The following is a 139,261-nucleotide window of genomic DNA, read 5'->3' as shown; positions in this document are numbered from 1 at the left end:
CCAAGCTGTTTTTTTAATTTCAAAATGTCCAAAAGCTTTTAATACTCTAACATCTACGTGACTCCCCAGTTTGATGGAACTCTCCTCTCCACCCACCCCATTTTTTCAGGAGTGTCTGTTAGAAGCCCACAAGAGCTAGAGACCACGTTTCAGATGCATGGGCCACAGTTTGATGAATGCTGATCTAGAATAGGGATGTTCAACCACTTTCATCTCATGGCACACATAAACTAATTACTAAAATTCTTCTGTAGTACACCAAAAAATATTATATTTTTTGCCAGTATGACAAAAAAATAGGTGTAATTTTAATTCATTCACACTGGACAGCTATTGTTGTGTTGGCTGTTGTCACTTTTCATTTAACAATCTAAGGGAAAAGACTCGGTGCCCCTGACTAAATCGTCAGGTGTTGCATGTTTTAAAATTTCTTGTTGCACATTGGTTGAAAATCGCTGACCTAGAGGAACAGCTAAGCCGAACTCCTCCAAATAAAAGCTCCCTCGCTCAGGAGTTTGCTAGAGCTGGCCACCCGATGGTTTAAGGCAATGATTCTGACATGGCCCAGACTTCCGTCTTCTGATACTCTCGCGATGAAATAGAAACACCTCTTTCGCAAACTCCTCTTCCCCGGGACTCACGCTCACTGAGTCCCCACAACGAGAGGGCATGGGAAAGACGTTACAGGGGGTGAACCTCTGATGACCCCCTCACAACCGGTGAGATGCTCCCTGTCCACCAAGTAGGGGCCAGGTGTGCTCCCCTAGGGGCCTGGGTCAGGTGCAGAGTTGGGGTTCCCTTTGTGCACGGGCTTGGCTGCATGGAGTTGAGGAGCAGTGAAGAGAATGGAGTCTCAAAGACGTGTTAGATGTGTCCCAGAAGGTAGTCAGAAGTAGGTCGGGGATGAGTTTCAAGTTGAAGTCTGAGCTAGAGCTGGCCAAAGATATGGGGGCCGGAAGGGACAGGAAAGTTGGTTTAGAGGTAGCAGTGAGGAATGGGCGTGGCGAGACCTAGAATCATTCTGAATTCAAAAAACTGTGGGCTGTGGGCGTTCTTGTCTGGTTTCTCTAACCTCGGGAGGAGATGTACTTTGATAATTGTGAGTCGGACGAAAATGGTTTCATCCATTGTTCCCTGACGATAGTTTCCGAAGTCCATGCCTCACATCAGGTTCACAGACAACTCAGCCGAGATTCAGAGTTGGGACCTGAACCACCAGATGCTCTGAGCCAAAAAGGCAGGTAGAGAACGTCACACACAGATCGCAACTTTGAAAGCGCGAGATATGAACAGCACACGTCCAAGGGGGCTGGTCCTAGGGCTAATAATAACAATGAAAAATGGAAAAACACTTCAACATTCCCCTCATAGGAACGGATTAGCTAAAATGTGGCACTTTCATATGACAGGGCAACCTTCACAAATGATTTGAACTGTATTTATTAATATGCAAAAAGGATGTAGGATAACTTAGTAAGTAAAAATGCACATTACCAAAATATAAAGAGCAGGGTCGGATTTTAATGGAAGGAAACACTTCTTGCGAGGGTACGCAAAGAAGGGCGTCTGAAGGGACGTTCCAAAGCTAGGCCTGGTTCTCTGTGCAGTGAGGCTGCTGGGCACTGATGTCTTTTTCTGCATGATCATTGGTAATTCTTTTTCTTCTTTTTTAACAGTAAACATGGAATTTTTTTTACATAATTATTCTTAAAAAGCAGAAAAGGCAAACAGTGCCGTTTCCCATTTCCTGCAGTGAGTGCATGAGCCACTTTCTCTCTTGCCTCATCCCCATTGTCCTTGAACTTGGGTTGTGCTGCTGTTGTCATTTTGGTTCCAAATCTCCTTCCTCTGCCCACGAATCAATCCATCCTCAGACACACAGGTGCTTTGAGGGGGTGCAGGTGCAGCCAGCTGGGGTCTGAGGAGCACAGAGGTGGGAATTCTGGAGTACGAGGTGAGCAGGACACCAGCCAGCCCCCAGGGAAAGAGGGCATCGGAGGGAGATGGGCGTTCAGCTAGGACGGGACTCTCCGAAGCCACTAGAGTGTGGTGTGAGGGTGGGCTGGCCCCGAGCAGAGAGAGGCCAGGCATGGACCCAACGGTTTGACCTTATGGCATCGCTGCACCCTCATTCCTTCCCCAGTGAACTCGATGCAGGACCTAATCTCAGATCAAAAGCGTCTTTGTAGGACTCGGATCTGTGGCTGCCGGCCCAGGCCGGGGTCCATCTCGAGAGAACTGGCTCCAGTTTCCCCACCTGCAGCTGGGTGTGAAATTCTAACCCCTCTGGAGGCTGTGCCTCTCACACTGCGTCTAACCCCGGGGGGTGTCTGACCTCTCGGGATCAAAGAAACTGCATTTCAAAGGAAAAGAATGTTACTGGGGATTAATGAGTTTGCATTTGTACAGAGATTAAAAACAAACATGTTTTATTTGGAGATGTGGAAGGACTCTAAGTTTTTGAATTCTAACGTTACAGCAAGCACACATAGAACCCCGACCAGAATGAGACATCTAAGTGAATGCAACATTTTAAGGCCCCAGAGACATTTCGCACTCCCCGGGGGGGTGGACCTGCTTCAGACGGTGCCCCAGGCCCACATTCACTGCTCTTTAAGACGCACTGGATGAACAATCACACAAGTGTCTTATCTCCCCGTTCCTAGAAGGGATGGATTACATCAAGGTCACTTACAAAGCAAGGTGCATAAATTACCGAGAGCCTCGCCTGAGCAGGTTTGGATGAGGTGGGGAGTTAAGTCATCTCCCACGATTTCCTACAGTGTTAGGTTTCTATTTGATCAAATGGTAAAACTGAGCCTCAGTGAAATGGAAATGACTCACCTCAGGTCACCCAGCTGGCAAAGTGACAGGAGCCAGATAGCCACCTGCAAGGCCAGTGGAGACCATAGCTCAGCCAAGGCACCTTTAAGACACAAAGCGGTTCCCTAGCCAAGGTGGTAGGATGGCAGCCGCGTGAAGGACCATGCTGTTAAAAGCCTTCGTTTCTCAGAGAATGGAATTTTCTCATAGAAATGATCACATTCTCCTGAATGTATTTCTGTAATACTTGGATGGTTCTAATCAATATATTTTCTTAATTGTGTTTTTCCAAAAGTTTCCAATGGTTATTCTTTAGACACGAAGCCCAAATAACAGCCCTTGGTCCGATTTTGACCTCACCCACCTACCTGCCTGATTAGCTGGCTTCCAATAAAGCTGGCTACTGGAAGAGGGGACACTGGCCTAGCTGTCAACCCAGCATTGTCCACCTGATTTTCTATTTCTCAGTATAAGTGAACGCAGCTCAACAAATTGTTTCTCCTCCTCTCCCCAATCCTTCCTAGGACCGAGCAAACAGAAAGGAGCATTATCCAGTGCAAGTCAAAGCAGAGAAAAGAAGCAGTCTCTTTTAGCATAGGGACACACAGGCGTTGGTTCACCCTTAACCATGCACAGGCTGGCTGGTCGGTGCTTGCCCCCATGGCAGACAGCTAGTTAGGGCTTCTTCATTTATTGCTGTGTTACTGTTTCCTTTGCAAGGGACAGAAATCCAACTTCCACTGGCTTAAGAATCAAAATTTGGGTGCATTTTTAGATGAATAGAACTTAGAAAGCCAAAGATAGAGGTCTGGCTGGCTTCAGGCATGGCTGGATCTAGGCATTCAAACAATGCCATTTGGCCTTTTCTGACTGTTCTCATTGTTTTTGTATGTGTGTATGTGTGCTGACCTTATTCTTGGGCAGTGTCTTTGCATGCAGTGGTCCTGGCAGTGCCAAAGTTCTGTCCTCTAGTTTGGAAATCAAGCAGAGAAATTTCTCAGTAGTTCCAACATAAGTCCGAGAATTGAATCTCATTGGCTTGGCTTAGATCACGTATTTATGTCTGAACCAATAGCTGCAGCCAGAGGGTGGAATATGCTGATTGGTCTGCCCTGACTCACATCACTGCCCCCCTCCCCACCACAGAGCTGGGAACCACACAGAATGACAGAGGGGAGCAGTGGTTGCCCAGAGGAACACACAGGCCACTGTAGAAGGAAACATGGACACTTGACATGGGGACAAAACAGAGGCCCAGTGCTCCATCTGAGGTCCCCTTCAGCCTGATCTGGGGGGGAGCAGAATGGAAAGAAACTGACTGAGTGTTAAACTGAAAGCAAAGGAGAAAAGATGGCACGGTGAGGGTGCAGTGGGGGGTTAGATTTCAGGGACTGAGGGCCCAGAGGAGGGTGCAGCGAGAGGGCACCGCCTGCCCCTGGGCTGGGGGAAGAGCTGGGTCAGAAGAGCTGGACTCTATGGATCTCAGCACGTGGCCTCAGCACAGGGCCGCTCAGCACGTCCTGGATTTAGCGTGGCCTGAGTGAGGCAGTCATTTAAGGGAGTGGATTTCACCACCCCACCCACCCTGATGTTTAGGGCAAGGTAACAGGAAGAAGAGACAGGGAGAGAAAGAGAGAACATCAATTTCTTGTTCCCCTCATCTATACATTCATGGGTTGATTCTTGTATGGGCCCGACCGGGTTCAAGGCCCACAACCTCGGGGCATCAGGACGATGCTTTATCACCCAGGACGGGGACTGTTTTCTTTCCTGCTGTGCTGTTCGTACCCGTCAGTCCCATGTTAGTCCTGTTAGCTTGAGTCACCTTCCTGGCAACCGATTGCCTCCACACAAACTAATGAGATTAAATTCCTGGACCCACGCAGCTGGGAATCCGACCTTGGACGCCGGTAGATTCCTGCCCCATGGAAGGCCCCTTGGCCGGCAGCCAGCAGGCCTGCCTGACCCCAGCCTGCGTTTTGCCTCCAGGCCCCCGAACCTCCTTATAGCACTGCGCCAGGGTTCCAGGGGACCGCAGGCAGAGCCCCCAGCACGGGGCTCCCTCAGCGTAGGCCAAGTAAGTGGCCGCTGTCCTCATTGCTTACGCGATGTGCCCAGCACAGGACTAATGGTAGCTACTATTACATATGTGAAGGGCACAGCAGGTACCGATGAGAAGCTCGGGAATCGGTAACTATACATAGGCTGTTCGGCTGGGCTTCCCCACCCCTGCTACTCAGAATACTTTCCCATCTCTCTTTTTCACGGGCCACCTGCTTACAAATGTGTTCAAAACACAAACATTTCCCCCACCGATCCTGACATCCAAAAGATTTCATCTGAGACCGCCTTTGGTCGTGTTTCTCAAAGTGGGGTCCCCCGGTCCACCTGCGTTAGCATGACAATGTTTGCTCACTGTGCAGGTTCTCAGATCCTGTCCAGCCTGCTGGGTTGGCCTCTGGGTCTGGGGGCTGGAGATCTGCACGTTCAAAGGCCCCAGCAGCGGGCTGGTGGTGGCGGCGGAATTGCTCATGCATCCCAAACTCACGAGTCACGTCTTCTGTCCGAAGGCACCGCTGAGGCACCTGGCCCCAGAAGGAAAGCTCTGATTCACGCCCCGGCCCTGCCCACTTTGGCCGTTCTATCAGGTAATTCAAAGTCTCCCGGCCTGCTCGTTACTGATTAACTCCAGGAAAGAAATAATAATGACCGAAGAGACAACACAAGCCCAGAGACAAGCCGAGCCTCCCTGGGAGCGTGGTGCCAGACAGCTGCTGTCACCAGGCACCTAACAAGAAGGAAAAAGGCTTCATACGCCCCACCTCACCAAGGTCAGACTACATCTGTGTCCCAGCAGCACCTTGTCCATGCCCCCGGGCCCTAAGCTGCCAGTCCCGCCGGCTCCCATGTCCAGAATGGCCTGCACCGAGGTCCCACAGCAGCCAGCCCCACATCAGCCCCAGCCCATCTCCGCGGGAGCCACCACCACCGACACCAAGGGCCCTGCTGGGAGTCACTGCGGCTTCTCGGAGCACGACCTGGAGTGCCTGGTGTGCCGGGAGCCCTACAGCTCTGCCCGACCGCCCAAGCTGCTGGGTTGCCAGCACTGCTTCTGCGCTGTCTGCCTGAAGCTCCTGCTGTGCGTGCAGGACAACACCTGGTTCATCCACTGCCCTGTGTGCCGCAAGGCCACCACGGTCCCCGGGGGCCTCATCTGCAGCCTGCGTGACCAGGAGGCCGTGGTGGGGCAGCTAGCCCGGCCGTGCCCAGAGATGCGGCTCTGTCCTCAGGAGCTGGAGAATCCTGTCACCTTGACGGCAGGGCACCCCAGCTTGGCGGGAGAGGATGGGCAGGACGTGGTGAGTGTCAACCGCATGGCAGCGCGGCGCCTGGTGGCACACGTGCTCCTCCTGGCCTTGCTCATCGTCCTCATCCTGCCCTTCGTCTACCCCGGCGTCATGCAGTGGGCACTCACCTTCATCATCGCCCTGGCCCTGCTGATGTCCACCCTCTTCTGCTGTCACCCCAGCAGCCAGGGCAGCTGCCGGCCGGCCCCCAGGACTCTCTTCAGCAGCGAGCAGAAGCACAGCGAGATTTCTTCCATTGCCTGACCACGCGCCCACATCACCGTCTGCCTCTGTGTCCCACAGTGGACAGGGTAAGGATCTGTGAAGTAAGACTGGCTCCCGCAGGAGAAGAAATGCCAGTCAGACCTGCAAGCTAAAGCCAGAATGGCTGTCTTGGGTCTAGAACTACGTGCTCGGGCGATAGACTTATGCCTGCCCCAGGGACGGCACAGCTGCACCGTTTGGGGTGGCGAGGAGGCACAGCGGACTTGCATGCTGCCAGGGAGGACCCCCTGTTCCTCTCCTTCCGAAGCTCCGGGTTGTCCGCTCAATGCCTTGGTGAAAGTATTGCAATAGTAATGTTACTGAAAAGTAAATAGAGCCAGAAACTCCTCTTTGTTTATTTCCAATTTATGTAGCCGGTTGTATTTTATTGCTTGGTTTTGGATTGGGTTTTTGTGTTTGGCGGAGTTTGTTCATATTTCTGGCTGCTACACATTTTCCCTCCTGAGAAGGCAGAGCCCATGGGAAGCCCTCCTGTATTCTGCAACCTTCCCCCCAACCCCCCGCCAATGCTGCCCATCTCGTGCCCACCCCACCTTGCCAACGGTCCTGGCCATTTGGGTCCTCCACTGAGTTGTCCTGCCCTCCTTTTCCCTAAGAATGGAGAGAGAGAGAGAACCTGTGTGAGGAAGTGGTGCTTCTGATGGCGCTGGGAAAGTCCCACGTTTAGTTGACAGAGCTGGGGAGGGTGGAGGGGATGCAGGTGAGTCTTGGACTATCCCCCACCATCCCCACCAGGATTTCCCAGCTCCGTGATATCCGGCGCTGACTTAACAGAGAATCTCGGAGTCACGAGGGCTTCCCCCAGTGTGGCCCAGCTGCCCACCTGGTGCGCAGTCCCACACCCCAGAACCAAATCTTTTGGGTGCTTCTTGCTTTATTATTGCATCTCGAGTCTCCTTTGAGCTTTTGTCATAAAGATAAGGAGCCTCGTAAATGCAACAGTCCTCTCCGACAACCCCACATTTCCCGCCTCACCCTGAGAGTCAGGGTCATCAGAGAGGCTTTCATGTCTTTTCTCAGTCATTTCTGCTCTGTCACCTAGAGGAGGCTTCTGCTGGAGGGAACGACCTTCCACGCTCGTCCAGGTCGCGCCTCAGCCAGGAGGGCCCATGGGGTGCAGGGCAGCGGAGGGTGAAAGCAGACGTTACTTCCTTCCAAAGGCCCCGTAATCGAAACCTCAGAGGGACTCACTGAGCGAGCGCAATCCACTGCCCTGCCCCCCCCCCCCTCCTGGAGACTCGTTATGGTGACGGTACATCTGTCAGGGACAGAGACAAGAGCTCTGCTGCTGGAGCACGGGTCGGCCCTGCGTTCCGAACAAGATCTCGCCTCTCAGAGCCTCAGTTTCCCCAGAATGAGCTAGTAGAACTGGACTATTCCTAACACCCCTGCAGCCCAGAGCTGAGGGCACACACTGGGACCCCGAACAATGGACATGCACACGTGCATGGGTCACATTCCCTGTGACCTCTCACAAAGAAAAGTCAAAATGTTAAGAATGGATGATGCACTTAGCTGTCCTTGACATCTGGAGGCCTTCCTCTTTCTCTTAGGAGGCCCCCCAGGGTAGCTCTGCAACCCCACGCTGTGGGCCTTGTTGACTGCCGGTGCTGAGAAAGAGCGTGAGTGTGTACGTGAGTTTGTGTCACGCACGCTGTCAAGCCAAGGCCAAGTGGGCCTGAAGAACACCTTGTCCCCCAGGATGAGTGAATGGCAAGAACGGCTTGGCATTTCCTGACCTGGCCTTGGGCATGCGGTTCTGGGGTGGGAGCCAATAGGAAAGGGAAAGAATGTTCTCTCCCCACTTACAACCACTCCCATTTCATCTAGTTCTTGGACCCTCCGCCGACAAGAAAACCTTTACCAAGATTAACGACAACGCTGTTTCTACCTTAATAATGGTGGCCGCATGTTTACTGAGTTTTTGCTTTGTGCCAAGCCCTGCCATACTGCCTTAAATAACAACCTATGCAGCAGAGACCATTTGCTGATGAGGAGACTGAGGATCAGAGAGGTACATTCATCTGCCTCTGGTTGCACAGCCAGCCGCTTTCAGAGCTCACCGGGGCATTCATCCAGGGCTCTCTCTGCTCTGTCACGTTGCATCCTTTGTGTGCAGTTCCAGCACCACCAGGAAGCTGGTTGCCACCTGTGGGTTTATGAGGGAGAACAGAAAACTAAGCTCAGGAGCCCCCCAAAGCCCAGTGGTCAGACACTCGGAGAGGCTAGAGAATTCCAGAACCTGTTGTCTGTGCTAAAGAGAAAGAAAAGACAGTGACACGAATGAGATGGTTCTTCTGCAGGCTTCTACCACCCAGGCCCGGCCTCTCCTGCAGGGAGCCCTGTTGTCACACGGTCCCCAACCAGCGGGCCCCCGTCCCCCTGAGTAAAGATGTCCTGACACCGCTGTCACCATGACCCTCCAAGCCCAGCTGGTCCCAGAGACCCCCTGGCCCCTTGCAGTGCGGGAGCAGAGAGCACCAGAGGCCGATACCCGCTCAGGCTGCCCAGCAGGGGAGCAGAGGAAACAGGTGGCGTTGAGAACGCGTGTGAGTGGAAGCGACCCGAGAGGCAGGCCAAGGTTCAAAGCTCAGTGCTGACCCAGCGTGTGACCAGTTACAGAGCATCCCTGGGCCTTCAGTTGCTCACGGTAAAGTTGAGGAGGACATCTCCCAGAGTCTCCCTGGCCGTTCAGACTGCTCCTGGCCGAGAAGCCTGTCTCCTAACGGGTTGCCTTTATCATCCATCATGGACCCCCTTGGGGGATGGGTTTCTTGCGGCCTGTCCAGCGTGAGAGTCAGCGGAGACCTGGCCTTGATGATGGGGTGGACAGGTCAGTCCAAAGCGGAGCACTGCCCAGGACAGGCCAGTCTTGTGGAGAACTCCGTGCTTGGGTTGTAAGGGGAGGTCTGCAGGATGAAGAAGAACTGTGGGGGTGGGGGGTGGAGCAAATCTCATCCCCATCAGACGCGTCTCCCTGATCTGTGGCCTTGGAGTGAAGCACATCTGGCTCGAAGTCCAGCTTCACCACTTGCAAGTCACTTTACCTCTCGGAGTCCCAGGTTCCTTACCCGTGAGACGGAGCTTAGAATCCGTGCTCCAGAGGGCTGCTGGGGGAGTTCATGAAGTAGCCCACGACTGAGCACTTAGGGTCACCAGGAGGTAAAGCAGAAAGATGAAAAGAGGGGGAGAGGGAGCTGGGCTGAGTTGCAGAAAGCCCTAACAAGATGATGAGAGCAGACTCCCCTTGTGTTATTCAATCATTGATAAGGAAGTTTATTAAAACCTGGCCACTATGATTCATTTCTCCCAAGACCAGCCTCAGCATCAGCAGTGTCGTCAGCAAAATATAATAAAACAATAATGACATGATGGTTTGACATGGCTAACGTGATTGGAATGCCCTGTGCGAAGTATATTACATGCTAGCACACATGCTCTAAGGTAGGCACTAGTATCACCCCCGAATGACAAACAGGAATCCCGAGGCACAGAGAGGTTCAGCAACTCGCTGGAGATCCCACAGTGAGGCCATGGTGGGGCCAAGGCTAGACCGCAGGAGTCTGGCTCCAGAGTATGGACTTTGAGTCACTTGGCTTCATCAGAAGGAACATCTCTGGTCCATCATAAGTGCTCGAGGTATGTGGTCCGCCTGGCCGGAAGGGTGAAGAATTAAGAAGAAATATCATTCCTCCGTGTGGTTACAGCTTCCTGACTTAGTGGGTGCCTGGGACAGAGGGCTGTGGGGGCCTACCTGTCCCATTACCCACCTCCGTGTTCTTATCTTCCAGCCCCCGTTCGAGGACGCCTGGAGGAAGTCCGTCAGCCTTGGCTAGAACAATGAATTCTTTGTCGCTGGCAAAGGACAGCCTTTCCAGGAATGAAAAAACGTCCCTCCAGTTTCTCAGAAACAGCATAGAGCACATTCAAAGAGAAATCAGATACCCGCTCTCGAAACAACCTGGGGCGATTTTTATGAACTTTCTATTCTGGTCAGAAGATCTCGGGATCACTGTTCAAACAGGGGCAATGTTTCCCAGGTCCGTAGAGAACTCTGAGGAACTCCGAACGCCGGGAAACCTAGGATCCGTCCACGTGTTCGTTTGTTCAGAAAATATGGTTTGAGCCTCTGCTCCGTTTCAAGTACCGAGCAGGGTGCTTAATTTACTCAACAAGGAACTTTGATGAGGAAAGAAAATTAGTATGTGCAAAGCACCTGTTATGGCTTAAATTGTGTCCCCCTGCCGAAAAGAAGACAGGGCGAAGCCCTAACCTCAGGATGCGATCTCATTTGGAAATGAGGTTTTTGCAGAGACAAGTTAAAGCGAAGTCATTAGGGTGGGCCCTGAAACAGAATGTCCTTATAAAAAGGGGAAACTGATGACCTTACAAAAAGGGGAAATTTGGACCCAGAGATAGACAGACGCAGAGGGAAATTGATGTGAAGACACACAGAGAAGCTGTCACATGACAACGAAGAGACCAGACTGATGCAACAGCAGCCAAGGAAAGCCGACAGTGGCCAGCAAGCCACCTGAAGCTAGGAGAGAGGCGTAAAACAGGTGGTCCCAGAGTTCTCAGCAGGAACCAGCCCCGCTGACACCTTGACCTTGGACTTCCAGCCTCCATACTGTGTGAGCCCACGCATTCCTGTTGGTTAATCAGCAAGGAGTGTGGCGCCTTGTAGGGCAGCCCTAGGAAGCCAGTAGAGTAGCTTCCCTGTGTCTGTGCTTGCACCATGCCCCTTGGCTGGTCCACTTCAAGTTCAGATAAAGAACTTACCCAGAGTCTTGTAGCATGTAAGAGGCAATGTTGAGCTCAAAATTGAGCCTGATGGACTCCCAAGATTAGATCTTACTGTTCCCATTTTGTGGGTGAAAAACCGAGGTTCAGAGAAGCCCTGATATCCTTCCCCATCGAAAAAAGTGCCCAAATATCAAAGATGGAGCTGGAATCTGAACCCACAGTTCCTAAATTGTCTTTAGTCTTTGCAACAACCATATGGGATTTACTGAACCATAACCCCCTGTCTCACAGATTAAAGAGTTCAAACCCTGGGCATTGAGGCACTTAGTCGACCGAGGTCACAAGCGAGTGAGTGAGGGGCCAGGATGAACCAGCTGACTCCAAACCACACCCACACTTCCCACTGCCACGCGCTGCTTCTGTCCGTAGCCCCTCGGCACTCAGAGGCAGGCCAGAGTGTCTTTCGGGACACCCGAGTCCCCATCGTGAGAGCTTGTGTGCTCAAAGAGAACAAAACTGTGCTGGACATTTATCTTCTTTTCTTTCTCTTGACTGTCTTATATTCAGCTGCTCCCCCCGCACCCCCACCCCATTGACCCTTCCTCTCCCTTTCTAAGAAAACTGCCCCGTGGTTAATCTTGTCAAGGGCGAATTCCACCAGCACCAACTACACCAAATGGGGCACTCGGTCCTCCCTTTGCCCACCTCCCGGTTCACCAAGGTGGTCACATGACACAGGTCACGTGATCTTTCCCAGCACTTGAGGCTAGTGATGAACCTGGGGCTGAAGGCGGAGGGCTGCAGGTCTGTTAGTGGCAGCAGTAGCGGCAGACCAGGAGGGCTCCACAGCTCTGAGCCGCTGGTAGATTCCGTGAACACTCAGCTTTCTTCTCTACAATTAATGAATTATTTTCTTGAGAGAGCCAGAATCCGTTTCTGTTGCTTGCAATCAATACTCCTGAGCAGGAGCTGTCCAGGCCTCTGGTTGCTGAAAAACACCACCGTAACCCACAGCCCTTAGAAAGCCCAAGCAAGCCGCCCCAGGCCAGGGAACCACCTCCACCCGCACCCACAACCCTCCCGAGGGCCAGCCTGGCCTTGCGGTAAGGCTTCTCTGATGCCAGCCCCAGGAGAGAGATGCCTGGGGCATCTCTGCCCAGAGGTGAGGTCAGATGGGAACACATGGCATTGGACCTGAGGTCAGCCAGAGTCCAGAGGAAGCTGGACTCCATTCTATTGACCTCATGACCCCCAAAAGAAACAAGCTCTAGCTGTCCAAACACATCCACCCAGAGGCCCATCCCTGGAGCCAAAATGAAAATAAACAGCCTACAACGTAGCTATGGATGCAGCAGTTTCAACACAACAGCGGTGGCCACGGTGGGTAATGTTTACCCAGTGCAGGTTAATGTTCCACCCTGGAGGGAAGGACTCTTACTCATTGTACTAGACACTGCACATGGCATGTCACTGAATCAAAACAAAACCCCTATCAGGTGAGAGACTAAAGCTTGGAGAAGGTAAGTAACTCGCCTGAGTGGCAGAGCCGGGGTTTGAAAGCAGGCAGTCCAGTCCGGCTCTGAGCCCCCAGCTGAATCACGGCACCAGCGCTCCCCTCCTAGCCCACCTCTCCCCCTTCCTCACATTCCCCCCGCAACAAAATGACCCACGCACAAAGTAGGGCCCTCCGTCAGACAGGCCTGGGTACAAAACCAAGTCCTGCCATCCACTCTCTGCACGCCCAAGAAATGTGTGAGCCTATCCCCACCCCCAGCACTCCCCTCCTCGCCCACCTCTCTCCCTTCCTCACCACCCCCACCCCCACCACAGATAATCGGAGGTGAACTTCCCTCCTAATTGGGGTTCTCTTTGAGGGCCTGCCTCCTCCTCATCCGGTCTCAGTCCAAGTCGATTCCGATGGTAATAACATTATATTTGTTTTCTGGGGGGAAAGCGTGTGTCCCAAACCTGCAGAGCATCTGTCCCCTGGCCACAGGGCTTGGTTCAAGGCTAAGCCAATGACAGTTCTGCCTAGGAATCTTCCTGAACCCCTCTGGAAGAAGTGCTTTCTCCACCAGAGTTGCTAAACTGATAGACTGTCTGTCTGGACTTTCTGGTGACTATATTGCCATATACCCCAAGGTATATGGGTTTTTGTATCTTCCCCAAACCCCCAAGGACGGGGTTTTTTGACTGGTGAAGCCACCCCAGAGGCAAGCTGAGCCTGGGGACAGAGAGAGGTCTTCAATTACATCTGAGTACCTAGACCTTGCTACGCCCACAAGCTGACTTTCCTCTGGACTGTTCAGTAGTTACATGAGACAGTACATTCCCTTTCTTTGCTTACACCATTTTAACGGGGTTGTGCCCTTTGCAAGCAAAGGAGTCCTGAGCGGTTCGCACATGCTTGAGTTACGAGGCCACGTGCACAGTGCAAATGCGCGTGTCAAAGGCAGGAAGCCAGATGTGAACGACTAATGAAACCGTTGCTCACAGAGAAGCGGACAAGAGGGAGGCCAGGTGGCCTCTGAGAGGCAAACGGAGCCGCCTCAGGTCCCGACGTCCCAAATCGCCCCTCTCGGTGAAGCCTGTGCGCCATGCCTGTTCTGCCTGTCCCTGAGACCACCTGTCATACCCTTTAACATCCCTGCTTTAAATAAGCCAGCCACCCAGAAAATTCTGGTACCTCACCATCCCTTCCCTCCCATGAGACCTGATGCCCGGCGAGGCCCGTGACATCTGCTGAATGTTAAGTGGAAGGGTCTGATGGGGGGGTGCTCCAGGGCAGGGCGGAGCGTTGGTGAATTGCTGTGGAAGACACCGGGAAGCAGGCTGGGGTGGCCAGGGCAGGGCTCAGAAAGGTTATGGGAACTGGCTGGGCCCTGAGCCAAGGGTTCGATTTGAGTAGCCAGAAAAAATGGGGTGGATGAAGGCATCGCAGGCAGCAGAAATTGTGTGAGAAAAGCACAGAGGCTGAAAGATATACAGCCTACTCGGGGCAGAGAGTGGACCTGCGACGGGGATGCATCCGGGGGAGCAGGGGAAGACAGCAGGCCTGACGGAGGAGGGGTCTGGACACCAGCAAGTGGAAGTCCTTTGCTGCATGAGGAGGGCGTGGTGGGCGGGTGCTCAGAGTTCCCGGCAGCCCCGGAACTCAGGGATGGCAACCGCAGACCCTTGTTGAGGGGGAGTCCATGGCTGCGTTCACTCATTCAATAAGCCTGCCATATACCAGGCACTGGGTTATCCCCTACAGAGACAAGGGTCGATGAGATACAAGACCCCTGGCCTTATTGAGCACATAGGGCACAGACAGCAAGCGTCTCCTGCTCAGCAGCTATTCCACCTTCTGCCGTCAGGGGGACCAGATTTTGTCTGTGCAGCAGCAATACGCCCAGCCCACATTAGCCAGAGCACTCTCTGCTCTGGGCTCATCTTTTCGACGGCCCCGCTCTGGCCCTCCTCCAGCCGCACCCATGCCAGAAGGATGCGTCTGCATACGTGCACGCCCTGGGCACCTACTACCCCAATATTCCTGGTCAAACCAGCCCTAAGCACACATCCAGCCTGTTGGAGTGGGCCTCTTCCCTGACCTGTCTCCCATGGGTGCCACCAGTCCTCACATTCCTGGCTAGGTTTGAGGAATGACCAAGGGGTGGCTGTTTATGGGAGGGGAAACAGCTTGGATGCATAAGTTCAAGCCTGATCTTCCAGACGGTTCCAAGTTCATGCCTGATCTTCCAGACAGTTTGAAGGTGTACCTGTCAGGTCGGGAGGTTAGGACGTGTTTCATCACTTTGTGTTCTTGCCCTGAGCTCTGCAAGTGGTAGGACTGGACTGTGCCTCCCCCCAGGAGTCTGAGCCAGTCTCCTTTGTCAGATCCTTGCTGTCCCAGGGGTGGTCATGGGATCTAGACACGTGATCCCTGCCAGGGGGCTTCTGGGAAATCATTTCCACCCTGACCCTGGGAGAGAAGCCCACAAGAAAACAGTCGTAAGGACAGTCCCCTTCTTCTCTTTCCTTTTCTAATTTTGAACATAACTGCTAAAGGGTGCTTGCAGCTGAGGGCACCATCCTAGGATCTCAGGATAACACGGTGAAGGACACAACCAGCACGCTAAGGACAATGAAAAGAATGCAGGTCCTCGCTGATATCACTGAGCTGTTAGGCCAACTCTGGAGCCACATACCTCTGTATTTTACGTTCCATAAAGTATTGGAGTCATTGTGATTTCGGCCACTTTGTTGGTCAGCATTAGACGCTCACAGCAGTGGCTGGCCGTCCTACCAGAAACAGCCATCCTAGTGAAAATAAGTGACGCTAAGTGTAATGTGGTATCCTGGGGTGGATTCTGGGGTGGTAAGAGAACATTAGTAGAAAAACCAGCCAATAAAGTCTGTACTTTAGTTAATAAAAATGTGCCTTATTGGTTTCTTAGTCCTGACAAATGCAACATCATTATGTAAGATGTTAACCCTGGGAAAAGAGGGCAAAGGATCTACGGTTCTTAATGAAGAATTCTTGGGGTTCCAGTCAGGTTGGCAGCGTAGGTAAATGCAGTGCATGAATCCTCCCACAGTCATATCAAAGTTACAACTGAACTACAGACCAGCCATCATTCAGAACCACCTGAAATCCAGCTGAACAGAAGTCCTACAACTAAGGGTATAAAGAAGAAGACCAGGAATCAACATTGGAGCTGATGAAGCAGAGGATCTAATCAGCAATTTGGAAGATAAGGGAGCAGAAAACACCCAATCCTAACAGCAAAAAGAAGAAAATCCAAAAAATGAGGTTAATATAAGGAGCCTCTGGGACAACTTCAAGTATACCAACTTCCCCATGATGGGGGAGCTGGAAGGAGGAGAGAGAGAGCAAGGAAATGAAAACCTATGTTAAAAAATAATGATAGCAAGCTTTTCTAACCTGGTGAAGGAACTAGACATACAAGTCGAGGAAGCACAGAGAGTCCCAAAAAACATGAACCCAAAGAGGCCCACACCAAGGCACACCATAATTACAATGCCAAAGGTTAAAGATAAAGAGAGATCTTAAAAGCAGCAAGAAAAAAGTGGTTCGTTTCCTATAAGGAAGCTCCCATAAGACTGTCCGTTGGTTTCTCAACAGAAACTTTGCAGGCCAGGAGGGACTGGCAAGAAATATTCGAAGTGATGAAAAAGCAAGGACCTACAACCAAGATTATTCTACCAAGCAAAGCTATCATTTAGAATCAAAGGACAGATAAAGAGCTTCCCAGACCAAAAAACCTTAAGGAGTTCATCGCCACCAAAACAGTATTACAAGAAATGTTAAAGGGTCTTCTTTAAGAAGAAGGAAAAAAAAGATTAAAAATATGAATGATAAATTGGCAATAAGTACATATCTATCAACAATTGCTTTAAATGCAGATGGGTTAAGTTCTCCAATCAAAAGACAGAAGGAGGCTGAATGTAAAACAAAACAAGACCCTCACACGTGCTGTCTTCAAGAGACTCACTTCCAATCAAAAACACACCCAGACTGAAAGAAAAGGGATGGGAAAAGATATTTCATGAAAATGGAAACAAACGAATGAACAAAAGCTGGGGCAGCAATACTTATACCAGACAAAGTAGACTTTATTTTTTTTAAGACAATTTTTTAAAGATTTTATTTATTTATTTTTAGAGAGGGAAGGGAGGGAAAGAGAGAGAGAAACATCACTCTGCGGTTGCTGGGCGCCGTGGCCTGCAACCCAGGCATGTGCCCTGACTGGGAATCAAACCTGCGATGCTTTGGTTTGCAGCCCATGCTCAATCCACTGAGCTACACCAGCCAGGCAAAATAGACTTTAAAACAAAGACTATAACAAGAGACGAAGAAGGACCCAACAATTCCACTTCTGGATATTAATCCAAAAAAACCCAAAACAAAAAATTGAAAAAACATGTGCATCCTATGTTCATTGCAGCATTATTTACCATAGCCAATATATGGAACAGTGACTGTCAACCTTTTTCACCGACTAGCACACAAATACTAATTACTAAACTTCTGTGGCACACCAAAAAATATTTCTAGCCAAACTGACAAAAAAATAGGTACAATTTCAATTCATTGACACCAGACAGCTATTATTGTGTTGGCTGTTGGCATTTTTTATGTGACAATCTAAGAGAAAAGAGATCAGTGTCTTTGACTGAAGAGCCAGGCATTGCTTTTTTAAAAAATTCTTGCAGTGCACTCAGTTGAAAGTCACTGGTATGAAGCAACCTAACTATTTATTGATATATGAATAAATAAAGAAAAAGTAGTACATATATACAATGCAATATGACTCAGCCATGAATGAAATCTTGCCAACTGCAATAATGTGGATGCACCCAGAGGATGTTGTGCTGAGTGATAACATGAGACAGAGAAAGACGAATGCCACATAATTCCACTTATGTGCGGGATCTAAAAAACAAAATAAATGAACAAGCAGAACAGAAACAGACTCTTAGATACAGAGAACATTTTGACAATTGCCAGATGGGAGGGGGATTGAAGGGACAGATGAAGTTATTAAGAAGCACAAGTTGGCAGATACAGACCAGTCGTGGGGATGTAAAGCACAGCACAGGGAATATAGTCAATAATAGTGTCATAACTACGGATGGTGCCAGCTGAGTAATAGATTTATTGAGGTGATCACTTAGCAAGTTATATAATGTCTGATCCCTGGGTTGTACAGCTGAAACTAGTATAAAATGGTATGTTAAGTGTAATTGAAAAATAAAAAATTATTTAAAGTAAAAAAAAAAAGAACCCTGTAAAATCTTTGTAACTTTTTGATCAGTCGAAAATCCTGACAAAATAAAAAGTGTATTACATAAATGAATGAGGCTGGGATGGGAGTAAAAGACAGAAAGATGTCCTTGAACAACAATTAAAATTAAAATTTTAAAAAATAAATTAACAATTAAAAAATAATAATAAATGAATGACAGAATAATTGAATCCTAACTCAGTAGTTTAGACAGCCAAAGCCCCTGAGCTGGAGACTGGCCTTCCTTCATTCAAAAGGATTATTAGTAAATTTTAGAGCCCAATGGAGTCTTATGCAGCCTTTTAAAAGAAGGAAATCCTCCCATTGCGACAACATGGATGAACCTGGAGGACACTGTAGAAAGAGGAGTGAACCAGACACACAAGGACCAATGCTACACCATCTCACTCATGCGTGGCACCTAAAATAGTCAAAGATAGTCGAGCTCATAGAACTAGAGAGTAGAATGGTGGCTGCCAGGAGCTAAGGAGAGGGGGGAGGGAGAAATGGGCAGATATTGGCCAAAGGGTACAAAGTGTTAGTTATGCAAGATAAATGCGTTCTGGGCTCTGGCTGGTGTAGCTCAGCGGATTGAGCTCGGGCCTGTGAATCAAAGGGTCGCTGGTTCGATTCCCAGTCAGGGCACATGCCTGGGCTGCAGGCCAGGTCCCCAGTGAGGGACACATGAGAGGCAACCACACACTGATGTTTCTCTCTTTCTCTTTCCCCTCTCTAAAAATAAATAAATAAAATCTTTTTTAAAAAAGATAAGTTCTGGAGATCTAATGTACAGCATATGACCACAGGTAACAATACTGTCTCGTATATATTTGAAATTCGCTAAGATGATCGATCTTAAAGTAAATCTACACACACACACACACACACACACACACACACACACAACTGGTAACCACATGGGGGGAGGGAGTAAGTTATTCAGCTTGATTGTCGTAATCTTCACAAGGTATACACACGTCAAAACATCAACTTGTGTGCCTTAAATACACATAATTTTATATGCTAAAATATCTCAATAAAATTGTTTTTAAAAGAAATATTTATATATACACTTTTTGTTTGTTTGTTTGTGAACCTGTAAGTCACAAAGAAAAATCTTTAAATATTAGATAAGTAATGGCCTTGATTATCAGTGGTTTACAAGAAACAAATAAAAAGTATACCTTAAAAAATAAAAGATTCAATAGCATCAAACTATTCTCGACAGAATAAGGACTGGAGGGAATAACTTTCTCATGTAGGATCCAAAGCAATTTAATGCAAGCTCATGTACCAGCTAAAGGTACTTTGGATGCCATCAGTGATATGGGTCTCCGCATTAGAACATATCAGACCAGCTCAAGTGCAAAGCATTCTTAGGTAAGAAGCAGGTAGAAGTCGTCACCCAAGTCTCTGTGTAAGAGATAAGGTAGAGGACTACAGAATTATTGCCTAGCACACAAGAACAGTGGGGGAAAATATTAACCCAAATGGCTTTGACCCCCAACCCCTGCCACATAGCATAGCCAATTCCAGTTGATGGCCCAATTAACAAAAAGAGGTTGTTTGTGGGTCAAAGATGCTTTAGGGACCCAAGAAATTGCCCAGCAATGTAACAATACCCACAATAACCACAAACCACCTGCAACACCCTCTACCCTGTCCTTCCTCTAAGGCGTGTCCAGCTCCTCCTGATGAGAGGAGCGTCCTCCTGTTTATTTCTGAGCGTCATTAGGAAAGAAGCAACTATGATCCATCTTCTGAGTCATTCAGTCTCAAGTTCATCATAACAGTGTCATAAAGATGCTCTATAGGAAAAGATGCGGGCCACCTTCAGTGAAATCATTTCCGAATTCAATCCCATTCGACAACAATCGGTGCCAGGCCACGCCCCACCTATATCCCAGAAAGACGGACATCTGTGGGACATAGCAAAGGAGCCATCCTCTGCTGGGAATCCATTATCTGCAACTCACACGAATACCTGTGAACTGGTCTTGATAGTTAAACCTATGAGAGGTCAGGATAGCAGAATCAGCCAGATCCAGGATCAAGTCCTGGCTCCAACGTGTTGTAGCTTGGTGACCCTGGCCAAGGTGTTTAACCTCTCGGAGCTGGGGTTCCTTCTTCTGTGAAACAGGCTAATAATAGTATAAACTGCATAGGATTAAATGATATAAAATATGTATGAAAAGCACACAGAGCCAGCCACAAGGATAATGCTCCCTAAACAGTATTCATGGTTAGTTCTACAATTTCTGGGACAATAGAATCCAGTCATGTAGTTGGTCCAAATCTGATTGTTCATCAGAGTCACCAGGGGAACTTGGTAAAGTATAAATTCCTGGGTTTCCAAACCCCTGAGAAATTCTAAAATGGGTGGGTCTGGGCAGGGCCAAGAACCTACGCCCCCATCACGTACTTCTATTGCACCTAGCTCATGGTAGGCACCCTACACAGCCCAGACTATTGCAACAGCTTCCTGACTGGTTGCCTGTGTCCATTCTTAGCCCTCTGACCTCCACAAAGAGCCAGGGAGATCCCTTTAAAACATGTGACCAGCCCTGGCTAGTATAGCTCAATGGATTGAACACAGGCCTGCAAATCTAATGGTTGCCGGTTCGATTCCTAGTCAAGGCACATGCCTGGGTTGCAGGCCAGCTCAGGTCCCCAGTAGGGGGCATACAAGAGGCAACCACACAAGGATGCTTCTTTCTTTCCCTATTTCTCCTTCCCTTCTCCTCTCTCTAAAGATAAATAAAATTTTTTTAAAAACCCATGTCACATCACTGCCTCAAACCCTCCACAACTCACTATCTCACGCAGAATAAAATCCACAGACAGGCCCTGCGTCAGTGCTTCCTGATGCTGGGCACACATTAGAATACCTGGTGAGCTTCTGAACGATACCTATACCTGGGCTAACCCTAGACCCGCAGAATGAGGATCTCTGGGGGTCGGGGCCCGGGGGGGGCGGGGTGCTAGATAAAATATAGAACACCCAGTTATATTTGCATTTCAGATATGCAATGAAAACTTCTTTAGTATAACTATGTTCTGGACACTATTAGGACATTCTCCTACTAAAAAAGTATTTCTTTGTTGTGTACCTGAAAATCAAATGCAGCCGGGTATCCTGTATTTTTATTTGCTGCATTGGGTGACTTCGGCCCAAGACCAGCCTCTCCCATGCTATATCTACAACGCCGAGAACCTCGCCCGCTACTCAACAAATTCTGGTCGAATTAGTTAATGGTTATGAAACAGCTTCTCCTTCTAGCACAACCCCCTAAACATTCCTTTGGGAGAAGCAGACAGAAGACATCTTAGTAGAAGTGTCTTTCACCAAGACTGAGAGCAGTTAACTTTTACCCAGCACGTCCCGTGCGCCCAACCCTCACAAAGTCCTTCAGCTGTACATTCTCATGTAGTCCTCTCGGCAGCCCTCGTGGGGGCCATAATGATCCCCTTTTACAGACGAGGAAGGTAAACTCTTCAAAGTCCAACACCAAACCTCAAAACTTGTAAGAGCATGCACTGGAGGGGAAGACCTGTTTCCCCAGCTTTCCCACAGCAGCCTTGGCTGTGGCTTAGGTCCCGTGTGCTGTTCGGTGCCAGGAGCAGGGTGCGGGGTGGGCAGTGGCTGTAACTGGATGCAATGTGCAGAGTTGAGAGTGTTCAACACAGGATCTCAAACCAAGCTAGAGACAGGGCAAAGCACGTGTTAGAGACACGTGCACGATGATGCCTGGTCCCTCCCAGCCACTGAGAGGAGGTCCGGCTGGAGGCTTTCTGTTGGCGTCACGTCCACATCGTTACTAACATTCTATCTTGACAAGACCCACATGCTCAGATATAACTCCCCATGCCCTTAAAGGATGCACACGGTTGACGCATGTGACCTCAGTAGGCAGAGAGGCCATTATTCTTGGTCTTGATTGGCCAGGGTGGAGGTGAGCAGGCGAAGGCCCAGAGCACTCTCCAGAGGCAGGCAGGAGTCACAGATTCTGCACTGGCAGCTGGTCTCTGACCCCGTCCACTGTCTCGTCCACTCAGGGCGGTGCTCTGACTTCACCGAAGGAGCGGCAGCCTTCGTGGCCACGGTGGCTCAGGCTCCCACCCCGGCGCTCATTAGCCCTGTGGCTACTGCCTGGCCGGCCCTCAGCCTCAGTCTCCTATCCTGTAGAATGCGTGTGATAAGAATGTACAGGGCTGTTAGGGGAATAAGACCCATTCGTGAGTTCATTAAGTGACTCTGAGCACCTGTCAGGCGCCTGGCACAGTCCCTGGGGCTGGACACACAGCTGAGGACAAGGCAGCCAAGACTCCCATTCTCCAGGCTTTTACATTCTAGTGGGGATGGCAGATCATAAACTGCAAACAAAATGGTCAAAATAATACCAAAGAGTGTGAAGTACTGATTAAGTAGAACAGGACTGGAAGGCTGGTATGATTCCCCTGCACTTAAAGCAGTACCTGACACACAGTAGGTGCTCAGTAAACATTTGTTCAATGACTGAGTCTGCTGGGTGGTTAGGGAAGACTGGCAGATGCCAGCCCGAGTGGACAGTGCAATGTCAAGCTGGGAACATACGCAGGAAGAGGAAGTTCTGGTGGCAGAGTGCCAGGCACAGGCACCTCAAATGCGAAGGTCCTGAGACTGAACCAAAGTCAGCGTTAGAGAAACCGAAAGACAAATCAGGGAGCCCATGCATATCTCAACACTCTGCAAACTTCAGCGGGGTCTCTGTACACGCGGCAAGGGTGTTTCTGTGGCTGGTCCTTTGATTTTTCCTAATTTACTTTGTAAAATTTCCATCCAAGTCTCTCGCTGTTAGTCCTTCCTTCCACTCCCAGCCAGGACGCCTCGCGGGCACTTTCTTGCAGAGCCAACCCGCACGGCCTTCCCTCGCGCCCTGCCCTGCGCAGCTTCCTGCGGGGCAAACACACCCACAACCCGAGTTTCGCGCCGGGACAGGCCCGTCACTTCCTGAGCCGGCATCCCTGCCGCGGAGTGGCAGCGGGACGAGCCGGGTGGGGACTCGCAGCTCGCGAGCTAGAGCCCGGAAGGCCCCGCAGTCCCGACGCGGCCGGGCCGAGCGCGCCCGGGGCGGACAACCCAGGGCAGGCGGCGACACCGGCCCGGGCCAGCGCCGGCCGGCCGGCGGGACTGGGCCGGGACGGGGGAGGAGCCGGGCGGGAGGAGCCAACTTCGCTTTCGCGCCGCTGCCGCCGCCTTAGCGTCCAGGTAAGGGGCCAGCTCCCGCCGGAGCCACTCCCCACCGCCACCCGCGAGCCCGCTAGCCCTTTGCCCCCCACCGCTTGTGAGCACGGGACCCGCCGGGAGCCGCCGCGGGCTTCCCCTGCGCTGACTGCCGCTGAGACAAGTCGGCCTGGTTGTCGCTGGTTTTCTTTCCCAGCCGGAAGAGCCCTTAGAAATCACGTGGGGAGGTGGCTGGGGAAACTGAGGCGGGGCAGAGCGCAGGGGCTGTCTCCTGCTTCCCAGCTCAGAGTTCGGAGCCCTTAGTGATCACCCAGAGCTTCCCTTGATAAATGAGCCCACTGCTCTGGTCCCAGCTGGAGAAGGGACTTGTTTAAGGTCACACGCACGGGTTCACTGGGCTTCACCTGGTCCCACGCAGCCCCTCCACGCACCACACCAGCCTCTGGTGAGGAAGGCCTCGGGCAGTTGTCGCCCCTTCTGTCCTTGCCCCTGTGGCCTCTGAGCTCACAGCAGACACTGAAACTGAGGCGGTTTAGGAGTCACCTCTGGAGAAAAGCCCAGGCCCCCAATGTTACAGGCCGGTCATGTGTCCTCGCCCAGCTGCCGTTGTTAGAGGGAGGAATTACTGCTGCTAAGTTTAGAGTGGGTTTTACAGCTAAGAAAACAGGCTCAGAGAGGTGGATGATTTCCTCGGGACCACACAGCCAGGAAGGAGAACAGGATAAGGACCTGGGTACCCCACCCCACAGCCTGACCCCGTGGCTGGCGCAGAGTAGGCCCTCACCGTGTCCTTCTCTGCCCTGCCCTGGGGTCACCCAGGGAGTCGGGGCACAGCCAGGCTAGAGCCAGGGTCTTGCCCTGAACACTAGTAACACAGAGTAGGAGTGCACAGGCTGCTTCTCCTTTCCCTGACCCACCCAGTGTTCATGTCACTGCAGAAACACGGAACCCCTTCAAGCTTTGGGGGCATCCATGTATTCATTCAACAAGTACTTATTGAGCACCTACTGTGTGCTGGCGTGAGCATGTTTAGGCACTGAGGATAGAGCAGCGAACCAGCACTGCCCTCCAGGAGTACACCCCAGAGAGTGGAACAGAAGTCTGCTATTCGGTGGGGCAGATGGAGGTGGGGAGGGCTGGGCAGGGAGGAGAGACCGTTGGAATCTTCCCAACCCTCGAAGTATGGCAAGAGGACAAACAGAGACTGAACCTCACAGCCTCCAGCCTCTGAGCCTTTGGTTCTCGCTTGTTGGAGATGCTCTGCCAGCCTGAGCTTTCACCCCACTCCCCAGGGATTTGGGGGGAGGGGGTGCTAGGTGGATAGGGAGTGGTCCAGAGGAAGTCCTAAACTAACCCCAGAGCCTGGAAACCTGCCTCTGCCACTTCCTAGCTGTGCGATCTCATCACCGCACGTCTCTGGGCCTCTGTTTTCTTATACAGTGGGGGTCACGATACTTCACAGAGTTGATGAAACTATGTGAAAATGCTTCACAGATGATAAAGCACAATCCCAAGTGCAGCCGCTGTCAGAAGCCTTGTAAAAGCAGGTGTGAGCTCAGGTGGGTTGCTTTGGAGCCGCTAGGAACCGCGTTGATAACCTGTTACTGCTCTGGGTAAAGAAACGAAAGAGGCAGCGCTGGGGCTGGCTGAGCTCCAGGCGCCCAGACGGAGGCTCCCTGCCCGGCTCCACAAACAATGCTCCTTTCTCTGTCAGCATTTTAGCCTCTCCAAGCCGGGCAGCACGCATGCAGCCCCAGAGAGACGTGGGCTCAGGTCCTGGCTTTGCGGCCTCCTCCAATGTCCTCATCTGTAAACCACCTGTGTCCGAGGTTGTCATGAGGATGGAAGGAGCTGAAGCCACAAAGAGCCCTATGCGGTGCCAGCCGCTCCAGGAGCCCTTGTGCTTTTCTGGCCCAAGGCCCAGGAGCAGTTGGAGGGGCAGAGCCAACTGACTCGGTGCCATAGCTCAGCCTGATAAGCTCCTAGGGTCAGAGCCCACAGAATTTCTCATTGGCCTGAAACCCTCTCTCCCTGCCCTGGGACCAGCAAGCTACAGTGGCTGCAGCAGCCACCCGGGCCTGCACACGTGGTACCTGAGGAGACTGCTGTATGTTTTAAACGGGGGCTGCCGATGAGGCGGGGGTCCCACTGCCTTGAATGTATATAAAGCAGGCAGAATGGGGCTGGAAGGGGGGAATCCGACCCGCTTTCCACGTAGCTACCCTCCAATCGGATTGTACCCTTTCTGTGTAAACCCTGCTGTGGCTTCTCACTTTCTTGGGTTAAAGAACAAAAACCTTAATGCAGACCACAAGGCCACACAGTCTGGGCCCCACCCATGCCCGGCTACTGCTTCAGCCTGCCTCAGACCACTCTGCCCACGGCCCTCTGTGCCTGAGGCCCACGGCTCCTCCCTCCCCAGGGCCTTTGCACATGCTCTTCCAGGCCACTCCTCCCTCATCTCGTTTTTCCTAGGTTAACACCTCCTCAGCCTTCAGATCCGGGCTCAGACTACACTGGTGCCCCAGGCCGCAAGGCATCCTGGGTACGCAGGAAGTTTAGCTCAGGTGGAATTATGCACTCATCCCTGGGAATGGTAATTTCTGCCTGTGCCCGTACACCACCTGGACTGTAAGACCCAGGCCCTCAGGGACTGGTCCGAGTTCGCTTGAAGGGGTGTTCATCCATGAAATCTACTTGTGGGGGTAGCTCTTGAGCAAATGTGGGGACCCCACTTTGTATAAAATGGTATGGTCCTTTGTCAAAAAAAAATAATACTGAAGTCATTTCTTAGCTGTGGGGGTTGGTGTTCATTCATTCATTCATTCTGTCACCTGCTCTGCCAGGCACTGTTCTAGGATACGTCCAGGAACACGATACAAAAGCCAATGCCCTCGCGGAGCTTTCCCTAGTGGGGGAGTCAGACCACCAGCAAGCCTGTAACCCATCGTCTGGTGGGGGCGAATTCCGGAGAGTGGTCACGAGTCTCTGGTGGGAGGGGGAAGTGGTGGTGCCTGCTCTTTCAGAGCCAAAGGGGTCCCGGGGGAGCTCTGCTGGGGAGTCAGGGGGTGGGGGCACTAATGTCCAAGCATCTTCCGCTCCCATCCTGACCCACCTAGTCACGGGCTTGGGCACAGAAGCAGCTAGTCCTGAAACCCGAGAGGAGGTGGGGTGGCCCAGACGAAGCCTGGGGGGCTTCAGAGGTGGCGGGCCCCACGTTAGCTGGACGGGTCCAGGAAGGCCCCTGGCCGTCCCCGAGCCCCTGTAGTGAAGTGGGAAAGAGCCTGGGTGTGGTGGAGTCACGCGGCCTTGTTGTCAACAACAGGGACAAGGGCCGGCGTGACAGACAGGAGTCTTCAGCTATTCGTGATGGCGGGACGGAGGTGCCTGTGGTTCCAGCTCCGTAAATGGTCCCGTCAGGTGGGCTGGGCCCCCAACTGCTCCAGCTGCAGAGGGTGGTGGCAGCTGTGGGCGAAGGGCATGTGCCTCCTGGACTGTGTGTGCTGGTCCTCAGGCACCTCCACCCCTCGGTCTGATCAGGGATCAGGACCCAGTCCAAAGCCAAACTGGATTCTCAGGTGCGTCTGAGGAGCCAGGCTGATGCCGAGACAGGTGCTGGGTTCCTGCAGAGAATGGAGACCCTGCTGGTCCCGGCCACTGGGTCTCTGCCCTCGGGGCCCCTCCGGTGCACAGAGCTTTTCCAGCAGCACCCTGGGCTCAGGAGGTCACTTGGGCGGGGGCAGCCCCCAGCTCCCAGGGGTCTCCTGGGGGTCTTGTTCCCACCTGGGCACTGTAAGGACGCCAAGGCCTGTACTTGACCCAGAAGGGCCCCGACTCTCAGGGACACCACATGGACAAAGTGAGGAGAGCGGGGTGAGCACTGACCCTTGGAGACTGCAAAGGCCAGCTGTGGGCTGGACAGGGATTGTCCTCCAGTAGGACCTCGGTTGGATGCTCTGCCATTGTGACTTTTGTCCGGCCGGTCACATTACCCGTCACCAGAGAAAACACTGGCTGCGTTATTTTTGTCGGGAGTGGGGGCAGACAGCAGCCGTTCCGCACACATCTGTCCGCAGCCCGCAAGCGCCCACAGCAGGTGCCCGCCAGGATCTGCCGACTCACAGCATAGACAACACGTGGGGGCTCTTCTCGGGGAGACGAGAAATTCCAAAGGCAGCGCCGAGGAGAAAACCAAATACGGCCACTGTTGTCTTTGAAAATCCTTTAAACCACCCTTAGAACTCCACACCTGGGCCCTTAGCCCATCACACGCAAGAATGAATTTCTTTTGTTTTTCTTAGATGCCAGCCTGTGGTGGCCTTTACAAATAAAAACAAACAGAAAACTTGGAGCAGCCAGTGAAGGCCAAGGTCAGATTTGACATGCCTCTCTGTGTGTGTGTGTGTGTGTGTGCGTGTGTGTGTGGTGTTCTCTGTCTCGCTTCCTCTTTTCTGGTTAACTGGTCCCAGATGCACTCAGGCATAATCGCAGGAACAGAAAGTAGAATGGGGGTCACTGAGGCTGAGGGAGGGGGAGGGGGAGTTGCTCTTTGGGTATGGAGTTTCCCATTGCAAGTTGGAAAGGTCTGAAGACCCGTTGCACGACAGTGTGAATGTGCCTTTCACTACTGAACTGCACACTTAAAAATGGTTGAGACAGTGAATTGTATGCTGTGTGCATTCTGTCAGAATTGAAATTTTAAATTGAACAGCAGACGCTTGGTAAATGGCAGCCGTGTGCCACCGCTTTGTATCATCATCACCTCATTTTCTCCCAACAGGCCCGCAACATGGGTGCCATTGTCTCCACTGCGCAGACGGGGACAGAGAGGCCCTGAGGAAGGAAGGGCAAGGTCACGGGACAAGCGCGTGCAATTCAAACGTGTGCCTGGGTGTTGGCGCTAAGGCTCACGCTGCTTTTCTTTGGACTAGTGTATATCCCGAAGTGGCCAGAAAGATTTCAAACACAATTTGAAAACCGCCCGGTTCGATGAATCTCACTAGCTGCCACCTGCCCGCAGACAAACATCGCATCTTTCTGCCAGCCCCAAGCACGCGTGGGGCGGGCCCGGCCCACCTTCTCACCACGCTGTGAGACTGGAGCACAGGCCTGGAGAGGTGAGGGCGCTGGCTGGGGCGGGGGGTGGGGAGGGGTAGGGGGGTACTTCCAGCAGAGGGAACAGTCAGGCAGAGGCCCTGAGGTGCAGGCGTGCCTGGAGGGACCTGGGGTGGTGGGGCTGGACGGAAGGAGTGAAGGGGACAGGAAGGGGAGGGCAGATGGCACCTGGCTGAGGCGCCACTGTAAGGACTGTGACTGGTGAGGAGGGAGTCCTGGGAGGTTTGGAGCAGAAGAGGCACATGATCTGACTTCGGTTTAGACTGGGGCGGTCTGGGGCTGGTGTTGCGGGGCGGATAGGTGGGGGTGAGGGCAGAACGAAGCCGGAGGCTGGTGACAAGGCCCCCCCCCCCCCCAGAGCGATGATGGCCGCTGGGACTAGGGTGGGAGTCGGGGAGGCAGGCACCACGGTAAATGCGGACGAAATGTTACAGAGCCTGGGTGTCCGCCCCAGGGGCGCCCCATCGTCCACGCCCACCTCGCCCATCCTCCAAGCTGCTGAAGTCGGGTTGGGGTGGGAGCTTTCTGTGCCAACATTCCTGTTTCCTTCCAGTCTGTAGTGGGAGTGTCCCAGACCCTCCGGGTCCTTCTCTGTTGGGTCTGTTGCCATGGAGACTGGCTTCCAACTTAACTTCTGGATAGAGAGAGAATGAATGGGTTTCTCTCCCAAATCTCTGGAAAGAGGAAGAGGGCAATAAATTGGGCCTGCTAGAACCCTCCCTTCCGGGACCTTCTCGAGATTGGGGGGGGGGGGGGCAGGGCATGAACTTTGATCTACAGTCTTCAGAGTTTCCGGCCTGAAAACAGTGCTGAGCTCTATTATTGTAAAGGATTCCTTCAGCAGATGCTTTTCATTCTTGGCTCAAGAACAATTAGACGATCAGTTCTTAGCCTTTCTGCAACACTGTAGCTATCTCTCTAGGAGTAACGCTCATTCTGCTGTATACTTCGGACGTATTTAAAAGCCCGTGACTAGTTAACCAGAAAAGAGGAAAAGCGAGAGAAAGAGAACAAACACCACACATGTACACACAGGCACATCATATTTGACCTTGGCCTTCACTGGCTGCTCCAAGTTTTTTGTTTGTTTTTTGTTTTGTTTCTCTTTGTAAAGGCCACCACTGGCCACCCTTGAGGCTTGACTGGTCCGCACAGGGCCAGGACTTTCTGAGATAAAACACTCCCCCTTATAGGGCTCTAAAACAGAATTGTTGTTTTTTTAATTAAAATGATTTTTCTATTATAAAAGCACCAAAAAGCTCATGACAGAAAATGTTTAAAAACATAGAAAATTAGAAAGAACAAAAACTAGCCACACACCCTGGCTGGTGTGGCTCAGTGGATTAAGCTCTGGCCTGCGAACCAAAGGGTCACCGGTTCGATTCCCAGTCAGGGCACATGCCTGGGTTGTGGGCCAGGTCCCCATTAAGGGGCACATCAGAGGCAACCACACATTGATGTTTCTCTCCCTCTCTCTCTCCCCCTACCCCTCTGTCTAAAAATAAATAAATAAAATCTTTTCTAAAAATGAAAAAAAAAACAACCAGTTACTTCTAGTCCCGCAGCCCCACTGCTGAGAGACATTGATCGTTAACATTTTAATATGCTTCCTTGTGATGATCTGAGACATTTTTCAGAAACGTAACTGGAATCGTATGGTATATCCAGTGGCATGCTATGAACCATCTCTCTCAAAATTAAAATCCCTCGTTTGTAGCACTTGCCAATTTCTGTGGTGCAAATACTCTCGCCGTGGCCCATTTCAAGCCACCAGCATCCATGGAATACGGACTTGGAAAGAAGTGCATAGAGCTACTTCTCGCCAGCCAGCAGGAGCCCAGAGCAGCATATTATAATATAATTTAAAATCGCGTCTATTTTTTCTAATCTTAAAATCAAGACATACTCATCCTTTAAAAATTCATAAAACAGAAACATGAAAGAAAAAAAGTGAAATCACCTATAATCACCCCTCCCCGTGCCTTTATTTTTTTTTAAGATTTTATTTATTTATTTTTAGAGAGGGAAGGGAGGGAGATAGATAGAGAAACATCAATGTGTGGTTGCTGGGGGTCATGGCCTGCAACCCAGGCATGTGCCCTGACTGGGAATCAAACCTGCGACACTTTAGTTCGCAGCCCGAGCTCAATCCACTGAGTTATGCCAGCCAGGGCTGCCCTCCCCCCTGCCTTTAAAGACAGCCACTGCCAGCAACCTGAGGCAAGTACCAACAGTCCCCTCACTGGGGACAGGGACATAAACAAAATAGCTTGCTCCCAAGTTCAAAAGCAGTACATAGTTAGGGCAGAGCGCTGGGGGAATGCAGAAGAGTCTCTGGCCTCTCATCTTTCAGAAGTAAAAGGAGGCTATTCTTCTGGCTGTTTTTCTTCTGTGCAGCTTTTTAACAAGGTTGGACTTGTAGCTGGACTCTGTCAGGTTGGAGGCATGGTAAGGGCACGTCCTCATGCCCCGAGGAAGGTGGACAGCCAGGGGAAAGGTGTACATTTTCAGTGATAATTAAAAACCCTACGGAGGCTTAAAGAGGCAGAAAATAATACTCTAGCTCCTTGGCGTGGAAAAGGGCCGTGAGGATGAAGTTCAGGTTACTTGAAGTTTTGGGGGACCCTGGGGTTGGCGCTCTGGGGCATCCTGGGTAATTCCGGACACTTGGCCCTTGTTCTGTCTCTGTTCCTCATCCACTGTCCAACGGGAGGGTAAGAACAGGAGAGAAACAACCAGGAAAGTCTAGCTCTTGCTCAAGCCCCCACACTAGTTCGTTCATTCATTGGAGTAACATTTCTGAGCAGTCCGTCTGTGGCAGGCAAGGGGTGCGCACCGGGATGGAGGAGATCGGGTGCCTGCCCTCCACGGCCAGGCTAACCAAGGAGCAGGCGCAGCGACCACAGCTCAGGGTTCGAGGAGTTACAGCAGACGGTTCAAGCAGAGTCCAGGGCTGTGCTCAGAGACTGGTAGCTAACTGCCTGCCGCCCCGCTGAGAAGGGATCCCAGGTTCAGGGACCGGCGGGGCAAGGCCTCCTGAGCCTGGGCGTCCGGATCCCTGTCTCCCACGGGCCTCCTCCAGATCCCACACCCTGTGGACCCACGGGCTGGTTTTTCCGGTTTGTTCCTCCAGGGTAATTTGCATATTTCCCCAAGAACCATCCAGACGCTGGCAGCCTGTTTTCAGACCTAGACGGGAGGCCTACAGTTGTTTCCAGAAATCTGGGTAAGTATTATTTAAGGTTCCTTTTCCTTCAGAACCCTCACAATTATTTAAGATTGTCTTATTTTAGATAGAAGTTTGCATCTTGTCTGTCGCACTAGAACATAGCTCCGGGGTGGAGGGTTGTTGTCTGTCTTAGTCACCGTGTGTCCCCAGCATGTCAGACGGTGCCTGGCACATAGTAGGTGCCAATATGGGTTTATTAAATTAACTAACTGCTTAGTTTGGGGAGGAGGTGAATTTGTGTGTTTAGTTTGCTCAGACCTTAAGAAAAGGTCCTTCAAGTCTTGTAGAGACATCACAGTGCTTTTTCTTTTTCTTTCTTTCTTTCTTTTCTTTTTAGTTTTTAGTTTTAAATAATTACAGACTACAGGCAGTTGTAAAAGTAATAGTATGGAGAGGTCCCACATGACCTCACAGCTCCTCGCACGGCTGTGGCCGTGCAGCTAAGTCTCAGCCCTTAGCTGGGAGACCGTGGTCTGCGGTGCGCAGCCCCTGGCGGCGGCATCCCCTCCCACCCCGTCTCTTCCCTCCCACTGCCAAACCCTGGCTGCACTGGGCATCTTTCTGGTTCTTAAAAAGCACCTTCTCTTACGCTGGCTGGTGTGACTTGGTTGGTTGGAGCATCGTCCCATAGACCAAAAGGTCGCAGGTTCAATCCCTGGTCAGGGCACATGCCTGGGTTGCAGGTTCAATCCCTTGTCAGGGTGCGTAGGAGAAGGCAACAATGGATGTTCTCTCTCGCATAGATGTCTCGCGCGCTCTCTCTAAAAGGAATGAAAAAATGTCCTTGGGTGAGGATAAAAAAGAATGGAAAAGCCTTCTCTCTCTTCCACCTCTGAGTCTTGACGTGTGCCGTCCCCTCCGCCCAGAGCACGTTCTTCCCCCCGCCCCCACCCCCATCTGACGTCCCCTTCTCCACGAAGCCACTTCTGGGTTCCGGCCCCCCCTTGCTATCCCCCTGTCTCTTTCTTCCATCACGGCGTCTATTCTGCTGGCTTGTCGTCATCTGTTCACTTGTCTGCCTCCACCACATTCCTGCTGCTTCTGCTGGAGTGCTCTCCCACCCATCCGCAGGGCTGTGCCCTGTATTTCCCTGCAGGCTCTGCTGGGATGGCTCCTCTGCCTTTCCCCTGCATCCCGCGGTCACTCCCGCCTGCCCATCACTTCCTGCCCCCTCACCCTGCCTCACTGTTCTTCCCTGGCGATCCCTTCCTGACCAAACGTTTACTGTTTGTTGAGCGGACTGCTAAGGGCGCGGACCCGACAACCAGACCACCCAAATGCAAATCTTGGTCCCACCACTTACTAGCTGTGCGATCTTGGGCAAGTCACTTGAGTCATTATCATTACGTGTCGGTGTATTACTGCCCGTGTCCCACCAGAACATAAGCCCCTGAGAGCAGGGAGTTTGTCAGTATTGTCCCCTGATCTGCCCCAAGGTCCAGAACAGGCCATCACACATCATATACCCTCCCTCATTCATTCGGCAAGCAGTTATGGAATGCCTGTAACACCCAGGGCCACCTCAGGGAGCGCGGGGCGCAACAGGGAAGAAGCAGCCAGGGGCCTGCCTTGAGAAGCTTATGTTCTATGGGCATCCATAGGTAAGTGAATAATTTAAAAATATGTTATTGAAGATAGGACTAAGTATTATAAACCAGACAGGAAGCTGGAGTAGAGGAAAGAAGTACTTTAGCCTGGTGACATTCAGGCTGAGGCCAGGCTAATGTCCAGGTCAGGGGACGAGTGTCCCAGGCAGGGGGGATGGCAAGTGCTAAGGCCCAGAGGGGAGGCCAGCCCGGGTGTTTGAGAAGCAGAAAGACGGCCGGTGCGGCTATGGTGTAGTGAACAAGTCGGGTGTGGGGGGCACGAGAAGCTTAGAGACAGGCGGGCCGATCACGCAGGACGTTGTAGCCCACTCTAAGGGGACTGGATTCCATCCTGGTGCAGTGGAAGCCTTCCGAGGCTTTTAAGCAGCCAGGTGACGGGACTGGTGTATGTGAAACAAAGGCCACTAGGGCGACTGTGGAGAGAACGGACTATAGGGCATCAGGAATATGTTTGTTGAGTGAATGAGTGAATTTGGCCCGAGCTGAGCTTTTTGTGCACTAGTTACCGGGAGGGGCAAAAGGAGGTTTACTGTTGTTTGCATGGAAAATAATAACAATAATTAAGAAAAAACAATACAAGAATAAACCATGTAGTGCGTACTCATAACTTTACACCTACTTTTTCCCCTCTGCCCTGTGGTTAGAGGCAGGCTAGCTCATGCTTCTCTGATGACAGGGTTGTTTATTCTTGAACTAAAAACCACTGTGGGCCTCCCTAGAGACCAGCCCAATAAAATACCACCCTGGGCCCCTTCAGGTAATAGGCACAATTGCCGCAGCCTCCAAAGAGCACATGGAGTTGATTACATGCAGTGCAAATTGCTAAGCCTGCTGGCATGGCTGGCTGCTGCCCCAATGCCGTCCTCAGTTCCTGGCTTACGGCTGCCCCTTGGCCCACCGCCGTGGTCTGAGATGATCCTCGGAGCCAGGGAAATCTGTGAATCCCTGGTTCCTGGGGCAATCACTGGAGGCCAGTCTTGCTGGGCAACTTTGGGCAAAGTCTTTCCCTCTCTGTGCCTCAATTTCTCCAGCTGAAACAAGGGAAGAAGGATCCCTGTGCTGGTGCAGAGGAGAGAGCACAGGGTTTAGAGCCAACAGCCTGGTTTGACTTTCATCACATACTTACCATATAACTTGGGGGAGGTCATTTGGCCTCTCTGAGCCCACAAATCATAATGGCTCACGTCCCATTGAACCTTACAGGGTAGTTGGGAGAATGAAATAGATTGGAAAGTGCTTTGTAAACTGGAGGTGCCCTCCAGTTTATTTGCTGCTGGTTTGATTTGCTGCTCCTAATGAAGTTCAGAGTTCTTTTGAAATGCTAATCAAGTACTAGTTGTGGACAGATATTTAAATAACTCCTTCATGGGAGGTATCTTTTGAGAACAAACATGTTATAGCTGGATGGGAGTGGATTTATGTCTCTTTCTCCCTCTGGGAAGGAAGGAAAGAATAAAGGGAGGGAGAGGGAGGAAAGAAGACCTCCCTTCCTCCTTTCCTCCTTTTTTCCTTTTCCTTTCTTCTCTCCTTCCTTCCTTTCATTGAAATAGAGCATATAGAGAGTGCACAAATCTTAAGTAGACAGCTGAATGACTTTTGAAGTACACTTATACCCACGTAATTACCACGTGGGTCAAGATACAGGACATTGCCATCACCAGAAGCTTTCCCGTGCCCCTTCTGAGCCGGTGTTCCCTCCCACAGCTAACCTGTCCTCTGACCGAGATCACCTCCGATCAGTGTGATCTGTTCCTCAAGTTCATACAAACATAACCCTACAGAATGCATCCTCATGCGTGGCTGTCAGCGTACCATTGTGTCTATGAGATTCACTCTTCTTGTTGTTATTAGCCAGACTTCCTTCTTTTTCATCATTGCATAATAGTCCACGGTTTGACTAGGGTGCCGTCCCTCCCTTCTGCTGCGATCAAACATGTGGGTTGTTGGCAGTTTGGGACTGCTATGAATGGAGCTTCTCTGAGCATGCGTGCACGTGTCTTGTGGTGGACAGAGCCCTCATTTATCAGGAGTGAAATTACTGGAGCAAAGAGAAGAACATATGTTTAGCTTTAGTGGATAATGTCAAACCCTTTTCCAGATGGAGGTGAACACTTTCATGAGCAGTGTATGAAAGTTTCATTTGCTCCTTATTCTCACCAGCACTTGGTATTGTCGGTCTTTTTAGTTTTAACAATTCAGACAGTGAGTGGTAGTATCCCACTGAGTTTTTTTATCCTTACCCAAGGACATGCTTATTGATTTTAGAGAGAGGGGAGGGGAAAGAGAAAGAAGGAGAAATACCAATGCAATATTCTCTTTGTCTGTTACCCTCATCAACACTTGGTGTGGTCAGTCTTCTGTTTTAGCCATTCTGATGGGTGAGTAGCAATGGCTCATTGGGTTGGAATTTCTATTTCTCCAATGACTAATGATGTTGAACATCTTTGCACATGCTTATTGGCCATTGGTGATCTTTTATGAAGTACTTATTTTGCCTATTCTTTGGGGGATTTTTTTTTTAGAAAGAGGGAGAGAGAGAAACATCCATGTGAAAGAGAAACATCAATCAGTTGCCTCCTGTTCACACCCCAACGGGGGACTGAACCCACAACCTAGGTATGTGCCCTGACCAGGGATCGAACCAGTGACCTTTCAGTGTATGGGACAATGCTCCAGCCAGCTGAGCTATACCAGCCTATTTTAAAAGTTGTCTCCTATAACTTAGAACTTAAGTTCTTTATAACTTAAAAGGGCTGCTTATACACTCTGGATACAAATCCTTTCTGGAAATACATATTGAAAATATCTCCTAGTAGTGTTTGGTATATGTTTTCACTCTCTTAAAGATGATGAATAGAAGTTCTTAATTTTAATGAAAGCTAGTTTATCCATCTTTTCTTTTATGCTCAAATTTTTGTGTCCCATTTAAGTGACCCCTGCCGACCCCCCGGACACATTTCTCACTCACTGGGCTCTTTCTCCTGCAGGATTGGCAATGGCCACACGGGACAGATCAAGCCTGAGGCTGCACCCAGTGGCCGAGCCGGCCACGGAGGGGGAGCCACGTCAGCCCATGGGCCGGGAGTTGTCCGAGGCCAACCGCTTTGCCTACGCCGCCCTCTGTGGCATATCCCTGTCCCAGCTGTTTCCAGAACCTGAGCAAAGGTGAGTACTTTCACCTCACAGAGGGAAGGTCATCCTTCTTCGGGGAGACCATCAGGGACACCCCAAGCGGCCTGCCAGGTGTTTGGGGCACTGCAAAAAGAAGGGAGTCATTGTGCTCGCCTTTAAGGAGCTCGCAGCCTGCCGGGGGATAGGACATCTCAGTCAGCACTCCCCAGCATTTTCTGAGCACCTACTGTGCGCCAGGCACCATTTGAAATACATGGAAGATACCCATGAATAAGGCGAACAAGGCAGACAGTATCCCTGCCCTCAGGTAGGACACAGTCTAATACGGAGATAAGATATTTATTGATTCATGCGACATGCATTTGTTGAACTACTACTATGTGCTGGGTGTACTACAAGACCCTGTAGGTAAAACAAAGAAGAGCAAGGTCAGGTGGGGGTGGGGCGGTACCTGGATATGACTGGATGACTGGATATAATAGCAACAGATGGGGTATCACGGGAGCAAAAGAATGACAAGTCTAATGATCATGTTAATATCTGCCATTGTCACTATGGAACATGTGCATTTAAATGTATATTTAAAGTTCTAATAGAGAGTTGTTCAGAGCTTGGTCTTTGGCCTTTAAGGGCTTCAAGGATTCTATGGGGAGAGAGTTTAGAGGCAGGAGGAGGCCAGTGAGGAGGCGGATGGGGTCACTGGGGAGACGAGGACAGTGACCAGGAGGTGGAGGGAGGGCACGGGCGAGACAGACCTTTCTCGGGGAGAATGGGGTTGACTTGGGAACGGGCTGGAGGTTGCTCGGGCAGAGGGAGGAACTAACTATCCCCAGAGGTCCAGGCGGGGAGGGCGCCTGGGAGGAGAGAGATATCATTACTGAGATGGGGAGCAGCAGGCCGGGGGACAGGAGATGACAGGAAGTTTTTACATCAGCAGGGTTTTCAAGATCCCTCCCCCGAAACCTCCCCCATGAGTAAATTTCCCCATGCCTTGGGTCTCTGCTGGGTGTATTTGTTTGATTGTATTGTTTTGTCTTTTATTTTTGTCTATCCCACTGGACCCAACACTTAAGTATATTCCTCTCCTTGGGGGTCACCTCCGGGAAGCCTTCCCTGACCTTCCCCACTGTCAGACCAGGGTGTCTCTCTACCTGTGTGCCCTGCGACCCATCACCGTGACCTCAGGATGCACTGTAACCCTTCCTGCACCCGCCACCCTGGCAGTTCGAGCTCCCAGAGAGCAGGAGCTGCCTTGTTCACCTCTGAGTCCCGGGGCCTTACACCCAGCCTAGCGCAGCAGAGACACAGGGCGAGGTCCACGGCAGGAGGGGGTAGACCCACACTGGCTTTATTAGCACAGGAGACGTTCCCTGGGCTTTGGATTCAGATCTGGGTTCAAATCCTCTGCCACTTTCCAGGTACATGTGACTGACCGTGTGCAGGGTACTTAATTTCCCTAAGCATCAGTCTCTTCGTCTGAGGGTGGGCTGACAAGACCCACCCTGGCAGGGGGATGACAAGAATTAAATGATTGGAGAAAGGTGGTCAAAAGGTACAAGCGTTTGTACAAGATAAGTAGGTCCGGGGGTGTAAGGTACAGCGTGAGTATAATTAACGCTGCTGTGCGGTAGACACGAAAGTGATTAAAAGAGTCAGTCCTACGAGTTCTCATCCCAAGAAAAATGATTTTTTGCTTTCTCTTTTTATTGTATCTATATGAGATGCTGGATGCTAACTAAGCTCCCTGTGGTGATCACTTCACAATATATGCTGATTTATGTGTATTAATACATGTAAGTTAAACTTATACAGAGACATATATATATATAAATATAAATTATATCTCAATAAAATTGAGGGAGAAGTAAATGAGATAATGTAGGTAAAGCCCACAGCACAGTGCCTGGCATGTAGTAGGTGCTCAGTAAATGGCACTGGTTACTTGCTAGCTCTGTGACTTGTTTCATTTGCTCCAGTTTCCTCATCTGTAAAATGGAGACAATACCGAGCTTCCTCCTGCTAGTCAGGGCATTTGGAGCTGCACGTCACAATAGATTCCTTGTTTCTCGCTTAACAGGAAATCAGAAGGTAGGGAGCTCCAGGCTTAATTCAGTGCCTTGAAAAGCCTGTGGGTTGGCTTCTCTGCAGTTCTCAGGCCTTTGCCTCCTGATCACATCATGGCTGCTGCGGTGCCACAAATCACATCCTCACAGCAAAAGGCCCAAGGCACAAGAAGGAGGGCAGGGATTCCCCTCAAGTCTCTCTCATCAGGTAGAAAAGCTTTCCCAGACTAGGCCAAGAAGGTTTCCCCTTTTGGCTAGAGCCAGTCACTTGTCCAAGCCTCTTCTGCAAAGGAGGCTGGGAAAAATAAAGTCACTTGCCATTTTTAACCTCTATTGTGAGAGGTGGGTTCTGCTGGCCAGGGAGAAGGGGCTGGGGAATTACTGCTGCAGAGGACAGCATCCGCCAGAGAGGGCGCTCGTGAGGAGGGAATGGGCTGACGGCCCCGTAGAGCCTGGCGTAGAGCTGCTGCCAAACAAATATTGGCTATTCTCATTATTAATAATGAAGTCACGTACTCTACCTGGAGGTTGGAATATATCTCATTGGATATTCTGTTCCCAAGCAAGCCAGAGTCCCATCTCCTGCAAGGGTTCAACTCTCTCCCTATTCCGGCCAATCCCAGTGCCCTGTCTAGGAAGACTCCATTTTTCTAGAAGCTTCCCCTGACCTGGTAAACCCCTACCCGATAAGCTGATACATAGGTGGGAAGAGCTTTGTGAACCTGGGCACTGTGCCAGGCCTGTGCTGGGCACCACTTGTGCGGGGCATGCAGGGAAGTGAGTTGTCGTCCTCTGCGCCCTCTCTCAAGCACGCGCCTAGGCATTGTTCTAAGCACGTGGCCCCGGAAGCGTTCCTTCCTTGAGGCATCCCTTCTGGAAAGTTTCTGATTCGGGATGCCAGCTCTTTCCACGTGCTTGGTCTTGGTTTTCCTTGGCCCAAAACACATTTTGCACACGGCATCCATTTGGTTTTTTTTTACAGCCCAGATATGCTCTTGGGTTCAGTCATCATAAGAAAACACTCTGTGGCCCTGGCCAATGTGGCTCAGTTGGTTGGAGCATCATCCTATGTACCAAAAGGTTCTGGGTTCGATTCCTGGTCAGGGCACATACCTAGGTTGCAGGTTCGCATCCCCTAGGATGCAGGTTGCATCCCCTGTTGGGATGCCAGCAGGAGGCAACCAATTGATGTTTCTCTCTCCCTTACTTTCTCTCTCTCTAGAATCAATAAATGTATCCTCAGTCAAGGATTTAAAAAAAAAAACAAAGCAAACATTCTGTCACCACTTTTGTCCCCATGGGACATAAAAGCAAGCCTTTAAGATACAATCAGCCCTGGCTGGCGTAGCTCAGTGGATTGAGCTCGGGCTGCGAACCAAAGCATCACAGGTTCGATTCCCAGTCAGGGCACATGCCTGGGTTACAGGCCATGGTCCCCAGCAACCACACATTGATGTTTCTCTCTCTCTCTCCCCCTTCCTTCCCTCTCTAAAAATAAATGAATAAAATCTTTTTTTAAAAATCTGTTTAAAAAGATACAATCATACCTCAGTACTCATCAGCTTCAGAACTTGTCAGACCCTGTACTCGTCATGTTTTGACAAGAAAAAAAATGTTTCGGCACTCGGCACTTGCTCAGGACTCGTCTCACTCATTAGAACTTGTATGGATCAAAACGCCATCCTGCAAGAGAAAATGTTTCATTATTCAGTACCCATAGGTTTCAGCACTCGTCATGAGTTCCAGAATGAATTAAGGATGAGTGCTGAGGTGCCACTGTACTTATTTCTTACCCGTGCTGTAAACATCACAGATGCCGTGTTCCACGATTGATTCTGCTCATCAAACGTGGAGACGTGCTGGGTAGAGCAGGGCCCATGTTGTCCGTGGAGGATGGGGTGTTTTAGCTTTCGGGCCGTGTGCTCTCTGCCCCAGCCCCTCAGCCTTGCTGTTACAGCCTAAAGCAGCCCGAGACCACGTGTAGAGGACCAGGTGTGACTGTGTGCCAGTGAAACTTAGTCTACGAGAGCAGGCCGCAGGCCAGCTGTGGCCGCCCGGGAGGTTTGCAGGCCCCTGGTGAGCAGGGAGAGCTCTGGACTCCGGATCTCTGGGCTCCAGGTGAGGCTCAGCCCTTCCCATCAGGGAGACCCTCAAGGAGGCATTGAATCTCTGCCACCCCAGGGGCTCCCCCTGCAAGTTTCGGTAAGGATGAAAGAGGGTGTTTGATGGCCCTGCCGTGCCAATGCCCGGCAAGCGGGGTGTCCCCAGGGGTGTAATCTCTGGGGAAGGGCGGTCTCTCCGTGGCTAAGCATGGCCTCCGGAGTCAGACTTGTGGTCTCGAACCCTGGAGCTGCCCCTTAGCCCCTCTGGGTCTGGGTGTCCTTATACCTGGAAGGGGTAAAATAGTACCCCCCTCCCTCACGGGGGTGTGATGGGAAGGGAACAGGCGGTGTGTACAAAGCACTTAGCATGGGGACCGAGGGATAGTTGCTCCGTGGTTGTTGTTTTTTGTCAGTGTTGCTGTTGATTTTTGTGGATCTCGACTAGACCTCCCACCACTTTAGAAGTGATTACCAAGGGCCTGCCCCTCAAAAATGCTGTTTGTTATTTGATAAATGGCTGCACCACCACTCTCCATATGTATAAAATATTTATTTTTTTAAATGGTTGGAGTCTCTTTCTTTTTTTAAAAAAATATTTACTCATTTTTAGAGAGGGAAGGGAGGGAGAAAGAGAAAGAGAGAGAAACATCAATGTGCGGTTGCTGGGGGCCATGGCCTGCAACCCAGGCATGTGCCCTGATTGGGAATGGAACCTGTGACACTTTGGTTCACATTCTATGCTCAAACCGCTGAGCTATGCCAGCCAGGGCTCACAAAATATTTATTAATTTACTCATTCTTTTAAAGAAACACACATATAGTGCTTTGTATGTGCCATGACATTTTCAACACCTACCCCTAGGAAATAGGTTTCATCGGTATTGCCTCTTTTACAGATAAAGAAACCGGGGCACAGAGAGGTTAGGTAACTTGTCCAAGATCCCACAGCGAGAGGCAGAGCTGTGTGCTCCTGACCCCTCCCCTCTTGTTACCAGACGCTTCTCTGCCTCCCAGACCTTCTTCACAGAGGCAGGGCCAGGCCACACTGCCGCCCTCAGCCCTGCGCCCTCTTGGCAGGGAAGTTTGTTCCTAAGGCATGTCCAGTCCACGTGGCCCTCCCCCACCCCCTGCACACCCCCCACCCACACCATCCGGGGTGGCCCCACCCAGTACTGGCAGCGAAGTAAGCTGTCGTAGCTGGAGGAGCAGCAGCTAACATTCGTTGAGGGTCATTGGGTGCCGGGCTCTGTGACCGTGTCACCGTGTCATCTGATCTCTCCAGCCAACCGGAGGCATGTCCCGGTGTCAACTGCAGTTTACGGCAGAGAGAAATGAAGCTGAGAGAGAAGAAGAAAAGACGCGAGGGGGACACCCCAGGGGACTCGGGGGCCTCACTCGGCGCCCTGTTCCCCACTGCCTCCCTTGGCCATCCCATAAGTAAAAATAATGGCGCCAGGTGAACGCAAGGGGAACAGCTACTACGTGCCCGGCCCTGCTCTGGGTGCTTCCTGTGTATCGTCTCATTTAACCTCCACAGCCTTCTGATGTTGATCTCTTAAACCCACTTGCAGACAAGGGAACTGAGGCACAGAGAGGTCAGTTACTTTTGCAACTTGCTGCATCACTCGCATGCCCCTTTAAGAATAAAAGACTTTCCCCCAGCTGCTGGGAGGGTGTGACTGGCTGATGGGGAGGCATAAAGACCCACCCGTCCTGCCCCGTGAGGACAACTCTGAAGGGTCACCTGCCTTCAGCACTCCCTGCAGGGTTGCCTGAGGCCTCCGTAGAGACAACATGCACCTCAACTGCTCCCCCTTCCCGGCCCTGCATCCTCCCTGCCCTCCCACAAACACTGATCCCAAGAGGATCCTGATAATCATTTCAGAGCTGCCTCCTGGGGACCTGGACCCTAACAGTGGGGCCAGGATTTGAACCTGAGCTTTTCCCCGCTCCTGTCAGGAGCCCAGCCTGCAGAGATCTCTCTACTTGGGCTTTGGTGGCCCTGGCTCTCAGGACTGGGGTGGGTGGGCTGCCTGGGATCCCTGGGAGCTGGGACCCCGTGGTGCGAGCAGGAAGCTTCTTGATGTCACCACCATCCCCAGGGAGCTCTGCTTGTTTCTGGGAGGCCTGATCCCACCCCACTCTGGCCAGAACGGGGGTGCAGAACCCAGTATGGGGAACGCCAGGGCAGTGGGGTGGACGCAGGCAGGGTGCTGGGTTGGGAGATAGACCTGACCTCTAGGTCTCAGCCTTGGCTTTGGGCTCCTAGCTGACTCCCCTGCCCCGGGTCCCTCTGCCCACCTCCCACTCTGCTTACCACCCTCACTGCCACGAGTGGTGACTTCGAGGCAACGGCTAATGTGGATGCTGCCGCTGTCCCCCAGATGCCATGTACCTGCTGCAGCTGTCTCTCCGCTCCTGGGGCTCCTCCTTCCCTGCAGCGTCCCGGCCACCACCCACCCAGGGACTCCCGTGGGGCTCACATGCCCACTGTGGAGAGAGACCCCACAGTGGCAGTGGCCGTGGAGGGAGGGCAGACTCCTCTGCCCTTTATCTGTTGCCGCGTGGCCGACTTTTCCCGAGAAAACACGCCCTCGGTGACTTCCAACGGCAGCAAACCTCCTTCCGTGGGAAGCCTGTTCTAGGCACTGCTCCTCACCTCCCCCACAGGCCCGTCTGTGGCTCCCTCTCTGCACCCACCAGGGCTTGATTCCCGCCCCTGCCCGAGCGCATCACACGCCACCGGGGTCCGTCAGTCACACCCCTGTGTCCACCCGCTGGGAGCTTCTCCTCAGAGGCCGCACCTCACTCCCCTTCAATCCCTCAGCCCCGGCACAGCCCTGGCTCAGGCCGGGCCCAGGGCCCAGGGTCAGGGGCTGCTCGTGGACCTGGTGTATCAACCTCTCCGGCCCAAGGTTCGCTGGGGGAAGAAGCTAAAGTCCCCACCACCTGAAATTGGCTCCTCTGCGCTCCACACACTACGGTCACCGTGGTTTTTGACATGTTGGCTGTTCACATGCGTGAACCCGTCCACGGTGAACTGCCCAATGGCCTCGTGAGGTGCACAGTCTGGAAGCTTCGGGATCTCAGTTTTGTCTGTCTTCCAGCTCCTTCTGCACGGAGTTTGTGGCGGGCCTGGTGACGTGGCTGGAGCTGTCCGAAGCTGTCTTGCCGACCATGAACGCCTTTGCCAGCGGCGTGGGAGGAGAGGGGGCTGACATGTTTGCTCAGATTTTAATGAAGGACCCCATCTTGAAGGAGGACCCGTTGGTGATCACCCAGGTACACCTACCCACCCCACTCCAGGTGGCGGCTGCCCGGGGAAGCCAGAACAAGTCATTTCCTTAGTCAGTCTGAACATGGCTCCTGTGTGGGGCAGTGGAAAGATAAAATATTTCATCCAAATACTATCAGGTGATGATGATCAATGCTAATGTTACATCATCATTATTGAGTATTTACTATTGATTTAATTTCGTACGTAAGCAGCGCTTAGTATGTGCAAGTACCTTTACAAATATTAACTCATTTAATTCTCAAAGCAACTTCGTGAGGTTGGTTGTAAGACCATTCCCGTTTTGTAGAGGAGAAAACTCAGGCACAGGGAGGTTAAGTAACTCGTTCAAGATCATGCAGCCGACAAGGGGCTGAGCCTGGATTTGAACCTGGGCAGTCTGGCTCCAGAGCCCCTGCTCCTGAGTGCCGTGCAACAGTGCCTTTTGTCAGAAGCAGCAGCTTTGCTGTGTGCCCTCGGGCTTGTCACACACCCGCTGTGTGTGCCGTGCAGCAGGCAGCTGTGACTCGGCTGGGGCGGCTCAAGGGAACGGATTTAAAACGGCACTTCCCCTCCTTCATGCCACTCCCGGAAATCCTCACGCATTTATTCATTTGCTTACTTATTTGTCTGACTCACCAGCAGAGTATAAGGCAGAGGTGTTGTCTGTCTGGTCCTCCCACTTAGTAAGAGTCAATAGATGTTTGTCAAATGAGCCGGCTGCTTGCATTCAACTGATTGCCAATTCCTGTTACTTTTCCCCAGGACCTGCTGAGCTTCTCCCTCAAGGATGGTGAGTGGATCTCTGAGTTGTGTAAACTGCGGGCGCTCATCTTCACCTGGGGCCCGGCTGCCCCTGGTCTTTTTGGTGCGAGGAAGGAAGGGGAGCCCCACGTAGTAGGGCAGCCGGTGCGAATGTCCTTCGTGCCCAGCACTGTGTGGTACTTCCCAGCGGTCACCTCATTTTATTCCTCGTGATGCCCTGAGGTTTTCACCTTCTAAGTAGCTCTTGATCTGGCCCTTCCCTGACTCCACCCTCCACCACCCTGGTCTGAGCCACCTCCAGGCCCCTCCTGGATGACAGCAGGGGTCTCCTCCCACCACTCTGGCCAGCAGTTTGTCTTCCACCCTGCAGCTCAAACGACCTTTCCCAGACACACATGTGACGATGCCGCCTTCTGGCCCGGTACCCACGGCCACTCCTGTGCACTCGGGAGAGAGATGGCCCTTCCAGGTGGGCTGGCCCCTCCCCCTCATCTCTCACCACGCACTCCTCCCTTCTCCCCACATAGAGTGCACCCTGCTTCGGGCACCAGCGTCTTTGCGCAGGCCCCTCCCCTGGCAGGAGAAGGTCCTGCCCCCAACGCCCAGCTACTCTCCACCGCTCAGTCGTCACTCCCCGGGGGCAGCCTCCTGGCCTCCCGCCTGTCGCAGTCGAACACCTAGCCACGCGCTTCTGTGTTTGGTAGCTGGCCTGCCCTCCAGACCGCGGGCTCCACGGGGGCGGAACCGTGCCGGTTTTCTTCACCGCCCACGTCCAGCACCTGCACACAGTAAACACTCAGTAAGCATCCGCTGACTGGGTTCACGAGATGGATCCTAGTGGTCCGTTTTGTGGACGAGGAAGTCCGCTCCGAGAGGGGAAGCAATCTGCCCACAATTGCTCAGTGAGTGGCAGGACAGGATTTCACTACATTCGTTTCCCAGGGCTGTCGAAACGAGTCACCGTAGACGGGTGGCTTAAAGCAGCAGAAACGTGTTCTCTCGTGGTTCTGGAAGCCAAAAGCCTGAAAGCGAGGTGTCAGCAGGGTCTCCCTCCCTCTGCAGGCTGCAGGCTGCAGGCGAGAATCCTTCCTGCCTCTTTCAGCAGCCGGTAGCTCCACGTGTCCTTGGCTTGTGGCTGCGTCGCTCTAGTCTCCGCCTTCCTCTCCCACGCTTTCTCCTCCTCCTCCCTTCCCTCTCCTCTGCGTGGCTCTGATGAAGACATTGTCTGAGCTGACCTCGCCTGGAGATCTTTAACTTAGCTACGGTAGCCCCCCCCCCGCCCCTTATCTGCAGTTCAGCTTTCTGTGGTTTCCGTTACCCACGGCCCACCACCATTTGAAAATATTAAGTGGAAAATTCCAGAAATAAACAACGCATATGTTTTAAACTGCAGGCCGTTCTAAGTAGTGTGGTGAAAGCTTGAAGCCCAGCTCCATCTGGCCTGGGATATGAATCATCTTTTCGCCCAGCGTGTCCCCGCCCCGTCCCATTAGTCACATCATAGCCATCTCGGTCGTCAGACCATCGATCAGAGAGACCACAGTCACCTAACTGTTGCTACGCTATGTTGTTGTAGTGGTCTGTTTACTCTTAGTTATTGGTCATCTCTGACTCTGCTTAATTTATAAATTTGCCTTTATTATGGGTGTGGATCTGTACAGGAAAAAACAGTGTGTGTGCAGGGTGCAGTACGATCCACAATTTGAGGCACCCACCCAGGGCCTTGGATTGGGGCAGAGAAGGTCGGTGTCAGAGTCAGGCTCTTTGCTCGGTGCCTTCCCCACAGGCTCCGTGAGGGCGGGGCCCTCGTCTGGACTGTTCGCCGCCGTCTCTCAGCGTCTGCAGCGGTGATGGGCGCATGGTGGGCATTTAGTGGTGGATGGGTGGATAGAAAGATGGAAGGAAGAATGGACGGACAGAAGGATGGATGGGTGGCCTTTCTTCAGAGAATGAGCTTCGGTACTAACAGGGTGGTTTGTCTGAACTTGAGGGTTGAACTGCACAGCAGAGGCGGAGGCCCTCTGCGCTGCTGGACTTCTCCTGGGTGTGCGGCCAGGCGGTTAGTCAGGAAATCAGCCCAGGAAACCCACGTGAAAAGCTGCGTTTCTCAGAACTTCCTGGAGGGTCGGCCTTTACCAACAGTATTAGGATCTTAGTCCCAGAACAATGCCCTTTGGGCAGCTGGGTGGAATTTTGTGTGGGTGCATGTTCATCATTTTCTTCTCCTCATCCTGTGACAACCCACGAAGCTCTGCCCACACAACTGGACAAATCCATCTCTCGTGTGTGGAGGGTTAGCCTGAACCTGAGCTTGCGCTGCACCGGGTTTTGCCGCCTGGGCGTGATTGACATTTGGGGCTGGACCCTTCTTTGTCGGGGGGCCACCCTGTGCATCGTTGGGTGTTTGGGGGCATCCCTGAACTCTAGTCACTAGATACCAGAAGCACTTTCTGAGTTGTAACAACCAAAAATGTCTCTACGTGTTTTCAAATGTCCTCTGGACGGTGGGGGGCTCGGGTGGGGGGAGGACGGGGCTGTACCTGTTGCAGAAACAGCCCCGGTGTGAGAGCTGGTGCTCTCAGACCCGAGACATGGCCCTGTCAGGTGGGGCTGGTTGATGTGTACTAGGTCATCTTTGCAGCTGTTCTAGTGGCTCTCCTAGGTCCTATACGACGCTTGTGAATGATTGCAGAGCACACAATCCTCAGATCAGCTGCTAAGTGGGTCCTGTTATTATTCCCCACCTGCAGGAGAAGGATACTGGGCTCAGAAGGCTGAGCAACCCAGGACTACATGTCAAAGTTTAAAACTTCCATTTAGGAGAAAGTGAGTCTCCCTGGGAGCTCTGCGTTGGGTCTCAGGAAACTTCAGCTGGATTGTGGATTTTGCCCCCTGTCCTCTGAAGCCAAAGACGGCCTCAGTCGAGGCCTTGGGACCCGAGGGGCGGGGGTGTGCACCGCACGGGGCGGCAGTCTCTGCCGCAGACTTGGCCTTTGTTCCCAAATTGCAAGCCCCGCCTCCCTGATGAAGCAGAAGGGTTTGAGATACTGGTCTTTCCTCGTGGCGAAATGCAAAATGTTGTCACTGCTGGCGGGGTTCTCCACCAGCATCCCAGAGAGTCACCCGACGTGGATCAGCATTAAAAAGGGCTGCCCCGTTCATTCGGCAGGTGAGAACTGAGCACCCACGGCAGGCGCCAAGCCCTGGACTGGGCTCCAGGTGTAATTTTAACTACAGCTGCTATTCATTGCGTGCCTACTATGGGCAGGCCCTGAGCTCAGTACTTTATTCTAATTCTTTCAAACCCCTCAGCAACTCTGGGAGGTGCACTACCGTCCCCATATTACGGAACAGGAAAATACAGCACAGAGCAGGAAGTAACCTGCCCCCAGCCACAGAGCCAGAAAGTCAGGGGTTCGAGATTCCAACCCAGGCGGCGTGATTCCAGAGTCCACTCTCGGCCGCTGCTGTGCTTCCCACATGGAGGGAAATGGATAAAGCCCTTGTCCATTTCCCTTAAAGCTGCCTTAGAGAGGGAGGGTGAGGCCAGAAGGCAGAGTGGGTGCCCCGTGTGGCAGGGCGCAGCCGATTTTGCCAGCATCCTAGAGGGTGGAGCTGGAGGGGGGCCTCAGAAGCAGCCCCTCTGCTCCCACGACACTGGTCATGACATTGTCCCCCCAAAATAAGCTGTGACGAGAAAAGGCAGGACCAGGCCAGAAACAACCTGAGTTCAGCTTCTGGCCCATGAGGGGACCCATCCTAAAGTTCCCGACCCTCCAGCCACACCGGCCCTCCAGCCACACTGTCCCTCACAAAGTGAAGACCCTGAACCTCCACATGAAAGCTAAAACCCACTGCCCAGCTGCAGCCAGGGTGATGGGGATGAGGTGTGGTTACCTTATATGAAAAAAAAAATTTAACCTAGGGTGAAAATTGGGATAAATATTCTAAATATTACACATAAAAATATGTAACTGGAGCAGTCGGTGAATCGCTGGACGGTAGTAGAATGGGCCACGTAAGCAGCTGTGTGACTACATCCCGAGAGGTGTGTCCTCAGACCCTGGGGACAGGAGAGGCACAGGGTCCCTGAGCTGTCCTAGCAGCCCGCAGCTCTGAGCTCCGCCACCCTCTCAGCCGTGTGACTTAGAAAGTGCCTCAGCCTCAGCCTCTCTGCACTGCTCTTCCCCGTCTGCAAAACGGGGCCTCGCACGACCCGCTTCCTGGGACCGTTGGGAGGATCAGCAACCCCAGATGCAGGCTGCTGGAGTGATGCCCAGCTAGCTCTCAGCAGGAGCACCAAGGATGCTGGTTTTCCTTCCCGGTGGAGGGGACACAGGGGTCTTCTTGATCACGCCCTGACCCCCAGGCGTGAGTGTCCGCAGCTCAGACTGGCAGGTGCGCCCCTGTCGGCGCACTGCTGGGTTTCTGAGAGCTGGACCCCTTGCTGCAGAATCAGCTGGGAGTTGCTGCAAGTGCCGACTCCTGAGCCCCGGGCCAGATCGTCTGCACGCAGGGCCGAGGCATCTGCACTTTCACCAGCTCCCCTGTGGCCTCCCCTTGGAGTCCCTGTGGGAGGGGCCACCTTCCTCTCCGAGACGCCGCACCTGGATTCAAGTGTGCAGTGACTTGCAGACTCCTGTCTCCCAGGGTTGTCTAAAGACAGTGGTGCAGAGGCTGCTTTTGGGGTGTTTCCACTCCATTTGACCTTGGACTTTTGAAAGTTCCTCCCTATGACAGGGAACAGGCACTCTGAGGCTGACCCTTAGCTCTCTGTGCTGGAAGGGACCTCAGGGGACCAGCTCCTTGGTCCTTCAGGTGGGTTTCCAAAAGCACTGGCCTAGGCACCAGACTGGGCGGGACCTGAGCAGCCCCCAGGACCAGTAAGGCTGGGGCGTCAAACTCATCCTCACCAGGGGCCACATCAGCCTTGCGGTTGCCTTCAAAGGGCCAAATGTAATTTCAACTCCTTAACAGTTAAGGAGTAGTTGCATTTATACAGTCCTAAAATTATTTCGGCCCTTTAAAGGCAACAGTCAGTTAATAATCTAACAGATCCTAATGGGGGAACCTACCAATCGCTGGGCATTTTCCTGGGCACTGGGAAACAACAAGGAACAAAGCAAAGCTTTCTGCCCTGATGGGACTTATGCTCTGGTGGGGAGATCCAGACAATAGCCCTGTTCACAGCTCTAACAGGGGCAGGGAACAGGGCGAGGGGGACTGAGGGGCTGGGGCACAAGTGGTTCCACCTCAGAGGCTGATGGCCCCTCTAAGGAGGTGACCTTTGAGTAGGGACCTGATGGGTGAGAAGGGACCAGCCAGGTGGAGCTCTGGGGGAGAGATTTTCTAATTAGAGGAGTGAGTGCAAAGGCCCTGGGGCAGGACCGGGCTTGGCTTGCTGGAGGAACAGACACTGGTGCGTGAAACAAGGACTGACACAGGAAGTGAGGTGGGAGAGGGCGTCCGCCTTACAGACCATGGGAAGAAATGTGGACTTGCTCCCGGGTGCATCGGGGAGCTGTTGGGGAGTCTCCAGCTGGGGAGGGAGCATGGTCAGATTTCGGACTAAAGAACCCCTCTGGCTGCTGTGTGACACACAGGGCACAGACGCAGGACTGGAAGATGGGAAACCAGCGAGGCGGCTGGCAGTCGAAGAGGGGCAGTGGTCACGGTGGTGTCACAGTGGCGATGGCCGAGCAGGCGTAGCACAGAAGTTAGACTCAGGATGTGTTTTGGAGGTGCCGCTGTCCACATTAGCTGGTGGATTGGGGTGTCAGGGGTGGAGAAATGAGAAGGATGAAGAACAATGCCCAGGCTTTTGGCCTGAACCCCAAGACAGAGAAGACAGTCCTTTGAGGAATGAGCTGGCCACCTAACAGGTTGGCCAGGACCAGAGCCAAGACCAGGGAACCCTGGTGTCCTGGGTAGCCTGGGACTCGTGCCCCTCCCCTGCCCCTTAGCACCTGTCTTTAATAGAATGTCAGCTCCCAAGCCAGCAACCTGGCCACCAACGTCCTTGAAATGACCCCTACCCAAGGCTGACACTCTAGAGCCCCGAGCCTGAGAACACCTTGCAAGGCTACCTGTGTGCCTGGCAGCCTGGACCACTGCAGCCCAGATGAATGGAATATAAATTAGTGACTAATTGTAATTGCCGCCAGTTAATCACCATGACCAAGGCTTGGTCAATTTCCACAGCTCGATTATCACCAGGTGCAATAGTCTAGGATCTAATTCGGGCACAGGGAGCGCCTTTGTTTGGAGCGCTAACCGACCTGGTGACCCCAAACACAGCATGCAGTGTCTGTTCCCCAGCACGTAGGCAGTTCCCAGTGTGGGGAGGTGTAGGAGACCGTTCCGCGTGATGTGGGCCCAGCTCCCACTGGGAGATGCACAGGACCCACGCCCATGGATAGGTTCTCCTGTGGGGAATCAGGCCTACAGTATACCTAGGCCACTATGAGTCTTGCTTTTTGCTAAAACTCCCTCACCCTGAATTGAGGACATTTACTGCAAAGTAACTTCCTAAAATCCATGCTAAACCTTCCAAGGATGAGTGTAACCGGTTCAACCACTTTTGCCTTTTCATTTGCAAATATCCCTCTTCTGTGATGTGATTAGCAGCATTGGCTCCTTTGTTTTCCATAAAAGGGAACCACCTAAAGTGAACCTGTGCATAGGAAACGAGGACCATCATGTAATGGGCAGAGAAACCCAATAAAGGCCTGTCATGGTGGAGGTCATGGCTTTTGCTCCCCTTGAGAGAAAAGCCATGCTGTCCCTTTTCCTCCACCAGATTTGGTAGTCCGTGTGAATGTCTCACTTCATCCATAATGACGCGGACACTGCGGGCCGGTGTCTGCATCAGGGAGGCAGCCAGGGGTGGCTAGGCCAATGCAGCCAGACTATAGCTCACTCTGAGGACCCTAGTTTAAGGAAGGAACCGATTTATTTTGCAGAAGCTGAAACATCACACTTCAGGACTGGGGCAGGGGGGTGCTGCGTCATGCTGAAGGCCAGCCACCACTGCTGTAGTATAATGTCATTGCCCAGCATGGCAGAGGAGACCAGCCTGTGACATTCACTGGGGCCCATCATAGACCAGGAGCCCTCTCCCCCAGACCCTGTGGCGTGACTCCATGTTTCCACTCTTCCCCTGGGCCAGGATGACCTCTGCACTTGAGGTTCGGTGCACGAGTCGAGTCCCTACCCAGGTTTGTCTCATCGCCTGAACATTTATCCTCTGGGCCGGGCCCTGTTCTAAGGACCGGGGGACAGGGCAGTGAAAACGACGACCCTCATAAAGTTTGTATTTCACAGGGAGAGACAAACAAATGAGTGAGCATGGTAGCGGAGAGCTCTGTGAGAAATAAAATGCAGCGTGAAGGGTAGAGAGTAGTGGGGGGTGGCTGGGGAGGCCCCTCTGGGCGGGAGTCGTTTGAGCAGAGACCTGAATTAGGAGGAGGGGCCCCAGGTGGAGATCTGGAAAATGAGCCTTCCAGGAAGTGGAAACATCAAGTACAAAGGCTCTGTAGAAGGAACATTCTAGAAGGGAAGGTCAGAAATTGGGCCACAGGCCTTCTGGGTCATGGCAGGGTTTGGACTTGGTTGTCATGGTGACAGATTGCAGGTCACATTACCTCCCAGGAAAGCAGAGAGCAAAGTGCCAGGAGGCCCGACTGGGGTTCCTGGGGTTGGGGACCCTGGAACCAAGGAGGGAGAGGGGCCCCGAGGAGAATCGGAGCAACAGTGGTCTGTCCCTCCAGACTGGTGGTTCTCAGACGTGGCTGTGTGTGCTCGGAGATGGGTCCCAGGTCCTGTGCCCAACCTACTGGGTCAGAATCTCCGGGAGGCGGCACTCGTTCAATCCGAGAAGTCCCATGGGTGACACCCCTTGTCCCCGCCGGTTTGGAGCCGGTTGAGAGATTTCACAGGAGTGAGGTGGATGGAGCTGCAGTGTCCGGGGGTGATGGGAGAATATGGCGGCAGTTTGGCTGGTTGAGTGGGTGACATGTCCCACCCGAGGGAACCTGGCTGCCCTGCGAAGCCCACAGCCTGCTGGACTGGGCAGCCAGGCGGGTGCCAGAGAGAAGAGAGAATGTCAGACCGGACCCAGCCAGATCGTCGCTCCCACCCAGAAGGGCAGCGGGGGAGGGAGAGGAGGCGAGTGGAGAGAGGGTGGGACGCCTGAGGCCAGGGAAGGGAGGCTCCCACGCGCCCTCCAGGGTCAGAAAAGGGAGCCCTTCCTTCTCAAATAATGCCGATGTCCCGTCGGATGTGGGAATTTGTATTTTAGGCAACGCACATCATCACATGGCCTATTCGAAAACTAGCTGGATACTGAGTCCTTGGGACTTGCCCTCTTTGTCAAAAAGGTCCCATTTGGAAGCCTGTCATCTTGCTGGAATCATAAAGAAGTTGACTGAAGATCTGAAGAGTTCGTTCATTCCTTCCTTCCTTGAGTAAATGCTGTTTGAGCTCTTGCCATGTGTTGGGCTCGGAGCTGCTGATGAGCGACTTTGACACAATAAGATGGAGCAGACAATGAGAGAGAGGCCTGGGCGAGGGACAGTGGGCCCCAAGCGAGGGGTGCTCTGGAGACGGGCGCTCAGAGAGGAGGTGATGGCCGAGCCACATCTTGGGGGGAAACAGAAGTTCAAGGTTTAAGTAGTGGACAGAACAATGCTCCCCCAAAGAGGTCCATGTCCTAATCCCTGGAGCCTGTGACTGTGTCACCTGTACGGCAACGGGACTTTACAGGTGTGAGGGAGGTGGGGATCGGGGCGATCTCCTGGATTATCCGGGTGGGCCCGACCTCATCACCCACCTTTAAGAGGGAGGCAGGAGGCTCTACGTGAGAGTAGGAGGAGATGGGAGGAGGGAGCCACACTTTGAGGATGGCAGGGGGAACTGGGAAAGATGAGAAAGCAGATTCTCCCCCAGGCCTTCCAGAAGGAGTCGGCCCTGCTCACACCTCGATTTCAGGATATTGGGCCTCCAGATCTGTAAAAGAATAAATGTGCATTTCTTAAGACACTAAGTCAACCCTGGCTGGCGTAGCTCAGTGGATTGAGCGCGGGCTGGGAACCAAAGTGTCCCAGGTTCAATTCCCAGCCAGGGTACATTCCTGGGTTGCAGGCCATAACCCCCAGCAACCGCACATTGATGTTTCTCTCTCTCTCTCTCTCTCTCTCTCCCCCCCGCCTTCCCTCTCTAAAAATAAATATAAAAATAAAATCTTTAAAAAAAAAAAAGACACTAAGTCTAGGAATTTGTTACAGCAGCCATGAGAAACACATATATCTTACTTTGCATGATGCACCATTGTAATGATTTACACTTATTATCAGGAAACATTCCATCAGGGGGTACAGTGACCTAAGACCCCTCAAGTGGGAAAGTGAAATGGATGCGGTAGAGTTGTTTTTAGATAGAGTCCACACGACTCGGAGACTTGGGGTGTAAAGGGTGAGGGAGGAGGGTGGTGGGTGTCCCTCGTCTCTGGCTCGGGTGCTGGGTGATGCAGTGCTCTAAGGCTGGGCACCCGAGAGGAGAGCCAGGAGGGTCCCTAATGCCACACAGGGCACATCATCTAGTGGACAGGCTGGGGCACAGCTGAGGCTGGCAATGGCATTGGTCACGGTAGAACAGGGGCACTCTGCCCAGGGCCCTGCCCCTCTGCTGCCTGAAGACAAACCCCCACACGGAGCTGGTTCGCCCGACCCCTTTCGGGGGCCCCGTCCTTGTGAACCGTTCTCGCAGGCTTCAGAGCTTGGACGGGACACCTTTGGTCAGATTCTGACACATGCATTTTTCCAATTATAAATTAACCCGAGGTGATTATGGGTAATTTTTCAAAGGCAAAAAAAAAAAATCCTCTCTTTAACATATTTCCTTCTCCTTTTGTTCTGTGCAGTGTTTTTTTTTTTTTTTCTTTCCTTACTTGGGCCCCTTGGACATATCACATGGATTTTTTGTCCGTTCTTTTTTAAAGATTTTATTTATTTATTTTATTTTTAGGGAGGAAAGGGGGAGAGAGAGAGAGAGAGAGAGAGAGAGAGAGAGAGAGACATCAATGTGCGGTTGCTGGGGGTTATGGCCTGCAACCCAGGAATGTACCCTGGCTGGGAATTGAACCTGGGACACTTTGGTTCCCAGCCCGCGCTCAATCCACTGAGCTACGCCAGCCAGTATTTTTTGTCCGTTCTTTTAATCTGTTTCATTGCACAAGCATTTTTCTCAGTGACTACACACTTTTAGGGCTCATTCTTGACAGCTTTATAGTTTTCCACTGGGCGGTGTGCTCACTGGTCTCGCCCCCGAGGGCGGAAGCCTCCCATCGTTTCCACCTCCGTGTTACAAATGCAACAGTGGGGCCTTTATTTACTAAACATTTGCTGCATTCAAGATTGTTTTCTTAAGATCAGAATTTGAGAAATAGAGTTCCTGGGCCAAAGGAGCTGTACATCCTTTTCCCGGGTTTGGGCGGGGGCGGGGGGAGCGAAATATTAACATGAACTTTAGCCTCTTGCCCACGTTTAAGCGCCCAGTTCAGCGGCATCAGGCACATGCAGGTTGCTGTGCAACCATCTCCAGAACCCCTCATCTCACAAAGCTGAAAGACCGCCCCGTTGAACACTCACTCCCCACTCCCCCCCATCCCATACCCCCTTGTAGCCACCATTCCACCTTCAGGCCCTGTGACCTGGGGGGTGCGCATTGTTCAGATATAAATATTGTCAAACTGCCCTCCCGGGAGTTTAGGTCATGCACACTCCCACCCGGGCACCCGTGGCCATTGTCTCCTTGAGAGCTTTGGGTTAAATTTTTTTTAAAAGCCTGACCTTTGCCCTGGCTGGCGTAGCTCAGTGGATTGAGTGTGGGCTGCAAACCAGGCATCGCAGGTTCGATTCCAAGTCAGGGCACATTCCTAGGTTGCAGGCCATGACCCCCAGCAACCATACATTCATATTTCTCTCTCTCTCTCTCTCTCCCTTCCCTCTCTAAAAAATAAATAGACAAAATCTTTAAAAAAAAAGACATTTATCTTAAAAAAAAAAAAAAACCTGATCTTTGCTAATTTGGTGGAAACAGCACTACCTTGCTGCTGGTTCCTGCTTTTAACGGTCTCCCAGGACTCCACCCAGCAAGCTGCGCTGGCATCTGAGTACCGGTTCTCGTGCGGCTGTGTGTTTCGGGCGCCTGTGGGGTTTGGGTTTTATCAGTTACTCTGCTGCTGACATCTCTGTTTTCAGAAGCCAAGCTGACCCTCTTCTCGTGTTGTTTCTCTCTCGAGGGCAATACGACGCGCGGGCCCGAGTCCTCATTTGCCACATGACCTCCGTCCTCCAAGTGCCCCTGGGGGAGCTGGAGCTCCTTGAAGAGACATTCCTTGAGAGCCTGAAGGAAACCAAGGAGGAGGAATCTGAGTAAGGGAGCCCCAAGACCCCGGCCCCACCTGCCGGGAATGGAGAACTTTTCAAATAACAGCCCCCTCTTTCCTTTCCTTCCATTCAGAGACGGTGCACGGGGCATCCCTAGGGCAGCCCGGGCGCACCGAGGGGCCTCAGCAAAGTCACTTCCCCCGCGGGCCCCGTTCCTCATCCCCAGGAAGAGGGGATTGAACAGATGATGGCTAAGGGCTGTGGCTAACATTCCGTGGCCCCGATCCCCTGCCTCCTACCAGGTTCTCGTCCGTGGGCCAGAGTGGCCTGGGTTTAAATCCCACCTCTGACATCCATCTGCTTTTTTTGACCTTGGGCAGGTGCCCCCACCTCCTCTGAGCCACAGGATTCTTACCTATATAACAGGAGTAACGATAGAGTCCCCCCAGGGTGGTTGTGAAAAATGAACGTGACCATATCATAAGGCGCTGGGCCCAGGGCTGGCACGAGCCAGTGGTTGGAAGGTATGAGTCCTTCCCTTCCCCCCGTGCCCCTGCACCCACCAGCTGAAGAGTGGCTTTGCTACCTACGTACGAGTGTGTGGAGAGAAATTACCCTGGCACCGTGGCCAGTGCTCAGCTCTTTGCTAAACACCTCGCACAGGCTCCCAGAGCAACCGATCGATCCAGGCACGGCCTAATCACCGGCTGCTCACACCAGGCACGTCCCCCAGCCTGGGGTCACATTGGGACACAATAACTGGCTCTGAACAGCCAGGTTGTGCCAGCCCAGCCCACCTGGGAATCTGGCTCCGAGGCCAAGTTCAGAACTGCAGCCGCTCCCCTGCCAGGGTTTGGAGAAGGGGGAGGCAGTTTCCCTGAGAAACGAGGGAACTCGGTCTGTTGAAATAACCTGAAAACAGACTGGTTTTGACTCCCAGAGCTGTGTCAATAAGGAAACACCTGGACCCAGGTCAGTTACCAGTGTCACAGGGCTGCCCAGATTCCGGGGCTGGATCGAGCACTGACAGTATCTCACGGGCCTTGCAATGCAGGAAACTCTGAGCTCTTGTTTGCAAAGCCTGTCGTCAGAAAGAAATATACCACCCAGAGGACTTGTTCAGATTGTACCAGCAGTCAGATCAGGGAATACCCTGGGCCAATAACATGGCCCAGCTCTGCCATGTTAGACCTTGGACAAGTTAGTTAGTGTCTCTGGGCCTCAGTTTCCTCACCTGCAAAATGGGTATAATAATAACGCCCTGCTCATAGGGTTCTTGGAGGTTTCAAGTGAGTCCATACGTGTGAAGCACTTCGAGCAGGCCTTGTGCAGCATCACTGGTTGGTGGACATCACTGTTTGCTCTAGTATCTGCTGTCGTTGCTGTTACTACCACGTGTGAGTCCTTTCCTCGGAAGAATACTCCACACGTGGCATTTGTCATTTCTGTGGTAGGGACTTTGGAGACCTCTCAGCTTCTGTCTCTGGTCTGCGGAAGGATCTGAGACCCCGGAGACAGACAGTGCGTGTCCAGCCTCGTTCTCAGCTGGATTATGCTACCAGGGCTCTGGGTGGCCCTGGATGCCTTGCTTTCCCTCTCTGGGCAGCAGCAGCACCAGTGTTTTCACCAGTGCACTGGACGCCTTGCTTTCCCTCTCTGGGCAGCAGCAGCACCAGTGTTTTCACCAGTGCACTGGACGCCTTGCTTTCCCTCTCTGGGCAGCAGCACCAGTGTTTGCACCAGTGTTTGCACCAGTGCACGCAGAGGATCGAGTTATGTGTAGGCTTCTTCTAACCCTAAGGTTTTGTGTTTCTGCAAGGTGAGCTTATCACTCGGCACCCCAAGGCGATCCTTTGCAGCCAGGGCTCAGGGTGTGATGAGCCTCCTTTCTGTTCTCGGGTCCCCAGAGGAGCCCCGAGTCACCCAGGCTTCCCCCGCCTGTTTGGTGACTTCACTCCTCTGTGCTTCAGTGTCTTCATCTCTGACCCCGGCTCACGGAGGTGACTCCCTCATGAGGCAGTTAAGAGGACTCCATGAATGAATGCACATCAAAAGCTTGGAACAGCGCCTGGGACACAGCGGGGTAAACGTGAGGGAGTGTGCTGCTGGACGCTGACTCTGGTCACGTCACAGTGACATCGTCAATATCTAACTTTTATTGAGTGTTGACCAGACGCAGGCCCAAGCCGTCACCTCATCTGGTGGTTGTAACAATCTCCTGAGGGGTTTGCAGGTCAAGGAACAGAAAGGTGACAAGACTCGTCTAAGGCCACACAGCCCGTGGAGGCACCGGCTGATTTTGCCACCACGTCCAGCTTGACGGGCATCCCTCCGGGCCCAGCTGAACATCCCAGGTCCCCTCCTTCACCTGAAGAAAGCAGTCAAGATAGTTCTTTTACTAGGGAAGCGTCTCTGAGCTTCCCCGTGATAAGCTCTCCCTCTCTATCTAGGGAGAAAGTGATTAAAACAGAGAAGAGGGTGGTGGTGAGGACCAAAGGGTAAGGAGCACCCTCTCGGGGGAGATAAGCTGGCAGGGAGTGTGTCTGGCCGGTGGGACAGTGAGCTGGGCAGCGGGCCCCTTGCTCCTCACCGGGCGTCTGGGGCTTCGGCCCGGGATCTGCATTTAGGCTTCCGCCTCCATCTTGCACAGGCTGACACAAGACGCCAGCTTGGGGTCCTTTCTGGCTTTCCGGAACCTCCGTGTGGCCATGATGGGTAACCACCAAGTGCCGTCAGTAGTGGGAACAGGGCTTCCTTTGAATCGCAAGTCATGCCCTGAATTCTCACTTCCAAATACAGGGCGTGTCCTCGATGTGAGTCAGGGCGCGTGTCTGCTCGTGGGCCTGAGATGCAGAAGTTCAGACGTTGACGTAATAGCAGGAATAAAAGTCCGTGATCATTAATGACGGCTGGGAAAGCTCTTGATTCTAGGCACAAAACAGTTCTTAAGAACGTTCAAGTAATGACACACACAAGGAAGCAGACGGGCAATTCGGGTGGGCGTTGCAAGACAGCGCCTTAGCTAAATAACTTAAGGGAAACTACGTCATCCTTTTTGACTCAGCAAATGTTTAGAAACGTTTCAGTGATAATACAAAGCAGAATACTAGAGATTAGAGTATACGGTCCATCTTTGTAAAATGGATTTGATATACGAGCATTCATGCCTTTAAATTAAACAGCCTCAAGAGTGATTGCAATATATTTACGTTTCAATGACTCTCTTCCCCAGAGGCTGTGGTTTCCCCAGCCACAGGCCCAGCTATCCGGGCCTACAGTCCAGCGCCCTGGCTGTGCTCAGTATTTCCAGAACCCGTCTGGCACCGCACACAGCTATGACAGCCAGGACTTCCTTCTCGTTGGTGACTGGCCTGCACTCTGTTCTGTGTCCCCCCGATCTTCCTAGATGTGAGCAGTGAGTGGGGGACAGATCTCTGCAGCAAGGGGTTCCCGGTCAGTCCTGGCCAGAAGGACTCAGGTCTGTTGAAGAAGCGCTGTCCGTGCGCCCCTCGGGTCCCATGCCCAGGGCCGGCAGCGGAGGGTGCAGAGCAGGAAAGGCTCGGCCTGCGCCCTGAAGGTTTGGCCCTGTGGTTCTCGGACTTGAGACACAGCAGGCCCCTGGACACACAGCTTGTGACAGGCAGCTTCCCCTGCCTCAGGCCCAGAGCTTCTGGCCCAGGAAGCTGTGCTTTGAATCCCTGGGGATTCTCATGGTCTGGAAGTGCAGGCTACTTCCCCCTGGAGGCTTAGAGGACCCAGAGTCAGGGCATTTAGGTAACCTTGGGGCTTGAGCAGCCTTCCTGGAGGAGGTGACTGACTGTCCGCCGATGTTCTCTGAGAAGTTCCTTGGCAACAGAGGGCCTGCGGGAACACAGTACTGAGGTGCAGAGGCAGTGGCCTGTGGGAGGCCCGTGTGCCTGGAGGGCACGTTAGGAGGAGATGGGCAACAAAACACCCCCAAACCAACTCACAGAAACAGACCAAGGGGATGGTTACCGTAGCGGAGTGGGGGACAGACGAAAAGGAGAAGGGGAATACAGTCCATAATATTGTGATAAGTTTGCACAGTGGGGTGGTCCCATGGTAAGCTATAAAAATGTCAAATCAAGCCCTGGCTGGCGTAGCTCAGTGGATTGAGCGCGGGCTGGGAACCAAAGTGTCCCAGGTTCGATTCCCAGCCAGGGTGCATTCATGGGTTGCAGGCCATGACCCCCAGCAACCACACATTGATGTTTCTCCCTCTCTCTCTCTCTCTCTCTCTCTCTCTCTCTCTCTCTCTCTCTCTCTCTCTCTCTCTCCCCCTCCCTCCCTTCCCTCTCTAAAAATAAATAAATAAAATCTTAAAAAACAAAATGTCAAATCAGCCCTGGCTGCTGTAGCTCAGTGGATTGAGTGTGGGCTGCAAACCAAAGTGTCGCTGGTTTGATTCCCAGTCAGGGCACATGCTGGGCTGTGGGCCAGGTCTCCAGTGGGGTGCATGAGAGGCAACCACACACTGATGTTTCTCTCCCTCTGTTTCTCCTTCCCTTCCCTTATCTCTAAAAATAAACAGATAAAATCTTTTTTAAAAATGTCAAATCACTGTATGATATACCTAAAATTAATATAACCAATGTGAGATTGCATACCAACTACACTTAAATGTGAAAATGATTATTATTTTTAAAGTGCTGAGCAGTGAGTCTGTGAAGGAGGCAAGCAAGCCGTGGAGGGCCTGGGGAGGAGACAGCATTCTCAGGGCAGGGAGAGGGCCCGGACGGGGGAGAGGGAGGCAGACAGTGGTGGCCGTACTTCCCACCTGACCTTGGTCACTGTGGTGGTGCTGTCACCATCCTTCCATTTGCAGCCCCCAAGTGAGAAAACGGGCTCGGAAAGAACTGGGTGAGCCAGCGGGGTCACGGCACAGCTGGGCTCCAACACCTCTGCCCCCAGAGGACCAGCCCTTCCCAGGCAGTGCGTGTTGAATGAGACGATGCTGACTCCCAGGGCCCCTGCTTGTCCCCTGGTGTGTTCCCATTGTGTGTTCCCACTTGCATTTTTGCTCCGACCCTGACCTCTGCCAAAAGCAACTTGTTTACAGCCTTCCTATCTTTGCCCTGATTAGCGCTAGCAGTTAAGGGCCAAAGTATATCTCCTGTGTTTAGGAGGAAACGACCGTTAATAATGAACGCAATGATAATAGCAACAAACATGTCAGACGATTACAACACGCCTGTGCTGTGTGTGGATTACTGCCTCCAGCTCCCACAATACCCCTGGGCATCAGTGCTATTATTACCCCCGCTTGTCGGACGAGGACGGGGCTCTCTCCGTCGGGACGGTCGTTTGCCGCATTAACAGATGACCTCCAGATCCCAGTGACTTACAGCCACACGGGTGCATCTCTTGTCTGTACGACACGTCCACTGCCGACCGGCTGTGGCTCTGGTCCACGCTGCCTTGGTTCTGGGTTCCGGGCTGACAGCGAGACCTCTCTCTCTGGAACATGGCTGTTCCCAGAGCAGAACAGAAGGAGACTTCTCAGCCTCCCCACTGACTCTTGAAGGTTTCATCGGCAGCCACACCTTCTTCCCGCCTGCGTTTCATTGTGGTCCAACGGGGAGGGGTGTGCACCCTTCCCGTGGGGAGGCCGGGGCAGGGAGGGCTGACGGGGACTCGGTGAGCGAGCGGTGGGTGACACACTAGCACCCTGCGGAGGAAGCATGCAAGCCCCTGCTGCCAGGGCTGGAGTCCTGACCTCAGAACCCAGGCGCTGCCTCGCCGTCCGCCTTCCACTCGGCTACATGCGTGCGGCTCCGACGCCTCACCCGGCACGCCCCACGCACCGCAGCTGGGGGATCGGGCGCCTGTGCCGTGTACGGAGACTGTCATCCCTGGTTTCTGCTTCTCTGTAGTGAGGCGTCCGAGCAGGGCCCTGCCGGTCCACCCAGCAGCTGCTCAGGGCGACAGTCAGCTGAGCTGAGCTAGCAGAACCCCAAAAAGCAGAGTAGATCCCGGAATGCCCAAGTCAGACCCCGGTCCTCTTTGATGACTGGGGGGCCGACTCTCTGTCCCACCCTCAGGGGTGGCTCTTGAGGGAAAGGGTGGGAAGGAGAAAGGTATTGGGTCAAACCGCCTTGTTCCGCTCACCGGCACGTGGCGCCTGGAGGGGCCCACGGGTCGTCCACTCTCAGACAAAGAGTGTGGATTGAATGGAGGAGGAAGGAATGAATTTAATCCTCACAAACCAGCTACCTTAAGAGGCAGATGTTATTATTCCGATCGTACGCAGGAGGACACGGGGGCTGGGGAGAGGCGGGAGCCACCGTTCGTCGGCACTCGCCCTGCGCCTCAGTGCCTCGGGTTTGGCGGGTGTTCTCCTCCCTGAGCCCCCAGCCCCCCCGGCCCCCCCCGGGGGTGGCACTACCAGCCCCTCCTCCGAACACGGGGACGAGAATAACGCTGCCTCTGGGAGAAGCTCCGCCACGTGAGGCACGAAGCGTGGCAGCTGGCACGCAGGGGCCCTTCAGTAAACATGAACCCCGCCCCTTTTATCGCCGGCATCTGCTATCGGTCCACGCACCCCGCTGTCCAAACTCCAGCTTCAGGTCAGAGTTCGAGCTCATAGTGACCTCCCCGACCTGCCCTCGGTCCTGCCCCGAGGTGTCCCAAAGCACCGAGGAGGACCGGGTGTCCCACCGGAAGACGGGGCTTAGCAACGCTCCTGTGCCCTCGCAGTGGTCGCGCTCAGGGCTCACCTGGCCCCGGGTCACTCTAAATGCTTCCCTTCTGCTGCATGTCTAGCTTTTGCATTTCCAGTCTGAAGGACTCTAGCTATCGCCCCAAGGCCAAGGTCTCCAGGGCAGGCATTTCTCTAGTGACCCACCGTTGAAATGATTATTGAGAAGGATATCGGTTTCCAAATACCCCAGAAGGAGACTGAGCCCAGGTGCTGAGGGGAAGGCAAGGAAGGAGGGAGGCGATGGAGTCTGTGGTTCTATCTGGACCTCCTCTGGGTCCACCTGTTGAAAGATAATTGTTGTGCTTCTTTGACTGTTATCGTCATTTTCTTGTCTTTTCATTATTCAAATTGCAACCCTGTTAGGATGGATCCTTTGGGTAAGTAGCGCGTCCCACGCACTGGGATTCCCCAGGTTCGTAAAAGCACCGATGGGCCCAGGGTGACTTGGGACCTTGCTCGGAATGACAGAGCACCCAGCACTGCTCCCCGTTAGGGGCTGGTGAGACAGGGAGGCCTCAGGGGGGCCCAGGCACAGCTCACCCTAAAGACCAGCCTCTCCTCCCCCAGAACGGCCGAGGCGTCCAGGAAGAAGAAGGAAAACCGGAGGAAATGGAAGCGCTATCTCCTGATAGGCCTGGCGACCGTCGGAGGCGGGACAGTGATCGGTAAGGTTGGCTCAGGGCGAGGGGGTGGCACGTGGGTCAGCGCAGTGCAGAGCGAGGGGTGGTGTCCGAGTGGACGTGGAGAGGGCGGGAGACAGGCTGGGAGGCGCCCCCAGGCACACAGTAGGTGCTCCTTCAGCAGTGTGTCCATTCGCGTTGTTAGAAGCCTCCGTGGAGGACGGCGGGCAGCTGATCGGGGCAGAGCCCAGCAGGCCACGCCCTCACTCCCGCCTTTACCACGCTTTCCTTGCAGGTGTGACCGGGGGTCTAGCTGCCCCTCTTGTTGCCGCCGGGGCCGCGACGATCATCGGCAGCGCCGGGGCAGCGGCTCTGGGCTCAGTAGCCGGCATAGCTGTCATGACCTCGCTGTTCGGTGCCGCCGGAGCCGGCCTGACCGGTAAGTCCCAGAGCAGCGGTGGGCTGGACGGGGGTTTTCAGCCAGGGTGGCCCAGCCCTGAAGGACACGCCCATATTCTTCCCCGGGATGGTGCTGGCTCCCCGGGAGACTACGGAGGAGGAGCACATGGCTGTTCTCATGCCGGTTCCAGCCCTACCAGACCTTGGCGGCTGCTTCACCGAGGACTGGGCAGGCGCTGGGCGTGGGCCGGTGTGAGGGCCGAGTCTGGGAAACCGCGCCTCCTGCAGACTTCCCGAGAAGGGGCTCGTCGGAGCTGCGTGCCCCCACGTAGGAAGTTTCCAGACAGGCCTCCTCGGAGACCTTTGAGCTTCCTCACGGGAGAGAGCACGTGGCTGTCCGTCATGTGCCAGCATGTCCTGGGGGAGTTTTCCCAAATCGTGTGTCAGCAGCCCCCAAGTCCCACGGAGATTGCTGTTCCACTCTTCAAGGGGGAGGGCACGTCCTGCGTTGAGGATCTTGGACAGTCTGATCCCCTTTCACTGAGAGGAGCGCAGTGGGCCGGCCTCTGGAGTGTGTGGGCGGGAAAAATGACCTGGAGCCGGCGGAGTCAGGCCAGAGCGGCGGTCACACGCCTGGGTCCTCTCTTCCACCCCGGCTCTGCCCTCGGTGCCGGCCAGCCTGCGGAAGCCTCTTACTCTCATCCCTAACTGGGGACAATAATGGCACCTTCCTTAGTGAGTTGGAAAAGGAGACCTTTGTCCTAGGACAGGGCACACAGTCGGCCCTCGCTGTGCGTGACGCGAGCCCAGGGAGCCCCTCTGACAATGCTCCCGGGGTCCGCGGTCACCCCCACTCCCGTTTGTGTGTCTGGGGCCTTAGGATACAAGATGAAGAAGCGTGTCGGGGCCATCGAGGAGTTCACGTTCCTGCCGCTGACGGAGGGCAGGCAGCTGCGCATCACCATCGCCATCACGGGGTGGCTGGCGTCCGGCAGATACCGTGAGGACCGGGGCGGGGGGGGACAAGGATGTCGAGGGGGGTGGACGTCGGCCGAGCTGGGCTGGCTGCTGTGGGCCAGACCCCGGCCTAGGCTCTTGCCTGGGTGTGTTCTTAGAGGGTAGGGAGGGGAGCCCCACTTTGCAGAGGAGGAAGCTGGCTCAGAGCAGTGAGGAGACTGCATCCCACATGCATCCACTCACCCTTCCACCTGTCTTCCCTCCATCCACAGTCCACTCATCCAGCTGTCTGTCCGCTCACCCGCCCACCCATCTGTCCGCACATCCATCCATCCATCACCCATCTGTCCAGCTGTCTGTGCACCCTCCTACCCACCCGTCCATCGACCCATCCATCCGTTCACCCACCCTCCCACCTCTCCATCCGTCTGTCCAGCAGTGTGTGTTGAGCCGAATTACACACGCTGTGTGCCAGACCCCGAGCCAGCCCCCGGGCATTTAGTGGCGAGTGACACAGTTGCGGCTTCCGCCCCCGTGGAACACCTGGTCTGAGGCAGAAGACAGACAGCTAAGCAAGCGACTGTCGGGGGAGCTTTGTGGGCGGCACAGTGGGGGAAGCACAGAGCATCTCTGCGGAACTCGGGAAAGGTTCCTGGAGGAAGTGACCTTCAGGCTAAGGACCGACTGGGAATCAGCTGGGTAAAGAAGGAGCTAGAAGTGCACCCGAGCCTAGGGGCAGCAGGTCCAAAGGCCCGGTGGTGCAAGAGAACAGGAAGGAGCACGGGGAGCTGGAGCAGGGAGCCAGGAGACAGGCGTGGGGGCAGGGCCAGAGTGGATCACACAGGAGCAGGTGAGGCGAGGAGTTTGAATTGTCCTGAGAGCAGGTGGAGGATAGCAAAGGACTTAAGCACATAGGTGAGAGATCAGTATGCCTCGGCTGTGTGACCTCAAGCAAATTACTGAACCTCTCTGTGCCTCAGCTGTTCACTTAGAAAGTGAACAGCTTACTTGCTCCTGCCTTTCAAGGTACTTACAAAGATTAAGTTAAACAAGATAATGTATCGAGGGCCCCTGGTTTCTAACTGGCATTCCACCAACATAGTTCCTTTGCTGCTCTAACCTGGACACGTGTGTCCCCTCCACCTGGTGGCGCTGGGGACTGACGGCATGGCCCGCTCCCTGCCTGGCTCACATGTGCCCAGTGCAAGGCCCAGCACAGAGCTGTCACTCAGAGGGAGGTGACGGTGGGCCAGGGAATCCTGGGCACACAGCCAGGCGCACACGCTCAGAGCCCCCCGGTTCCCAGATCTCAGGAACCCGAGGGCGGATCTTCTAAATGACCCAAAAGAAAGCCAGTGAGAAAGCCAGGTCACAGAGGGCCTGCATGTCGACTGGAGAGGTGACACTATCCTCAGGGCAGGGTGAGGGCCAGGACGGGGGAGAGGGAGGCAGACAGTGGTGGCTGTCCTTCCAGCCTGACCTTGGTCACTGTGGTGGTGCTGTCTCCATCCTTCCATTTGCAGCCCCCAAGTGAGAAAACGGGCTCGGAAAGAACTGGGTGAGCCAGCGGGGTCACGGCACAGCTGGGCTCCAACACCTCTGCCCCAAAAGACCAGCCTCTCCCAGGCAGTGCGTGTTGAATGAGACGATGCTGACTCCCAGGGCCCCAGCTTGTCCCCTGGTGTGTTCCCATCGTGTGTCCTCGACAACTTGATGCCAGCACTAGTGCAGGACGTCAGAAGAATGCCACTTTCCTATCTAGTAGTCCATACTTAGTTCTTACAACTACTCCGTGAAGGGAGATAAGTGCTGATCTCCCCACTGCACAGACCAGCAAAGTGAGGCTCAGGGTGGTAGAGTGATGTGCCAAGGTCTCCCGTCTATTAATGAGTGCAGGAGTTGGGACTTGAACCCCAGCCCGCTGACTTACAGGGTGGAGCCACGCTCCATCTGGGTGCTCCATCCGCTCCGCCAACAGCTGCCACTCATCGGCAAGGGTGGGCTTCTTGTCTTCCCCCAAGGGGGGAGTGGTCCCCAGTCTGGGAAAGTGGGGTGGGGCACCCTCTGGCACAGACAGGAGAGGCCCCACCTACCTGTGTCCTCCCAGGGACCTTCAGCGCCCCGTGGGCCACGCTGGCGCACAGCCGCGAGCAGTACTGCCTGGCCTGGGAGGCCAAGTACCTGATGGAGCTCGGCAATGCCCTGGAGACCATCCTCAGTGGCCTCGCAAACATGGTGGCCCAGGAGGCCCTGAAGTACACCATGTTGTCTGGTAAGTCTCCCTGTCCCCACCGCCAGCAACATGCCCACTACTCCCAACCCACCCTGGTACCACACCTTTGCGTCCCGGGGGCTCCCGCTGAGCCAGGCACTGTGCTGGACCCTCGGAACACAGAGAGGTTAAGGCTGCATCCCTGTCTGAGAAGCGTAGCATAGCGCCTCCCTTTGTGGGAGGAGACAGGTGGACAGCCAGTCACGTTATCACACCAAGTATCAGCCACCCCAACACTCAGCGACTTAAAACAACACTCATTTATCCTAATAGCTCAGGAGCCATGAGGTTTCACCGGGCTGATCTCCGCCGGGCTTGCTCGTGCGTCTGTGGGTCAGCTGGCTGTCCACTGATCTAGGCTGGCCCCATGTGGGACAGCCAGGGTGACGTGGCTCCAGTCCACCTGCCTCTCACCCTCCTGGGGTCAGCAGGCCAGCCCACACCGGTGGTGGAGTACGTGAGAGGCCAGCCTCCATGCACCAGTCCGTCTGAGGTCTCACATCTCGTAACATCTCATTGGCCAAAGCGAGTCACGTGGCCGAGCCCACGGTGGGTGGGCAGGCACCCTGCAGAGGGATGAGGCCAAGTGGGAGGGTGCCGGGTGGAGTGACTCCTTGGGGCCACCTTTGGAAGCTCACACATGTCAGACGCCCGAACAGCAGGGATCTGGTCTGTGGGTCCAACACGCGTGAGCTTCCACTTTCTGCTGTGGCCCTGAGCGGTGTGACGGCCCTTGGAGAACCCACAGGTCCCAAGTGAGAGACACTGTGTGTACTCGCTCGGGCAGCCCTTAGCCAGCCCGCCACTTCCCGACAGGGGCCCCCGCTGCCTACATCACTGCCCTGTCACCCTCCCAGGCATCGTGGCTGCTCTGACCTGGCCGGCCTCACTCCTCAGTGTCGCCAGCGTCATCGACAACCCCTGGGGGGTGTGTCTCCACCGGTCAGCGGAGGTTGGCAAGCACCTGGCCCACATCCTGCTCTCCCGGCAGCAGGTACCTGGGAATGGCTGCGGGCGGGGGCCCAGCGGGGAGGTGAGGGGGCCGACTCGTGCGTGGACGTCGGCCCTAAAGACATCTGTGCGGAGAGGCCCAGTGGCTTTGGGGAGTGGGTGGCCTTCGCTGCTCTTCCAGTTTGAGTCATGGAAGTATCTCGGGATAGACCAGTAAGGGTTGTAGACTGTGTGTCCCTAGCAGGTGACGAGGTGGGGACTGAATAACGGGGGCACCTGCAGGGGTAGACGAGGCCAGGTGTTTCTTCCTGGAAGCACAGAGCGAGCCTCTGAGCACGTTGTCAGTGTTCCAAAGGCCACGGAACGTGGCCTGGGTTACATCTGCGTTCCGGACAGTCGGAGGCAGGAAAGTGGGGTGCAGGGCACGCCTGGAAGTCCCATCTGTGCTTTCCTTGGCATCCCTGGCCAGGACTCAGCCCTGGGGCGCCATCCCTAGCTACCAGGGAGTTGGAGAAACTCAGTCTTTGGCTGGGTGGCCCGAGAAAAGGCAGGAGTTCTGTCACCAAGCCCATGGTGGGGGTGGGGGGGTGCGTGGGTGTCGAGAGATGGAGAGCAGCCTTCATCACCGGTCTCCTGCGGAACTGGAGTGCACTTCAGTGGTTTTCTGTGGTGGTGAAGGGGGTGACGGGGGGGTGGATACATTGACTGGCACAAAAACAAGGAGAAGGGGTAGACGGGAGACCAGATGGCCTGTGGGCTCATCTTCGCCTTCCCGCTCCCTCCAAGCAGAACTGGCACCCAGACACCCCAGATAATGTCCTTTTCCTTATGAGTTGCCTTTTCTACAAATTCTTTAACATTGTAGGAAGTTCTTTCTTAAGTCTAACTCACTACCTACTCTTGTAATGCAAGGCCGATATTTCGGGTCCCACCTGCCTTTCCAGAAACAGAACAGCTCTCCCTCCCCTGTCACTCTTTGCCTTCTTTTCCCGTTGCACCGGGGCACCTTCCACCTCCCCTCCCTGGCTCCAGAAGGGCCCCACTTCGGCAGTCACTGCAGTCTTTTGCCACGAGGTGGGAGAGTCCTGTCTCTGGGGGCAGAAGAGGCCGGCGGCTGGGTTACCGTGTGAGAGGAAAGGGAATGAACCCAGCTGCCTCTGGGCCCCAGGGCAGCCGTCTCTGGAGTCAGGTGTGCCCTGCGTGAACGAGGGCTGGGAGCGGCACACGCCCCATTCATGAAGGTCAAGGCAGGCACTGGGGAGTGTGCAGGGGCCGCCTCGTCAGGGCTGATGTTTTGCTAGAAGCGACTGTGTCCCGTCCCAGACATCTGTGTCCTTTTTCCCTCAGGGCCGGCGACCTGTCACCTTGATTGGCTTTAGCCTGGGAGCCAGAGTCATCTACTTCTGCCTGCAAGAGATGGCTCAGGAGAAAGGTGAGTCTGGCTTATTGTCATAGGGGAAAACCCTTCCCAAGTTCACCCCCTAGTCCAGAGGTTCAGGAGAGGAGTCGTGAGTCTTGTCAAGGTGTTGTTTCGGGAAGTAATAGCTCACTGCTTAAAACAGTTTGAAGATAGACAAAACCAGTACGTCTCTTGGAAAATTGTGTATGTTTTCTGCATCCAAATTAGAGTGGATGCAAAACAGTCCTATAATAATGACATTGGCCTTGGCGTGCCGATGCATGTTGTTGAACGGGAAGGCAAGGAGCGGGATGAAAGGTTCCAAATCGAGGTGTCGGCAGAGGCATGCGCGCTCTGCAGGCTCTCGGGGCGGCTTGGCCGTGTCTCCTCCCGCCGCTGGGGTCTGCCGGCCCTCCTTGGCTCTCCTAGCCCCACAGACGCATCACTCCACCCTCTGCCTCCGCCTTCGTGCTGCCTTCCCCTTTGTGTCCTCTCTTCTGAAGACAGGGCCATTGCGTTTATTTTGGGCCCACCGAATCCAGCATGATCTCATCTCAGGATCCTTAACCAATTACATTTGCATAACTTAATGATAGCTGCTAAGACACCTTTTCCATAAAAGGTCTTGCTCACAGGTTGCAGGTGGACGTGTCTTTTGGGGGCGGGGCACCATGCAACCCCCCGCAGGTACCTCTGGGCGTGTGGTGTCGTGCCCAGGCAACGGAAAGCCTCGGGTGGGGTGGGTCTCCAGGGCAGAACGCCGGCTGGGGGCAGGTCTGTCAGCAGAGGCTGCCGTGGGAGGGGGTTGGGGACTGAGGTGCAGAGCTTGGACCTAGTGGTCCCCTGTTTGCGTGACCCAGACTAGCCTCTCTCTTGATAAAGCGCAGCAGCAGCCGGGCCTAATGGCAAGAGAAGGCATTGAGACAGGCACCCTTGTCCTGAGAGCAGAGGGCGGACGAGAGAGAGAGGCTGGAGTTATGCCCAGCACTGTTACTCAGGGTGATTTCAGATGCATCTCAGAACCTCAGCTTCCCTGCTTATAAAATAGAGTTAATAATTCCCACCCCATGCACTTCTTTTGAGGAGCAAGCGAGGAAGCCCACGTATAATAATTTTGCAAATCATAAAGCCCATCAATGACCACATTTAGCTCAAGGATGTCTGTTGGCAGCTTCTGCTCTTCAGACTGTCCGCCTTCCTAAGGCTACCCCTGAAGATGTCCCCTGGCCACTCCCCCTGGTCGGCCCCAGTGTGAGACTGGATTGCTGACCAGCTGCTAACAAGCAGGAGGGGCGGGAATGTCTGCCCTCGGCTGGACCTGAGAAACAGGGCGATGAGTCGGGGCTGGCTGGCATTATTTTCAGTGTTGGTGTCACCAGCGGGCATTGGAGACACCCTGGAGCTCAGGAGCATGATTCATTCCTGTTCTTTATCTTTTGCTTAAGTGGACTGAGGATCAGAGCTCTTTTCTTGGTTGCAAAGGCAAGGTGGACGTGCCATCCTTAGCAGTCACTTGGGGGGCGGGGGCAGGGGGGACAAGCTCCTGTGTGTGAGCCCTGCAGTGAGCCTCCCAGTCCTCTGTGCCATTGTGGGGGACCCTGAAGCCCCCTGTGGCTTCCAGCCACCTCCTTTGCACCTGGTTTTGTCCACATCAGTAAGCAATGGGAGGCACCTCTATCCTGTTTCCAGTAGCGCTGGGTAACCTGGGACCACCATGCAGAAGGGCCTGGGGAGCCAGCTCTGAGCTGGTTTTCAGCAGGAATTCCAGCCTGGGATCAGAGGTCAGGCAGCGACCACTGGGGAGACAGGGCTGAATCCGGAGCTCTGGTACAGGTGAGCTTCCGTTTCTACCCTGGGCAGCTTTGCGCCTTCCCTTTCTAAATACGTGCTCCCTCCTCCCCAGCATCAGCAGAGACAGAGCAAGTCAAAAAGCCATCCCTTACTTGCCTCTCCTGCTCCACCTGCTACAGACAATCCACCTGGGACCTTAGGGCCCACTGGGAGGAACCCCTGGGGACCCACACCATGTCTCCACCCTCAGCCCTTCATTCCCTCCGGTAAATGGCTTTATTGAGCTGCAGCAACACCACTGAGTCCTACTGCACAACGCCATGTTCTCTGTTCCTGCACCTTTGTGCAAATAACTACACTGTCCGAATCTCTGCTGGGAAAAATAGGGGCACTGTCTCTCTCATGGAACCCAGCCTCTGCTATAAAAATGTGTGGGCTATAGAGAGGCGGGATGAGTGTATCAGTCAGCTCTTGCTGCAGTGATGCCGCATAACAAACCACCCCCAAACTCAGAGGGGTATAACACCAAATAGTTGCATGCCCAGCATCTACAGCTTGTCTGTGGCTCGGTTACTCTGGAATAGCCTCTGTTTCTGGCTCTGAGTTGGATAGGCTTGGCCCCAGACTGCGGGCTGGGCCCAGATCTGCTCCACATGTCTTTGTCCTGGTGAGGCTGAAGAGGCAGCAGCCACCGGGGCTTGCTCTTCTTCTCGTCCATCACTCGAGGGCCAGAGCCAAGCCAAACCACACATGTGCATTTAAGACCTCCGCTCCTGCAGTATTCACTAACGTTCTGCATCAGTTCCTTATTACTGCGAACAACCTATCCACACACAGTGGCTAAAAACATTCTGCCTCAGTTATTTATTACTGCAAGCAACTTATTCAAACATAGTGGCTTAAAGCACTAATAACGGATTACTTGTCACAATTCCATGAGTGGACTAGGCAGTGCCTCCCCTCGTCTCGCTCATGCAGTCACAGACAGAGCTGGAACACCTGGGAGGTCTAAGGCGACCTCACTCCCTGCCCAGCCACTGGTGCTGGCCATCACCCAGCATGCCTCAGTCCTTCCTCAGACCTCTGACACCCCCCAGGAGCCCCACCTGACCTCCTTCAAGATGGCAAAAGTGAAACCTGCACAGCCCCGTAAGGCCGAGATTCCACAACGCATCACTTCTGCCGCAGTCTCCTGGTTAAAACAAGCTGCAGGCCTGATCGGATTCAAGGGGACAAAGTGGGGACTAGACTCCTCTTCTGGGTGGGAGAAGGGGCAAAGAAATTTTGGCAGTTTTTAACCTTCCTCACGTTCTGCTTGCCAGAGCAAGTGATGATGGCCACGCCCTGGGTCGGTGGTGTGGGGCAGTGTGCTCTGCCCACAGCGGGCCGGAGGGGCATGAGCGGCTGCCAGGCAGTGGTCCAGACACTAAGACTAGCCCAGACGCTCTCGCTGGGAGAAAGGAAAGTGTGGGCTTCGCAGTCCTCTGAGCCCTGGTTCCGAGTCCTGCCCCTGCTCGGCTGGGCGGCCTGGGGGAGGCAAGGAGGCAGCCTCGCTGGGCGTGCATCTCTGCATTTGCAACAGGAGATTAACGCCACCTCCGGGCAGTGGCAAACGCCGGACAGCATGGAGCCAACCCCATGCCGGGCCCCGGTCACTGCATCCTCTGGCAGCATCCTTCAGGTTGAGGTCGCTGCAGGTCCAGGGGGTGGCTGCAGACTCCCCTTGCTCTCCAAAGCTGCCCGCCCCCAGGAGAGGCTCCTGAAAAACTGTCATTCTCTGTGCTGTCATCCTTTCGCCCCTTTCCTAGTCACCCTCCCCCCAACCCACGCAGCAGACCATCAGACCATCTGCCAGGCTCCTCATTACCGAGAGCGACGTGATCTTTTTAATAGGACCGGGTCTCAATTTAGAGGAGAAAGGCATGTCTTTGGCTGCAATTAGCATAAATTACATGTTAACTTCAGATCACCGATACAAGCCAAATCTTCAGCTCCCTTTCTGATCCAACTGAATTCATTACTGTTTTCTGTTTGGCTGTGGCAATCGGAAGTGAGTTCACCCATGAGCTGCCTCCAGAACGTGAGGCTGGAAACTGGACGGAGGGAGGGAGGGAAGGAGAGAGGGAGGGAGGCAGGCAGGTGGCCCCTGGGTGTTGGGGCTGGTCAGTGAGACACCGAGGTGCTTCTGCCCCCCAGCCTTTTGGGGGATGGCTCCCAAAGCAACTGCCTTCTTGCCTCTTTCCTAGCCCCTGCTCCCTCCCCTGGGTCTTCATGGCCCATTGGTAAGAACTGGGGCTTTGATATCAGGTGGACTTGGATTCGGGTCCTGACTTTGTCCCTGGCTGGCTGTGGGACCTTGAGCTGGCCACTTAATCTCTCGGAGCCTCAGCTTCGTCACCTGCACGTGGGGCTTAGGACACTTACCTTGAAGGCACGTCAGCAGGTTAAAATGAGCTGATGAATAAGGAAGGCACCTGCCCTGAATAGGGTGAATGTTCCTTCCTCTCACTCTGATCTGCGGACCTACTGTGCACGGAGAACTGTGGCGAGTGTCATGTAGAGAGAGGAGCTTATCGTTTTCGTTCCCTTTGCAGCCCCTGCGTTGGGCCGTGAGCTCCACGTGGGCGGGATCTGCCTGTGCCCCACCCTCTGCCTGGCGCCTGGCACGTGGGGGGCGCTCAGGAAGATGGAGGAACTTGACCTTGGGTGAGGGGTTCAAGCACGGGCTGCTGTGCTCCCGAGCCGGGTTCTAGTTCACCGTGTGCCAGGCCAGGGACTAAGCATGTCCATGCAGGGTCTCAGTCAACCGCACTGCAACCCTAGGGGTGTGTTCTCCCGGATTCACGGCTCCGACAACTGTGGCTTCGTGGGCACGACAGGCGAGTCCTAAGTGCCAGAGGCAGGACTCGTGCCCAGGGCAGCGCTCTACTTTGCAGAGGAGCTCGACCTTGAACGATGGGCTGGGGTCACCCAGTGGAGCCAGAGGGAAAGGACTGGCCGGAGGGCCGACTCAGCACGGCCCAGGCAGGCCTCTCCGGGGGGCCTGGGAACAGGAAGCCTCGAGTCTCTGTAGCCGGTGAACGGGGGCTGCGGCAGAACGGGGGTGGGGAATGGTTGGGCAGGAGCCTGGCACAGGGTCTCCCGCGCCTGGCAGAGGAGTCCAACCGCTGTGGTCCCTGAATCGAGGAGTGGATGAGTGGCTGGGCGGGCCCTGTGGGCGGAGGACCCGGGGCAAGGTCAGCTCCAGGCAGCCTGTGGTCCACCCACGTAGGCACACTCACACACACACACTCAGGTACACACGGCAGCGACTCGCCCACCCCAGGGGCCAGCGCAGACTTCTCAGCCTGACTTACAGCCCCTGCCCTGCCCCCTCCACCGCCAGGAGCAGCCTCCTAGCGTCTCCTCCCACCCCTGGGTTCCACGGACCGAGCTCCATATCCAGACGGACCGTGTTCTCGCTCCATCTTTTTGAGGTAACCCCTGCTCATTTTTCAGGTCTCACTTCGTCTGGAAGCTTTCCCTCCAGCAATAATAATACTAGGTTCCAACAGTAGATTATTAACAATAATAGATTCCAATCGTAATATTAACAATAATAGCAGCAGCAGTAATGGCAGCAGCTCTGGAGTTAGGGCATCTGGTGTGAAGCCCAAACCCACACCAGGCGAGTAGCCTAACCCCTCCGAACTCGGGCGACTTGGGCGGAACACACAGCACGTGCGTGATGACGGTGCCGGCACAGACCTTGCTGTGCGGGGGAAGCACAGGAGTGCCTACAAGTGCTGGCAAATAGTAAGAGCCCAGTCATTTTTAGTGAGCATTTATATTATGCTGGGAACTGTCTTACGCTTCCTGAGCGGGAGCTGGCCCCGTGGCGTTAGAGCGCCCCACAGACGGGTGACACGGGCCGTGGACAGAGTTGAGTTAAAACTGGCCTCCCCCACTCCCCTCCCCCGGGACTGGGGCCTGCGGTCCCCATTCCTGCCTGTCTCCAGAGCCACCTCCTACATCCTGGCCTCATGCAACCCACGGGGCATCGTCAGGTCTCCCCCTGGCCGTGGCTGAGAGTGAATTATTCCCTCTTTGCCCAGAGCTGCTGTTTCGCATCTAATTCATCCCCGCTCCCCCGTCTGCTTTCAGGCAGGCCTGCTTGTTTAACACCCAATTAATCTGCACACAGGGGAGACCCTCTCCTAATTGCAGGAAAGCTGTCATTATCTGAGTTAGGGGATGTGGCAGAGGAATTACTGTAATGCGTTTGAATCTGCTAATTGTTTTCTGGGGGCCCTGGAGACCGAGTGGTGAAATGCAGCGATGAATCCCAGTGGTGGCTGGTGACCGGTGACCGGTGACCCCATCCTGCAGCTGGCCTCCCCTGCCCTCCCCACTCCCTCCTGGCTGTGGCCCGTCCTCCCTCCCCTCTTCCCCAAGAACCGCTGCCTGTAGAATTAACCACTTTCACCTCTCCACCTTCCTTTTCGGAGCGATGTTGCCAAGATCAGGGGGTTCCTGCTTTGCAGATGTGCCCCCATTCCGAGGGGCTCCTGACAGCCGCCCTGCCCCTCCTCAAGCTCAGAGTGGTCGGCTTCCTTTCGAACGAGTTCAGGTCTCGCAGAATGGCTGTGGGGGTCGGCGGTGACGTGTGTCCATCATCTGAAAAGCACCTGGCACGTGGCAGGTGCTCAGTGAGGGAGCCCTTGCTGTTTTTCCATAGCCAGTTCTAGGGCAGCCGCTTGGCTGGGGCTGGCACCCTTAACCTGCGTGTCCTATGCTTAGGTGGTGGTCACCTCTTTAAGCCCGTAAGGACTTGGCCTAGGAAATAGGAGGAGTCACAAGAAGCCAGCCCTGCAGGACATGGTCAGATGCTCAGTCAGGCTGCCGGGCCAGCCGGCTCTGCTCCGCTCGTGTCTCCAGGCAGGTGGCTGGGTTAGCAGAGGCACAGCGGGGGCTGGACCACACTCCACCGTGCATCGTCCTGCAGATGTGTGCAGCATCTGCAGAGCTTTCTCCGTCTGTTCCTGGGGTTCTCGGAGCAACCTCACCTCGTATTCAGATGCGCCCAGGCTGGGTGGGAAGGACTGACTCCCAGTGGGAGTCTCTTGCTTTCTGGGTGAGTAGGTGAATGCTTGGTGTGGCTGAGGAATCTTCAGACAGAAATGGACCCAGATTCAACTGAAGCTTCCTGAGACCCCTGCCCCCTACTTGCCTGATTGATTCATTCTATCATCATCTTGCCAGCTAACAATTATGGGGCCCTTACTATGTGCCAGGCACGGCTAAATACGTGCCTTATTTGATTTAATCTTTGCAATAATCCTATGAGGATTTGGCTACCCCCATTTTACAGATGAGGAGACTGAGGCTCATAGAGGCGTAGTCACTAGCCCATGATTACAGGACTAGTCATGGTGAAGCTGGAACGTGGGTCCGCAGTGGCTAACTCAGGCTCTTATTAGTGACTTGACCCCTGATCCTCAGAGCGACCTATGGCCAGGATAATTATCTCCACATTACACCTGAGGCTCCGCGTGAGGCAAAGTGATGTGCTGGGTGGAGCCGTTGGGATTTTTTGGTTGCACATCCTGAGATTTCCATCAGCTGTGCTTCCTGCAGCCACACCCAGAGTTTCTCTCTGCCCAACAAGGAAAACTGGGGGTTCGGGGCTACTGCCGTCTGCCTAGGCCCAGCATCCTGTGCCTTTATACCTGTTCTCGCCCCCCAGAATGCTGTCCCCCCTCCCCGACCCGCAGCCTGGCGCCAGCTCAGACGCCCCCTTCAACGTACGGCTCAAACATCCCGCGGAAGGCAGACTCAGATTCGGAAGCATTTTTCTTTTAAATCCTCGTCTGAGAACGTGCTCATTGATTTTAGAGAGAGGGGGAGGGAGAGAGAGAGGGAGAAAAACTCGGATGCGAGAGAGAAACATCTATCAGTTGCCTCTTGAATGAGCCCGAGCCGGGGACCAAACCCACAACCCAGGCATGTGACCTGACCAGGAATTGAACCCATGACCTTCCTGTCTATGGGGCAACGCTCCAACCAACTGAGCCACACGGGCCAGGGCAGATTTGGAAGCATTTTGAAAAGTTGTTTCTTACAAAAATAGTGTACATTGGTTAGACTCCAGAAGGCCTGGCTTGCCAAATTACACAGACACGCCCACCAGGTTCCGAAAGGGAAAACACGTTCACAATTACCAGGGAGATGGAGTTGTCATCCATTTGTTTCCGGTGGAAAAGCAGCCCTTTTTTCTCCCGAGGTCATTTCCCATGAAGCCACGCAGGGCATGCAGTATCTCCAGACGGCAGCCTCCCAAACACCAGGGACAGAGCTGTCCCCATGAGTGAGCCAGTGGCTCGTGGGAAGTGCCCGTTCCCCCTGGGAACTAGTAGACAAGGGGACCCTGTTATGTTTGCTTTGCCTCGGACAGAGGGTCAAGCGTGGGGGTGGCGTTGGCGTTGGTGTCGGCCGCCATGGGATGGAACGTCTGTGCGGATGCCCGACGACGGTCATTTCATACCTCTGACCCTCAGTGTCCTCGGGAGGCAGGTGTCACTCAGCCCGTGGTGCAGAGGCGCGGACCCCTGGGACTCTGAGCCCTGCGGGGCATTGGCCCCGAGTCAGGGCAGGAAGGTGGCAGAGCCGGGATGCCCGCCCAGTGCCGGACCCCTAAGTCTGGGTCATTCTGCCTCCTTGTCCCTCCGCCTCCTGCCCTGCCTGACCCCAAGCCAGCTGTCTCTTTCAGCCCGCACCACACTGTTGCGGACTTACAGGGCTCCGGCCCCCGCCAGGGGGTGCTCAGCTTCGGGACAGGCCCTGTCTTTCTGGTTCCCCTGCGGCCCACGCCTTGGCCCACGGGAGACACCCAGTAAGCACATGTTAGTAGTTGATTCATTAACAAGGGCCCGGAGAGCAGCCGTGGCACTTGCCCTGAATGCCGCCTACAGAAGGTGATGCCCGAGGCCTGCGGGTGGTGAAAGGCTTGAGCTGCCTCAGCAAAGTAGAACCCCCAGCCCCCAAGACCTGGGCCAGCTGCTTGGCCTATTGTGCAAGCCCCCCAGTGACCCAGGGCGCCAGGCCACTGCACTTCCGGACTGCCGACAGGCACGACCGGGCATGTGCACACCCCACGCAACGATGTGCCCACTCAAAGCCAAGACAAAAGTGCACCTGCCATGTGTTTGTGCCTTTGGGCAGGAAATGGACGTAGGCAGAATTCCCAGAGATGAACGGTCTGCTTCTGACAATGGCCCATCTGCCAGTGCACAGGGTGAATTTGCTTTGGGAGTGACTGACCCTCTGACCAAGGGTATTTCTGGCCCCAGCAGGTGGCGAGGACAGGGGTGGCGGGGCCTGAGGCCAAGAGCAGCCACTGTGCCCGTCCTCACTGCGAGACTCTGGGCCCCAGATCCCAGCCGATTGTTCGTTTTTCTGTGTATTTGCTTCACAAAGATTTCAGAAATTGAGTAGTTGCAAAGTGAGCTCAATTCCCGCTGACGCATGGTAGGCAGCTGAGCCAGGAAATGGCCACATGAACCAAGAAATCAGCTCCGCTTCAGCTTACTTATGCATTTGCTCCCCTCATCATTCCCAAAGGATTTGGAGGGAATTAATTAGAGGCATTACATATCGTCTCTTCCCGGTGGCCCTGTCCACGCGGTTGGAGAGACATCACGAGATGAGCCAGCTTGGCTGTCAGCGTGTTCGTGTAGCAAACAGAAGCCTGCAGGGCTGCTGAACGCCAGGCACTGGGGCCCATTCATCCAGTCAACCTTGGCTCCCCCATCCCGTCTCCATCTGCAGAAGCCTCCGTTCAATCACTTTCCCCCTTGCCTTCAAGGTGCAAGGGGCCGTGGCAACCAGCTGAGAATGATGAGCTGAAAGAAGAAACACTGGACCTAGAGTTTAGAAGCCCGAGTTCAAGGGCAAACTCTGCTAGTTACTGTCTGGGTGCCTTTAAGCAAGTCGCTGCACCTCTGAGCTTCAGGCCAGGTAGTAAAACAGGATACTCATGCCGCTCGGGAGTGTTGTGGAGCCTAATCACAACCGTTTATTGAGCACCTACTATGTTCCAGGTGCTACGCTGCACTAAGCCCTTGGTGTATGTCTCTCCTTTAATGTGCAACAAACCCCAAAATGTAGGCACCGACATTCCTAGTTTACCAAGGAAGAGGTTGAGGGTAGGGACAGTGTCCCTTCCCTTCTCCCCTGTGTCACAGCACCTGGCATGGGAGTTGGCACAGTGACGTCCCTAGGGTGGACCCCAGGGCCGGCCGTCCAGCACAGCGGAAGTGACAGCAGTGCGTGGCGGCACACAGTCGGCCCTCGGTGAGTCAGGCTCCTTCCTTCCTCTCTCCATGACTGCGAGCAGACGGACCCACCCAAGGCTGCGGCCCTCGCCGCGTCTGAGCTTGCTGAAAACCGTCCTGTCTTCAGACGGCCCGCGCGCCCAGGGAAGGAATGAGTCGGCAGAAATTAGAATTCATGTGCTGCTTCCATCTAAATTAACGGGGTCTTTCCGGGAAGCTTGGCCAGGGGTTATGCCAACTCCCTTTGAAAGCATTTGCTTCCTCCCGGGCGCGGCAGATGCCCTTGATGTTGGCCAGGGAGGCAGCTGGCAGCCGGATGGAGCCCTGAGGAGGGCTGCAGCACCTGCCCGGCCAGCGTGCCCCCAGGTCTGGTGCTAGGCTTTTCAGAAACACGATCTTCCTGCCCATGTTGCACACTGAGCTGGTCAGAGCCCCATTAAGCAAACTCAGGAGAGACAGTGTTGGAACCTGAGTGCTGGTTCCTTTAGGCCCGCCGGTCCCTGTGGATGGAGCGGGTGCCCGCGCTAACTGCCCAGGCTCCCGGGAAACAGCACGTGCCCGAGTCCCAGTGGCTAGCATGGGCGTAGGGAGGGAGTGGTCTCCAGGAACGTTTCTCTTCCTGATGACCGTCCCAGTCTCCGTCTCAGGGACAGCTGTCTCTCTGGTGACCATCCCTTCCCCCCCGGCCCTCCCTCTCATTCAGAACTTTGTTTAAGCAAGTCTGCGCGAGAGCCTTGGTGGGTAATAACTCAAGCATCCAGACTGCCTGCAGTGAAGGAGCATTGGGGGGGTGGGGGGGGCAGGCTGGGGCGTGTTTCAAACAGGGGAAGAAAACACCCCAAGTCTCCCTGATTTACATATTAATGAACCACCTCGGTCCAGGGCATTCTGTAATGGAAACTGTGGGGTTTCTTTTCCTGGTATCTGGGACCATCAGGCCTGCTTAGCTGGTTTTGTCACCACGGTTATCTTTTGGGAACTCGCCAGGCCCGTTGTGCAGAACAGGAGATAAAAACCCGTTTCTGTCTGTGGGTCAGCGCATACCCCACCCTTGGTGTTGGAATGACAGGGCCTCAGTTTGGGGGCCCCTGGCGCTGCCACCCCAGGACAGGAGGTCCCTGTGTGAACCCTGACCTTTTAGGGCTTGAGTACAGTCTTCATTGTTCTTTCATTTCCTCCGTCTTTTGTTCAGTCAGTTGTTCACACCTCCGTGTATCTCCGGATTTATGCAAAGCCCCGGTCCTGTCCTCAGAGGGTCTGCAGGGGTTCTCACAGCCACAGAAGCAACAATTTAATGGATAAATAAAAACTGTCAGGACCAGAGAAAACACGAATCTGAATGGGGCTCGTAAGCCAGTTGAGAGGGTCAAATGCTGGGGAGCAGGGCCTGCAGTGGGAGGAGCTTGGCACCCCACGGCCAGGCCTGGGTCCGAGTTCCAGCTCTGCCTCTTACTGGCTGAACAAACAGGCGCATGGACTTAGTCCCTCGGCCTCCATCTCCCAGCCTATGAAATGGGTCCAGGGACACCTTCTCCGGAGGATCATTAAAGGGGGTAAGTGAGATACTCTATGTAAAGCACTTAGCAGAATGGCTGGCTGGTCGTAGGTACTCCGTAGCCACCGTTTTTGTCACTGTTGTGGTTATGACAACACCTTCTCCTGATTGCCCAGTTGCTGCCATTGAGCTGCGAATCTAGCCTGTAGCTTCCTAGCAATCAAAGCCCCAACGGAAGGTGTCGGCAGCCTGTTTCTCATTTCTCACGTGGAGGTGCCAGCTGCACAGATGACGAGACCTTGCATTTCAACCGGACTTCCTCCGGGAGCTGCATCCTCTTTAGGAGTGAGCGCCTGTGTTCAGGCTTAATTAGCCATCAAAGCCTCCGACATCTCTGCCTTTGGCTGCTGGAAAGGTCTCGACGGGGGCTTTGGCTTGCAGACCTCGAACCAGGAGGAGAAAGTCCTGGCTGGGAATAATCCTGCAGGAAGCTGCCTGATTGACAGGAAGCGTGTAGCAGGGGCTTCTCTGGAAACTAAGCCTAGAGATCACGATCTCCTCAGCTTTGGCCATCACCTGGGTACTTGGAAGACTGTGAATGAGGCGACGGGCCCCAAGGTGGATCTTCCTCGTGGTGACTTTCCGTTTTGTGACTTAGCAGTTGCTAGAGATTCAGGAGGCTTCATGGGACTGTCTGAGCCTGGATCACAGGCTCCGTGAGCGCTGGAAGGCGGGGTGAGTCTGCCCTGTGGCATTCCACTGCAGAAGTTTGCTGGGGAACAGCTGCTCATCTCCAAAATAGGAAGCCCAGCAAGGGGAGGGAAGAGGAAGCTGGTAGTCATTGACAACCTACTGTGTGCCGGGTGGGAACAGAATCCCATCTCGACTTTTTCCCCATGCACCTTGGAAGATGTGGACCTGGTTACACCTGGAACCAGGCGGTGTGCTTCCCATTTGTACGGAGGAGGAACCGGAAGCCCAGGGAGGTTGAGTGACTTGTCCAGGGCCCTTCATTACAAGGGCCCAGACATGAAGCTGTTGAGAGGAGGGAGCCTCTCCTCCAGATGGCAGGGAGGGCTTCCAGGAGGAGGTGGCAGGCATTGAAGGACAAGTGAGCCTTGGGCTATGCGGTGGGAGGCAGGAAGCCTGAGAGCCCAGGATGGACAAGAGTAAAGGTCCAGAGGTAGGAAAGTACATGGTCCAGGAAGGCAGCACCGAAGCCAAGGCTTCTGCTGGGAAGGTGGGAGAAGTAAGGCTGAGGGACAAACAGGGTCCAGAAGGCAGGGGCTGGACCTGTCGGATGAGAAGCAGAAACAGGGATGCAGCTCTGACTTGAGTCTTCAGTTTTTAACTTTCACTCAATGTATTTATTTATGCATCAGCAGCGGACTTCTGCAGAGGACCTACCGGGGGCCCGTGGAGGGCACAGAGGGGTCAGAGGTCAGCAGACTTCATCCCCACCCAGGATTCCAGATAGGAGAGAACCTCCCTTCTGAACGCAGTCCCTACCCTGTCCTGCGGCTGTCCCCACTGGAGCTGCACGTACACACCGGAGTCCTTTCCTCTCGTGCTCCACTGCCCCAAGGAAGGGGTCTCCAGCCCCCCGTGTGGCCCCACCTCGGATCCCCAGTAACCGGGTGTGTCGAACTGCACCAGACGAAGCCAGCTGATTGAGGGCCTTTCCTTCAGCCCTTCCCACGTGCTGTCTCCTTCACTCTTCGTCACAGCCAGCCAGAGGGAGAGGGACACTTGTCCCTGGTTCTCCAGAGAACAGGCCCAGAGGTCTCCGGGGGGTTGTTCACCATCCCCCAGCTTGTAAGCCACAGAGCTGAGGGGGGCCCCAATCCTGTCTGTCCGACTCCCAGCCCTGCCCCTGGGGACCCTTTAATTTTACAGCTGAGTGGTGACCCGGCTTGCCCAGGCTGCACAGCAGGTCCAAGGCAGGGCCGACCAGGTCTGTAGTCCCAGTCTCAGGGCTCCCCTCGGAGACTCTGGGGAGCAGTGGCTGCACTGGGGGGCGGGCAGCCCAACTACTGGCAGGGCGCTCTCACCCTCTCCAGCTGGAAACACATCCCAGGAAGCTCCAGCACCTGGCCAGAAAGGCAGCCACAGCGCCACCTTGTGGTGGATTTCGGTGGGGGGGCACATGCGGCACAAGGGAGGGGGCTCCTCCAAGCCTTGGGTTTGCACCACGTGCTGGCTGGGGCAGGCCTGACCGCCCTCCATGGAGGGCTTGTGTAAAGCCAAGTAGCTGCTCCTGCTTCCCGAGAAATGTCTGTGCCACCTACTTACCCTTCTGGTGCACATTTATTAGGCACCCAAAATACAAAGAGGGGAAGGAATTGATACTTATCAAGTGCCTGCTATGACAGGTGTTTCTAGGATTCTGGGGCCATTCTCCAGGTGAGGAAATGGGCAGGTGCCCGCTGGCCCCAGCCCCCACAGGCATCAGACCCCTATCAGAGTGAAAGCTCCGCCTGTCTAAGCATGAGTGGACTTCCAGGCTGCGGCTGCCCAGCGTGCACTCTCCTTTCAGTGACCTCTCTTTCCTCGGTGCAAATCAGGAGGAAAGGATCTAACAAAGCCCTTCTCATAAGAAAGGATGAAGAGATACACATTGGCTCCCATTAATGACAAGTCACCTTGTTTTAAAATGATCAAAACACTAAAAAGGGGGTCACGTGGCTCTTTTTTTTTTTTTAAGGTGAATGGGAGGTGGAGGTTGTGTTCTGATCATTTTACAGCAGTCACTGGGAGGCCCCTGTCGTGTGGCAGACCCCAGTGGAGAAAACCACTGGCAGAGGGAGGAGAATCGATGGCCAAGTTCACGGACACGCATGCATGCTCACAGGGACGCCCAAAGACACAGGCGGGTCCACAGTCAGGGCTCCAGCCTGGCCGGGCCGCTCCAGCGAGGAGACTTCCTGCGGCCGGCGCTCCCCGCCCTGCCCATTCCCACCCCGATCGCTGCGCCGTCTGTTCCAGGGCCGGAATGAGCCATTGGAAAGCTTAGGAGGGGGTAGAAGGAAGCAACCACGGGGAAATCTCATTTTTGTACTTGGATCCAGTCAAATGAAGCAAACTGCTAGTTGAAATAGGACCACCTTTTGAAACAGCTGCACTGTTGGAAAGCGGACCGGGTGTTGTGGCCCCACGAACATCAGAAGCGAGCTGGACTCATGGATGTGAGAAGGCGGGGATAGAAGGGAAGTGCATGTTCTTTGCTTAACACACAGTTTTGCAAGGTGTCATGGCTGTCGAAAGATTTTATATATTTTTTTAAGATTTTGTTTATTTTCAGAGAGGGGAACGGAGGGAGGAAGAGAGGGAGAGAAGCATCAATGTGCAAGAGAAACATCAGTTGGTGCCTCTCACATGCCCCCAAATAGGGACTAGACCTGGCCCACTACCCAGGCCTGTGCCCTGACTGGGAATCAAACCAGTGACCCCTGGGATCACAGGCTGGCGCTCAGTCCACTGACCCACACCAGCCAGGGCTCAAGATTATGTTTGATGGCAAAGGAAAACGGGACAGGAGAGTAGGAGAGAAAATGGAGGAAGAACCAAGTTCCATTGCACCACTTCCTGTGAGACTGTGGACAAATGACCTGAGTCTCTGAGACCAGCTTTTCCCACCATACAATGGGAGAGCTTGTGCTTGCCTCCTAGGATCGTGGTGAGGAGTAAATGAAATAATAGATGTATAAAGCACTTGACCTGTCCTGAAGCAAGCTCTGATGCTTATAATGATGATGGTGATGGTGGGGGGTGATGATCCAGGGGGAGGATTCAGAAACAGAATTCCAGAACTTTTTTTTTCCTTGAATTTCCTTTTTTTTTTTTTAGATTTTATTTATTTTTAGAGAGGGAAGGGAGGGAGAAAGAAAGAGAGAGAAACATCAATGTGTCGTTGCTAGGGGCCATGGCCTGCAACCCAGGCATGTGCCCTGACTAGGAATCGAACCTGCGATGCTTTGGGTCACAGCCCGAGCTCAATCCACTGAGCTACGCCAGCCAGGGCAGAATTCCAGAACTTTTTAAAAAGCCTTTGCAGCAAGCTCTCTCTCCAGTTTCATTCCCAGCGCCTGTGCATTCAGACCATCGTGACTGTCCATAAGGTTTGCTAGATAAAACCAAGGCAAAGGAGTTTGTCAATAAGCTCACACCCATGCGTCCCAACATCCTGACCCTCGAGTCCCGAAACTCCCACTTGGCTGAAAACTGTCCCTGAGCCACCTGTAGGCACCAGCTGAGAAGCAGAACAGGCTGTCATTGGGTCAGCCAGCCCTTTCATCTTTGCGAGAGCAGACATCACCCTTGATGCAATTTAGTCCCTGCCGTGGAATCCGCCCACCAGCTGCTTTGACCTCGGACAGACCCAGCTTTAGTCCTCACAACGGGGAGCACCGAGGGCTCAGGCGTGCAGGTTCATGTCCTAGGTGCCAGGATGCTGGTGATAGCCAAACCACGTTGCATGGCCCAATGAAAGAGATGGGGACCAAAGGGGGAGATGGAGGCTTCCTCATCCCCTAAAGAATTCATCCTGAATCCTTATGATATATCCAAACAGCCTTCTCTAAGCAGTTCTTGCCAGTGTGAACCTTATTCCAATAGTGCGGGGGGGACAGCAAGGAGAGTTGGTCAAAGCTTCCCTTCTGCCTGTAGCTCTGTCTCCCCTTCCCGCTGTCTCCCTCCCTCTCCCTGTGGCGCCTTCTCTGTGTGTTTATCATGCTTGTGAGGGTGCGTCTCTGGAAGGGATTTTGTTCGTGTTGGAGGCAGCTCATACCATTTCTTTCAAGGTCTGTCTCCTGGACCCGCGGTCAGGAGACCGTTCCCTCCTGCGTTCGCCTCTTATCACACGCTGCACACCCAGCCCACCGCCGGGAGGGAGCAAAGCTGTCTCTTTTACTTCTCAAACCTGAGAGCCTTTGGTCTGTGCAGCCCAGGAGAATCTCATTACTGACAACGTGACAGGCATGCGGGAGTGTGTGATGTTGCCTTTCAGCTGTTTGATGAGACTTCTGGGTAACTTCTGGGGGAGGCGGTTTGGAAACACCTGGAGAGCTCCGCATGGGCCTGCCTCGCTTTAAGAGAGCCCACTGGGTGGGAAAGACAGAAGGACGAAGGAGCAGTTCTTCCCAGAGGCCACGGGCCTCTCCATGGTGCAAAAGGAGTCTCCCTGGGCTCTTAGAAAGAGCTGGCCCTGCTTGGTACATTCAAAGAATGTTTCGTTTTATAAAAACTCAATTTGTATACAATTTTGAAGACCAAGGCGATAGTGTAGGTAAGAGTTTGCTATCGTACGGAAGCTCAGCTCTTACTTGTGTTTGAAAAGCTAAGACAATCCCCAGGCTGAGAAGTGCCACATGGTGATACAAGTGTCCTGTGAGCACCCAGCGGGAATAGCTGACAGTGTAAGGGCGCCTGAGGAGACGGGGGCGGGTGTGTCTGAGCTCTGACCGACACCAGTAAGCAAGGACAGTTGCACAGCAACGTGAAAGCACTCCACACTACGGAGGCACACGCCTAAAAGTGGCTAGGGTGGTAAATGTTATGTTAGGTGTGCTTCACCATAATTTTCAAATGTCTTTAGAAATAGGCAATATTTTTTAGTATGTATGTATGTATTTATTTACTTTTAAAGAGGGGGAAGGGAGGGAGAAAGAGAAGATGAGAAACATCGATGTGAGAGAGACACATCAATCAGTTGCCTCTCGGACCGAATGTGCATCCCAGGCCCGTGCCCCAACCGGAAACGGAACTGGCAACCTTTCGCTTTGCAGGATGGCTCCCAGCCAACTGAGCCACACCGGCCAGGACAAAAGGAGCAATTGTTTAGCCACAGTTTACAGCTCTTCGGCTGCTTCTCTCCGGAGGCTGGGCTCCGAAGGGGACCGAGCCTCCCGTTCACGACCGCCACCTGTCAGCCGTCACCCAGCGATGCCAAACTCCTGAAGCTGAGCCTGTGACCGACCGATGAGGGGCTGGCCAGATACAGGCACACCGAGGGGCCGTCCCCAAAGACGACGCTTCACACACACCTTCCGACCCAGCTGCCAGGCTGAAAGCCTGTGTGGGCATACAGTGAAGCAGACAGCCCTGGCCAAGCCCGGTGCCAGACGCTGCCCTGAGCTCACACCCTCACTCCTGCTGCGGGAAATCGGCACGATTCTATTACCTCCGTCTTGCAAATGAGGAGGCTGAGGCTCCGGGTTGTTCAGTAATTGAGCTCAGTTCGCTTGGCGGCAAAACCAGGATCTGCACATGACTTTGTCCCGTGCTGGAGGCCACTGCTGGGCCAGCAATTCCCGGCGTCCTTGTGCACTTGGGCCTGGCCTACCGGCACCGTCTTCACGGGCCAGCACGTGGCAGCGTAGTCACGCTTTGCCTCCTGGCTGAGAAAATGCGCAGTGACCGAAGGCTGCCTGAATCCTGTGCATCCCACCGGCGTCTGCCGTCTTAAAATTCCAACACCTGACGTGTGAGCCATGAGGCACTTAACTGGCTCCTGAGACCCTCCAAGTCACTCCGGATCTTTGCCCCCAGGGAGTGGGCACCCCGAGCCATACCATGAACCAGCTGAAGGGCCTGGAGACCCTGAGCTTTCTGAGGCTGTGGGCTGGGGCCAAGGAATTCTATAAATAGGGCTTAGGTCGGAACTCCTTGGGAGTGTTGCCTTGAGCCTTTGGGTCACGTGGTCTGGGGGCGGGGTGGGGGAGGAGCTGAGGCAGCTTTAGCTTTGGAAGCATGTTCATCATTCTTGCCCACTGCAGGCTGCAGTCAGTCACAGTACCACCAGTTACCCCCGCCCCCCCACCCCCCGCTGCCCCAAGCACAGCTCAGGAAAAGAGCAACTGAAGAGCTGAGGACCACGGTTGAATACCCTTTCGTGTACCTTCAGCCCGCTTGGCGCTCTTCATTTGCTTTTAGACTGCCTACACAGATCCCCATCTGTGGCCACTGGGGAGAGATTGTACCAGGAGGAAAACACGAAAAGGAAGGAGGAAAAACAATCTCCTTGCATTTGTTCTCAGACGCTGGGTTCACGCTGCTGAGTTGCACTGCTCGCTTTCATTCATCCCACAAATGTTTACTGAGCACAGCCCCTGCGCCAGGCACTGTTCTAGGCGCTGGGGGTTCACCAGTGAGCACGAGAAAGAGCAGGCTCAGGCCTTGGGGAGCCCTCATGCGGGTAGGAGACAGACCGTAGGTGAAACTTTTAAAAGTAAAATAGGTAGTGAGTCAGATGGCCTTAAACTCGATGGGGCAAAAGAATTCGGAGATGGGCACCTGCCTGGTAGGGGTGGGGTCGCGTGTGCCTGCCCTTGGAGGGTGACATTTGAGCAGACAGGTGAAGGAGGGGGGTGGGGGGTTGTGGATGTCAGAGGGAAGAGCATTCTGGAGAGGGAACAGCAAGGGGAAGGCCTGGCGCGGTCTGGGACAGCGAGGCCCCTGTGGCTGGGGCAGAGTGAGTGGGGGGAGGGGTGGCACAGGCAAGGTCACAAAGGGCTTTGCAGGCCCTCGCAGTGACCTTGACTTTTACCCCTTGAGAGATGGGTGCTGTGGAGGGTTTTGAGCTCAGGAGTGAAGGGATGCGACTTTCCCGCAGTATCATTCACATACTACAGAAGTACAGTTCAATGAGTTTTAGCAAATGTACAAAGTTGTCCAAGCACCACCACACCTCAATTTTACATTTCCCTCACCTCCAAAAGATACAGACATCATCGGGGACCCTGCATTACCACTTCTGGCCACAAGGGGTCCCAGCCGTCCGGGTGTTGGCACCCACGGCTGGATTCTTCCCAGAGAGCAGGTGCCTTGAGCGACCGGCCCCCAGAGGGAGCTGCTGCGCTGTCCCTGGCCCTGGGTGGATAACTGGCCCTGTGGGAGCAATGATAACCGGCCTTCGATCGCGGTGCTTTGTGCTGTTACTGCAAAGAGCAGGAAGCGTGGCCTCAGGGACCCGGCAGCTCTCTGTGCAGCCTGAGCGCTGGTCCGACTTTGTTCCCAGCACCTGTGTGACCTTGGGCACGCTCCATCCTCTCTGAGAGTCAGTTCCCTCATCGACCAAGGGGAGGGGCGGAAATAAAACCTCGTTCTCCACAGCTGTGCCAGCAACAAGCCCCTGAAATAGCCCTTGCATCAAGAGGTATCTGAGTCAGCCTTGCTGTTCAGAACAACCCGCCAGCTTCCTGAAGTTTCACATCCTTCTGCCGGAGGGTCATCTCCCCGGAAGCGAGAGGAGCGAAGTTTCAGAATTCTGTGCCACGGCACCGTTCAGCAGCAGAGCCAGCGCAGGGCTCAGAGAGCTTGGTGCCACGGGGGTTCTCAAACTTCTGTCAGCCCGGAACACTGTACTCAGACTCTAACATGGACGCCCACACAGAAAACAGATGCACTCGGGTAGGAAGCTGAGGCCCCGGGAGAGGAAGCCAGCTGTCTTGTGTCACCTAGCAAGAGAGTGGCAAAGCTGGGCAGAGCTGCCCCCTCCTGGGCCCATTCCCCTGGGGGGCACTGAGCATGCAGCTTCCCGAGATGTGCAGGAACTCAGAATCATAAGGAAGTGCCAGATGTGGGGGACTGGGATTTGAACCCAGGGCTTTGCAACTGCAAAGTACCTATACTGGCTTTCCTGAGGGATAGCAGTTCATTCATTCATTCGAATGTCAATTGAGTACCAAGTACGCAGCAGGCACTATTCTAAGCCCATACAGCCGTGAACAAGGCAGGTAAAGCACCCGTCCTCATTGAACCTAGATGTTAGAGGAGGAGACAGACTTAAGTGATGTGTGGCAAGAAGAAAATGCAGCGGAGTAAAGGAATAGAGAGTGACAGAGTGGGGTGGGGCGGGGGTGGGGCATGTGCACCTCTCATTGGTCAAGAGCCATGCTTCTCAAAGTGTGGTGTGCACACCCATCTGTGAACTGTTGGCTTCCAGTCTGATGTAAGACAGGCCTCTTCCCTGCTTCTACAGGACAGGCAGCCCGTGGAGTAGCCCCGGCCTCAACTACCCCTGAACCGTTAGGTCGCTGTTGCGTATTGGCTTGTTAATATCTCCCATCCACGTGTTTGTGACTTGAGTGAAGTTGTTTGGACCTAAGGATGAATGTGTTGGCACTGTCGTCAGAATTGTCGTGCTCCTGAGTGTGTATGGATACAAATGAATGGCAGAGCGACGATGATGTAATTAACGGACACTTATGCTAGAAATGCCAAGAGTCTGGGAAGACTTCCGAGTGTTCGGCGTAGGCGGGGCTGCCCTCTGCTGACCTAACGAGCTCTCTGAAACGTCTGGACATTAGCCCCAGCCGCGTGCCAGGCTGCTCTTCTCCGGCAGCAGTGAAGACCGAGCAGCGGCTCGTGAAGGGGAGGACCTTGCCCGCCAGCGCCGGCACTGTCTTTCCGCCAGCATCACGCCCTCGCATCGTGTCGAGGAGCTTTCAATGAGCGCTGGCAGCCAGACGTCAGCTCTTGGTTGGCTGAGCCGAGTAGAACATTACGCCTCAGTGAAATCTAGACTTTATTTCTTTCGTCTCCCCTTTGCCTGGAATAGGAGTGTAACCAACCAACCTTTCGTCACTTTGGAGGATGCTATTTCCTTTTTTTTTTTTTTTTTACGCTTTTATTTTTAAAGAGAGGGGAAGGGAAGGAGAAAGGAAGAGAAACATGAGTGTGTGGTTGCCTCTCACGTTTCCCCCCCACACTGGGGACCTGGCCTGCAACCCAGGCATGTGCCCTGATTGGACATCGAACCGGCCACTCTTCGGTTCACAGACCCACGCTCCATCCACTGAGCCACACCAGCCAGGGCTGGGGGATGTTATTTCTTGATTAGCTATTTAAAAGACATTATCTTGTATGTTATTGGCTTATGAAGTATTATTATAAATTATAATCCCCACAGTGAACCTGTGTTAAGTAATTTGTTGGCAAAGGCAATCTCGGCCTCTGAGCATAATTTTGCCACGAACAAAACAGTCGGTGTCGCTGATGAGTGCACTCCCTGCCCCGGGAGCCTGTCACCTGTCCCCTCTTCACGCCCACGCTGCACAGGCCCCAGGGGACGGTTGCCAAGGAAGGCCACGGTGTCTCCCACTGGGTGGTGTGATAAGCCAGGACCTGTCAGTTCCTTCTAAGGAAAGACGTCCCATCCAAGTCCATGGCCAGCGTTGAGCCTCATGAATGGTGGGAGTAAACCCAGGTCCCAACTCAGGCTTTGTTACTTACTAGCCATGTGATCTTGAAAATGTCTTTGGTTTTCCTTAACCCTAAAAGTGGGATAATGGTGCTTTGCAGGACTAGCTCAGGCACTTGAGGGGCTTCACCCAGGGCCTGGGACTCAGGAGGTGGAAGCCCCATTACTGTGTGCGCATGGGCATATGCATGAATGTGGGTGTGGGTGCGTGTGTATGCACGTGTGTGTGTGTGACATCCATCCCCACCACCGCTGCCGCCAGGGACGCTGACGGCCTTTTCCGGGTCTCTCACCAGATTGCCACGGGATCGTTGAGGACGTCGTCCTGCTGGGCGCGCCCGTGGAAGGGGACGCCAAGCACTGGGAGCCTTTCCGGAAGGTGGTGTCCGGGAGGATCGTCAACGGTTACTGCAGGTCTGTTCAAGCCCCCGCCAGGGGGAGGGGACACCTAGCGGCTACCATACCCAGGCCCTGTGCTGGGGACACGGGGACCAGGGGGCCCTGGCCTGTCAGTGCTCTGAGCTGGGAAGCCTCTATCCCCCTAGAATGAAGATCCTGAAAACAGTCTCTCGGTGTCAGGCCTGAGACCAGCCTACAGGAGAGACAGGCTTGTCACTGTGATCTGGGGGAGGGGCTTACATTGGTAAACGGGACAAAAACTGGAAAGCAAAGATTAGGCCTCAAGTGGGAGGTCCTCCAACGCCCATGGGAGCTCAAATGTGCTCATGTGGCAGGAACAGGGAAGGGGGAGGCTGAGGCCCCAGAGTGTGGCTGCAAGGCGGGGCCCGGTGATAGAACCGGAAGCTGACAACGATGGGGCCCGCACCCACACCCTGCGAACCACCTCCGGCTAGAGGTGGGGGCCTGCCACGGCTGACGGCTGTGGGCTGGAAAGGAGGTGCCGGGCTTGGGGTTTGAGGGAACTCGAAGGGCTGCAGCCAAGGCTGTGGGGGGAGAAGAGAGATGACACCCACTGCCGAGACCTCAGGAGATGGGCCTGGGAAGGTGCCCGGGCCGTCAGCCCCCAAAGGAAGCAGGACAGGGTGACAGTTTACGAGCTCACAATTAGGGATCACACGGACCTGGGCCCCCATGCTGGCCTCAGTTTCTCCATCAGTGAAGGAGGGATGCTACTCCTGACTCCCCCCAGGATCTCAACGATGGTTCAAGGATTTATAGAGCCGCACGTGTTAAGTACGTGCAGACGATGTTACTGTCCACCAGCAACAGCAGCAGCAGCCACTTGGGATATTCATTCAACAGCCTCTGAGTGAGCACCAGCCTCGTGCCGGGCCCTGCGCTGGGGCTGCACGAGGCAATAAGCCCAGCCCCACGGGAGCTAGCGTCCGGTGGGGAGAGCAGGCAGGAAAGCCGGCTGTTCCCCAGGAGAGGTGCGAGTGTTTAGGGACAGACTTGCCCAGAGCTGATGATGAGAGCGATGTCCAGGCTTTGCGTCTTTCTGCCACTGGGCCTGTGGGTCAAGTGCCTTGGGGGCCCCACTGCAAGCCCCTCGGGGGTATTATGGGATACACAGGCTACGAGCCAGATCATCTTCCCAAAATCTAAACCATTATTCTGAATCCCAAAATCAATAGGCCCCTGAAGATTTTGGATAGGGGACCCATTGTTCGAGGTCATTGCCACAGACGCTCAGAGTACTGACTGTGTCACCAGAGAAGCTGACATTCCAAGCCTAGATCCAAAGAACAAGTTTTAAGTTTAAGAAGCAGTAAGGTTGGGGAACTAGTTGTAGGGGCAAAAAGGAAGAAGGAGGGCAAAATGACTCTGGAGTGTTGGTGGGAGGTGGCCAGCGCCAGTAATACAACTTTTAAAATTACAATAAAAAAATAAGGAGGTAGGACTCGTTGGGGAAGTTTCCAGAAGGCAGCTGGAAGCACACCTTAGAACGCAGAGGACTGGAACTGCGGCAAAGGCCGCGGGCTCGTCGGTTTCAGCTACCGCTGGAGGGACCCGGGAGACCCTTTGACAGGCGAAGTGGAGAGAGAGGAGACGCTGGACTGCCCAGGCTTGGGAGTCCATTTCAGGGTGGCAGGAGGAAGGGGCTCCGGCCTGAGGTTGGGGCAACTCAGCATCACCCTACGCACTGTGCCCGCGACCTGGTGCTGGACGTGGGAACACACACATGGACGCGTGAGAGAGATGCTTGTGTCTCATTGAAGGGACACATGGAAACCCTTGTTTTTAAACACCTGAAAGTGCCATATAGAAGCAGAGGAGCAATGGAGAAGGGGGAGGATACAGCAAGGATTAGACTCTTCCCACCTGCCAGACCCTGTCTCTGTTATAACTACCTCCTTTAACCCTCCCGGAACACCACGGTGTTGGTGTTATGAATCCAGTCTTAAAAGTAAGGAAACGGAGGCTCAGAGAGGTTATGTCAAAAGGCCAATTAACTTTAAATTTGATCGAAGGCCAGCCATCCTGAAGTAAGTCCAGGACCTGAAGTTGGAATAGATTAGGAAGTCTTTACCATTTGGGTACTTAGCCCACAGGAGTAGCTGTGTTCCGCAGAGCTAGAGGTGAAGGTGGTTTGCAGCCATCGGCAGAGGGCGTGGAGCAGGCCGCAGGTGCAGCCTATTGCTGGTCTCCAGCGCAGGCACGCCCAGCCCAGCCTTGAGAATCAGGGCGTGGTAAACAGAGCCGAGAATCAAAAGACCAAGAGCCGTAGCGTGTATGGAGCTCGTGCAAATCAGTAAGAAAAATATATACATAAGAAAATGGCCAAAGGATATGTACACAGAAACCCACAGAATAAATACACACGGTCAGTAAACTTCTGAAAAGATGCCCCGCTGCATCATTAATGAAATGAATGAAGCTTAAATTCAGTCACCTGCGGTTGGTTGAGCACTCACGAGGTCATCAAGCAATGAGGGACGTTTCGTGTCGGTGACGATGTGGAGAAGTGAGCACCGTCAGTCACACGCAGTTGGCCGGCAGCTGAAGTTAGTAAATCCCTTTTGGAGGACAATTGACAATATCTATCAAAATTCAAGTTTTATAATGTGCCAAGTTTCTGAGCTCCCCCCAAATTTGACTTCTAAGATCCGGATTATGCTAGACACACGCGTGCACAGAGAGGGCTGTAAAAAGTGGGTAGTTGCAGCTTTATTTACAATTTAAACATGAAAACAACCTAAATTACCGTAAACGGAGGGACTAGCTCAAGGGAGAAAAAGCGAGCGCTGCCGTGCGTACCGCGGTCTCGTTCTCGGAGAAAACGTCTGCGCATGCGTATGTGCCCGTCCCTCTGACGCTGCGCCGGGAGGCCCAGAGACCCTCCGAGACTGATAGCGGCGCCCCCCTAAGGAACGCACAGGCACTGGAAGTAGGGCATGAAAGAGACTTTAATTTGACTTTTTACGTAAGGACAGTTTGAAAAAGAATGGACTAGCCTTTGATGGCGGACTATCCTCAGTAAAAATTTTGGCTCCACTGCCCTGGCCAGGTGGCTCAGCTGATGAGAACGTTGTGCCAGACACCAGAAAGGGTTGCAGGTTCGATTCCCAGGCAGGGCACACACCTAGGCACGGGTTTGATCCCTGGTCAGGGCGCGTATGGGAGGAAACCAGTCAGTGTTTCTCTCTTTCTCCCTCCCTCTCCCTCTCTCTCAAATCAATAAATGCATATCCTCGGATGTGGATAAAAAGTGTTGGCTCCACCGTTTTCCTATTGAGGTATGACTTTGGACAAACAACCCTGAATCCCAGTCTTCCTGCCTATGAAATGGACTCATAGTCCCCTCTGCACACGGGTTCTAGGAAAATTAAGTGAGATTTTGTAGGAAGAGGGCTGGCATTGGTAGGTGCTCACTAAACAACAGCGATTAGAAGTGCTAATGCTGGACATACCCGCGTAGCACATGACTTTTTGGTGCTTTTCATAAACAGCAAGGAAGGAATTAAAATTGCATGTGTGCAGTATGAGATCAACAAAACCTTATTAAACCCATCTGTTCTATTGAGAACTTGAGGCTAATAAGCTTGCTTTCCAATTATTTTGTGAAGTCCTGGGCCATTTCTCCAGAGAAAGACAGGAGGAGGGGGAAGGAGAGAAGAGAAAAGGAACAGACCAGAACCATAATTGTAGTTTCTCGGTAAATTAAGCACCAATCAGACATTTGTATCCTTGGCTCCTGGAGGCATCGTAGTTGCCATGAGCCTCCTTAAATGTGGGGGAGGGGGTGGGGGGAGCTTCGGGCCAGCACTACCCCACTGTGTGCACTTACAAATTTATAATGCGCATTCACAAAGCTCTATGCAAATTCTTTCTCTTACTTGGGCTGTCGTGAACACCCTGGAAGCTAGCCAGCAAGTGGCTCTGCTCCGTGTTGGTACCGTAGGAAACTGAAGTTCAGAGAGAGTCAAGTACTTGACCCAGATCACACAGCAGAGCCAGGAAGGGACGTCAGGCAGGCCCGTCTCACTCCAGGAGGAGAGCATTTCACCCTGAGCCCCCGAGGGGCTCCCTGAGGTCTGTGCTGCAGGCACCGTGTGGGTGGAAGGTGGTGGGAGGAGGAGGGGCAGGGAGGACCCGTGCCCACAGGTGGCTCCAGGCCTGTGAGTCGCTGAGGAGCACGCTTCCGCACGCCACGTGAGGGCCAATCGGGGATTCAGCTGTGAAATTCCCGCATCAGCATTCCCTGGAGGGCCACAGCCATGGCTCGCCCCACCCCAGGGAGTTCCGGATGCAGTTCCGGGTGCAGGGTACGGGACTGAGGCGCAGCCCTGCCTAGAATGACGAAAAGAGCCAGGACCAGACACACAGGGGACATGTGACAAATGTCACAAAGGGAGCGTGTTCTGGGCACCTGAGGGGCAAAGGAAGAATAACACCAGCAGGAGGGGCTCAGGGGCAGTTCCTGGGGCAGGCGACGTCCAAGCTGAGTTTCGAAAGGATGGACGGAAGCCCATCAGAGGCTAGGAGAGTAGGCCAAGCAGGAGGGCCGCCCGCACGCGAAGGCCCAGAGCGGGAGGTGGAATGGGACCGGACGCTTCCTGAGTGCCCGCGGGTGAGCCCTGCGGACGGGGCGCACCGGCTCTGCACACCCTCCCACCCAGCCCGAGAGGAGGCGGAGGCTCAGAGGGGTCAGGCGGCTGGCCCGGGGTCACACAGCTAGTAACTGACAGGGCAGGACTTGGGCCTGGCTCCCGGTGGCCCACGCCGGCAAGAGAGGCAGGTGAAGGGTCTCCAGCGCCAGTAAAAGCCCTGTGGTTTGCTCAGCACAGCTTAGAGGATGCAGAACCTTCTTGCATGTGCCCCTAGATGTGTGTAAGTGCCATGTACACCTTACGTAGAGTGTTGTCATCATTGAGACTGATGTTTTTGCAGGAGGGATTCTGGCTTTGCTCCTCTGTAACTGTCCTCATCAGGGACACTCACGGACCATGCTCAGACCAGCATTTGACGCACCTGCGTCTGAGGGTTAGTTCAGCAAAACCACTTAAGTCAATCTCCCTTCTTCCCCCCTTGCCACCCTTTGTTAGAGACAGCGCTTGATATTAAGATTATCATTGATATGAAGGTTGCAAGCATTGCTCTCTGGAGAGAGCTGAGGAATTTTCTAGAAGAGGAAGCCTGCAGGCAGTGGGGGTCGTGGTCAGACGAGTGTTTAAGGAAGGCCGGGGCGGCTCGGGGGCGGTGAGGCCAGCGCAGGGCGAGCAGGGCAGAGGCCGTGGCATTGGTCCGTGGGGGGCTGGGTACCTGACCCCAGGGCTGAAGCAGAGGACTGGGTCTGGAGAGGGAGGGGATCAGCAAGACCCCGGGAAGTTGGCCACAGGGAAAAGGGTGCCCGAGACACTGCCCTGCCTGAGGGGCGGGGCCGTGACAACGGAGGAGTCAGGGGCTGGTGAGCTCAGCTGGGGCCCCAGCAGTGGCCCCCTCAACTCTGGGCCAGCCCTTGTAGGGGCTCCCTGGGTGGGAGCCTGGAGAGCCCCACCACACCCTGGGCCCCAGACGGCTGGGGGACTCTCAGCCATCTCCTCCCACCCTGCGGTGAGGGTCGGCCCTTCTTTCAAACAAGCAACACAAGAGTGGGCTAAGTTGCCACACACACCAGCGTGGAATTGGTCTACATAGAAGACAACCAGATGGGCTAAGTTGGACTTAAGTCCCGGATGCAGAGGGGAGGATAGGAGCCTTCACATGTGTGGGCTTGCCGAGTGGGAGGTCAAGTGCATGGCTCTGGGCCGGCCCAGCTTCACCCCAGGACAAAGCTCAAGGGCCCGCGAAGGACGGCTGTCTCGCAGACCTCAGACCGGGTCCTCCACCGGCAGTGCTCTTGCCCCTGAAGGAACAGGCGGCGGAGGGTCCAGGGTCATTTTCTCTCGATGGTGTAGGGGTGTGTTTGACCGGGGTGTGCGGGTGCAGGGAATGGGGTTCAGAGCACCCACAGAAGTAGAGAAGCACTCCCAGGGCTGTGACCTGATGGGCGGCCATCCTCACCCACTCTGGGACGGCCAAGGACAGGGAGACCATAAGGCCAGGTCAGGCCGGGCTCAGGGCAGAGCTGCCCTCTCAGCTCGCAGGCAAACTGGGGACTAGGCCCAGAGTTCCTCCCAGGAGAGCATGGTGGCCCCCAGTTCCAATGGTGCTCTGCCCCAGAAGGAGCCTGCTGCCTTTCTCTCCTTCCCGGGGAGCCCAGGACCGGCCCCCAGGGAACCGGGACCCCTCTGAGCTGACAGCAGCTCTCCTGCTCCACACACGGACCTGTCCAGACCTTCGTCCAGCCTCCTTGTTCATTCGTCCATGCACTAGAAACCCACCTGTTGCATGCCAGGCACGGTTCTCGGCTCTGGGGACCCAGCAGGGAGCAGAGCCGACCCCTGCGTGCAGCTCCCTTGCCCCGGGCAGCACTCCCAAGGGTCTCTGCTGCTCCCACCCCACCCCACGGTGCAGTCAGGGCCCTGGTTTCCCACAGAGGCACCAGGGCCAGGCGGGGCCCGCCCTCGTCCTGGGGCTCCTGAGGCTGACGTTCGCCCACTCTGTGCCTGCAGGGGAGACTGGCTGCTGAGCTTCGTGTACCGCACGTCCTCGGTGCAGCTCCACGTCGCCGGCCTGCAGCCCGTGCAGCTGCAGGACAGGAGGGTGGAGAACGTGGACCTGTCCTCCATCGTGAGTCCCAGCACCTGCTCCCCTCCTCCCGCCACCCCCAGGGCTCTGCGTTTGCGGGGTGGGGGCGGGGAATCCATTAACCAACCCAGCAAGCCCCGGCCCCAGGGACACTAGGCCTGGCCCATTCCACCAGGGAGGAGGGAGATTGCAGCATTTGTTGGGAACAGGTGACTCCTACCTGTGGCCGCATCCCTGTGCCATGGGTTTGTCACCAGGCCCTTTACCTGAATCACCACTAACCCTCACACAGCCTCTGGGCAGGCCTAATTACCCCCATATCACAGATTAGGAAACTGAGGCTTAAGAGTCTATCACACAGCTAGTGACTAATAGCCTGCACCTGAACCCCAGAGCCCATGCTCTGGCCCCTAGATTCCTCCCCTCCCCCCACTCCCTTCTCCTCCCCTCCCCCCACTCCTCTGCCCAGTGTCCCCCCCCCACGCCCCCCCCTACCCCCAGGTGACTAGTCAGGACAGTCTGTGTCCCCAGACGTCACCGCAGGACTCGGGTGGGGGAACTCAGGCCAAACCACAGCAGAAGCACCTGAAGGCCTGGCTGTGCCACTGTGGGGCGCAGAGCGGGGAACGTGGGAGCAAGGGAAGCTGGGTAATGAGACAGGGAACCACTGGATCAGCGAGGTGCCTCCTGACGCATATCCAGGGGTCTGTGTCCTATTTAAGGGCCCCTTATCCTGAAGTGGGGAAGAGGAGAAGTGACTTTGTGCCGCGCCACCCCGAGAGTCTCCTCCCTCTGCCAGAAGGAGGAACAGCTGAAAGTTCCTTTTAAATGAAAATCCCTGTTAAATTCCACAAGCCCGCACAAGATCCGGCTTCTGCCTTGGGAAGTCTCTGAATGGGATACACTGGGCAGGGCACAGCCTTTGGCACCAGGGAAGCCTGGCCTAGAATCCTGCCTCAGCCACTGGTATACTGGTGTATTGGTGGCTGTGTGACCTTGGGCCAGTTACTTAACCTCTCTGTGCCTATTTTTCTCATCTGTGAAATAGGGGAAATCACCTACCTTCCAGGACAGCACATGTGAAGTGCTTGGTGCGTAGTAGGCCCTCATTTAGCACTAGCTCCCTCCTCTCCTGCCAGCACCTTCGGTTCTTCCCGTCGGACCAGCAGCTTCCGGAACAGCTCCCCCCTCTGCCCGCCTTGATGGCAGCTTCCCAGCTCTCGCCTAATAATAGCTCTTTATCATATTAGGAGAACATCACAAAAAGCAGTGCTTTCTTCGTTGGGGTAATTAGAGTAATTAGCACTGCCTTTGTGCCTCCCTCCTGTTCTTCCTTGAAAATTCTTGCCGGAGGAGAGGTTGCTGGCAAAAGAGTTGCCTTACTGTGTTTAGGGGAAGCCCGGGCTGCCCCTGCAGGACCTGCCTCCTCTTGCAGGGGGCCGGGCCCTTTGTGAACCACCTCCGAGGTCAGCCACCCGCCCCACACGCCCCAGATGTGGTCTGAGGTGGCTCCTGGTCTGAGGGCACGCCTGAGCCAGGAGTGAGGGAGGGGCTGGTAGGGGCAATTTGGGGTGAGTGAGGCAGACCAAAGCCAGGCTGCCTCCTAGTGTGGGGACCACACTGCTGTGGGTGGGGGAACTCTGCCACCCCAGGGGACCACCTCATGAGGCTTCTGGGGGCAGAGACCCAGCCCAGGGTCTTGAACTCTTCGTGTCTCAAAGGAAATGCCAGCTGGCTGCTGGAGCTCAGCACGGGCGCCATCTTCATTTTACAGACGGGGAAGCTGGGCTTCTGGCCGTTGGAAGGACCCGCCCAGTTAGTGGAAACACACAGAACCAAACCCCCTTTTCTCAGATCCCAAACGTAGGCTCTTTCTCATGCCACACAGCCACTCAAAACGTCCGTGGGAGGGAGCTGCCCCACCCTGACCTCCACCCCGACCCCGGGGATCTGAAAGCTCCTGTGTGTGTATGTGTGTGCCCTGTCACCGAACACTACTTAAAAACGTTGGGAAAGAACAAGAAGTAGGCAGGCCCTGGTGATGAGACAATATCGAAACTGTACGGCGAACTCTGTTCCCGTGTTCCTGAAAAACTGTTTGCAGAACCCACTGCGATCACGTGGAAATGCAGATGTCACCAGCCAGGCCTGTGTATCGTTTCCCAAGATCGCTCACACCCGCCTCCCCGTGTTTTCCTGTCTCCTTTGTAAGCAAAAACCTTCCCCTTCAGCCTCGAAGGACGGCTGTGTCCCGGGCTCACCTCTGACCCCCTGGACCAGCTGGAAAAGCCTGCAGCCCCATGGCCGGGAGCGCATCTGAGCTCAGCGGCCTCTGCCCGCAGCATCGCAGGCACAGCTCGTGGCCTTGCTCTTCACATGCTGTGTGTCTTAAGCAAACCACTGCCCCTCTCTGGGCTTCACCTTCCTCATCTATAAAATGGGAATGATTTTTAAAATTTCCTCTCACTCACCAATTTTCTGTGAAGAGGATAGACCTGATTCAGCTCTCAGCTCTGACACGTCCTAGCTGTGTGACCTTGGACAAGTCACTCACTTTGCTTCTCAGTGGCTCAGTTTCTTCATCTACAGTTAGCAGCCGACCCCTGTCAAGGAGTATATACCCCATAGGTTCATTTTGTGCAATGTGTTAAAGATCCCCTGTGTGTTGAGTGTTGTCTATCATCATGGTTAGGCGTCCGGCATTCTAATCTCGCTTCTGCTTTTCATTCACTGGCACATCCCAACACAAGAATGGGGGTGTCTGGATTCTCTGAGGAGGAGGGTAACCACTTCTGAGTTCTGGACCCTTGCCCTTAGTGAAGATTCAAGTCCACATACCAGAGGCCGGGCTGAAGTGGCTTAAACAAACAAGAGTTAATGTTGTCACGTAAGAAAAGGCCACAATAGCCAGTTCAGAGCTGCTTTAGTGGCTCCACACTCTTCAGGGGCCAAAATCCCCCCTGTCTTGCTGCTTTGCAAGCCAGCAAGTGGACCTTAGTGGGCCAACTCCTGGCCCAAGCTGGCTGCTCAAGCTCTGGCCATAGTGTCTGAATTCCAGCCAGCGGGAAAGAGGAAATAGGGGGAAAAGAAGAGCTCTCCCCCTTTAAAGAGGCTTCCAGGAGGCACCCCATAACACTGCCCCTTCATCTCATTGGCCAGAATGTCTCACAATGCCTCACTTTGCTACAGGAGAAAAAGCACCCAGCTGTAGGCTGAAATTCTTAGGACTAAGGAAAAGGGGGAGAGCGGAATGTGGAAGGTGCCTTGCAGTCTGTGCCACGGTGCTGTTTCCAGGCTGAGGCCTTTGCCGCAACCTCACGGCAGCCCTCTGATGGAGCTGCACTTAGGTCCCCACCTTGCAGCTGAATGAGGCAAGTGGAAGCCAGAGGCTTGCCCGAGGCCCCCGAGCCTCTGAACAGCAAGCAGAGTCCTTCTGCGGAGACCCAAAGCTGCAGACAGAACGAGAACCCCCACTCCCACCATCGGGAGATTCCTTCCCGCACCCCGACAGCCCAGATTGTGTAGAGGAACCTCCTTCATCTTTCCCTAATGAGTTCTAGAGGCTTCCCAGCCCACTCTGCATCTCAGAGTCATGGAGAGCGGGAGTCAGGGCTTTGGTGACCGAGGGAGAGGGTGAGGCCCAGGGGTTTAGCTTGGAGCCCTGGGGAGGGCGGGGCTCTGCCTGCCCACCTCGGCCCGCACTCACTGTTCCCCTGCAGGTCAGCGGCCACTTGGACTACGCCAAGCAGATGGACGCCATCCTGAAGGCCGTGGGCATCCGCACCAAGCCAGGCTGGGACGAAAAGGGGCTTCTGCTGGCCCCAGGCAGCCTGCTCCAAGAGGAACCTCGCCAGGCGGCAGCCGCCTCCTCGGCAGACAAGACCCCCGAGCAGGATGGGCAAACCCAGGGTCCAGCACCCGGAGACACCTCCGGAGCGCCCACATCCGACAACCCCAGCCAAGCCCAGGTGCCAACGGGGCCGGACCAGTCCAAAGGGGCCGCCCTTCCCACTGCTGCCTGCCCTGCCGAGAGCCCCCAGACGTGCAGCCACGGCGTGAGCCCCAACCCACTGGGCTGCCCCAGCTGTGCCAGCGAGGCCCAGAGGCCCTGCCCAGGACTGGATTGACCCCAAAAGGGGACTTGAGCCGTCTTCCCAGCTCCCCATAGGCCTTGCTGCTCTCTTGCCCCTTCCACCAGGCTCCCCAAGGGAGCTCTGAAGAACTCCCACCAGTGCCCTCCCAGACTGAAGGCTCTGGGGTTGAAGAGCATGGAGCTGACAGGAGGGAGACCTGTAGGGAGATGACGGTCCCTCCCTGGGGACGCGAAGCCAGAGCCCCGTGGAATCAACCGAGCACAGCCGAGAGCCCAGGACCACCCGCCCAGGGGTCACAGCCGTGACGTCTGACCGTCCATCAGGAGGTCCGGGGGGCTGTCCGGGGCCTGAGGCTCCCACCCGCCACTCTCCCTTGGCCTCAGTCAAGCCAGATGTCTGCCTGCTCTCCCGTCCACTCCAGGGCTGTCCCCCAGCCCACAGGTTCCAGTAGGGAGCGGGCAGCTCACCCTCTGCTCTGGGAGTTCCGGTCAGATCAGCCACTTACGGCCATGCGGGCTGAGCACTGCACATCTGCAGGGGCGTCAGTCCCACAGACGTGATGTGAAGGGCGCCCCCCAAGGTGCGCTACACCGTGGCCCCAGATGTCATTGTAACAGCAGCACGGCCAGTCAGTGCTGAGTCTGCCAGCAGTACAGGTGGGAGCTGGCCCCTGGCAAGAATGCGTTGTATGGGGAAAGGATTTCCTGTAGCAGGTACAGAGGTGATGATGAAAATAAAAAAAGAATGATGGCTACCACTTACTGGGTGTTTACCGTAGAGCTTACAGAGCGCTTACAGGGATTGTCTCACTGTTATTACCTTCATTTCACACCTGCAGATACTGATGCCCAGGCAGGTCGGGTAATCTGCTCAAGAGCACACAGCTGGTCAGTCTCCAACTCGTCCGTCGGCCGCCAGAGCCCAGCTCTCAGCCACTGTACCTGCATCTCTGGGAACCTTCCCCTTTGTTCCTCCCTCTGCCCCTGAATGGCAGGACCAGGGATCATCCCCCGCCCATTGTACAGATGGGGAAATCAAGTCCCGAGCAGGGACAGTGTTGACAAGCTCTGGAGTAGGCAGCCGGGAGGAGGAGAGACAGAGGCAATTGGAGTGTTGGAACTGAACTGGTCCTCGGGGGCGTGTGTATTTGTTTATTTCACAGATACTTACAGAATTCTTGCTGCTATTCGCCCAAACAGCTAATGTCACCCACGGAAAAACGAGGCCCCCAAGAGGGAAAATGATTTGCTGAGGCCCCAAAGCAAATGAGGGGCAGAGTCTGAACCAGAACCCAAGACTCCTGTGCCCAGGGTCTCCTCCCGCATCCCCAGCTGCTGCTGCAGCAGCCTGAGTGGCCCCTCGGGCGGATCCAGTCCACGCTGCAGCCGCCGCCTTCAGCCGGTGTTTATGGGGCATCCACTCAAGCAGGCCGCCAGGCAGAGGGCAAACCCCAGCAAGCACCGTGGTCCCTCTGCGGCCCGTAGCCAGGGCCAGGGTTGAGTCTAATCAGCACCAAGGAGGACCCCTGGGAGTTTGGGTTGATGGAGCCTAGTGCAAGTGGGGGGTAAGGGGAACCTCAGACTGACAAGGACCCTGCAGCAGGTACAGTGTGGGAAATGAGTCCTCCCCCCGACAAAAAAAAAAAAAACCCAGGCCCATGTACCAGGGTTCACCTGCTGACATCAGGTGACACCCAGGACAGCTCTTCAGCTCCACCCGCCTGAGCGGGCACCACTCCCCTTTCCCTCACTGACCCAGGAAAGGCCAGAAGGAGGTAGGGCGAGGGGACGGTTCTGTCCCCATCAGCTGGTTCCCTTCTGGGTCCTAGGAAGCCCAGGGCAGAGGAATGCCCATCCCAGATGATGAGCAAGAAGTCAACAGCCACCCCTTTGCCCCAGGAGAGGCCGTGTGGCATCCTGGGAGCTGGTATGGGGCTGAAGAAGAGGAGGAAGGCGGATAAAAACAGTGGGAACAAATGGCCCTTGTTTCCCACTGTTTCCCCCGGAGGCCAGGAGCTGTAACAACAGCAGGTGTCACCTGCCGGCCACCTGCCGGGCGCCAGGATCCCACGGGCACTGCCCTGATTCTCGTGAAACCCTATGAGGCCGGCAGGCATCGTGACCCCATTTCCTACGTGGAGTAACAGGCTCAGCAAGGTTGAGCACCTGTGCCTGAGCTTGTAAGTAGTGGGGCAGAGGTTCAAGTTTAGGCCTGCAGGCCTCCCAGCCTCAGGGGGTTTCTGGTGAGGCCACACACATCCAAGGGCATGCTGGTCCCCAAAAGTGTCCAGCAAACCATCCTCAGGGCTGAAGATCAACTAAGCCAACACACCTCCAACTTGAATGCACACACAGGTCCCCGGGGGCCTTGTTAACCCGAAGATTCTGACTCAGCAGATCCTGGGTGGGGGGCAGAGGTGTGCATTTTCAATGAACTCCCAGGGGTCACGCTGATCTGATGGCCCACGGACCACACTCAGAGGAGCGAGGGATTCAGCCCTGCACTAACCCACCTCTGCAGACGGAGCCTCCCTCCCGTGTGAGCTGATGGAATGTGCCAAGGGGACTGTCTTCGTCCTAATCTGAACCCAGAGCCCTCCAACCATTCTCTGCACACAGCCACAAGTTACACTCAGCAACGCAGCATCCTGGGGAAGACTATGGAAGCCAGCCATCACCCCTCAGGTGGAGGACCTTGAGGGGGTCATGGGGACTGATGCAGTGCACCCCACTGGAGTTCAGAGGGCGCCCAGGAGGCCTGCAGTCTCCTGCCCACAGCTGAGAGCTGGCCCAAGGCCTTGGAGACTTGGTTCCATCCAGTCCAGCCCCCTGCTGACCAGCTACAAGCCCAGATCAGTTCGTGGGGGTACCGAGTGGATGCAGCCGCAGCTTGGGTTCCGCAAGATCGATGCTGAAGAAGTTGACCGCAGCAGGAGTCCTGGCAGGTGGCGGGGGGTCCTGGCTGGCCTCCCCTGGGAGCAGCAGCTGGGCCGCGAGCTGCAGGCCTGAGGAGCCTCCCGAGCCTGAGTCGGAGTCGGGGTCCGAGTCGGGGGGCAGGGGCAGGGGCAGCACGTGCTGCAGGCTCAGGCCCGGCCGGGCGCCGCTGTGAGAGGTTCTCATGGAGGGGGAGGCCTGGCTGGCCCGGTGCTCCTGGAGGCAGTGGGGGCATGGCAGGAGCCTGCCCAGGGCCCGCTTGAAGTCCCTCATGAAGAGTGGGTAGATGATGGGGTTCATGGTGCTGTTACAGTAACCCAGCCACGTGAGGACATCGAAGAGGCCTGGGGAGATGCAGTCGCACACGGCCTAGAGGAAAGGGGCGCATCACGCCCGGTTCTGGGGCGGAAACACAGACCACCCCACCCAGCGTGGCCAGGACAGACTCACACAAACACACCACGAGAGGCGGCCCACGGTCCTCCCTCCCTGAGCCTGGTACCCCACTGGCAAGGGGCTCGGGGGCCTCCCCAGCAAGGCCTGGACTCATGTGCCCCCTGCAGTGGCCTTACCTGGGCTATGTTGGCCACAAAGAAAGGCAGCCAGGTCACGAAGAACATTCCCAGCAGGACGCCTAGGGTCAGGCTGGCCTTCAAGGCCTTCCTGCTGTGCTTGGTGGCCAGGTGCCTGCTGTCAGCCGACTCCGCCCCTGGGCGTGGGGTCCTGGGCACCTGCGGAAAGGAGGGCCACGTGACTCAGCTGAGAAAGAGCCCCTGACCCGCCCTGATCCCACCTCCCACCCGCAGACTGAGCCTCGATCCTAATGCTAGACGGAACCCTAGCACCAGCGATAAACTGCGTCCCGACCTTTGAGGACCGACCACAGTCCTAACCTGAGGCCTGACCCCAACTCCAGACCAAGCCCTGACCCTGGGCCCCGACGGATCCCTGACGCCTACCGGAGACTGAGCCCCTGTATGACCAAGGTCTCAAACTCAGCCTCGGGCCTGGACCCCACCGAGCCAGCCTGAGCACCAGCTGGAGCCCTGACCCTGGTGCAGCACGTCACGAGGGGCTCTAGGAACTGCAGGGAGACGGCCACACTGCCCCGAACACTAATCGGTTCAAAAGACCCACCCTCCACGCGCAGGACGGTGGCACGGGCCAGCAGCAACTGTGAGCCCCAGCCCCTCCCACAGCCCTTGGTGCTGCAGAATCACTTGCAGCTGAACAGTATCTGACAACAGAGGTTTCCGTGCTGGGTGGGGGTCAGTGACCTCCTGCAAATGGGTTCTCTTCCTATTTTGGAGTAATGGTTTTCCTTGCACTCTGACCCTTAGGCTCCAAAAACTAAAGTGCTTTTTTTTTTTGAAAATGCGTGCCCAGAACAAATGTTTACAATGAAATCTATTACAAATTACTAGGGGTGCTAGTGAGCTTGGCAGGTCACAGCTCAGACTATGTGTGGACCGGCAGGCGTCCCCATTCGCAAACAGAGGCTTCAAGAGCAGGAGACGGGGAAGGAAGGGCGGTCAAAGGAGCTGCTCCCCCAGCCTTTGAAGGGGGGGGGGGGGACACGGGCGTGAGGAGGCTAGAATTTGACTCTGCGCAGTGACGGGACGGCCCACAGACACACAACAGGGAATGTCTCCCTCAGCTGGACGACCTTTTAGCCCAGAAGTTCCCGTAACTTTTTCACCCTCGTGAGCCCTTTGAGAATCAAAGGACATCTACACTGTTCCTCAGAAAATTAAAAGCTTACCTATTTTTGCACACACACACAAAAGAAAAAAAAATTGCACACATCCAGAGAATTCTGAGGCCATCTGGAAGTCCATCCATGAACGCCTGGGGGTCCATGAGGTCCTCCTCTAAACCGTATGTTGTAAACAATTCGGATTCCCATACATAAGATTTACACAAAGTGGGACCCACGTGTACCCACAATTTAAATAAATATCAGTGTGCTGGGGTTTGCACACTTCATTGAACTGTGCAAAGGGTGAGTGTGTTCGGCAGAGCACACCTAGGCTTTGAAAGTCGGGAATTCTGCCCAGCGTTCCCTAAACTGCGTGAGAGCCCAGCTCCGTTCACGAGGCAGCCAGTGCCGGGTTGGAAGTCAGAGCACAGAGATGGAAGTCAGAGGAGGCAGGAAGGGAACCAGATTCCCAGGCAACCTTCGCAGATGGAAAGGGGGCGGAAGAGACCAAGCCAAGACGTGCGGGCCCCATTACATTAGCACCAAAGTCGAACCCCGCCCCCAACCCCGCCCTCGGATGCAGGGCCCCGCCTCCTCCCAGCCCTGCTTTTCGCTCCCCGCCTCCTCAGAGTAGCCGGGCTGTGTTCTTGTCCATGGTGCTGAAACGCCGGTTCCATGCTGTCTTTCTATAGGATCAGCGGTCTAATTCTGGAATGGCAGCGGGAGGGAGAGGAGAGATGAAGTAAACTGTACCTCCCACCTTTCAATGTGTTTATCCACATAAAGTCTAGCTCTATGAATATGAAGGTCAAGTTCACAAACAGCCGCCAAAGCGAAGCCCTTGTTCTCTCCCTCGTCTTGGCAGGGCAGCGTTGTGCAGAGGCAAGAGCTGGGCTTCTGAGACGAGTGCTCTGGCTGCAGACCATGCCTCTGCCCCTTACTCCCTCTGTGACCTTGACAGAGTCTCTGTCTCCACACCCACCCAGTCGGAGCAACAATACTCTGCGGAGTGGCCGTGAGGCCCTGGGAAACAAACGTCTGCGCGGTGCCCGACGCAGAGTCAGCGCTAAATACATGTCGGCTCAGTGGTACGCGTGTGAGGTTGGAGGCATGTTAGCACCTCGCGAGCCGGCCCTGCTGCTAGCAGCTCGGCCTCCCCAAAGCGGCACAGACGTCAGGACAAGTGCTCTGACTCACCACGCTGCAGTGGGGCGCAGGGGGCGGGGGGGGGAGGGGAGCGGGGGGCGGGGCTGAGGAGAGCATCTGCTTTTATCTTTCTCTCCTCATTTCCGCTCCTCCAGAGTGGTCTCCATATGGCTTCTGTGGCCTCACCATGGTCAGCCTGGAGGAGGGTCTCCTGTCTCCCCAAAGAACCTCCTAAGATCTTCCGTGCCTTCCGGCGGCTGCCATTGGTGGGGACAGACAATAGGGGAGGAGGAGCCAAGGCCTCCAGAAGGCCCCGCCCACACAGGGACCCCCCTGAGCCCTGAGACCTGGGGCGGGGGGGAGGCGAGAGAGAACCCTGATCCCGTCAGAGCTCTGGGGCACGGGGCACTGAGGGAGATGCCTTGGGGGCAGTCGTCTGGGGAGACAGCACCAGAGGTAGGGATTAGAGGTACTCTGAGATCCCCTCTCTAGGCTTCCTGGGGACGAGCACAGGTTTTCCTTTCTCCTCCCCTCCCCAAAGAGTGCACCCAAGAACACAAGCAAAAGGGAAGAAAAAAGGAAACAGGCTCAGAGAAAGTGGGGGACCTTCCCAAGCTCACATGGTGCCAGAACAAGGCCTTGAGCCAAAGCACCACTGACCCCAAGCCAGCACCGTGACCCCCATTTACTGAGCCCTTGCTGCACGTCAGCGTTTGATATTCATCGTGCCACTCAGTCTCCAGGGGAGGGCCGTGCTACTGGCCCCATTCTGCAGATGAGGTTCACAGAGGCAGACTAACGTGCCAGGAGTCACGCAGCAGATTAGTGTTGGGCCAGGGGTCAAAGTCATTTCTGGCTCCAGAAACTGCACTTCTTCCGCTTCACCATGCTGCTTCCCTTTGTGGGGGGCGGGGGTGGCATCCATGAGCCACAGTCAGGGTGGGGTGATGGAAACCCCACTGCTGTCGCCGAGAGGCCTTCATGGTCACGTTATTTGCATGTCCCTTATATGTGCCCATGCCACGTGTGACTGTCAGAGGGCAGCCACCTGGAGGGCACGTTGGGCAGTGCCTTTCCAGGGGGCAATTCCATTTATAGGTTCCTGTGTTCAGAAACACCTGTACACGTGTCTGCACACTCGACATATACAAGAATGTGTCCCACGGCACTGTTCGTGACAGGAAAATAACTAGAAATGGCCTCCATGTCCATCATGCAGTGGGTGGTTAAATAAACCATGGTATGTACATCCCACTACGGAATACCACACACATGCTTAAAAGAATGAATCGATCAAATGGAAAGATCTCCAAGCTCTGGCCAGGAAGCCAAGTTAATTGGAGAATCAACTGTACACCAAAAGGTCACAGGTTCAATTCCTGGTCAGGACACATACCTAGGTTGCAAGTTCGATCCCCAGTCATGGCACATACAAGAGGCACCCAACTGATGTTTCTCACATTGCTCTCTCTCTCTCTCTCTCTCTCTCTCTCTCTCTCTCTCTCTCTCTCATCTCCCCCTTTCCTCTCTTTCTAAAAGCAATGATAAAAATGTCCATGGGTGAGAATAAAAAAAAATTAAGATCTCCAAGACTTACTAAGTGATCATGGCAAGCTGCAGAACAATAAGTACAGCATGATTTCATTTGTTTAAAAAATGCAAATAATGCCCTGGGTGGCATAGCTCAGTGGATTGAGTGCAGGCTGCAAACCAAAGTGTCACAGGTTCGATTCCCAGTCAGGGTACATGCTTGGGTTGCAGGCCATAACCCCCAGCAACCGTACATTGAGCTCTCTCTCTCTCTCTCTCTCTCTCTCTCTCTCTTTCTCCCTCCCTTCCCTCTCTAAAAATAAATAAATAAAATCTTTTAAAAAAGGAAAAAAATGCAACTAATCCTAAACTTCTTCAGATGCACAAAAAATATGTGAACACACAGGAAAAAGACCGGAGAGACATCATCTAAGTTAACGAGACTCCCTGGGAGTAGAAAGTGATTGGTTGGAAGTCAGAGGGGCCTTGCACTTTATCTCTATATTTAAATTTTTATTTTAAAATGTACTTGTGCAATTAAAAATTTTTATAACCATCTAATCATAGTGTGAGGTTACAAGGCAGGACTCCAGAGCCAGATTGCCTGGTTTCAAACCCTGGCTCTGTTGTTACCTAGTTGAGTGACCTGTAGCGAGGTCCCTCACCTCTCTGTGCCTCAGTTTTCTCTTCTGCAAAATGGCAATCCTAAGAGCATGGACCTCATACCATCGCAGTAAGAAGTACATGAAATAACATACAGCAAGTTACTTGAACAGAGCTTGGCACACGTTGGAACCACAGGTCGGCTCTGTTGCTGTTGTTTTCACTGTCGGTGTCCAGTTTAGCTCGTCGATAATGGTGATGATGACGCTGGTGGCAGCGATCGTACTTTCCCTAGAATGGCTTAAAAGGGGGTGAGCTCCCCCAAACCACATTTTTACCATGAGAGGAGAGGACAGGAACATTCGTGGAGCACCCACCATGTGTCAGGTTTACATATATTATCTCATTGGTTCTTCAAACCAACGCAAGTGATGAACAGCAGTAACCCTGGGGCAGAGGGAGGTGAAGGACTTGTCTGAGGTCATCTGGATGTGATGGGAAGGAGGCAGGATTTGAACCTATGACCAGCCAGACACACAGGCTCCAGCCCTGGCCCCACCAGGTCACCTCGGTCCCAGCAGCAGCCAAGCCTGCCATGCACGACACTGCTCCTCCGTCAGCCTCTCCCCAGGTCAGCCCCCTCCTTTACCTCTGAGATATTTCTGTGATCACAGCCTCCCCCTCTGAGGAGGAGGGAGCGGAGAGGGGAGGGAAGATGGATTGCTAAGACAGAATGATGCATAGTTGGATGAGGGTGGGTGGGAGGATCTGGGGAGCAGGGAAAGGAGACGTTGATGGGAGAGAAGTGGGTTGAGGAAGACAAGAGGACGCAGGAGGAAGAGAACGGGGTGAAATGCGACTGCAGGAGAGAAGAGGGAAGGGGAGAAGGATGAGGCGCAAGAGGAAGACCATGGGGTGGGCGCTCTGAACCCCAGTCACAGGAATCCTGGCAGACGGAGAGAAGCTGAGAAGGCAGACGCTGCCAGCAGGGTCACCTGCTTGTGCTCCACCAGGCTGAGCTCCTCACTGGCCCCTCTGGAACCTCCCGGGGATGAGCCCCATTCCCACGAGGGCACAGTCTCTCTCCCCCGACCCAACCCCGACCCCACCCTGGCAGCATCTCCCTCTGACCCCACTCCCTCCCATGCCACAGTCCCTGCCTCAGCTCTAAGCGTGACCCCCCTCCCCCTTTTCTCACAGCCCCTGGGACCGGGAAGACCTGGTTGAAACCGCTGAGTGAACCGGTGGCTTTTGAAAAGCCCGTTCACATAAATAGGCAGCTGTGGGGGGTGGGGGAGAGAAAACGCTTAAGCCTGCTCAGCTCCCAAGTCCTCTACCCAGACGCCAGGACCTCGGGGACCGGGCCCCCACTCCCTTCCCTCCCTGGGGAAGCCAGAGGCGGGCCCGGGGAAGGGAGCTCAGGGCTAAATGGGGCCAAACACAGGCGGAAAGAGGTCCAGCGTGCCCCAGTGTCATCCATTCCCACCAGGTCCTTTAGGTCCAAGCAGTGAGGAGCCTGCACCCCCAGGCTGGACGATGCTGGCCTCGGACAGGCCAGTTCGAGTGGGAGGAGAGGGGTCATGACCCAGGAGGCCAGAATGGAGGCAACACCCCAGGAGAAAATCCCCAAACACAGGCAGTTCTCCGGGCAGTGAGGAAACAGGGCTCAGAAGGCCCACTTAGGACCCAGTGGTCCTGGCAGCACAGGTGGTGAGTGGCGGGGCCGGCCACTCCCACGCTCAGACCCGGAGGAAAGGCTTTCCAGGAAGTGGGAGGGATCAGCCTGGGGGGCCCAAGGGTTGTTCCACCTGGGAAGCAGGGTGCAGCCTCAGTGACCCATGAAGGCTCCTCCCAGCATTTGGTTTTAGGGCTCACTGTGCCCCCTCGGCTTCGGTGTGCAAACACACGCACGGTGAATGACAGACTCTGAATATTCACGGGGTGAGCACCCCTCTTACAGCTCCACCGCCCTCATCTGGATAAGGTTTTGTGATCGATGTCTGTCTCCCCGACTAGAACAGATTCCGAGAGGGCAGGGCCTTCTCTGTCCCGTTCATCACCGCAGTCACAGCCCCGAACAGCTCCTGCACATAGTAGGTCCTCAAGACAGGTTCCCAAGCAAACGAACTGATAGACTAAAAAGCGTGGGATCCATCAGCTATGAGGACGGATTCCGGAGAGAGTGGGAAGAGAGGGAGCAACAGGGGCCGCGGGCCGGCTCTGCGGAGCGCTGTGCGCATTTCAGTCCTTCCATCCATCCATCCGGAAGCACCGAGTGCCAAGGCCGGGCCGGGCACGGTCGCGGGCGCTGGGAACCAGCAGTAAACAGAGGGACAAGGGCCCACCCACCTCCCAGAGCTGGCATTCTGGTAGGAGGAAATGCACAGCAGATACACAGATGGGAAAGCGCGTCACAAGTCAGGGGTGCTAAGCGCCGCTGAGAACAGTAACCCAGAACAGGAGGACTGAAGGGGGTCCGGAGAAGTGGGGTAGCTGCTACTCTTGAGTGACAGCTGAGCAGAGGCCCGAAGAAGGTGATGGAGGTTGTGGACAAACCATGTGGAGATGCAGGGGAGGGGCACTCCGGGCAGAGGGAACAGCAAGGGCAAAGGCCCTGAGGCAGGACTGTGCTTGGAGCCCCAGATGACTCGAGATGTGAGGCCAGGGGAGCGGAGGAACAACAACAACACAACAGGATTGCATTTTAAAGGGATGGCTCTGAAGAAAAAGAGGGGGGAGGTGGACGGCTTCGGCTGCTGTGTCCGCTGGAAAGGGAACGAGAACGGAATCGGATCAGTGGGAGAGCCTTGCAACAACCCAGGCGTCAGAGGAAGGGGCTCAGCCTGGGGCCGGGGACGGCCGTGGAGACCAGAAGTGGCCACAGCCTGCCCGTGAAGTGAAAGTAGAGACGAGAAGACTGGCTGTGGATTGTGAGGAAAAGGGAGGCATCCGGGCTGCCTCCAAGGTTCCTGGCCTGAGCAACTGGAAGCCTGGAGCTGCTGCTCACCGATGCGAGGCAGACTGTGGGGGGACTGGGGCTGGGGCCTGGAAACCCCAAGTTCTGCCGGGAGCCTCCTCACGGAGCAGCCCGGGCTGGCAGTCATCAGCGTGTGGGTGGTATGTGGGGCATGCGACAGCATGAGCTCACCAGGGAGCGAATGTGGAAAGTGAGTGAGGTTGGAGGCCCAGAGATGTCACGGCTGGGGGACCCAGATGAGGAGACTGGGAAGACACAGCGGTCAGGCAGAGGGACACGGGGTGATGTCCCTGAAGCACTGTTTTAAGAGAACGTCATCACCCACAGGCGGCCCAAGGCTCACACCGAGGCCTTGGCATCAGCCCGACCTGAGCTCGAACCTCACTAACCAGCCGTGTGACCTCGGACAAGTCACCTCTCCTGTCCCTGAATCTCAGGTTCTCATCCGTCACGTGGGGGTGGTGCTGGTATTCTCCTCGATGGGAGTCTGGGGGTTCGCTCAGCCCTGTGCCTGGCACACAGTGAGCCCTCAAAGGCTGCAGGGCTGCAGCCGCCAGCACCTGGGGGACTCGTGCCCCGGCTCCGAGGCCACCGCCGGCTCAGGTTCAGTCCTGGCACCACCCAGTTAGCTCCACGGTAAGAAAATCTGTGTGTCACCGACCCCGCTGGAACCAGGAACCCAGACCTCTCCCACCCCAGCCTCACGAGGACCAGCCAACCCCTCCCATCCTTGGGCACGAGCCAAGAGCTCCCCACGGTGTGGGATGGGGGTGACTTGAGGCGGGACATGGACACCCTGTGAAATAAGCGAGTCACAGAGTGGAAACCTCCGCCCTCGGTGAGCAGGCCCGGCTCAGTCACTCCCACCGGCTGGGCTGGGTTCTGCGCGCCCACTGAGCCTGTGCTTGATCGACTTCCATTCATGGCTAAGATATTGATCGTCCATTTCCGGAAGAGACAAGTTTTCTTCCGAAACAAATTCATGGAAGTAAAAAGGTAAACGGGGTGATTTAAAGAAAATGCTAAGTACATACGAATGAAGGGACTTGAGGACTGTGGGGAGTGGGGGAGGGGGCAGCAAGACAGGTGTCCCCGGGTGGTTCCTTCTGCCTGAAGTTCGGGACACATTCCTTTACAAGAACCCAGAAGGTAGGGATGGCCCATGGCAATTCTTCCTGCCGCTGAAGAACCAAGCCAGGGTCACAGCTACGCGCTGACCTCAAGAGTGCTCTCCGATGAGCGCAGATAGGGGAGAAAGCAGGCCTGCAGCCAGGACCCCGCCCCCCCCTCACCCCCCAAGCCCCGCCCTCCTGGCTGTTGAGCAGCTGCAGGGCTGGGCCCCGCTGCTGGGGGAGGGGCAGACAAGCAGCTCCACAGGACTGACGGCAGGGTGATAGCCTTGCAGCCCTCAGCCAACTCCACATTCGCCCGGTGACCCATGAGCCACCCCCAGAAGCCTGCAAGAGCCCCCTCCACCTGAGGCTACACCTAGGTGAGCCTGGAGAGCCCAGATGGGACCTCTCTTGGGGCCTGTGACCTAAGTCTTTAGGGCTCAGGCCTGGTCAGTCTAAACTCCCATCCCTCAGGTGGACAGTAGGACTTGGGCGTCACATGGCCTGGGTGGCTAAAGCAGGTCCTCTGCCTCGAGACACCTTGGGGCCTTGAGCTGAGGGCACCCACCCCATTCACAAGCAATTAGGAAGCACCTACTCTGCTCAGTGGAGATAAAAACCTACCCAGACATGCCCGGTCCTCGTGGAGCTTACATTCGAGTGGCGTGAGAAACAATGAACAAATCAACACATAAATCAAGGGTTCAGCTAGAGAGCAACTGGGTGGAGAAGGGTGTGGGCCCGCAGGCAGAGCGGCCAGGGCTGGCATCCAGGAAAAGGTCATCTGTGCGCTGAAACGCCAGGCAAGCAAAGCTCCAGTGGGGGGGAAGCATTCCAGGCAGTGGGAACTGCACGGGCAAAGACCTCGGCTGGGAAGTCAGCCTGGTGCCTTCAAGGCACAGCCAGAAGAACCAGGCGGCTGGTGCAGAGCGTCGGGGAAGGAGGTGCAGTGGGAGAGGCAGGCAGGGTGGGGCTCCGAAGCCAGACCGGGAGGCGAGTCTCCTCTCTATCGTGACAGCAGTGGGGAGCCGCCAAAGGGTTTGGAGCTAGGGAGTGACATAGCCGCTCTTTTCCTCGCTGACTCTCACTGCTGTGCAGAAAACGGGTGGGAGCAGGGCTGGGGGGGAAGTGGGGGCGGCCAGTCGGAGACGACCACAGGCTCCCAGGTTAAAAGCCAGGATGGCTTGGATGAGGAAGGGGGCATTGAGGGTGGCACGTGTTTAGGAGACAGCACGGACAGGTGGAGTCCTGTGATGCCGTGGCGGTGCCCTTTGCCAACACGGGCGGGGAAGGCCTGGGAGGCGCAGGCGGGAGAGCTGGGACACCCTGAATTTCCTGGTGCACACGTTACCTCCAGGAGCCTGCCTCACGTCCCGATGAAGCTAGGCTGTGGACAGTCGGGCGCTGAGTCTGGAGTTCAGGAGACAAGTGGAAGCCACGAATGGCCACTCCGAAGTCACCAGCAGGCAGTACACTAAGTGTTGGATGCCCCCTAGGTACCCCCAGTGGGTGCTCATTTCTCTCCAACCCGCAAGCCCGGATCTCCCTGCGTGCCCCCGGGTACCTGCAGCATCTCCAAGGCTTGGCCCGCCGTGCCCGTGCTGAGGGAGGCCACCTGCAGGGCCTGCTTGCGGGCGGCCAGCAGGATCCTGCAGTAGGTGAAGCAGATGGCGCCCGAGGGCAGGAAGAAGGTGAGGCCCGACGCCACAAGGACGAAGGGCAGACTGGCCAGCAGACGGCACTGGCCCGGGGCGGGCGCCCGCGCGCGGCCCAGCTCGTGCCAGCCCAGCAGCAGGGGCAGGAAGGAGGCGAGCGCGGCGAGGGTCCAGGCGCCCAGAACCAGCGCCAGAGCGCGCGCCGGCGTCATGCGCAGCTTGTAGCGCAGCGGCGAGAGGATGAGCAGGTAGCGGTCCAGGCTGATGAGGCAGAGGTTGAGGATGGAGGCGCTGCAGCACATCACGTCGAAGGCGGCCCAGAGCAGGCAGAGGTCTCTCGCCAGCACCCAGCGCCCGTACAGCGCGTTCAGCATGGCCGGCGGCATCACCACCAGCCCCACCATCAGGTCGGACGTGAAGAGCGACACCAGGAAGAAGTTGGACGTGCTGCGCAGCGCGGGCTGCGTGCAGATGAGCGCGATGAGCAGCGCGTTGGCCGCTGCAGTCAGCGCGATGACCACACACAGCGCGGCCGCCACCCAGCCGCTGCCCCCCGGGTCTGACGCCAGCGCCGACCCCCCGTCGGGGGTGCTGTTGTACGCAGGGCCCGGCTCCGGGACCATGGAGGCGGGGGGTGGACAGCGAGGCCGCGAGGCCCGAGAGGAGTCCTGAGCACGGTGGGAGGCCCGAAGGAATGGAGGCTGGAGCGGCGGCGTCGGTGAGAACAGACCCCTCGGGAGAGGGCAGGTGGGGAGAGAGGAGCGCGCGCTAAGTCAGCGGCCGGAGACTCGGAGACGGTCGAGAGGGTTTTACGGGCGTCCCCGGCCGCAAGGCGGGGGCACCTGGATCAACGGGGCAGGAAGTTCGGGAGGGGCGCCTGGTGAGGAGCGGAGTGCCTTAGAGGGAGCGGGAGGAAGGTCAGGAGGATGGGGACGCCGGGGACTCTTGGAGGTTAAATGGGTGGGAGCGGAGCCCCCTAAAAGGGGCGGTAAGATCAGGCGGAGGGCGCCTGCCTGGGGCAGAGACCCGGGGAGGTGGGAGCAGAGGGCGAATGGGCGCTCTAAGGCCCGGCACAAGCTCCCCCGAGGCAGGCGGGCGTTTGGGGGCGCTAGGTCCGGAGCCGTAGTGCTTGGGGTCGCAGGGCGGGACCCCTGCGCCAGAGCGAAGTCCCCCCGCGGGGAAAGCAGGTCTCAGAGGCGGTGCACAGGCATTTCTGGGGTTGGGCGGACGCGCTCTCCTGCGGCGTGGGGGTGGGGATGCCGGGCCCGCCGGAGGGGACAGAAGGAGCGGCGGCCGCGCCTCCACCGCCTCCGCACCCGGTCGCCGGGTCACGGGCCCCGCTTCTGCGGGCGCTCGGTACCTGGGGCGCTCAGCGCTGCTCCACCGCCGGCGACTGCGGCAGGCGCCGCGAAGCTGCGAGAGGAAGAGGCGGCCGCCGGCCGGGCAGGCGCCCAGGGAGCCCGGGAGGCTCGGCGACGGGCCGGCGCGCTCGGAGAACCGGTGGTGCTACCGGGAGCGCGTGGTTCCCGCGCCGCGGAGCCCGCGCCCCTCCTCGCGGTGGGCGGGGAGAGCCGAGCCCCGGACTAGCAGGCGGGCGGGGTGCCTGGTACCCCAGGTCTGTGGAGGGACCATCCGAATGCCTCAGCGGCAGGAGGTCGCCTCCCCAGCTGTGACAGCCTCCACAGCACCGCATTCCCCTCCCCGACCCACACGTGGCGACGGCGCAGGAGGAACTCAGAGGAGGAGGCCGTGGCTCACGTTTACCCAGGACGGCCCCCAGTGCGGGTCTGCGCACCCGCAGCCGGGCCACCGCGCCCGCAGCCGGGCCACCGCACTATCAGCAGGAGCGCACTGGGAGACACCGGGCAGACTGCTTGACATCCATACGCGTACACACACGCGCGCACGTGTACATATATAATATTATACATAATATATGATATACAACATTACATGTAACATATAACACAAAATATTGTATATCATACATCATATATTATACATGAAACCTTCCGTTTGAACAGCGGGTTGCCCCCTCCTCGGGGTCGTCCAGCAGACACCGCCCCTTTTCCCACGCGGCAGGCACCGCGGAAGCAGGCCCTGGCCTGCGGGCGCTCCCCGTTTAAGAGTGCGAACAGGTCTGGGGGACTCTAGGCCAGGCAGGGGGTGGAGTCCCCGCAGGCAGAGAGGTGGGGCGCTGCGCCCCAGGGTGTGACCCCACTGTGTCTCTCTTCTCCTGGCTGAGACGAGTCGCTATCAGACTTCTCGGGGTAATATTGTGAATTCCATTCGTGCCTTCAACAAACGTTTAGCGAGCACCCAGTGGGTGTCACTGTAGTGTCCCCGTTGGTGTGCTGCTCTGCCCACTTGGGACACTACAGTGACCAACACCGAGACCCCAGCTCTGTGGCGTTTACACTCCAGCGGAAGGACACAGACCAACAGTAAGCATTATAATAGATGCCTAGTCAGAAAGTGACAATCGCTATAGAAAAAAAAAATAAAGTGGAGAGTAACGTAGAGGACATCTAAACGGGGGTAGGGGGCAGGCGACCTTTTCCCTTTGCAGAAACAGAAAAGCGGCACCTCTGTGGGGGAGGAAGAAATTCTCACTTCCTTTCTAGGTCCTTCCAGCTGATCTAATAGTCACATTGATGCGAGACAGATGAACAGGAGGAAATAACGAAGTTTAACCGCATATGTACACACGGGGACCCCACATGCGTGAGAGGCTCAGAGACAGACTCGGACGTCGAGGTGCGTGCGCCGCCCTCCTGAGCCACGGATGCCGTCGGGGCCTTAGGCCCCCGAAGGGAGGAGGGCCGTCTACAGCTGCGCGAGAAGAGCAGGTGTCCAACAATGCGATGCTCGCCCTGCGGCATGGATATAGCAAGAAAAGGCTATTTCCGGTGATAACTCCTACTACGGGCAAGGCCCCACCGTCACATTCTTTGAGGGAGAAGTCCAAGTTTCTCCCGAGCCCACAGGGTCTCGCCTGCCTTCAGCTCCAGAATCTGCACCCCACAGAGGCACCCCTCGTGGAGACTCGCTCTGAGCCCCGGCCGCGCCCACGGCCGAGGTCCTGCTCTGTTCCGAAGGCTTCATTTTGTTATTCTGACCTCCCCAATAATGCTGGGCAATAGACGTGAAAGTGGAGCTCAGAGAGGCCACGGGCCTCACCCAAGGGCTCCAGCAGCCAGTGGTCCAGTGGAACCGAAACCCGGGTCTCCCAAGACCCAAGGCAGAGAAACCTTAAGCCCCTACAGCACCCTTCGCCCACCCCTGAGCCACCGTTTGGCGTTCAGAGCCCCTGTCTTGCCCACACGTGGGTCCAGGCAGGAGGAGGAGGAGGCCTGTTGTCCTTTCCAACACCACCTGCCCCCTCTGACAGTTTCCGCCCTGCCCCCAGGAACAGGGTGCAGAATACCAAGCACTGGGTGAATATTGTGAAGACCAGACTTGGGGCCCATTTCTGCCACGTACCGCTCTGTGCACTTGGGGCCAGAGGCTCCATCTCCTTGGGTCACTATTTTCTGATCTGCGATTGTTAGCAGAGCAACGCAGCGCCCCCTGCCCCCAGGGTTATTGGGGGGATGAAATGACCCAAGTAGAATCTGTACACCTAACGGCACTGCATCAGAGCTAGCTAGCGGCTGGCCTCAACGTTCCCATCTGAACAACAGGAGTGCATGCAGCTCTGCAGGGAGCCCCACAGCCCTGGCTGAGCAACAGCCCACCTGAGCGGCGCTATGTGCAGCTGACTGTGAGGCCCGAGGTCCTGGGTTGAGAATCCTGCCTCTGCTACTTGCTCTGTGAACTTGGCAAAGCCTCTTCAGTTCCCTGCTCCCGGTCTCTGAAACTGATGCGGGCAGAATGAGTACTCAACCATTCCACACACAGGGAGCTGCCTGATAAATTTCAGCTTTGAAAAATTAGTGGTGAAAAGCCCTGGCTGCTATAGCTCAGTGGATTGAGTGCGGGCTGTGAACCAAAGTGTTGCAGGTTTGATTCCCAGTCAGGGTACATGCCTGGGTTGCAGGCCATGACCCCCAGCAACTGCACATTGATGTTTCTCTCTCTCTCTCTCTTTCTCCCTCCCTTCCCTCTCTAAAAATAAATAAATAAGATCTTTTTTAAAAAAGTAGTGGTGAAGAGTGGAATAGAATATCAGTCTCTCTGCTTTAACTTTAGCTGTAATGTTTGATAGCCTTTATTTAAAAAAAAAAAAGACCTAAAGAAAACATGACAAAAATGTTAATATTTTTTCATTCTTGGTGATGGATTCACAGATGTTTGTTATATTATGATCTGTACTTTGCTATAATTTTTTAAAAAGTCTATTTTTCAAGCTTGGGCCTGGGTGGTGGTGCCACCTTGTGGCCATGCTGTTATTATGATACATTTAAGAACTTTTCCGAAGTTCTGTCCTTGCTCCTAATTTCTCATTTCCGGCATTGATTACTGTCCTAGACTTCCTTAACGTCTCAGGGTAGAATGGAGCCTTCAAGGATGCTTAGCCTTTGCTTGGTTACTTCTGGCCACGGGGTGCTCTCTCCCTAGAGGAGAAGGCCAGTGCCACAATGGGACAGCTGAGTCTTAGGAAGTCCTCTGCCCCAGGCCCGTGTTTGTCAGTACGGAGAGGACCCAAGGGAGCTCCTCCTGGCAGAGATGGAGAAACTGAGGTCCAGGGAGGGTGCGAGGTCTGCTCAAAACTGCTCTCACGGAAGACATCGGCCAACTGGGCAAACTTTATGAAGGTCGCAGTTTGTGGGTTTTGTTGGCTGCTGCGCCCTCGGCACATGTTAGGCTGTCTGTAAATACATGTTCAATAAGCGAACGGACAAAGCTATCAGCCTGACCACTAGCAGGCACGGGCCAATCATCCATTCCCAGCGTCTTCAATAATGTGGGGCATCAACTACGGGCCAGACACTGTTTCAGGCTCGATAGGTACATTGATCAATGTAAAAAGCGCATGACAACCCCTCCAGTGAAGAGATTGTGAGCATCACTACTCTGCGTTTTACTGATGAGAAAAGGGAGCCTCAGAGATCTCAAGGGACTCGCTCCACATCACACAGCTAAGAAGTGGCCCTGGATTTGAACCCAGGAACACTGGGTTTCCCCTGAGGCTTGGAGCAGGAGGAAAAAAAAAAAGAACCAGTTTGGGGTCGTTGGCTTCACACAGGCTAACAAGGCGGGGAAGCGGGACCAATTTCCCACCCATCCTGGGAGGGGCCTGCGTTGCCCATGCTGTGTCGGTGTTAACCCCTTGTAAAGATTTTATTTTTAAGATTTGTATTTATTTATTTTTAGAGAGGGGGCAGGGAGGGAGAAAGAGAGGGAAAGAGACATCAATGTGCGAGACAAACATCGATCGGTTGCCTCTTGGGCTCCCCCAACCGAGGACCTGGCCTGCAACCCAGCGGTGAGCCGGGACCAGGAATCAACCCGTGTGTGACCTTTGAGTCCCCCCAATCCAGTGATCCACACCAGTCAGGGCCCTTGTGAAGATTTTTAATCCCTTGAGGGCGAGGGTGGGGAGGAAGGATGGCGGGGGGAGGGGGGGAGACGCAGTTTTGGGGGGATTGTCTAGTCCGTTTGAGGAAGGTGGAGAGAAAAACCGGCAGTCACTACTTCACATCTTACTCCCATTGGGTAACTAGCACAACTAACGTGAGCCTCAAGTCCCTCACACCTGGCTCCTCCCACTTACTGCTCCCGAATCCAATCAGCGGCCTCTCTCTTGTGTGGCCCCGCCTCCCCAGACTCGCGCCCAACTCGGGCTTCTATCATCTTCTGCCTGGATTGTTGCAGTTTCCAGCTGGTCTCCAGCCTCCCCCTCCTCCCCACGAGCCTTCTTTTCGGTCTGAATGAAATTCAGCTCTGCGCAGACACTTCCAGGGCTCCTACTGCAGAGAGAGCGAAGTCTGCACTCTGACCGGCGTTTCAGGCCCGCCACCAGCCCCGCCAACCCACTTTCCCGCTTTCTTTCCAAGCAACCTCTTACTAGTTTCTTTATGTTTCTATGAATGTATACCCTGCCTTATTCCACACAGAGGATGGAGGCGGCTGCTGACCAAGGCACATCCTGCCGAGACAGTGCCGGTCTCAGACGCCCAGCACCAAAGCCACAGCCCCCGGAACCTTTCGTTTGGACCTGGTCTCTGTGTCCTCGGTAGCCCCGCAGGACTGCGCACTCTGGAGTGAGTTCTCACCTCCAGCCACATCGAAAGACTATTCATGTGGCCAGGGCTTGACCCTCGAGACTGAGGGGTCACCGAAGTCCGCATGCAGTTCCACAACAAGGCTTGCAGGACCACCGAGGGTGGCCATGCAAGTTGTGTCCCGCACGAGGGCAAGAAGCGCCATTCTAGAGTCGGGACGTTCTCAAACAACAGTGCACAGCAGCGGTGAAGGAAAGGCTCTGGACACTAAGGAAATCACGTGTAGTTCGCAGCCCTCATCACTAGAGGGCGCCCGATCGGAATCCTGGGGCCGCTACTTTCCAGCTTGGGCAAATCTCTCCCTGGGCATTAATTAAGGCCCTCATTTTTCTCATTGGCATGATGAGCATTTTCCCCGAATTAGAAATAATATAACTGTCTGGTATGTGGCGGGTACAGCCATGTGTGTGAGGAGGAAAGGTCCTAGCCCTCACCCTGTCCCGCCCCAATGGAGAATCTGGGGGTAATGTTGCCACACTGGTGGGGTCGTTGCCAGGTGTCAGGAGCAGCCCAGATCACAACAAAGAACTGGTAACGGCTAAGGTTATACCGAGAGCCGAGTGGCGAGTCCGGGCTGACTGGCCTTGAGCCCTGTTTCCAGGTGGCCCTGGCACACCGACCTCTCTGCACTTAAGAGTCCCCATCTGCAAAAATGGGGGCCATCCCTGTGTTACAGGGTGGTGGTGAGGATTAGGCAAGCTATTTGCTCAAGTCTTGAGAGCAGCAGCCCACCTGTATGCAGTCTGCCATCAACTGCCAGTTTTGTCTCTTCCCCGCTCTCCCGGGCCAGGCCAGGCTGGGGGCCGGGGAAGGACAGAGGCGGGGCCGCTGTGAGGGTGGAGATGGCATGAGGCCAGCCCCAAACCAGAAAAGCCCCGCTGGGGAAGCCCACCAGATACAGGCAAGGCCAGGAACGGGCACCCAAGGAGAGGCGGGAGCTGGGAGACAGGGCCCAGGGCTGCTCAGGGCAGGAGAGTGAAAAGGTCACCAGGGCACAGGAGGGTCCATCCACTCAGGGTGCCCTGCACAGCCTGGCCCCTCCCCCTAGACCCCCGCAGGAACCCTGGCTCAGTGGAGCCAACCAGTGAGGAAGGAAACACAGGCGCTGAACGAATTTATTCGTGAGAAAACTCAGGGTCTGTCAGGGAGACCATCTACTGGTTACAAGCTCCAGAAGCTCTCGTCGGAACAGCTGTGACAGGCGGGGCAGCTCCCGGCAGGAGGCTGGTGGGGCTGGAAGCTGCCTGGGGCAGGAAAGCAGACATAGGCGGTGCTTCCCGCCCTGGTCTGGATCCCTCACCCCCTCCAGGGTTAAAGTGCAGTGGGAGGGGGGAGGCCGGTGGGATCGGGCAGCTGGACAGCCACGGTGAACACAGTGAACACGGTGAACGCATGGAAGCCCTCGCTCCTCCTCCTTGTTTCTTGAGGCTTAGCCGGTATCCATCCCACCCAGGCCCCTCCTCGGAATCTGAGCCACGGTGACCCCTCCACAAACCAGATATTTAGAAAGAGTTCCCCCAACAGGGTGCGGCTGGCTCCATTGGCTTTCTGAGGGGCCTGGAACTTGGGGGCAGTGGGGGGCACTGAGATCTGAGACAGGAGGGAGGGATGCTCTTTGTGGCAATGAGGGTTGGGGGGAGGGGTCATTGCCATGCCCTAGCCCAGGAAGGGCCCTCCCTCTCCTCCCTCCCCTGGGAAGCTGAGAAAGCCAGAGGCCCCAAGAGCCTAGCCCCTGGCTCCAGGGCCGCGAGTCAGCAGGGTCCTGCCCAGGCCTGACTCCCAACCAGGGAGGGGGCGGCCACCACGGGACCATGCAGAGGAGCTGCCCTAGCATGGGACTGGGGTGAGCGGCCTCTGGAGAAGCCTGTGGGGCACAGGCTGGAGTTCCCTGCTTTAGCCAGTGGCCTTCCTAGCCCGGACCCATGGCCTCCTTCAGGGCCGCTGCTGGCGAGGTACCCACCCTCTGCTCAGTGCCCAGCTCCACCCCTGTACCCCAGGGGCCCTGCCCCACCAGAGGCCGCGTGGGCCTTAGCCTGGCTCCCGCCATCTTGGATGGCCTCACCCGCACCTCAGCAGCTTAGCCAACTTCCTCCCCTTCCCCAGGGCACATCTGCAGGAGGCAGAAAGGAAGGGAATCCCCTTCTCCGAAAAAGAACCCTGCAGACCTCTGCTTCCTCCCCCCACCACTCTTGAATATATTAAATTGTGCAGCTTGGCTCCAACCCCTCCCTGCAGATCTCCATGGCAACTGGGAAGCATTCCAAGTCCAAGTCCATCCAGTGCCAAAGGGGGGCTTCGGCCTCTCCCCACACACATCCCCCAGCATTCCACGGGGGATGAGAGGGGAGGAAGAGTCAGGGGCCTCAGTCCTCAGCCCCCTCTTCCTCAGCGTGGGGGGGCCCCGGGGGTTCCTCAGGCTCAGGGGTCTGCCCGCCAGGGTGGGGGTGAGGGTGAAGGTGGGGGTGAGGGTGGGGATGGGTGCCCAGCTGGGCGCCCGGGCCGTCCTCGCCCTGCACGTAGACGCTCAGCCCCTCGTGACTCGGCTCCTTGCCGCACGCCTGGCAGCTGCAGTGCACGATCTTCTCCACCAGCTTGTCCACCCGGGGCACCTCCTCGTGGCCGGGGCACTCCAGCGTCACCTGGGAAGGGCAGCGGGGGTGAGTCCAAAGGCCTGTGGCCGGGAGGGGAGTCCCAAGGGTAGCACATCCTCACGGGACCGAGAATCCCAGAGACCCTGGAGTCCTGAGCCCACCCTTGAGACCCACCCCATCAGCTCTGGGGGCCCGTCCAGGGGGAGAGGGGGGGTTCCTGCAGGTGCCCCCTGACGTGCATGCTCACATTGAGGCCTGCCACTCTCCCATCTACCCCCTCGCCGCGTCCAGAGGGCGCCCTGAGGGGGCAACCCCAGTGTGAACGGGCCCCTGCCTAAAATTCCCTTTGGGGGAGAGGTGGGGAGAAAATGCAGACAACTGTAATTGAACAACAATAATGTAATTTTTTAAAAATTCCCCCTCAGGGCTCCCCGCCAGCACTTGGAAGATAACCCGGCTCCAGGCCCTTCAGGCTGCGCCCCGAGAACCTCTCCACCCCGGGCTTTGTGCTGCTCCTGCCACCGAGGCGGAATGATCTGCATGAGGCTTTGCACATGCTGTTCCCTCTGCCGGGAAGCTCCTCGCCCCGCCCATCCCCTCCCACCTGCCTGAAACGTTGCAGTTACCTCCGGGTCTGAGCTCAGACATCACTTCCTCAAAAAGCTCCCCGACCCCAGAACCCTCAGCCCAGCTGAGGTTTGCCCTATACGAACACCCCTAGCATCTTGCTCTGCCCCTAGTTACGGTCCTTTCCCCTTCCTTCCCTCCTTCCCCTCCTTTCCCTCGCTCCTTCCACGCCAGCTCCTGGGACACAAGGCACGGTCCCTCCGGGAGCTCCGGGTCTAGTGTGGGAAACAGACTTGTCAAGATCCCCCAAATGCAGACAGAGAACTGGGGGTGTGACGGATGCTTGAAGCAGAGGCACACGGTGCTCAGGGGCCAGGAAAGGGGCCCTCAGTAAATGATGCGTGGGCCACAGGCAGAGGGTTGAATAGAAGTTCACTAGGTGAGGAGGAGGAGAAAGGTGTTCCAACCAGGGCCAAGAGCACGTGCAAAGGCCCTGTGGTGATGGTAACCAGCAGAGCAGGCGTGAGAGGCTGAAAGGAGGTGAGCTGGTGTCAGGTGTCAAGCTAGCGAAGAAGGTGAGAGAAGCCAGGTGAAGCTAGAAAGACGGGTGAGCCAGACCACACCGGGCTCCGGGGGGCGTGGCAGGCGGGGCTGGGGCGGGCAGCGGTACTCACAATCTCCCACATGGACTGGGCCGGCATGCAGGAGTCGCAGTGCACCAGGGACTCTGTAGACTGCGGGAAGGTGTTGGGAACGCTGTAGCTGAAGCACTGGCCTAGGCACGCTCTGTGGGGGGAGAGGTCACCGTGCCCTTGTCACTGTGGCAGAGGCAAGGATGGGCAGCCCTTGCCTCTTCCTCCCTCCCCTCCCTCCGCCCATCCCCCTGGACCCCACCTGTTCTGGATGGACTTGGCCTCACAGCCGCTGTGGCCCACGATCTGGGTGATGTTCTTGGCCTCGCACCAGGCACTCTTGTCCGGAAACAGCGCCAGCTTGTTGATGGGCGGTGGAGCGGCCAGCAGCATGGTGGGGAGGACGGCCCCCACCAGAACCCGGAGCATCATGCCCGTGACCTGGAGAGCCCTGGAACTGAGCACAGAGTGTGGGTGAGGCCAGCCGAGCTCAGGGGGCTGGGAGGTGGTGTTACAAGCCCGAGCTCTGGCACCTGACCCCCGGGATTCAAATCCTAACCAAGCACAACCTTGGAAAGTTATTTCTCCCTTATGAACCTCAACACTGAGGCTGCTGCCCTGGCTGGTGTGGCTCAGCTGGCTGGGCATGGTTCTGCAAAGCAGAGGGTCGCTGGTTCAGTTCCTGGTCGGGGCAGGTGTCTGGGTTGTGGGCCAGGCCCCCAGTCCGGACACGTGCAAGAGACAGCCAATTGGTGTTTCTCTCTCACATCCGTGTTTCTCTCCCTTTCTCTAAAAATAAATAACATCTTTAAAAAAACTGAGGCTGCAAACAGTGTGTGCATCAGAGGGTGTCAAGAAGGTTAAATGAGGTATGGCATGAAAAGCCCGCAGGAGACCACACACACTCCATGTGTCAGTTATTTCGATAACGTACAAGGTAGCTTTGGACAAATTACTTCTACCGCTGTGCCTCAGTTTCTTCATCTGAACAATGGGGGTGGTAACACTGGGCGCGGCCAAGGACTGCTGCTAATACCCAACAGGACATTAAGTCCCAAGCACGTGTTGGGGCTTGGGCGATCATTAATTAGCTCCCTCCTCCCTCTGATGTCGTGGGTTCCCCCAGGCAAACGAAAAACTGCCCGCACGTGCCCTCGAGGGCTGGTCATCCAGCACGTCTCCGGGACCTGTGGCCACGGCTGTTGTCGGGAAAGCTCGCTTCCACCTTCCTATCACTGAATCCTCGGGCCGCTTTGGCTGGCTGGACCCCAGGTTAAAAAGAAAAGAAAAAAACAATCCCAGACTAGACCGTATTCTTTTTTCGGATGCCCCACCAAAGCCTGGAGCCCTGAGTGGACGCACACACCATCATCCGCAGCCCCATCCCAGCTGGGGGGCAAGCAGGAAACAATCCAGGCCCAGCCTGGACTGGTAAGTTACCGTATTTCGTCGTGTATAATGCACACCCACGTTCTTGACCCAAACTTGCAAGGAAAAAAATCCTTCATTTTTTTTTAGTTAAATTTTTATTTAGGTACCTTTTTTTGGATTATAAAGGAATTTTAGTATATGTATTATTTTGCACATGGCCATCATTATTGCCTTCTAGAGTTTCACTTTTAATGCATAAGCATAAGTAAAAGAATTAAAAACATTTATATAGACATGGAATCAGTACTACCCATGTATAATGCACATCTTTATTTTTCCCTCAAAAATTTGGGCAAAAGAACTGGACATTATACCCGGCAAAGTACGCATAGGAGTAAGACACTAGAACACCAGAATTTGCCAGCAGGTGGCGCTGCAGGGCAGTGTGTCCCAAGGATTCCCCCCCGAGGGGGCTCTCCCAAGGTTCCCCACCTCATTTTCTGTGGGTTTCCCCCACCCCTCCCCACCTCAAAAAATGTGGAGGAGGAAGGCTTTAGGGGACTTCAGGAAGGAGGGCAATGCCTGCAAGGAGGGCCCCTGGGAAAGGGCGCTGGACGGTCAGGAGTCCACGCATGCTGTGACCCTGGACACAGGCCACACCGCCCCCTCCTGTACGGTGGGTGAGTGAGGTACCGGAGACCACTGGTCTCTGAGATCCTCAGAAGCCCCTGGGGACTTGTGGCGTGGACGTCGGAGGGTGGGTGGGAGTCTGCGATTCTAGCAAGTGTCGGGGATGGTTTGGTTCGGGTATGCAGCCAGGCCTGGGAACCAGCGCGGCTCCACCCGTCTGGGATTCTGGGTCTCCCCAGAGGGGCCTGGGTGCGGCTGAAACAGAAGCAGGAGGCAGGTACAGTGCCACCGGCCCCACGGAGGCCCAGCGCTAGGGACGGGCTGGCTCGGAGCGGGACAGCCCGGGCAGGACAAGCTGAGCCGGCTTTCTGACACGAGAGGCAGGTACTCCAGACAGTGTCAGGGAAGGAGGGGGACACGTTGAGGGTGTCCTGTCTGCTCCTGCAGGGGGGACCCAAGTGTGCTGGCTCAGCCCGGCTTGCAGCGAGGGGCCGGCCTGCTGGGCTGTGACCACCCCTGGCTCTCCCCACCCAGCAAGTCCCCTCAGTGGTGCAGGCGGGGGTGGGGTGAACAGCGAGCGCAGCAGGAGGTGAGTCCCGACAGTCTGCCCCCGTCCCAGAGGGGACCGTGCCATGGCCCGGGCCCCTACCCACACACTTCCGGTCTCGCTCACAAGACAGACAGCAAGCCTGTTTTTAGTGCAACCACATCCTAACAAAACAGAATGGACTTGTTCCTCACCGGCCACCTAGCTAATTTTTCAACAGGCTTGGCACCCAGGAAGGTTCCTCACTCCCAATGGGGCCCGTTCGTCCCCAGGGAATCGGCCTGGGCCGGGCAGGGTCTGACCATGGCTGGCCAGAAAAGGCCAGAGGCCCATTAAGGCCAGAGCCCCCTGGGTCTCCCCAGGCTGGACTGGCCCCCTAGAGACCTCAGAGAAATCCGGGACTTCTGTACCTGACTCCATCACGACGCATCAGGGAGGTCGAGGCAGGGGTGGCCAGGGAGGCAGCCGGGACGGGGGACCTCAGGTTTCCTTAGGACTGGGAATAGAGACTGGGGTTTTAATGACACCCCGGCCTGACAGGATGAGGAGAGGTCAGAACTGAGGCCGTGGACAAGGGTCCGGCTCCAGGCGAGTGGAGACTGGGACTGAAGTTACCAACCAGGCTTGCTGGGAGACAACAGGGAGTCTAGGGGGGCCGCCGGCCCAGGCCACGGGGACTGGTCACTAGGGTCACCGTGCGGCAGAAGCTGATGAGGAATGAGACACACTCGGGCAGCAGACCGCCCCCTGCTCTTCCTCCGCTTCTAGTACACGGCTGAGCGCGAACCCTGGGGCCAGCTGCATCCGCGGGGAGGGCACACTAGCCCCGCCCAGAGGAGGGGCCTGGGGCCGCCCTCCGCATGTCTGGGCCAGGAGCCCTGGGCTCCCGCATGCACGGCCCCTGGGGCACGGCCCCTGGGGTGTCCTGCGTTCGAGTCCCAGCCTTCCCACCTAGGAGCTGTGTGACTTCCAGCAGTAAAGTTCGCCTCCCTGCACCAACCCACCTCGACCCTAGACCGGGGGCCAGAGCAGTTTCCTCTGAGAGCAGCTGGGAAGATGCAGGGAAAGCACCCAGGACCCACAGGCACCCAGCTTGGGCCAGCTCCCCTCCCCAGCGGGGTCTTGGGAAATCTGGGCGGACATCGGAGCCAAAGCTGGGGGTGCTGGAGCGGGAGGCAGGGAGGAGGCCGGGCCACTCTCTCCCTCGGACACGTCTGTCATCAGGACACACCCTCCTCTGGCCCTCACACCCAGCCACCGACAATCCCTGCCTCGCCCCACCCCCACCTTACCCCCACCCCGCCGCTTCACACAGACGGACGGGGTGGGCTCTGTGCTGACAGGTTTACCTTTTTGTTGGTTTATCCTTCTGCAGCAGTCGGACCTTCCTCCTTGACACTTGAGAGCCTCGCCCCCACCCCATTCCCACCCCGTCCTCCCCACCCTGAATGTCACCTGGCCGGTCACAGACTCGCAGAACACCAGGGTGGGAAGGGGGGTTCCCCGCCTTGTCCTGAGGCTCCCCCAGCCAGTCAGCCAAGCGGCGCCCTTCCCCCAGAGTCACCCGGTTCCCTGCAGTCCACACGCACTTCCTGGGCACCTCCTAGGATGGCGGAGAGGAAGGCAAGGGTGTGGGCAGGGGCCCCAGACCCCGTGCCCACTCAGGAGCTCGGAGCCTGGATGGGGAGGCGGAGCGGGTGGGTTAAGGGGAGGCTGTTTAGAGGAGGGGCCGGCAGAGAGGGCTGTGGGGGGCAGGGAGGAGGGGGTCTTAACCCTAGAATTATCGCAGGATCACAATGAGTTGCCCACAGTGGGCCCAGGAAGCACGTTCCGGGCTGAGGGCACTGCGTGAACCAAGGCCCAGGGAGTGTGTGGGGGGGGGCATTTACCCACAGCAGCCCAGGGCAGCTGACTGTGGACTGGGCACTGCTCCAGGCGCTTTTGCATAAACCCATTTATTCAGTCCCTGCCACAGCCCTGCGCCGGGGAGCCTCTGGTCCCCCCACTGCAGAGGTGAAGAAACCGAGGCACAGAGAGGCTGAGAGGCTGGCTCGGGGTTTACCGAGAAGCAAAGAGCAGAGAGAGATCTACGATTTACAAGGAACCTCTGTGCCCCCGTCGGGAGGACCAAGTAAAGGGCCACGTGTACGGTGCTCAGCGCCGCATCCATAGTTACAACCAGTAAACAGTAAACAGAACGGAGCTTTGAACCTGGACACCACCAGCCACCTTTGCAGATGAAAAGGGTCACCGAAGGGGAAGCAGGAAGTGGAGAAGGCGGCCGGGAACTTGGAGTGGGCACCAGGCCTGGGGCTCCCTGCCCTTGGCCCTGGCGCTGGCCCTGCCCCAGCCTGGCCTGGCTGCTGTGTCTCTCTCCCCCGTTCAGCCTGTTTCTCACTCTGGCGTTCAGCCGCCGCCCGGATGGGGAGCTCAGCAGCCCCTCAAAACAGGGTTCAAGCCCCGCTCCTGAGTCCCCTGCAGGCCTCAGTGAGGGTGCCTGCGGCCCAGGAAGTAGGCTTTCCTACCACCTCGCTGCCCTTCCCAGAGCCAAGCCCTTCGGACCCTCCGGGGCCTGGGGCGAACACCGGACCCGTTCTGAGGCTGCCAACAACACGGAAAGGGAGTTTCCCGGGGGGACACTACTGACCCATTCTAGCAGTGGGGAAACTGAGGCACAGACCAAGAAAGCGGCCACTGTCTCTTCCACGCGGGGAAAGGGGGAAGGGCCGGAGGAGGGGGCAGCAGGAAGAACGCAGGCCGTGGGTCCCGCAGGCCTTTGGGGTCCTCTCTGTTTCCACGCTGCCCACAACTCAGCCTCCTCCTCGAGAGGCTCGTCCAGACCTCAGAGGCTCCGCACCAGGTCTGACCCCTCAGGGGTGGGGCGCGGCCTAGGCGTATCTGCACGGGCCCCCACAGGATCCCGAGGCCCGGCCAGGCCAGGAGCCAGAGCCCAACTCCCCAGGGAAGCGGCCCCCATCACAGCACGGCCGCCAGGGGGCCACCCACCCCTCTGCCTGCATCCTGGAGCCTGGGGCGAAGCCTCCAACTCCCAGAGGGGCCCAGAGGGACCCAGATGCCCAGGGAGACCTGGGTCGGCCACCACCCATCGAGAGGCCCTCTGTGGACCGAAGAGTCCATTTGTCCAACAAGTGAACCACCACTCCCCCACCCCTCTTTTGGGTGACCCTGAACATCCAGGGTTCCTTAGTGCCAAGCACGCCAGGATTTTCTTGGTAGAAAGTGTCTACTCACCTCAAGCCACCCCTCCCCGCCACAACACACACACACACACACACACACACACACACACACACACGGCCGGGGCTGGGTCTTCTCCGTCGTCACCACAGGCTGTGACAGACCTGGTTCCCATCCCCACCCAGCCACCCCAACCTTCTCTGCCTCAGTCTCCTCCTCTGCAAAGTGGGCGGTGATAGCAGCCACCTCATAGGGCAGCTATGCAGGGAAACCCCTGGAGAGGGTGCCGGTCACGGGTGCGTCCTCAGTAAACGTCCCCATTAACGCTGGCTCAGAGTCACCCTGGGCTGCTGGTCCTCCGGACTCTGCCCCCACCCGTCCCTCTGCCTCCCACTCACCCCCCCCCACCCTCTCCTCCCCGCTCCCTCCCACCCGCCCGATCCTGGGTGGTCCCGACAATATCTATATCCAGGGCTGCACCTGCTGCGATGAAAATGGACGGAGGGGGAACCTCGAGGAGGAGCTCACGCAAATGACGGCACAGCCGGCTGGGAAAGGGTTTTATAAACTGTCCGGTCCCGCCCCGCTCACACTCGCTGGCCAGGGTGGGGGGGCAGCCCAGGGCAAGACCCCACTCTGACTCCTCGTTCTTGGGCCACTGACGGAAGGCACAGGGTCCAGGAGAAACCAGCCCCCTCTCCGGAATCCAGCTTCCAGAAAACGGGCTGGGCCTGGCCGCCAGGCTGCTGGGTGCAGAGGGTGTGGTTTGTGGCCCTGGGCTCAGGGATCAGCGAGGGTGGGGCGATCGCTTCAGATCTTGGCCCGAGTGCAGGGACTTCCTCGAATGGTGCAACGGGAAAGGTCACTCTGGGAGGGGGCCAGTCTGGGTCCGCGCGTGAGGCTTCCCGGGCCCACTGTGGGGCCGGGGGCAAAGGCAGGCCCAGGCTCATCGCTTGGCTCTGAGCGTGCCCGGAGGCAGGGTAGTCTAGTGGTCACAGCCCGGGCTGCAGGCCACCGGTTCCGGCTCCCGAAGACTCACATCTGTAAGACAGGGAGAGCAGCCTGGGAATGTCCACTTTAGCTGATTCCCTCCCAGGGAATCTGGCTCCTGGGGTACTGCCGGAGGCCACTGGGATTCCATGACCCCAGTCTCACCGCAGGGCGGCTTCCTTCCTCCCCGGCAGCGCTGGCAGAGCATGAACCAGCCATCCAGGAGGCGGACACGCAGGGCCAAGCCCAGGCCCCAAAGGCCTGCCCGCCTCTGCCTGGCAACTCCACCTTCCAGGCTGCAAACCCCCAGCCCAGGCCGCAGCCCTCCTGCCCGCAGACCCTCCGGCCGGAAGACCCAGAGCGGTCTCCAAAACAGATCTATGCTAATGAGCTGCTGCGGGGCCGGCGGCACATCTGCTCAGCAGAAGTCCCCCTGCAGCCCTCACCAGCGTCCCTGCTGGCTCCTGGGACCCCTGGGGCTGGGGGCGGGAGAAGGGGCCACACTCCCTCTGAGATTTCACTTTAAAAGAACGAGGAGATGGCCACCGTCAGGGCAGAGCAGCCACCCCTCCTGCACCCGGGGCCCAGGAGGGAGTTTGCAGGGGCGGGGAGAGGGGGGTGGGGGTCTCGGAGGAAATGCTCCAGCTTCACCTTTTCTTTGGCCCCAGCTGAAAGCAAGCCACACCCAAGCAGCCCGGCATCTGGAGTTGCGGGAGGCTGGTGATTTGACAGGAACAAAGGGCCAGGGGCCTGTTGACAAATTGCTTCCTCGCCCCCATCCCCTGCCAGCGCGCGCCCAGCCGTTGGCCCCAGGCCCTGACCTCTGTATTCCCCGGGGTTCCCTTAGTTACAGGCTGGTGTCCTCCAGCGGGCGGGGCCTCAGAAAGTCTGAAAGTGTACACCTCTCCCCCAGTGCCCGCCACCCCGCTGGCCACGCCAAGGCCGGCAGCGGCCCCTTTACCTCTGCTTGTAAAAGATCAGAATCGCCCCGCCCAGGGCGCAGGCGGGCAGGTGGCCTGCAGCAGCGCCCTGTTGTCCAGGCCGCCTCGCGGGGGTGGAACTCTTAAGAAAACTGAGCCCCCGGAAAGGCTGGCTCCCCCTGCCCAGACTCAGTTCCAGGGGGATGACCCCGGCCAGGCCCCGGGGGCAGGCGGAAGGCAGGGGGGAGGGCTGCGTTTCTTTTACGGGGTCTAGGAAACTGCTCGGACCCCTCCGACACGGGAGGATTGTCCGAGTTTGAGGGTGAGGGGTCAGGAGCACGCACAGGCACACTGCGAGAGAGAGACCCCCACGGAGGGGCAGAGCGGGGTGTCGGAGGAAACACGCAGGCAGAGACACAAACCCAGGGCAACTCAAAAGGGAGGAAGGGAAAGAAAAGGGACAGAACCGGAGGGGGCAGCAGATGGGCGGGGTGCGGGGTGGGGGGAGAGGGAGAGATATTGAGAGAGATTAAGAGAGGGAGAGACACAAAAAGGAGGCAGAAACATACCGGAGCCGAGAGGCCTGGGTACAGCTGGAAGGACGCGCGAGCCCCGTTGCCGAGCTCCGGGCGCTGTCCCGGCGCCCGCGCGGCCCGACCCGCCCTCGACCGACCGGGCTTTCGCTCCGCCACGCATCTCCCTCCCACTCTCTCCCGGCTGTGGCGACTCCCACCGAGAAGTGAAAATGCCGAGAGAGTCCGAGGCCGGGCTCAGGGAGCAGGGGTGTCCCCTGGCCACCCCATGCCGCACCCACGTCCCGAGCCCCGGCGTCCGGAGGGGCTCGGCAGCAAGCGCCTCAGCCCCGTGTCCTGGGCCGCCGGACAGGCCCGGGTGAAGCTCGCCGCCGCCGGGGGCGCGGCGCTGCCCCTGCGGCCGAAGCCTCCTGAAGCCGAGCGCCCGCGTGCCGGCCCGGACAGGACTTACCGCGCGCGCGCGCGGTGGCGGCAGCGAGGAGCGCGGCGCTCCCTCCGGGTCCGGCGGAGCTGTCTGCGGGCGGCGGGGGTGGCAGGCCCGGTGGCCCCGGGAGGCTCGGGGAGACGGCCGGCAGGGCTGGCGGCGGCCCCGCGAGGCTCGGCTGGGCTGCGCGGCGCACCGTCTGCGGCCCCGGGCGGGCGCGCGGTGCGGGGGAGCGGCGAGCGAGCGGCTCCGACGTCAGGGGTGTCTCCGCTCCAAATAGGGAGCGAGGGCGGGGGCAGCGGAGGGAGGGACGCGAACAAGAAAGAGCGGGCGGGCGGGCTCGCTCGGCCGCTCCCTCCGGGGCGCAGGAGGGGGCGCCTTGGCGGCCGGGGCCCCGGCCCCCTCTCCCGCCCGCTCAGGAGCCACAGGCGGGCCTTCGGCGCGCAGGGACAGGGTGCGCGGCCGAGCTGCGGTGCCCTCCTGGCCTGTGTCCCAGGGCCAGGGCAGAGAGCCCAGCGCCCCTGCCTGTTCCGAAGCGCCCTCCGCCGTGTTTCTCAGCTCTCGGACTTCTTGCCACCTAACTTTTCCCGAGACGGGGCGTCAGGCCGTGCCAGGCCTCGGGGTGACAAAGACGGAGGTGTTCCTTTATGTGGGAATACCAGTCCTGCTCCGAGGGCGTGGCGCTCCAGCCCGCGGAGTCCCCACATCAGGAAACTGTCCTCGCTCCGCAGCCCTGCGGGGCAGCGCCCAGCCTATCCATACACCCCTGGATGGGGGGCCGGTCGGGCCGTACTCTTAGCCCCCTAGTGTCGCTTACCCTCCGCCCAGCCCCCCCTCACCTCGGACACTTGGCTTAAGCATCCAGAGAAGGGTCTGAGGGCCCCGGGGAGGACTATTCGGAAAGACAGCGCCAGGAAAGCGCTCACTTCTCGAGCTCCAGAGAGGAGCAGAGCCCCGCCTGGGCCCAGCCCCATCCCGAGGTGGGGGTAGGGGGCACCCAACCAGTCCATCTGCGGGCGGGCACTGGGGGCGATTGCGGTCATGCCCTCTCTGTTCTGTGTGCCCAGCGGAGTGAGAAAATAGCACTGCTCCAAAAGAGCAGCCGCCCAGGACGCAGTCCTGGGACTTGGAGATTTGCTGTCTATGCTAGTTGTCCGTATCCAGCCCGGCTAGAAGCTCCGGGACTGATGAAGGCCGGCTCATCGGAGGTCTGGAGGTTGCTGAGCAAGCACCTGGGCAGCTCCCAGTGGCCCCCTGATGACTCCAGGGTGACCTCTGGCTTACCCGCCCTCTCCATGCCTCCTAGCAGTTGCGCATGCTGTTCCGTCTGCCAGGGGTCCCTTCCCCTCCTTTCATCTCCTGGGAAAGGCATTCTCCAAGCATCAGAGTGGAAAGCCTTCCCAAGACCCTCAGGTGGCAGCAACTCCCTCTTCCCGCGGGATCCTGGAGCAGTGAGCACACACCTCCGTCAGTGCTGCTAGTTGAGTAGGCCCCCTTCTGCCACTGGACCGTGGGCTCCTTGAGGGCAGGACTGGCGGGGGCTCCAGCGTCGGGCCAGACGAGGCGCACAATACATTTGTCTAAACGAAGCATGATCCCCCACGGGGAAGCGCTTGCCCGAGCATCACCATAATAACCATCGTGATCATGCACGCTTAGCGAGGCCCTTAGCACGTGCCTGGTCCTATTCTAAGAACTCTCCACCGGCACAATAGATCTATGAGGTAAGCAGTATTGTTATCCCCACCTTATTAATACAAGAATAAAAATAGAAAACAAGACCGAGAGAGGTTAACTGACCTAAAGTCACACAGTACGAGGTGCTGCCAGTCACGGCCACCGCCTATTGGATGGCCTCGTCCCAGAGCCCAGCTGTGCTGCGCTGCACGCAGCAGGCGCTTGGGAGACACCGTGTTGCCCACCACCAGGGTCCTCAGTGTGGACCCCGGGGAGGGCGCCCACCTTGGGGAAGAACCCACACCAGTGCTGCAGGAGCTGATCTCCCAGACAGCCACAACTGGACGCCACCGACAGGTCAGCCACTGCTGGAACAATCCCCACAGCCTAATCAAGGCCACGGGCTTGGGGTCGGGCCACACCTGTCTGGCGAAGGCTGGGAACTGCAGGAAGGCCACAGCGAGGGCAGGGGGTCCGAAAGGTGACTTGTTAATAGTACCGACAGCTACCGTTGCCTGCCAGGGATCTCGCTCAGCACTATCGAATTCTTACCACGACCCCACCGTTATCCCCGTTTTACAGGTGGGACAAGTCCCGGTATCACAACGTTTAGGACCTGCCCAAGATCAAGTGGCTAGGGACTGACAAAGTCTAAACTTGAACCCAGACTTGAGCCTGTGCTCCTCTGCCCACTACACCCTCGTGGTTGCCCAGAGTGCCCCCTACCCCACCCCCCAGCGCACCCCAGGACCTGGGGTGGTGGGGCCCCAGCAGGAAAGGCAGAACCTGTCACGTTGGGCTCTCCGAGCTCACGGAGGTGCACCTGGTTGGCAGCGGTATGCCCGTTGCCCCGACAGGCCTGGCTGGCACAGGGCACGGGCCTGGAGCCAGAGCCTGCTGGCCCTGGGCCAGCCTCTTGGGGCCGAGGTAATGTGGGGCCCAGAGCCGGGGGAGAGGGCTGAAAGCCTCTCTCCCCAGCTCATTAGCAAACATCTGGGCTCAGGAAAAAGACCGACCTGGAATGTGACTGGGCTGTGGGGAGCCGCTCCCTCCCAGAGTCCCGGGAATGCGAGCTCCCTCCCGCAGGGCACGGCTCAGGCCAGCTGTTTCCTCTAATCCCGTCAGCCCGCCCCAACAGGGGTCCAAACCTCTGCACTCTCCTGGAGAAAGAGCGAAAACAAGCAAAAGGCCTTCCTTCCTCGTCCACCCCACGGAGGCAGAGGGCTGGTACTGGGGTCCGGGAGAACCACAGTCCCTCCCCTCCCATGAGATAAAGACCAGGTGTCCAGGCTCCGGAGTCTGGAGCTGGGAGGGGCCGCTGGGACTCGTCACGGAAGGTTCTAGAGTCTTTGTGCTCGGGTTTGGATTCACGCCCCATTGTCCGGTGACTCTGGGGCTCTGCAGGCCGTCCCGTGTCTGGGCCCCGGTTTCCTTCTCCGTGAAATGCAGCTGGCAGAGCGCGCACTCCACAGAGTCGTCGTGGGGGCTCACTCACTCAACACGTCTTGGTCCTGCCTACTATGTGCCAGGCGGGCACCGAGGTGTCGGGGACACAATGATGGACGAGACCCATGCGGCCCCAGCCCCCTGGAAGCAGGCAGGCAGAGTATTCCAATAAGCAGGCGAGTGGGTCTCTCCTAACCCACAGCTCGTGAAGGAACCAAGTGAGCCAGAGGGTGGGTGAGCTGGGATGGGAGAAGCCTCCAGACATCTCCGCGGGGTGACGTCTAAGGTACGATTACGATGAGAGGGAGCCAGGACTCGGGGAGATAAATGGAGGCAAAGTGCTCGGCACAGTTCCTGGAAAATAACACGTGTTCCAGAAAATGAAAGCTATTTCAGGGAGGTTCGCAGAGAGCAGAGGGGAGGCGGGAGTCGGAGTCCCTGGATCAAGCCCAGGCTCCAGCACAAGGCATTCTCACCTCACCCCGTCAGTCGTGCCCTTCCCGGGGCTCAGCGTCTGCGTCTGTGAATCAGGGAGTGCCACAGCACCCAACCTGCAGGCGTCCTTGGAGAAGTCACCGAGAGACGCGCACCTGAAGCAGAGCCTGGCCGTGCTCAGCTCTCGGGAAGCGGGAGTGACTTCTGTTACCCCTTCCCAAGGAGGAAAAGCGTTTGCCTACGTTTGCTCCGGAGTCAGGAGCAGAACTGGCTCCTCTGACCCTGAGCCCACCCCCTGGGCTGTGTCCTCCTCCGATCCCGGAGGCTCAGGAAGCCGCTGGGCTTCATCTTGGGCTCTGCACGGAAGGGTCTGTCCCCAGGGCTCCTGAGGCAGTGGCAGGTGTGGCCTTGGCCTAGACTTTGAGGCCCCAGGGAAAATTTTTAAATGCTCTTCTGGGGTGAAGGACCAGGCATCAAGGACAGGGATCAAGTGCTAAGAACAGGGGAATGAGAGGAGAGGAAGTCAGAGATGAGCACTAGATCCTGGGATTTCGGGAGCGGACACTTAAACCCAAGTCTGTGTGACTCCCAACCACTGTCCTCTCCCCTCCAAAGGGGCAGAATGCGTGCCGGTGACGGCTGTCTCCTCATCTGGAAGAACGGACGTGCGGATGCTGCCAGGAACGTGGCATCGACGCCAGGGAGGGGGGGCCAGGCGCGCTCCCCAACCACTCACCCTGCTCTGTGTGCCTGCTTCCTCCCCCGCGCATCTCACCCCCTCACCTGTGGACTGAATTCTGTCATCTTCAGCTGGAGCTGCCTGACCTCCCAGTAAAAGCCACTCGCCTCCGTGGGACAGCACCGGGGCTAGGCTCTCAGGAAGGGGCCTCCCCACCTGGCCCCCCTGCCCTGCCCCCGTGCTAAACAGGCCAATAAGGCTGCTGGGTGGCGGGTGGCACCAGGCAAATGCATTCTTCCTACCTTCGATCCTCCATCCCCCCTGCTGGCTTCTTCCATTTCTCAGCCCCAGCGGCCCACACACACACACGCACACAGAGTGGGATGAGCACGCTTCTCCCTCCTCAAGAGTCGGCCCTTCCGTGCATATTTCATGTCCCACAGAACAGCATTTTTTCTTATGCTTTTGTGCCCCAGACAAATTCACTGTAAAATCCCCTCTTTCTGGAACATGGGAACTGGAGAAAAAGAAGGCACAAAAGAGTGTCA

At 55.8% G+C, this 139,261-nt stretch overlaps 4 protein-coding genes across 8 annotated transcripts; 2 read left to right on the top strand and 2 right to left on the bottom strand.

Moving 5' to 3' along the window:
• Positions 1-5,567: 5,567 nt before the first annotated feature.
• RNF186 (ring finger protein 186) lies at positions 5,568-6,799 on the top strand. The gene has a single exon (XM_045859649.1). It carries the CDS (start codon positions 5,691-5,693, stop codon positions 6,432-6,434), a length of 744 nt encoding a protein of 247 aa, XP_045715605.1. The 5' UTR covers positions 5,568-5,690; the 3' UTR covers positions 6,435-6,799.
• A 16,165-nt stretch (positions 6,800-22,964) lies between these two features.
• TMCO4 (transmembrane and coiled-coil domains 4) lies at positions 22,965-102,948 on the top strand. 3 transcript variants are annotated; one of them, XM_045859547.1, is made up of 18 exons: positions 22,966-23,240; positions 27,518-27,586; positions 27,997-28,333; positions 31,465-31,557; positions 35,690-35,783; positions 36,155-36,332; positions 43,572-43,746; positions 44,504-44,531; positions 55,803-55,935; positions 63,179-63,276; positions 63,527-63,670; positions 64,511-64,630; positions 66,695-66,859; positions 67,717-67,853; positions 69,158-69,242; positions 91,302-91,419; positions 98,022-98,139; positions 101,817-102,948. In XM_045859547.1, exons 6-18 carry the CDS (start codon positions 36,163-36,165, stop codon positions 102,222-102,224), a joined length of 1,899 nt encoding a protein of 632 aa, XP_045715503.1. In that variant the 5' UTR covers positions 22,966-23,240; positions 27,518-27,586; positions 27,997-28,333; positions 31,465-31,557; positions 35,690-35,783; positions 36,155-36,162; the 3' UTR covers positions 102,225-102,948. The 3 variants fall into 3 exon arrangements, with proteins under 3 accessions (XP_045715506.1, XP_045715503.1, XP_045715504.1); XM_045859548.1 differs by lacking the exon at positions 35,690-35,783; XM_045859550.1 differs by lacking the exons at positions 91,302-91,419; positions 98,022-98,139; positions 101,817-102,948 and adding an exon at positions 82,190-82,384 and having other exon boundaries at positions 22,965-23,240.
• A 2,095-nt stretch (positions 102,949-105,043) lies between these two features.
• Positions 105,044-116,469, bottom strand: HTR6 (5-hydroxytryptamine receptor 6). Its single transcript, XM_045859999.1, has 3 exons — positions 115,756-116,469; positions 105,697-105,855; positions 105,044-105,493 (listed from the first exon to the last, which is right to left on the bottom strand). The coding sequence occupies exons 1-3, from the start codon at positions 116,467-116,469 to the stop codon at positions 105,044-105,046; spliced, it is 1,323 nt and encodes a 440-aa protein (XP_045715955.1).
• A 6,705-nt stretch (positions 116,470-123,174) lies between these two features.
• Positions 123,175-134,739, bottom strand: LOC123832245 (neuroblastoma suppressor of tumorigenicity 1). Of its 3 annotated transcripts, none has more exons than XM_045859864.1 (4): positions 134,504-134,739; positions 126,126-126,320; positions 125,906-126,017; positions 123,175-124,712 (listed from the first exon to the last, which is right to left on the bottom strand). In XM_045859864.1, the coding sequence occupies exons 2-4, from the start codon at positions 126,293-126,295 to the stop codon at positions 124,437-124,439; spliced, it is 558 nt and encodes a 185-aa protein (XP_045715820.1). In that variant the 5' UTR covers positions 126,296-126,320; positions 134,504-134,739; the 3' UTR covers positions 123,175-124,436. The 3 variants fall into 3 exon arrangements, with proteins under 3 accessions (XP_045715820.1, XP_045715821.1, XP_045715819.1); XM_045859865.1 differs by lacking the exon at positions 134,504-134,739 and adding an exon at positions 134,089-134,239; XM_045859863.1 differs by lacking the exon at positions 134,504-134,739 and adding an exon at positions 132,090-132,643.
• Between the last annotated feature and the right edge of the window lie 4,522 nt (positions 134,740-139,261).

The sequence above is a fragment of the Phyllostomus hastatus genome, unplaced genomic scaffold (genome assembly GCF_019186645.2).
Source record: "Phyllostomus hastatus isolate PE091 unplaced genomic scaffold, TTU_PhHast_1.1 phas_scaffold_182, whole genome shotgun sequence".
NCBI classification, from domain to species: Eukaryota; Metazoa; Chordata; class Mammalia; order Chiroptera; family Phyllostomidae; genus Phyllostomus; species Phyllostomus hastatus.
Note: the sequence above shows the minus strand (reverse complement) of the source record. Positions and strands in the feature narration are given on the sequence as shown.

Excerpts from the sequence above, each read along its gene's own strand:
- HTR6 (XM_045859999.1), bottom strand. The coding sequence starts at position 116,469 with ATGGTCCCGGAGCCGGGCCCTGCGTACAACAGCACCCCCGACGGGGGG. Across the intron at positions 105,856-115,755 it reads AAGCCTTGGAGATGCTGCAG|GTGCCCAGGACCCCACGCCC; the intron begins GTACCCGGGGGC and ends TCCTTTCCGCAG. Across the intron at positions 105,494-105,696 it reads TTGTGGCCAACATAGCCCAG|GCCGTGTGCGACTGCATCTC; the intron begins GTAAGGCCACTG and ends CCTTTCCTCTAG.
- TMCO4 (XM_045859548.1), top strand. The coding sequence starts at position 36,163 with ATGGCCACACGGGACAGATCAAGCCTGAGGCTGCACCCAGTGGCCGAG. Across the intron at positions 63,277-63,526 it reads CGGAGGCGGGACAGTGATCG|GTGTGACCGGGGGTCTAGCT; the intron begins GTAAGGTTGGCT and ends CTTTCCTTGCAG. Across the intron at positions 67,854-69,157 it reads TCCTGCTCTCCCGGCAGCAG|GGCCGGCGACCTGTCACCTT; the intron begins GTACCTGGGAAT and ends TTTTTCCCTCAG.
- LOC123832245 (XM_045859864.1), bottom strand. The coding sequence starts at position 126,295 with ATGATGCTCCGGGTTCTGGTGGGGGCCGTCCTCCCCACCATGCTGCTG. Across the intron at positions 126,018-126,125 it reads GCCAAGTCCATCCAGAACAG|AGCGTGCCTAGGCCAGTGCT; the intron begins GTGGGGTCCAGG and ends CTCCCCCCACAG. Across the intron at positions 124,713-125,905 it reads CCCAGTCCATGTGGGAGATT|GTGACGCTGGAGTGCCCCGG; the intron begins GTGAGTACCGCT and ends TGCCCTTCCCAG.
- RNF186 (XM_045859649.1), top strand. The coding sequence starts at position 5,691 with ATGCCCCCGGGCCCTAAGCTGCCAGTCCCGCCGGCTCCCATGTCCAGA.